Source organism: Pelodiscus sinensis, chromosome 3 (assembly GCF_052426305.1).
Source record: "Pelodiscus sinensis isolate ZL-2025 chromosome 3, ASM5242630v1, whole genome shotgun sequence".
NCBI classification, from domain to species: domain Eukaryota; kingdom Metazoa; phylum Chordata; order Testudines; family Trionychidae; genus Pelodiscus; species Pelodiscus sinensis.
In genome coordinates, this window is record NC_143054.1 from 7,601,832 (window position 1) to 7,745,031 (window position 143,200).

Genomic DNA, 143,200 nt, shown 5'->3' on the forward strand with positions numbered 1-143,200 from the left:
ATCACATTTTAGCATCTCTGCTAAGACTGGCAGCAAGGGTGACAGTGCCAAATGCGTGGTTTTTTTTTTATTAATGCATGACCTTTAATCTGCTAAAACTTGGACTGCGAATCAACAATTCATTTAGCAGACTAGAAAGCTGCCGTATGATAATAACTTACTTCTAACATTTATGTAGTAGCTTTACCTTATTTTACACTATGGCTGTGTCTACACTGGCACGTTCTTGTGTGAAAAGGGCCACTCTTGTGCAAAAACATGCCGCCTGTCTACACTCGCTGCGCATTCTTGCACAGGTAAGCTGACGTTGTACTGTAGAAAATCAGGGCTTCTTGCACGAGAACTCTGACGCTCCATCTCAGGAAGAAGCCCACTTGTGCAAGAGCTCTTCCAGAAGAGGCCAGTGTAGACAGGCAACATTCATTTCTTACGCAAGAAGCCCCTATGGTTAAAATGGCCATCAGGGCTTTCTTGCGGAAGAGAGCGTCTACACTGCCATCGATGCTCTTGCACAAAAGCACATGCCAGTGTAGACACTCTCTTGTGGAAGAGTTTTTGCACAAGAACTCTTCCACAAAAGAGTTCTTGTACAAGAAGCTGCCAGTGTAGACGTAGCCATATTCAAAAGAATCTGGTATCTCTAGTCAGAATTGTTCCTCATTATAACTTTTCCAGTAGTGATATATATGCAAGGCAAGACATGTACCCAAACCTTTATTAATTTTGCCACACTTTAAAAGAGATACAGACCGAAAAGCAATGGAGAAAGAAATGCCTCATGTAATAAAATGCCACACATAATGCCACAGGTCAACAGAATTGTGTTTAATCACAGCCTAAGGTGACTTCAATTCATGTTGCACGTTAGTGTGCATTTAACAATGTTTTCTGATTGAATACAGGTGGCTCCTTGTGTCCTGCATGACATTTCACTTTGGCATCTGTCCATCAACCTCAACGGATGCTTTGTTTCTAGGCATACCAAGTCACAACAAATGGCTTAACTAGCATTTTGAATCCATTAATATAATTTATTTAAGTTTTAATAGAGCTGAATCTGAGCTAAGCCATCAGACCCAAACACCCTCACAATACAGATAAATGTGCATGCAGATTTTGCTTCAGGTCCCTACCGCTATAATGGGCCAAACCAAATGAAGATCACTACCACCAGACTGGGAAAGTTTGGATTTGAATCAACTCTTGTGATGTTTTATCATCAGTCTTGTTGTATTTGATGTTTTCTTGCAGTTCGAGCTCTTGAAGGCATGTGATTTGAGAAGCTCAACTTTCATTGTTTTTTTAAAGTAAGTTTCTAGCCCTCGCGATTGTAGAGGAAAGCTTGAAAAGCATGAAATGAGTGAGACCTAAAGGCTCAAAAAACAGACGACAAATGAAAAAAAAGGCCTATTTTTACAGAATCTCATTATTTGTAAGGCAAGCCAGTCTCACATTTTGGGGGAACTGGACTCACAATAGTGACCTCTGTGGTGTCTCGCACACTTCCAAAAGGGCATACCTATTAGTCCTGGATTAGTACTTTTAGGTGCTTCACTTGAGACACAAATGCCTGACTTTTCAGAAGTGCTAAGTACCCGAAGCTCTTATTGAGGTCAGTCGGAAATTCAAAATCACAATCATTCAGCACCTACTTTCTCAAGCAAGGCACCCATAATTGGCTGACACGTTTTAACATCTAAACATCATGTGTAGCCAGACCAACTGGCTGCCAAAATCCCACAGCTCCCCACATTTGTATCTTGCCTTTCCTGCTGAGCAGTCACAATGTTTTTCGCTCCATATACATGCAACAATCTCTGCTGAAGGGCAGCAAGCAACCACAGATCCATAGTATGTTGGCAAAAAGCAGAAGAGGGATATTTTTGGCTAACGGTATAGATTTGACTATCTCCCTTCTATGGAACGTGCCAGTGCATCTTCAGTGCTCATGCAGAGCAGGGACATGGCCATGGGTAACTACTTCATAACCAGGCCCATGCGGTGCTTTCCCCCAATCTGCCCTGGCGCTCTAGCTGGGGAGCGATTTCAGAGTGCTGGGGCTTCCTCTGACCAGGGCTTCCCCCATTCCTTCTATCCCACTCCCCTTCATTTTTGTCCACCCATCCCAAGTGGACCCTTTTGGTTATGCCACTGCTCTGCTAAAAGTTAGGTCTTTTAAATGTAGGTTTGTTCGTGGGTAGCTTGGAGGGGACATTCAGTTGGACTGTGAGACTGAAAGCTTGTCTCTCTCAACAACAGAAGCAGGTCCTGTAAGAGATATTACCTCCCCTTCCTTGATGGCCCAAAAGACTGAGGGAATTTCCAAAAGCTTCCCTTATCAGAGCACCTTTGGAAACTGCAGCAAGTTACTTCTTATTCATTAATATTGTTGTTACTTGTGTTCTCGTAATTCTTAGGTGCATCTGTGCTGGACCAGGACTCCCCTGTGCTAGGGGCCATACAAACAGTACAAAGAGATGGTCCCAGTCCCACAGAACTCAAAATCTAAGTATAAGACAAGAGCCAACAGACCCGTGAGGTAGTTCAAGGAATCAACAAGCCTGAGACTAGTTATCAAGATAGGAAGTGGATTCACCACATCAAGAGCCAAATCGTTACCACTTTTTTGTAGGCCTCTTGGCAAAGGAGAGGTTTCAGGAGGGCTTTGGAGGAAAATAATGAGTGCGTTTGGCAGATTTTACAGGGAGCTTCTCTCACCTGCAAGGGGCAGCATGACAGAGAGTGGATAGAGAGTGTGCAGAACTTGGGAGAGAGCTTGTTTGAAAAATGTAACAGGTGAGGTGAGCAATGGTGGCTGGCCAGAGCTGCCTGGGCTAGACAGAAGCAGGTGTTGATTTGTCAGTGCTGGAGCACCCACAAAAAAATTAGTGGATGCTTAGCACACACCACCAGCCAGCTCCCCTCCATCCTCCCCCAGCGCCTGGCAGCCCTGCTGATGAGCTCCCCCTCACACTCCCAGCACTTTCCTCCCACCATCTGCTGCTCCGTGGCATGCAGGAGACACTGGGGGAGAAGAGGTGGAGCAGGGAGGGGGGCTTTCTCAAGGATGGGGGTGGAACTGGGCAGGAAGAGTCAGGGCAGAGTGAGGCCTTGGGAAACAGAGGAAGCTGGTGCCTATGATAGGTCATGGCTGGGCCCCTACCAAATTCATGGCGACAAAAAATCATAGACTCATAGAATACTAGGACTGGAAGGGACCTCGAGAGGTCATCAAGTCCAGTCCCCTGCCCTCATGGCAGGACCAAATACTGTCAGGGATGGTGAAATCTGGTCTCCCACCATGAAATGGGGTCTTTTGTGCACTTTGACCTGTACGATACAGACTTCACAAGGGGAACCTGTGTTTTTCAAATTAGGCATCCTCCCCCAAAAGGAAATGGCAAGATTATTTTAGGGGGGCCCGGTATTGGCACCCTTATGCTGCCTTCAGAGCTGGGCAGCTGGAAAGTAGGAGCTGTTGGTTGGGCACCCAGCTCTGAAGGCCGCGCCCCATTTGCAGCAGTGCAGAAGTCATTGTGGCAATACCTCCCATGCCACCCTTCCTTCCGCACTGCTGCTTTCTGGGCTGGGGGGCCAAGATGCCAGCAGAGGGCACAGCCCTGCAGGCAGGGGTTCCGTCCTCCGAGCTGGGATCTCCGCCAGCAGCTGCCAGCAGCAGCACAGCAGTAAAGGTAGCAGGACCACACCCCCAAGAAAAACCTAGCCACCCCACCCCCCAACTCCTTTTTGTGTCAGGATCCCTACAATTACATCACCATGAAACTTAGTTAGTCTGTACAGAATAAACTTAAAAAACAACAAATAGCCTGGTAGCACTTTATAGACTAACAAAGTGAGCTGTGACCACAAAAGCTCATGATACCATCTACAGTCACAAGTGTCAGTTCTGGTTGCTTGATCCTAATACACTTTTAATTTATTTCTGAGCCTTCTCACATCTGGGCGCATATCAGACACTGGGCCAGATGTGTGGAGGTGTATCCAAAGATTATCCGAAGTCCAATATCGCAAACTGAACAGTGCTGTTCTGCAACCTTCTGCAGCTCCATCAACTCCAAGTCAGTACATATTAGGAAGACTCTAATAGGCTGTGTCTAGACTGGCAAGTTTTTACTTGCCAGCTGTCTACACTGGCCGCTTGAATTTCTGCAAAAACACTGACGATCTCATGTAAGATTGTCAGTGCTTCTTGCGGAAATACTATGCTGCTCCCATTCAGGCAAAAGCCCTCTTGCGCAAATGCTTTTGCGCAAGAGGGCCAGTGTAGACAACACGGTATTGTTTTGTGCAAAAAAGCCCCGATTGTGAAAATGGCGATCGGGGCTTTTTTGCGCAAAAGCGCGTCTAGATTGGCACGGACGCTTTTCCGCAAAAAGTGCTTTTGCACAAAAGCGTCCGTGCCAATCTAGACGCGCTTTTCCGCAAATGCTTTTAACGGAAAAGCTTTTCCATTAAAAGCATTTGCAGAAAATCGTGCCAGTCTAGACGTAGCCATACTGTATTATGCTACTGTGGGCAATAATTACATTTTTAGTAGAAATTCAGAAGAAGATTGCAATGAAATATATCTGCAGCTGTGTTTCTAAGTTACAGAACTGTAGGGTTTGCAATTCTGTTTTCATCGGAACAACCTCATGTCATTATCCTACATTACGGACAAAAAGCCTTCAAAATTGAATTTGAAAGGCAGGATATAACTACACAACATGGGGTATGTTCTATAGGATGTACTCTGTGTTGTGTCCACAGTTTTCTAAAGTATTTTTCTTGTAGTGACAGTCTGGAGCAATGAGTAGTAACGCTTTCATCCTAAGGTTTTTCCAAAATATGTCAAAAGAGCTGATGCACCGTAAATAATAAACACATTGTTTTAAAAGAAAATACAAACGTTTCCTTCCTAAGTGGAGCACTTTGCATTTGTCTCTATTAAACAGGATGAAGTTTAATAAAGACAAATGCAAAGTGCTCCACTTAGGAAGGAACAATCAGTTTCACACATACAGAATGGGAAGCGACTGTCTAGGAAGGAGTACTGCAGAAAGGGATCTAGAGGTCATAGTGGACCACAAGCTGAATATGAGTCAGCAGTGTGATACTGTTGCAAAAAAAGCAAATATAATTCTGGGATGCATTAACAGGTATGTTGTGAGCAAGACATGAGAAGTCATTCTTCCCCTCTACTCTGCGCTAGTTAGGCCTCAGCTGGAGTACTGTGTCCAGTTCTGGGCACCACATTTCAAGAAGGATGTGGAGAAATTGGAGAGGGTTCAGAGAAGAGCAACAAGAATGATTAAAGGTCTAGAGAACATGACCTATGAGGGAAGGCTGAAAGATTGGATTTGTTTAGTTTAGAAAAGAGAAGACTGAGGGGGGACATGATAGCAGTTTTCAGGTATCTACAAGGGTGTCATGAGGAGGAGGGAGAAAACTTGATCATCTTGGCCTCTAAGGATAGAACAAGAAGCAATGGGCTTAAACTGCAGCAAGGGAGGTTTAGGTTGGACATTAGGAAAAAGTTCCTAACTGTCAGGGTGGTCAAACGCTGGAATAAATTGCCCAAGGAGGTTGTGGAATCCCCATCTCTGGAGATATTTAAGAGTAGGTTAGAGAAATGTCTATCAGGGTTGGTCTAGACGGTGCTTGGTCCTGCCATGAGGGCAAGGGACTGGACTCAATGACCTCTCGAGGTCCCTTCCAGTCCTAGGATTCTATGATTCTATGATGCTTTTCCTAAAGACTAAAGCAAGGCAGAGTTTATTGTGTTTTAAACATATATTGCAGCAAATCCTTGGACATCTACAGGCCCGATGACATGGGGAAGGGGCCTATGTGATTGAAAAGGGCCCAGAGGCCACAGTAGTGGCAGCCAGGGTTGCCACTGGGCCCCTTTAAATTGCTCGTGGTGGGCCACAGGCATGGATGTGTGAGCAGTGGGTGGGTGTCCCTCAGCTCCACTCCACCCGCCCTGCCCCCATGGCTGGAGCTGTGACTCCTCCACCCCATCCATTGACCAAAGAGAAAAGCTCCCCCCCCCAGAGAAGCATCCTGCCCGCCAGAGATGCCCCAGGCCAGCCACAGCTGTGCCTCCCCTCCCTTCCCCAGACCAAGTTGTTCTTCAGAGACGCGGTTCATATGCCCTGTGCAGGGTGTGGGGTGGCTGAGTCGCAGATGGTGCGGGGTTGGAGCTGGGAAGGAGGGGAGGGGAGGGGAGGGGAGGGGAGGCTACAGCTGGCTTCAGGCTCTTCCAGGCAGGTGGGGGAAAGGGGCTATGGCTGGCCACCGGGTCCTCAACGGGGCCATATCTAAGGAGCCCATTGTGCTCCACTGCCCTGGGTCACGCTGCTTCTCGCCACCGCAGCGAGTGCAGGAGGGCCCACGCCCTGCTACTGCCCCACACTAGGCCCCCAGTAATCTCCCAGGCCGCCTCGGGGGCCGCACACAAGTCAGAAGCAACAAGACACCCCTCACTGACGTGGTCCCTCACTGAGAAGCAGAAAGACACTCTCCACATTCCCCTCACACGCCATAGTCTAGCGGGGCCCAGGCGAGTCAATTTTGTGTGCTCCCGCCCTGCCCGTGAAGCGCCAGCGCGGACTCCCCAATGCTGAGCCTCGGGGGCCGGATCCAGGCAAGCCAGTGGCCGCATCCAGCCTCCGGGCCTGCGATTCCCCACCTCTGCTACAGTGATGGTGTGTTTTTGTGATGTGGGCACTCCGAAGGCTGGGCTGCCCACTCCTGTTACGAGACTCACAGTATTAGATGTTTTTCTGAAGGTCCCATCTCCTGGATTCACGGGACCATGTGAGAATCTCCGTTTTCATTTATAAACTGTTGCTAGTCCTCATAGTTGCTGCAAAAAGTCTGAAAATGTGACCTAAACATCTAAGAATCAATTGTCAAAGAAAAAGAACCCTACATCTATTATTTTCATTCATCATTAATTAATTATTATTATTATAAATCTTATGACTTTTAAAACAATTTCATGATTTTGGGGTGGTCGATTTGTGACTTTTGAACATTTGGGGTTGGCCTCTACTGCGCTTGTCAGAACTTTCAGCTGTTACTGTCTCTGGACTGAAATTGTATTTGAAACCAACCAGTAGGCACTTCTTGAATAGTTGAGATGTAACAAAACTATCACTATGGGCAGAGAGGTTTGCATAGAGAAACGTCCTAAATCTACCAGAGAAAGCTAAGCCACTTCCTTTGGGAGGCTTCATTGTCTTCTTCTAGCGGCATGTGCAGTATATTAATTATCATTATCATCATCGTTATATTTCAGGGTTTAATTTTTCTTCTTCCCGTTTTAGAGATTTACCATTGCGCTTGAGTGTGTAGTGTTGTAGCATATGTGTTAGTGTGAATTCCCAATGACAAACGTACTCTCAACTGTGTCTCATTGGCTCTATACTGCTAATGCTTAAAAGAGATTCTCCTTTTGTTTGTTACAGGCCTATTCTTCTGGACCAGGAGGATCTGAGTGCCAGCCCTACTGCTGTCATAAGGCTCTGAAACCTACTGTGCACAGCAGAATGATAGCTCTAACTATGGTGATCCTATGATTGCCCTTAGCTTTAAACTCCCTCCCGGAGAAGCCCTCCCTTGGTTTATATATTCATAGGCTGCATGGAGTCATTAGTTGCAACAGCCAACAAGTACTAACAGCCACCGGTCTGTAGGGTTGCTTTCAATTGCCGCTTCCACTACAATAACAGTTGAACCAACCCGAACATCTTAGCTTTTCACTGCCTGGCTGGGGCTGCCAAATATGACTGAGCCAGAGAAATCTAGTCTCAACAGGCTGGAAAGACAAACGTGAGAGGGGGAGGGGATCTGGGTTGTTTGGCTTGGCTCCCAGCAGCACACCCACATGGAAGCAGAAATCTTTCTTGCCTTAAAGGGGCAGCACCCTAAAGCCCGTGAGGGAAGCTTAGCTGGAAACGGATATGTACACATAACTGTCTTCAGGATGATGTAAGTGACTGAGCCATATTTAGGTGGAAGAATTCACATTTTTAAGCAGTAATCACCCCCTACGCCTTCCAGCTTTGCTTTTAGCAGTGAAAGTTGGCCGAGACTCAGTATCGAGGACCTGGTTGTTATATTCGGCAAATAGCAGCGCCATAAAGTCAACAGTGTCTTTATTCCAGGGTTTTATAACCATGATATGTTGTGCAGGCCAGAAGTATAACGGGGTTCAAAAAAGATGGAGATGAGTTCATGCAGGATAGGTCCCTCAATGGCGATTTAGCCAAGATGCCCAGGGGATACACACACACACCCTACATCTCTGACTGCCAGAAGCCAGGAGTGGAAGACACACACACACACACACACACCCACACACCGCCACACACACACACACACACACGACACTACATCTCTGACTGCCAGAAGCCAGGAGTGGACGACACACACACACACACACACATGACCCTACATCTCTGACCGCCAGAAGCCAGGAGTGGACCACACACACACACACACACACACACACGACCCTACATCTCTGACTGCCAGAAGCCAGGAGTGGAAGACACACACACACACACACGACCCTACATCTCTGACCGCCAGAAGCCAGGAGTGGATCACACACACACACACACACACACACACGACCCTACATCTCTGACCGCCAGAAGCCAGGAGTGGAAGACACACATACACACACACACGACCCTCCATCTCTGACCGCCAGAAGCCAGGAGTGGACCACACACACACACACACACACACACACACGACCCTACATCTCTGACCGCCAGAAGCCAGGAGTGGAACACACACACACACACACACACACACACAAAATCCTACGTCTGACCACCAGAAGCCAGGAGTGGATCACACACACACACACACACACACACACATGACCCTACATCTCTGACCACCAGAAGCCAGGAGTGGAACACACACACACACACACACACACACACACACACACACACACAAAATCCTACGTCTGACCACCAGAAGCCAGGAGTGGATCACACACACACACACACACACACATGACCCTACATCTCTGACCACCAGAAGCCAGGAGTGGATCACACACACACACACACACACACACACACATGACCCTACATCTCTGACCACCAGAAGACAGGAGTGGAACACACACACACACACAAAATCCTACATGTCTGACCACCAGAAGCCAGGAGTGGAACACACACACACACACACACACACACACAAAATCCTACGTCTGACCACCAGAAGACAGGAGTGGAAGACAGGTGGTGGGCACTCCTAATTGTCTAGTTCTGTACACGGCACCTGGAGCTCTGCTACTGGCCACTGGCCGAAAAAAGATCCTGGACAAGATTTTTTTGGCCCTGTTATGGCAGCTTTTATGTTTTGATCAGTCTCACTGTTTATACTCCACTATTATTACTATTATTTGTATTACAGTAGCACCTAAGGACCACATCCAAGATCTGGGACTCCCGGCGCTAGGCGCTGTACATACATAATAGTAGGACCGTACAACAAGAAATCTGCAGAGGCCTGGAGAAAGGAAGTGGGTTTTGTGCGTGCCTTTATATTTGCAATGTATACAGTGTCGAATCAGGAAAGGAAAGGGAGTGAAATAAAAAGCGATTAAACAAGAAGAAGAAGAGAGGAGGAAGCATTATCATTGTATGTGAGTTTGCTATCGTGCTAGCCACATTCCATCAACAAATTCTATTTCCCCAAATATGAAATCTTTACTTCCTTTGGCAGAAAGCAAAGAACCCAGCGATAACTAAGTTCATTTGTTTAATATTGTGTGTGTGGCACATCCAAAAGTGTTTTAAAGACATATAGGAAAGACAGATCCCTATGTTAAAAGAACTCACAAGCTAATGCCCTGATCCGGCAAAGGAATTGCCCACACAGTGCCTAAAACCCACAAAAGATATAGCTCCCCTTTGCACGATTAAACTGTCAGGCCCCAGTCTCCCAAAATTGAGTACCCTGCACACAGACTTTCTTTCTTGGCCCCTGTTTGCCTGTTTGCGATGTTTATTATGGGATAAATTGGCTTGTAAATATCAAAGGCACATGCAAATGTCTGACGTATCCAAATTACATATCTTACCTGGCAGGTTTAGGCCACAAAGTTGAGCCATCCTGCAGAGCCCGGCAAAGGAAGGAATTCCTGTGCATGCATGTTTACCTAGTGAAAAGCATAATGAAGGTGGTCATCATGGGATCAGGCAAACCCAGCCTTTTCCTTTGCTCACACGAAGCTTGTCAAATGATCAAGAAGCTCTGCACAGGCTGCAGAAGGAGCCCAGCTCTGAGGTAGCTCAGGGACCGACAAAGTGCCTTCCTCAGCTAGACACCTGCGTTCTCTTCCTTGTTTTGCCACAGAATTCCTCTGGGACCAGAGGCATAGAGGCATGTCACTTAATCTGCTTTTGGCTCAGTTTGCCATCTGTAAAATGGGAATAATAGCACCGTCCTGCCTCAATGGGTGTTGCAAGGAGACATACATTGAAGATGGGGCGGTGCACAGATACTTTGTTAATGACGGTTATTTAAACACATAGATCATACATAGATGGGGGGGCAGGCAAATTAAGGTTTCTCAGCACGTTCTGGCATTTCCTAACCCTAGAATACTCGACTTTGCAGCCTTCACATTTTATTAACCTTTGTGCACGTAATTTCCTAGGTTAAAAAAGCAACCGGAAACTCCCCAATGCGCCGTTGTATTGACAGCAGGATTGGAACCTTTCATTGCACTGCACAGACCTGGGTCACTTAAGCTAACAAAATGTAACTATCACAATAGTAGGTTGTCATCCTCTCCATGGACCAGCACTGGTGAGCTACAGACAGGATTTCACAGCTATTTGCTGACAGCAGAGGAATGTTACTTAGTAATCTGGGGCTCCATTCCAGGCTTTGAAGGGGAGAATGTTCCCCCCAAGCTTGATCCAGTCCTGTCTCTTCCCCACCTGTAGCTCTTCATCGCTGTCCCATCCTCCTTCTCTCCCCATTAGCCCCATCATCCCAGTCCCAAGCTTCTTGCCCACCGAGTCCCAGTCTCCCCCTTGTAGGGGCCCCCAGAGTTCCTTAGGGCTCCCCATCGCAGCTGCAGCCTGCCTCCCCACCCAGACTCATTGCCCAGTGCCCGGATCTCGTTCCCCTGGCCCGACTCCAAAACCGTCCTTTGAATTGCACAGAAGAAAGGCTGCACCGCGGCTTGCAGAGCCATGCGCACAGCGCGGGCTCCTTGCCCCTGGAAAACAGATCCCATGATTTAGGCCTGAGTGCCTATTTGCTTTTCCCACATACAGCAGGATGCCTTCCTGGCTCCTCAGTGGGAGTGATGCGGAGCTGGCAGCGCAAGATGGATGAGCTAACCCAGCCGATCTTCTCCTTCCCTAACTCCCCACAGACGGCTCCGTCTCTGTGAAAGCCCCCTCCAGCTTCCCTGGCCTTGGTCCTACACCTCCCCTTGTGGTTTTTGTTCGGGAACATTTGTTTGCCACGTGCTAAATTGACAACTCTCCAGAGGCTAAATTAACCACGGTCACTTTTTTGCCAAAACACACACACACACTCTCTCGCTCTCCCTCTCTTCTTCCACCCTCTGCCCAGTTCCCTTTTTATTCTTTGGCCAGCACCAACCCAGAGCCTCCTAGTGCTAGATGACTGGTACTGATAAAGTCTCAGAGGGCTTGCCCTGTGAGTCTGCAACTTTAAAAACGAGTAACCCTGTGGCGCCTTCGAGACGAACACAAATAGATAGATTCCATCATGAGCTTTCGTGGGCAAAACCCACTTCCTCAGATGAGCAGGGAGGAAGTGGGTTTTGCCCATGAACTACAGCAGGGGTGGGGAACCTCAAGTCCAGGGGCTGGATGCAGCCCCCAGCTTGCCTGGATCCCCCCTGAGCACTGGGGAGCCCACACTGGCACTCCAGCCCCCCGCTGCCCCACCACGGGGCCGGAGCACACAAAATCGGCTAGGCTGGGCCCCCTAGGCTCTGCTGTGTGAGGGGAATGTGGGGAGTGTCTTTCTCCTCAGTTGGGGACCACGTCAGTCAGGGTTGAGGGGTTTGGTTTTTTGGTTTCTTTTTGCTTCTCATTTGTGTGCGGCCGCTGACTCATTTTTCTGTGGGTCAGTGGCCCCCAACCCGAAGGAGGGCCCCCTCCCCTGTGCTACAGGACTACTCGTTAGTACTGATAATGCCCTATGGCTGTACTCTTGGGAAGTTACTTGACCTGTCTCGACTGTCTCCTCTCTCTAGTTCCGTTGCCTGTTTATCCTCTTTCTTTCTCTTTCCAGACAGCGGACCTGGGTTCCTCGCTCTGTCCTGTAGCTGCCTGCCAACCTGGCTCCAAGACATCTGTCCCCTCAGCATTTCCTCCCCCGGTCCACATTCCAATTCTTAGTGCATCACCTCCCTTCCCTATTCCTTCCTGAGGGCTGCCCTCTCTCCTCCTCGCCCAGGTGTGCAGCTTCCCTGCTGACGCCCCCTGTAGCCCCAATTTGTTCCTCTTCTGGGATACCCCGATCGCTGCAAAAGTGGGGAAGCTAAACGAGCTGACGTGACTCCAGCTGGTAGAGATGAAATCTGTGGGAACCGTGCCTTTCGTTAGCGATTGTAACACTAGAAGACTTACCCAGCGCGGCTCGGGTCCTTCAGGGCATGTGGCTGGCAGTGTGTGGGGAGCGCAGGAGTCAGGCCAGCGGCATGGGGATGTGAGGGGCTCAGGGGAGGAGGCCAGAGGTGTGGGGGAAGCAGGAGTCAAGGTTGGGGGTTGAGGAGGGGCTCAGGGCAGGGGGCTGGGAGGAAGGGCAGCTCAGGGGGAGGGAGTGGGAGGCTCAGGGCAGGGGGTTGGCCACCACCTTCTCCCCATATCCAGCCTGGGTTGGGGAGGCACATCCTGCCCTCCAGCACTCCCTGGGGAGAATTAAGGGGGGGACAGACCTCCCACTGGTGAGCCCTGCACCCATGCCAGGAGAGGGGCCGCCCAGGCCTCTCACCAGCACTCCCCTTGCCCAGGCCTTGGGCAGCGGGCGGGATAGGGCAGGCCGGCGCTCCCTGGGCTTCTCTCCAGCCGGCCGCACAGCGCCCGCTGCTCCTCCTGAGTCCTCTGGCTCATGCCACGCACCACCGCCAGGTGAGCGGCAGCTGGGCACAGCCAGCGGGGAATGGGCAGCTGGGGGATGGGATGGCAGCAGGAGCTGGTGCGGAGCCCCCAGGCAGGGCGCTGGCTGGGGCTGGGGCTGCCACCGGAGCCGACACGCAGCGCACAGCTGCTAAGGCACCGCAAAATGTGGGGCCTCGTTTGCAGAAGCAAAGGGAGGGGCCTGTTTATCCAGAAACATGCCACTGCCGGGTCCCCGTTCAGTCAATTGCTGCCCTGGGTGCATGAGCTCAGCCTCTGGTTTTGAAGGGCTGACTATGCCACGATCCATGAGGGCCCCTGTCTGGCGGCGTCTGGCCACGTAAATAGAAGCGTTTTGCTCTCACTGTGTCTCATCGATATTTCTGTGGGGTCCTTCTCTTTGGCGTGCGCCAGGCCCCATGTCCCTTCTGGCGAAGAAGGGCGAATGCACAGGTCCGGCAGAACCAGGCAGCCACAAAGGTGTGATGTGAGATTTCCCTTCTTCCCGAGAGGCAGAGAGTGCTGCTGGGCCTCGCTAGCCCAGGAACGGTGTTATGTTAAAGCAAGGGTGGGGAGCATAAGGCCTGGGGGCCAGATCTGCCCCCCTGCCAGCTTGCCTGGACCTGGCCCCTGTGGTTTGGGGCTCCCCCCCACAACCTCCGTGCCTCTCGGGCCGGAGTCAGGCAAGCCAGAGCCAGCTCTGACCCACGGGCTCTGCCTAGGGGGGAGAGGAAGCGGCTCCATGCGCTGCCGTTACCCCTCCTCCCAGGCTGGTGCAGTAAAGCGCTGCCTGGAGACTTTTTCCTCACAAAATCTACCCCCAGCTCGAATAGGCTCTGCTGTGCGAGGGGCCAGTGGGGGAGGGTCTTTCTGCTTCTCAGCTGGGGGCCGCGTCAGCGAGCTGGTTTGGCTTTTGCTTCTCACGTGCGGCTTCTGTGGGTCCGTGGCCCCCACACAGAAAGGTTCCCCGCTCCGGCTTTAAAGATAGAATGCGGTGAAATCTCACTGGGACATCTTGGGAGCATCAGACTCAGTCCTGTGTGTCCTTCCGAGAGCGGAGCAGGGTTATAGTCTCCGTTCTGGCGGTGAGCCGGGACGACGATAACGCTGGGGGAAGCAAACATGTTCTGATTCGTTTCCACAACTCAGCGCCCAAAACATGGGGAGACGACACATTTTGCCAAGACAGACACATGGCACGATCAGGCTACAGGCAGTGACTGGACTTTACTGAGCGCTAATTAACCCTTTCCTACCTGTCACGCACTAGGACAATGGAAACGTCCGACCTGGCCTTGTGGGTAGGGCATGGTAGTGTTTTCCTTTTCCAGCTCTGCAATCTTATCGTGGCATCAAGCAGCACATGGTCACACATCTAATGAGTCACTTTCTCAGGGAGAGCTCATCAGTGACTGTTCAGTGACCTTGATTTGCAGAACACCATCATGTGGCGAGTGGGTATTGCGGCGTTCGGTGTGCGGGAAAGCAGCGCATGCAGTTACCAGCAGTAGCCATGTAGCAAGGCAGACACATAACGTGAGCAAATGTGTGAGCAAGAATGTTATCTCGTGGTGAGACCACGGAGCTGAAAAATCAGGCGATGTTCTAGGAGTTATCAGATAGCGCTATCTCCAGGGTGACAGACAAGGCCTCATTCTCCAGTCACTCACAGGAGTACATCAGGAATGAAGTATGACTTAAGTCAACAGTGCTACCTCAGAGTAAAGCCACAGCAAGATAAGAACAAACCCCAGAGTCTTATGTCCACACTGCCACTGACATTTTCCATGGCCTTGGGCAAGTCACTTGACCTTTCTGAGTCTTGAGGCTGGTCTTCACTAAGAGTATGTCTACACTGCATGGATATTTCGGGATTTCTTGACAAGCCGCTCATTATTTCAAAATATTCTTTGAAATAACAGGTGCGCTATTTTGGCATCCTGCCAACCCTTGTTCCACAAGGGTTAAAGGATATCTCTAAATAGCACTTTTTTCACAATTTGGTGCTGTATAGACATGCCAAATTTCGAAATACAGGCAGTCCCCGGGTTACATGGATCCGACTTACATCGGATCCCTACTTACAAACGGGGTGAGGCAACCCCGCACTGGCTGCTTCCCCCCCAGCAGACCAGGGAGACGTGAAGCTAGCGCCCCCCCCCCCCCAGCAGACCAGGGAGACGCGGAGCGGCTTTTCTCAGCAGACACCTCAGCTTGAGAATAAAGGACTGAGGGAAGTGAGGTGTGGGAGAATAAAACTGAGCTCTGGAGAAATGTTTGGCTAGAGTTTCCCCTACAATATGTACCAGTTCCGACTTACATACAAATTCAACTTAAGAACAAACCTACAGTCCCTATCTTGTACGTAACCCGGGGACTGCCTGTAGCCTATTCTGAAATTCAGTCGCAATAAGATATACAGTTTGCATAGTGCAAATTGCATATCTTATTTCGAGTTTAAGGGTGCTGTGTAGATTCACCCTAAAACTCCAAGTCAACCTAAATTACGCTACTGCAGTTACATAAGTCTACACTGTGCTGTGTCAATGGAAGATGCCATCCTGCCAATTCACCTTGCACTTCATGGGCAGGTGGAGTACAGAAGCTGACAGAAGAGCACTCTGCCATTGACTTAGGTTGCCTTCCCCAGACCTGCTAAATTAACTCCGCTGCATCAATCACAACAGTACCAATTCAGCCATCAAGCCCTCAGTGTCCTCATCTATGAAATGGGCGTAATAATTCCCTATCTTTGCAGAGGGGCTGATAACCCTGACCTGCCACAACAGAGTTAACAAACGTGCCATCAGTGCTTTGAGAAAGGATTCTGATCTCCTGACTCGCTGTCCCACCCTGATTAAAAGCCAGCAACATTACACATTTATACTGACACAGCACTGGAAGGGCATTCCCAGGTTGTGCTAGGAAATGAACCAGAATAACATAAGAGGGATATAAGATCTCCTTGCCAGCCATTCTCTGTGCACCATTATAATTACATGTTACAATGAAAACAGACTGTGCTAGTGGGAGCAAGAAATAACCTCCACAGAGCTGGTGTTTGGAAAGTGCAAGCTCCTTTTGTTTACTCCTCTCCTAATAGCTCCACATTAGCCAGCTGTTCCTGGGAAGAACCTCGCACCTTTTACCAGTCTTCCCTGCAGGCTGGATTACCATGCACAGCCACACGTAAGCCAGCCGTGCCAATGGTCAGCTAAACCAACAGAGTCAGTTCCAGCCAGCAACAGCGTCTGACGATCTGCTGACTCAGGCGCTCGCGTCCTGTCCTGTGACTAAGAGGAAGACATGCAAGGAGGCTGTGATTACAGAAGGGGAGGAAAACACTCACTTTGTAACCCAGCGGGCTGTTGTGACACATTTTCTGGGGGGAATATAGGAAATTTCACCGGGGTGAGATACAAGGGCTGCACACACCCTGGGTTGCTCAGCTCCTTGTTCTGACACACCCAGAGGCAAGGCCCTGTGCTTGACAACACTGTGAAATAGACACCAGCCGAGGAAGAGCCTGATCCAATTCAATGGGACACTTCCCCTCGAGATCTCTGGCGTCAATCGTTATTATTGAACACTTACATTATGGTAGCGCCTAACGGAGCCAGGGGGGCGGGGCTACACTGGAAGCTTGGATCAACCCCAGAATGACACCCAAGGGTGTGAAAAATCCACACCCTAGCAAAACGTACCAAAGCCAGCATCAACCCCCACACAGCCAGCGTTAGGTCAACTGCAGGACCCTTCTGCTGGCCTCGCTACCGCCTCTCTGGGAGGTGGCTTAAAAACAGCAACAGAGGAAGCCCTCCCAAGGTAGCGTCTATATTGGGGTGGGGAACCCAAAGCATCTGGCCCCTTGCTTGCCTGGATCTGGCCCCTGGGGCTTGGCACTCCCCCCTTGCCTTGGGGAGCTTGCACTGATGCTCCAGCCCCCTACAGTGTCTCCCTCTGGGGCCAGAGCCCACAAAATCTACTAGCCTGTCCCCCCCCCAGGCTCTGGTGTGTGCAGGGAATGTGGGGAGTATGTTTCTCCGTCTCAGTCGGGGGCCATGTCAGTGATAGGGATGCCAGGTGTCCAGTTTTCACTCAGTCTGGTAATTGCGTCTTCTGACCAGTAAAAAAAAAAAAAAGCCAGAAAATACCGGACAATTAAAATGTCCGGTATTTCCTGTTATTCTCAGATGGAAGGCCAATGGGGACATTTTCCCCTCGCCGCGTCTGGCGGGGAGTGTGGGAATTTAAAGGCACATCGCCCTTTTTTTTTTGCTCAACAAGTTTGGTCTCCTTTTTTTTTTCCTCCTCCCTCAGTGAATTTTTTCCCTGCCATGTTCAGGATTTTTAGTGAAAGTATCTGGCAACCCTAGTCAGCGAGGGTTTGCTTTTGGGTGGGTTGGTTTTTGGGGGAGGTTTTTGCTTGTCATTTGGGTGCGGCTCCTGACTGATCTGTTTGTGGGTCAGCAGTCCCTGAACCAAAGCAGGTTCTCCATGGGAGCTGCAGTCGCCTTTCCAGTGTAGACAAGCCTTCAGTTGGAGGAGCTAGGTGTGGAGCGCTCTCTGTGCCCACTCAGGCACACAGGCAGAGCAGTGTGTGCGTGGGGGTGCATTAGGAGGAGCATTGCCAGCAGATTCAGAGAAGTGATTATTCCCCTTTATTCGGCTCTGGTGAGGCCACACCTGGAGTATTGCGTCCAGTTCTGGGCCCCCCCCCACTATAGAAAGGATGTGGACGCATTGGAGAGGGTCCAGCGGAGGGCGACCAAAATGATTAGGGGGCTGGAGCGCATGACCTATGAAGAGAGACTGAGGGATTTGGGTTTGTTTAGTCTGCAGAAGAGAACAGTGAGGAGGGGATTTGATAGCAGCCTTCAACTTCCTGAAGGGAGGTTCCAAAGAGGATGGAGAGAGGCTGTTCTCAGTAGTGATGGATGGCAGAACAAGGAGCAATGGTCTCAAGTTATAGTGGGAGAGGTCCAGGTTGGACTTTAGGAAAAACTATTTCCCTTGGTGGGTGGGGAAGCACTGGGATGGGTCCCCTAGGGAGGGGGTGGAATCTCCATCCCTAGAGGTGTTTAAGTCTCGGCTTGACAAAGCCCTGGCTGGGTTGATTTAGTTGGGATTGGTCCTGCCTTGGGCAGGGGGCTGGACTTGATGACTCCTGAGGTCTCTTCCAGCTCTATGGTTCTAAGACCAGAAGAGTAAAGGGTGGGGTCGTGGGATGGACTGGCAGGGCTGTGAGAGGGGCTGGCACGGTCGCGCCTGCCCTTTAGCTGGGCCCAAGCCTGTTTTACGAGTCCTTCCCTGTCCTGCTTTCCTGTCGAAGGCCCCGCTGGAGAAGGAAAGCCTGGAGGAAGATACTGACGCTCTGCTGCATCCCCCTCTCTCGCTGTGTTTAAAGCCCGATGGCAGCAGAACTCAGCACTCGGGGGAAGCATCTTCCTCGTAACGACAGACACAGGAGAAAAAAAGTACGAGCCTTCTTGTAAACAGGAACGTTCCATGTCGCGCGCTGCCTTCCTGCCTCCAACGGCTGGTGTCAGCTCCCGCCTGTGCCCTGGGTGAATGCACGCCCGCCGGCTGTACCGTGTCAGCAGGGTGCACCTGTCCCCCAGGGTCAGGGCAACGAAGCGGAAGGCTGCCAAGCTGAAACGGGAATGAATCGATTACTAACCACGGCTTCCTGAAGTCGCCCTCCCTACAGCACCGACCGGAGACCCTTTGCAGCTTGAGGATTTTCCGGGAGGCTAAAATGTGCTCAAGATGTGCATCCGCTGGCTCCGGGGAGAACAGCAAGAGCTGCCGTCGAGGGCAGAATTTGATTGCTAGAGCCCCAGGCTTCCTTTGACTCCCCAGAGAGAGGGATGGGGGGCAGTTCTCCTTCCTTGGCTGCTCCCAGACTCCCCTAGAGTCTGTGGATGGGCTGCAGGGGTCTGATCGGGCAGTGAGGTCGGGGCTGGACACTGAAGTTTTCTTGCTCAGCTCCACCCATGGGAGGCCGGCAATGTAGGCAACGGAAGGCACAGCCTTCCCAAAATTGCCTACGCACCCCGGCCACCCTGCGGCGCAGTATCCCAGCTCTCCAGCCACTAGGGAGGGCTGGGACAGTGGTACAGCAGCCCTGCTCCCTGGCTACCAGAGAGGGCCAGGGCCAGGGCTGCAACATGGCTCTCCAGGTGGCCAGGAAGGACAGGTCTAGGGGTGGGCGGAGCTTGGCTCCAGGGGCAAGGCCTCATGCCAAAGGGGCAGGGCAGGGGCTTGCCTTCCCCAGCTGGGCTTCCACCCGCCACCCATGGCTCCACCCCTTCCACCTCCCCGCATTGTGGAACATGCCCACCAGCTGCCAATGGGCAGACAGGCCCTCCCGTGCCCATATGGATTTAATATCCATACCCATTCTCAGAGGGGCAGCGCACCTAAGAACATCAGAACGGCCGTACTGGGTCAGACCAAAGGTCCTTCTGGCCCAGTATCCTGTTTGCCGACAGTGGCCAGCACCAGGTGCCCCAGAGAGTGTTGACCGAAGACAATGATCAAGCGATTTGTCTCCTGCCATCTCTCTCCAGCCTCTGACAGACAGAGGCCAAGGACACCATTTTATCCCCTGGCTAATAGCCTTTTATGGACCTAACCTCCATGAATTTATCTAGCTTCTCTTTAAACTCTGTTATAGTCCTAGCCTTCACAGCCTCCTGCAGCAAGGAGTTCCACAGGTTGACTACACGCTGTGTGAAGAAGAACTTTCTTTTATTAGTTTTTAACCTGCTACCCATTAATTTCATTTGGTGTCCTCTAGTTCTTCTATTATGGGAACTAATAACTAACTTTTCTTTATCGGCCCTCTCCACACCACTCATGATTTTATAGACCTCTATCATATCCCCCCTCAGTCTCCTCTTTTCTAAACTGAAAAGTCCCAGTCGCTTTAACCTCTCCTCATATGGGACCCGTTCCAAACCCCTAATCATTTTAGTTGCCCTTTTCTGAACCCTTTCCAAGGCCAAAATATCTTTTTTGAGGTGAGGAGACCACGTCTGTACACAGTATTCAAGATGTGGGCATCCCATAGTTTTATACACCTGATGCTCCCATGGACTTTGTCCACAAAGAGGTAGTAACACAAAATCCTTTCACAGCCACATAGCGGGAGGACCTGTAAGGCCGACAGGCAGAATCCAACCTGGGACGCTGCACCACACCCAGTAGGTGTGTGGGTTACAGACACATGGGTCCCGATTGGTCTGTGACCCTGGAAACAGACGTCCCAAGCTGATACGGGAACGGAGCACCACGTAATCACAGCACACAATGCTAACCCTGAAAATTAAACTTGCTTGGTGTAGCCGACAGAAAAACCAACTCACATGGGAAAACTGCACTGGACTGTGTATAAAAGTGGCACATATGCCACGCAGTCGTGTTTGAGAGTGGACAGGGAAGCGCCATGAGCACTTGGGCAGCGGCAGGTGATGTGTAACTTGTCCACTGAACAGGATGCAAAAGAATGTGATGAGGTGGACAATAGCTTGGAGTGCACCACCTGGGGACAAATCCCAGCATGGCACCACAAGTACATGCACCATGCAAAGTCCCATTAGCGCTGAGTGCTGGATGGTGAAACTGGATGTTACTGAGAGACTGCAGACACCAGCTGACCGGGTTCACAGTGTGGTCCCTTAATAAAAACAAACCCATTGGGAATTTGCATCGCTCCAAAAGGTTTGAGCGAGGGCCTCACATGCAGGCCCTAGCACATGTGAACAGCTGGCGAGGGGATGCCTTGATTTCAAAATACAGAAGCATCGTCAAGGATTTTGGCAGGTCGGACGTGATGCAGAAAGTGCAGAACTTTGCCCCCTCTGCCTCCCTTTGGCAGCGATACGTTTAAACAGCTTCCCTTTGGGATTTCTGCGGCACCGGGTGCGCCAAAGCACCCTGGGCCAGATCAGCAAGGGCAGGCTTCCTTACGGAAGGTTTGCAGATTTCACTGTGCAGAGAGAAAGAGCCATGAACAGCACAGGAATTGGTGCTGGGGTGGGCTAAACGAGCTTAGCTACCCAGGACGGTTAGTGACACAGGTGCTTGACTGGACTCCGGCAAAGTGGAAGCAGTTGTGCAAAGAGAAAGACCGGGTGCAAGGAAGCTTTACAGAGATTCAGGAGCATGTTAATCCAGCTAAGCCATGGCACCCCTGGTCTGTGCTTGAGCACACCTCGAACGCTGCTAGCAGGGCTCCCAAGCAGCACCAGTGACACCGGCCCAGGCAATCCCAGGAGCCCAGGAGCAACAAGCAGAGGCTCCGAAAAGCACTTCCACTTCTTAGCCTCCCGTCAGGCCACTGCGGAAGAAACTTATTTTGGAAACACAAAGTGGCCATGTGATCAGAGTGCAGCAGGAGCACCATGGGGTAAGGAGATCTAGTCTCCTGGGAGTGACTTCTTATTGCCCTGGGCCCCACAGGACTCACACTGTTCCACAGGGGCAGACCCCTGGCCTCCAAGACCATGAGACTGGGTCTTCTGCACCAGCAAACCCGTATCACAGGAGAGGGATGTGAATCTGTTGTAAGCCCGACCCGTGTCAGGTAACTGGCTCCAGCAAAGGAGGGCAGGCGACTGGACGTGATGACCTCCAGAGGCCCCCTAGAATTCTATGACCCATCTGTTCCCAGCACCCCTGTGGGTCAGACTGTACATTGCAGCTCAGTCTTGTGCTGTAACCACGATCCCAGCCTTCTTCCAATTGTAGTAGAGGAAAGAGCTACATTTCCACAGCCAGGTGACCCAGGGAAGTGCCCTGGACTCACGCACCTCCAGGTGTCCCAGGTCACGAGAGGCCTGGCTGTTTGGTCTCCACAGTGTTCCTTTGTGTGATCTTTCATGCCTCTCTGCACTCGCTCTATGCCAAGAATGTGCCAGGCTCTCTGGCACTGGAAAATCGAAGTGGGTCTAAATTCCAAGCTGCTTTGTTTGTTCAGGTGTAAATAAATACGGCCCGTGTGATAAATCCACTCACTGAAGCAGGCCACCTGAGAGGTTTCGAGCACTCCTGGCTTGCAGGGAGTGACTGAGCCTCTACCAGCAAACACGCTGCCTCTCCGTGTTTCCAGATGTTATTTGCGGCTCAGTTCAAACGTGATCAGTCATTCCCAGGAAATTTTATTGCCGGCGCATCCCACCCACCTCTTCTAATCTCCCAGGAGCTACAAAGAAAGCACCGCTGCCGACTTTCCTCAGCTTGAAAGGGGGGAAATGGGACGGATCCCAAAGAAACTCTCTGCTCCTCCCCAGCAGAAGTGGCAAGTACAAGCCTAAAGGCAGAAGGGAAATGAAATGGAGCTCGCTGTAATAATGCCCTCCCATGGAAACCCGTGTAGCTTTTCTTTGGCATTTCCACTTTGACTGCACTGTCGCTGAATGATGCCAGACCATGCCAGGACCTGGAGTCCTGCATCTATCCCCAGACATCAGTCATTCAAGGGACAACCACTAGGGAACAGAGGAGACCTTCACTTCCACTGTGTGCTCAGCTCTTGGTCTAGTGCTAGCAGGGCCGCTCTCTTCTGCGACAGAGACCTCCCCCACTCAGATAGGGCCCCAAACGAGACTGTATTGTCACTGACCTTGGGCCGGATTCCAAACAAGGCCCGACAGATGAAAGGAAGGGGGAAGATGCTCAAGGACCCTCCTTGAGATTTCCCCATCCCTCAGTTTCTTGCAGGTTGAATAACTAAAATTTCCAGCCTTTCTGGACACAATTAAAGGTGAAGCAAAGTGCTCCTCTAAGTCTGCAGAGAGGAGACTCAGGTGATATGTTCAGAGAAAGGTGTGAATTGCCTCATGCAGTGTGTTGCGTTAACTCTGAAACCTAATGATGCCCACATTATTCAATGTTTCGTTGCTGAATCTTCTGAAAGAAACATCCCATGTGGTACTTCATTCCCTGAACATTTTAGATGAATGTTTATACCTTGCCTATGTCTCTCAGACTGAGTCTCTTAGTATCCTCCTAGTGCCCCACCTGTCCTCTATGGTGTTGTGCAAGGCTTGGATGCCCTGTCTGCTGTGATGGAAGAAGCTCATTTTCCCAGTAGCTTTCTGGTGGCTACGGAGAGAATCAATCAAACCAAGAACCCAAAGAGAGGCCGAGCAAACAACCCCCTCCCTTGAGGAGAAGAATGGCCTAGTAGTTAGAGCAGTTGCCTGGGCCTTGGTTTGAGTTGCTGCTTGTCCATGACCTGTGACAAATCTGACTCTGTTCCTCGGTGCCCCATCTGTGCAGTGGGGAGACCAGCATGGTCCTGCCTCGCAGGGAGGTAGTGAGCTCAGCTCTAGTGGAGATTACGAGGTGCTCAGGGAGGATGGTAACAGGGGCTGCGGAAATGCAGAGAGAATGTCTCCTTATGGTGCAGGTGCCTCATGCTTCCAGCCTTCCTCCAGGTGCCCGAGCGGGGAGTGGCCTCTCTGTGTGCTGGCAAAGTGCCAGCCAACGCAGAGACGGGGGAGGGGGCCAGGTGTCTGCGCTGGGAATCATTAACCCAGGTATCTGCGATGGCTGTGCCTGGCTCTCTGTGCATGGGTGTGGGTGCAGCCCGGACCGGCTAAGACGCACCCACAAGCCCCAGGAACATTCACAGCAACGACAACAACCAAAGCTATCTTGCTTGCTCCAAAGAACTGTTGCTTCTAATTATACGCTGGCATCAAAGTCTCCCTCTGACTTCTAGAAGCCTGACTTCGGAGATAAGCTGTGAAAGTCCAGGCCGCCCTCCCAGGCTACGCCACACCCAGGGACTGCTGCCGGAAAAGGAGCTGATTCTGAACAGGAGGAGAAAGTCTGCAGGAGGGAAGCTGAAAAGATGTGTGCACTTAGGGAAGGACGGTGAGAGAGCGCGTCTCTGCATAGGCCTGCCAGCGACTCTCCATACAACCTTGGTCAGATCCCTTAGCTTTTCTGCAGCTCCATTCACATGGCTGTAAAGTGGTGCAACCTGGTGGAACTCACTGCCACAGGCGCCTCCTGCTGGTCACTCTGGGAATTAGCTTGTCATCATCCTTTCAGCTGGTGTCACGCCTGCTGTTACTTGTTATTCTCCACCATCTAGACCTCATTCAGGGCATTCCAAAGAACTTCAATGACTGGGATTGAGCCCAAATCCTTCTGCCCTAGGATCACAAGACCCAGCCACGTGAGCTAGTGGAGAATCTCCATCAGCTAGTGGCAGTATAGGACCGATGACACACCTTTGAACCGTTCTGATTCCATTCAATGGAGGGCAGTGGTGCACATACACACTACCCTTCTCTTACTAGCTTCAGAAAATTGCCAGGATTAATTTATTAATGGAATAAAGTGCCATGTGGTCCTCGGGTGGGGGGAGTTGCAGAAGGTGACAAGTTTGTTATTAAGTGGCAGGAATGGCTGTAAACAGCATCCCTTATATAGTCTCTAGCTCCCCTCCACCTCATCTGACCTGTACATGGAACAGAGAGTTTCGTCTATCAGTTGCAAGTGTAGACAAAGCCTCAAGAAGCTACAACGGCCTGAGAGAGATTTTGTAGCTTCTTGAGGCTTTGTCTACACTTGCAACTGATAGACGAAACTGTCGCTTACAAGTGTTTAAAGCTTCCCCTCTCCCCACCCCAAACGACAAAAGTTTTGTCGCGGCAAGTGCGGCTGTCAATGCCGCGCTGTTGGCAGGCGCGTGGCATTCACATCCGGCGACCTTCAGCAGCAGGGCTGTGTGGACAAAGCCTTAGTGAAGCTCTTGGCTGGCTGCTGTGTGTCACCTGGAAGGGAAGTAGCGAGAGTCTACTGGCAGCGAGCGCTGAGGTGAGGTTGGATTTTTGGAATCCTAGGCCGTCGGCCTTAGGAGCCGGCCCTGCCTGGGACGCAGGGGAATGAGATGATGGCAACCAAGCCCCCAAGAACCCGTAAGCTCCTTTCTGGTGGCTTTGCTGCCATGCAGGAAACAGCTGTCAAGGGCCCTCCTGAGACTAGGGACACCCAGAATTACTGTGGAAAGACCCCCTTTGGAGCCCTGGCTCTGGACAAGGTGTACGGGCAACAGTCCCTCTGATCTGATGGTGCTTTGTAGGCAGGGCAGCTGACAGATGTGCCGACCTTCAGCAAGGTGTGGGAGGGGGCTGGCTCCACGCTCCCAGAAGGGGAGGGGCCACAGGCAGAAGGTGTCATGATTATGAGGGTTAGCCAGCAGCCTGGGGATTAAGGGGTTAACTACACCTAGCCAGGTGGAGTGACCAATAGGAAAGTAGGTGGGACTTTTCAAACTGGGACAAAGGAATTTGGGGGTTTTTTTCTTTGTCCTTTTGTCTCTCTGAGGGAGTTCTCTGCAGCTACAGAGAGGGACAAGCATGTCTCTCTCTCTCTCTCTCCAAGACATCATTCTTCATTTTCTGTAAGTAGGGTAAAGTTTAGGTAGTTTCGTTAGGTTTTATTGTGTTATGGATTGGGTATGGGATCTGAGATCTGGCACTGCCTAAAAGATGTTTTGGCTTTTCTTTGTAACTAAGTTCTAGGCCCATGGAGTTTCTCCATGAGTATATTTTGTTACCTTCCTCTCTAGTCATTATACTTGCAACCAGAATATTGTTGTAATAATAAAAGTTCTTTCTTTTCTTTTATTAACCTGGCAGTGGTTAATGGTGTGCCCTGATTTTTGTTTTAGGGGGAAGATTTCCCAAATGATCCCAAAAGATTTCCCTGGTTTCTTTAGCAACATTTGGGTGGTGGCAGCGGAAGTTTTATTCCCAAGATCTAGGGTTTTTAAGATCTTGGGGGAAGTTTTATACCAAAGCCTGGTAGATAAGGCTTTGGGGTACACTTGCTGGCCCCCACTTCTGCATTTATCATGCCAGAGTGGGGAAGGAGCCATGACAGAAGGGGTGGGGCTGATGCTAACGTCCCCCTTCAAGCCCTTCAGTGCTGCCCGGCACTCCGGCGGCGATTTAAAGGGCCCAGGGCTTCAGCCGCTGTTGCAAGAGAGGCAGCAGCAACCGGAAGCCCCAGGCCTTCTCTGTGCGTATGTTTGAAGGCACGATGATATTTTGGGACAATATCATGATGAAATCAACGGGGCAAAATGTGTCCGTGGGGGGGTCAGATCTGTTCATGAGTCAGAGCACCCAGTCAAGTCACTGCTGCCCGTCAGGGCTTATTCGTCTTTCACAGGCACTTGGACAACCCTTAGGAGTTGGGGGAAATGCTCCCAAATCCCCGTGTTTGCCGGGAAGAGAGCTCAGCCAGAAATCTCTCCCTCAAAAGGCACAGGGAGGTGCCAGGCGCGATCCCGCCTCCACTCTGCTCTTCTGCTGTCTGAGGCGTTTCAGACGTCCAGTCAGGGAGCGGAAGCCATTCGGGGTCACGCACTGTGAATAGCGGGTCCACAGGAACAACTGCCACACAACCCCCAGGGCCGGGTGTGTGTGTGTGGGGGGGGTGATTTTCCTTGGTTTGCTTTCCAGGTCAGGCCTATGGCGCCATAAAACAAAAACGAAACACAGCGGAGTTTGTGGGTAGGGAGCAGAAGGCGAGGAACACGTAGAAGAAGCTACCAGGTACACCCATATTTAAAGGAATTTTCACATCGGGTCAATGATATTCCTGATTAAACCTCCTGAAAAGCTGTCCCTTCGGGAAGTCAAAAGCCGGGCTCTGTCTCCCTCTCTCTCTAGCTGCTCTCAGCCAGTTTCCTTCTATTCCTACCTGTCCATTGGCATTAGGTGCTGCAGCCCTTAGCACAGACTGTCTTGTTGTGACCCTACGGCACTAAAACCATGTGCAGCCTTCAGGTGTCAAACTGAAGGGCGATCCGCGGAGGGCTGGTTATCGGGAAATGCTCGTGCCCTTGGGATTCGGGAGCAATCGGCTGTATCCTGTGCCTCTGAGCAGCCCTGTGATTGGGTGGCTTCCTTGTGAGCCCGGCCCCTCACCATGTGCTGTTGCTCATTCCCTCTCTTCGAGACACCCACCTGAGAACCCACGGTCGTCTCTGCACAAGCACCTGCTGATTACAACACTGGGCTTGCAGCCTGCACTTCGCTGTGCCTTTAAAGCGGTTGTTTTTCATCCCCCCCCAACACTGGCCTGGCTGGTTTGTCTGTTGACTCAGCCTCCTTAAAGGGGTGGGGTCTTTGGGGCTCTAAATTACAAACTTCCCTCTCTGCCTGCCCTGACCATATGCTAATGGGCTTGGGGCAGCTTCCCCCCACCTCTGGCTTCCAACAGGTGTGTTGTAAGCAAAACTCGTGAAGTCATTCTGCCGCTCTACTCTGCACTAGTTAGGCCTCAGCTGGAGTACTGTGTCCAGTTCTGGGTGCCACATTTCAAGAAAGATGTGGAGAAATTGGAAAGGGTACAGAGAAGAGCGACAAGAATGATTAAAGGTCTAGAGAACATGACCTATGAAGCCAGGCTTCATGAACTGGGCTTGTTTAGTTTGGAAAAAAGAAGATTAAGGGGGGACATGATAGCGGTTTTCAAATATCTAAAAGGGTGTCACAAGGAGGAAGGAGAAAATTTGTTCCTCTTGGTTTCTGAGGACAGGACAAGGAGTAATGGGCTTAAAGTGCAGCAGGGGAGGTTTAGATTGGACATTAGGAAAAAATTCCTAACTGTCAGGGTGGTCAAATATTGGAATAAATTGCCAAGGGAGGTGGTGGAATCTCCCTCTCTGGAGATATTTAAGAACAGGTTAGATAGACATCTGTCAGGGATGGTGTAGACGGAGCTTGGTCCTGCCTTGAGGGCGGGGGGCTGGACTCGATGACCTCTTGAGGTCCCTTCCAGTCCTATGATTCTATGATTCTATGATAATCCCTCTAGAGGCTAGGTCTACACAGCTTCCTTCTTCCGCAAAAGCCTATGCAAGTGAAATGTGGATTAGCATATTGCCGCACTTATTATTTATTTGCATAATAAATTAGGAGCTGTTTTTGCGCAAAAAGGCGCCATCTACACAGCTCCTTTTTGTGCAAAAACCCCCTCCTGTGCACAAACTTCTTGCGCAAAAATGGTGCCTACGTAATTATGCAAACGAAGCATGGCAATATGCTAATCCGCGCTGCATTTGCATAGGCTTTTGCAGAAGAAGGAAGCTGTGTAGACGTAGCCTCTGTGTGTGGGATTCTCACGGTTCCCAATAAAAGCGGAGCAGGGAGACCGGGAGAAGGGAGAGGTGAGCTGCAAGGCTGGGAGCAAAGCAGGTGTACCAAGTGTGGGACCCACATGACAACACAAGCACTGGGTTGCACAAAGGCGCTTTGGGAGATAGTGTGTGTGCGCACAGGCGCATGAGAAACAGCCGCACGGACACCCAAACCAGCGGCTGCAGCATCCCCGACTACTCCGTGCAGGCACATTCTGCGCCTCGCTTGTTCCCCAGGTCGGCAGGGCTGTGGAGCTCAGGCAGGGCGTGTCTGCACTAGGAAGCGATTTCGAAATAGCTCATCTCGATTCAACAACTCCTGAAATAGCAACATCGAACCAGCGTGTCCCCACGACGGGGGACCCACGAAAGGAGTCTGAGGCAGGCTCCGAACTGCGGATGCGCTACCTCGGCTTAGAGCCCCGGGAAGCACTGGGGAGGAGTTCCTTCAAATGACTCTGGGGAGTCGTTATTTCGAAGTAGCCGCAGCGGAGCGCCCACGCTACCGCTGTGTCAACATAACTGTTCCGAAATCAGAGTACTTCCCCGAGGAAAGCAGGAGTACCGTTTTCGAAAGAACCAGCCCGTGATTTCAAAATAACGGGCGCGGGCGTGTGGACGCTCAGCTTATTATTTCAAAATAAAGCCCTAGTGTAGACCAGGGGTCACACTGCTCAGCACTTTCCCAAGCCACTTGGGCTGTTAAGACAGGGGATGCAATACAGAGGAGCTGGGAAAGGAGAGGAAATGTCATGATTACATGGGGAACTCCTCGCCACAGTGGTTCAGCTTTCAGGAGGTCCGTACGCAAGGGCACATCCCTATGTCTAGGCATCGTGAACACACACAGATGGTGCCCACCTCACTGCATTTGCACTCTCTAACTAGACAAAACAAAGGAAATAGTATTGTCCCCATTTTACAGGTGGGAAACTGAGGCTCATAGAAACAGAATGATTTGCCCAAGGTTACATAGGGAACAGACAGCAGAGCTGGGAACAGAGCCCAGATCCCTCGAGGTCCAGTCCAATGTCTTGGCCATTGGAGTGTCGCTCCAAGCATTGTGAGCGTAACAAGGAGGAACAGACGTGGGGTGAAAGTGCCGGACCCACTTATAGCTCCTGCTCCGCCACAGATCATGTCCTGACTTTGAGCGAGTCCCTTTGTTTCTCCATGCCTCAGTTTCCCCATCTCCATGAGTGGTCATCCATTGATATTTGTAATAAAAGCACTTGGCTGGAAGATGCTTGAGAAATGGAAAGCATCGGTGTTATCCAACTGGCCAGACAACATTCAGGGTGACCTGGAAAGAGACGACAAGGGAATTTTCACCTTGAATGACTCCTTTGCTTTTGCTGGAGGCCTCCTTGGTGGAACAGAGACCTGGAAAGCAATTTTCCTTGCCCTTTGCCAGAGTGTCCCAAGAGCTTTTTAGCTCAGGTGTTTGAGTTAAACCAAGAATTGTAAATAGTCTGATTTCAATCTTTCTTCCCAGGAGCTCAGCTCTGAGTTGCTTCTCTCTTCATCATCTTAGAACCTCACTAGTTCTCTGGTCTTCTACGGAGCCTTTTAGCATAGAAAGAGAGAGAGAGAAAAACAGATATTTGAATATGAAAGTACCCGCCCCCTGTCCCCAATTCCCTCCTCCCTTCCCGTCAAAAAAAGCCCACATCCTTTTTCCAGGAGAAGAGGGGAAGCATAAGTTCAGGGCTTCTCTCTAGTCTCTCTGTATATTTTAGAGAGTTTATGCATCTGTCTGTCCTTCTGTGAGTCTGTCCAAGAACTCCTCCAAAAGACTAAGAGCTAACATGGTAGGCAGCTTGGTTGTGCCAGGACAATGGGATGTGTCTGGAATGGGATTGTTTTCCATAATACGAAAAGGGAGGGGGGCTGATAGGAGGGAGAGCAATACTGCAGAGTGACCACAGGAAGAGAGTGGCCAGCTGGGGCCAGAACTCCATGTTGCTGGCCACCAGCACAGGTAAGTGGTCCCCCTGCCCAAAACCCTGCAGTGCTGGATGGGGGTGGGGGGCAGCCAGCAGCCCCACCAGTGGCTGGAGCCAGGCCATGTAGCCCCTGTGAGCCCCAAGAGACTTCTCAGTCCCCTGCCCTGAGCCCTCTAGCCTGAGTTCCCCACCCCATGCCCTGACTCCCGCATCCTCACCCCCTTCCCTGTGTTACTCACATCTTTCAGCCTCTTGTCTTGAGCCCTCCCATACCTCCCACTCCCCTGCCCTGACTCCCACACCCCCACCCCACAGACCGCCAGCTCCCAGCCCTGAAGGACCCGGGTAAGCGTGCTAGTCTACATTACAAAGAAACAATTCATGTTGTTTTCAGTAAGGCAAGCAGCCCATGTTTCCCCATGAACACGTCAAGCAACTGGAAGGCCAAGTCACTAAAAAAAAAAAAAAAAATAAAAAAATCCCAATTTGTTAAAACCTTTAAAAATCATTGTGCTGGAAAAAAGGGGAAAGTTTGTGTTCCCTTGACAGCCCAGCTCCCTGCTTTGCTGTGCGCACCGGTGACAATTTGTGTAGATATGGCCGATTTGCAACCACGAGCAGCAGCATAAATAACAGCCCCAGACGACAGCAGCTAAAGATATTGCTGAAGACGCCAAGGCAGGGGAGGAAAATAAAGCTTGTGATTTATTACAATCCAAATATACTAACCCCAGCGAGACAGTTACATTTAAAATGAGAGCTGCCTGGGCACCGAGGAGTTTCTGAAGCTTTGTCTGTCTGGCATGCGCAGAAAGGAAACACAAGTCAGACATCGGTGAAGTCCAGGCACCTCTTGGTGGAAAGGTGGAAGCTGGTCAGCCGTGTACAGCACCCCACCCCGGCTATTTCACACGGGAATGGTGTATCCAAAATGCTAGAATTTTACCACATCTATTTCTCTGCCATCAGCTTTCCAAACCTGCCCATCAATGTTCCCTCTCACCTTTTCCATCCACGTGAGGATTTTTTCCATCCGGGTGCAGAACTGAAATAAATACCTGTGGAACTCCTTGCCAGAGGAGGCTGTGAAAGCTAGGACTATAACAGAGTTTAAAGAGAAGCTAGATAATTTCATGGAGGTTAGGTCCATAAAAGGCTATTAGCCAGGGGATAGAAATGGTGTCCTTGGCCTCTGTTTGTCAGAGGCTGGAGAGGGATGGCACGAGACAAATCGCTTGATCATTGTCTTCGGTCCACCGCCTCTGGAGCACCTGGCGTTGGCCACTGTCGGCAGACAGGATACTGGGCTAGATGGACCTTTGGTCTGACCCAGTATGGCTGTTCTTATGTTCTAGAATAAATTTTGTTATGTGCACCAAGGCACATACAAATGTGCACCACCCATACAAACCAAAAACCTAGTTGTGGGCACTCTGCTAATCAGCGGGGTGGCATTTGAATCCCTCCTGAGCAGTCGCCCAAGCTCCCAGCTTACAGAAAACGCTGAAACCTATTACCCTATCCAGGTATCGTTACAGTCCCTGCACTTGCAGAAAGAGCCGCTGGACTTTCACTGCCCACAAGGGCTCAGGAGCACCATTTTGCATTGCATCTGAGACATGGCAGCACAGCGTCCCCGGCTCCCATCGCTGGGGTAATGGCGATAGTATGCTTCTCTGCAGCCCGCTCCGAGAACAAGAAGGATGCTGGAGCACAGAAGAGAAAGAAAAAACACAAGCAGGAGATCCTTAGGCTGGCCAGAGGCTCAGGCTCATTCCCCACGTGATCCCGGGGTGAGGGAGCTTTCAACACAGAGGCAGAGACCAAGCGTCAAGGCCTACCTGAGTTCTGGCTCTGCCACTGAGTTGTTAGGTGACCTTGGGCCTATCAGTTAACTCATATCCATTAGTTAATGAAGCCCGTACCTGGACTTCCTCAGGTGACTCCCTCCCTGCAGGCTCCATTGTTCATAAGGGGCTTTGGGGAGCTCTTGACATGCAAAGCCTCCTTCCAGATCCCTGCCACCCTCCAATGCCACGCGCCCTGACTACTGCAGCATCCTTCTTAGTGGCCTCCCCCGCCCCATCTCAGCGTGTGGGCTGCCGCGTGTGCAGAATGCAGCCATGCCACCTGCCTTCCCCTCCCAGCCATGTTGCGTCACCCATGGGCACCTCCCTTCTTGGCAGGATCCAGCTCCTAGCGGCCCTCCTCGGTGTCCAGGCCCACGCTGCGGATTTGGTCCTGCAGATCCCTTGGGCCAGAGTCCTCTCTCCATACCCCCCGGCCTTCTCCCTCCTCTAATTAGCCCGGCCGGCTGCCTGCCTGTCCGCCCAGTCCTGCCCCCTTGTCAGCCCGAGAGAATTCTCCTCCACAGCTCAGCGCCTGCCGGTTGCCTCGGCCTCCCTGCAGCAGCCACGTTCCCTGGATTTCACCCCTGCACTTACGTGGGACTCCGGAAGACAGAGTTCAAGCCCCAGCCCTGCCACAGCTGCCCCATGGGACCCTGGGCAAGTCACTTAACATCAGTGGGCATGAAGTGCCTATATCCCTGTGTGAATCCTGCCCTCTCTGGCTCAGGTGCTCCTCCGTAAAGTGGGGACAATCGTTCTCCTCTCTAGCCTGACTGGTGAAATCAGGCAGGCCCACAGCATGTTTGTACAGTGCCTAGCACGGTGCAGCACTGGGCTTGCGGGGCATAACCAACAACAGTGGCACGGCACCGTGACCAAATGGCTTAAACCCTGCGTGCCTGGGTCGGCTTTCATCCTGGCCAGAATCGTGGCAGCCAACACAAGCTGTAGATGCCATCAGTGAATTAAAGCCTTCCTTGTAATCCCTCTTTTACAAGGGAGCACACTGAGGCACAGAGCGAAGCCGTGTCTTGCCCAAGGAGCCTGTGGCACGGCTGAACACACTCCCGGGGAGCACGGCTAAGTGTCTTGCCCAAGGTCACCCAGAGCCTGTGGCACAGCTGAACACACTCTCGGAGTGCAGGGCTAAGTGTCTTGCCCAGGTCACCCAGGAAGTCTGTGGCACAGCTGAACACACTCTCGGAGTGCAGGGCTAAGTGTCTTGCCCAAGGTCACCCAGGGAGTCTGTGGCACAGCTGAACACACTCTCGGAGTGCAGGGCTAAGTGTCTTGCCCAAGGTCACCCAGGGAGCCTGTGGCACAGCTGAACACACTCTCGGAGGGCAGGGCTAAGTGTCTTGCCCAGGTCACCCAGGAAGTCTGTGGCACGGCTGAACACACTCCCGGGGAGCAGGGCTTGCCTTCCCTTCTTGGAGCCAGAGACTCTCCACGCCCTGGCAGGAGCGGTGCTGGTTCAGTTTTTCTGCCAACCCACCTGCAGCCCTGGCCCATGGCAAGCATCGCGGACAAACCTGCCCTGCACCCTCTCTGCCCAGCCAGTGCCACCAACTCCTTGCTGGACTGTTTATCCGCACCGCAGTGTAAACAAGGCCGAGCCAGGCCAGCCGGCAAACCCCTCCTCTGGGAACAGGAAGGGCACCGGATCTTTGCCGGGAATTCCCATGTGACAGCAGCCAAGGCTGAAGATGAGCCGATAACCATGGAGCGCTGGCCCCCAGAGATCTGACTTCTCTTCCTCCTACCCGCTGCCCCCGGCTCTGCTCCAAACGTCGCCAAGCCCTGCCTGTCCCCGGAACGGGGACCTGCACTCCCACGGTGCCCCAGCACCTCTCATCCCTTCCCAATGGGGCAGCCTCTAGCCGCCTCTCCCAGCTCCGCTGCCTCCCCACAGGGTCCCTCCAGCCTGCCCCCTGCTATTGGGGCCCCCTCGTGGATCTCCCAAATTAATTTGACTCCCTCCCAGCTTCAGGCAGGCTGGATTAGGGCTAACCCAGCCGTGACCTCCTCTGCTTATATATATAGCCCTCGCTCTCCCGATATATCCATATCTCCCTCTCCGGCGGCCTCGCAGATGGCCCTGGAGTGGATTCCAGGACTCCCCACACAGCGGGAACCAACACTTCAGCTCCCAGCTGGCAGAGCAGCGGCCCAGGAGGGAATCCAACATCGGCCGGTCTAACGGGTTTGTCAGAGCAGCAGCAGTCACTGTACTTCAGGCTAAAATCGAGCCATGGCCCCTCCCCTCCTCTCCCCTTCCCACACACCCTTTCCAGCCGCCCCACGCTGGAGCCCGTCTGTAAATCTCTCCCTGACTCAAACCCACCTTCCTTTGCAGAGGGCAGACGGGGCTCTGTTTCCTACAGCACATAAGGCTGCGCAGTGTGAACGTATCGCATCACTGCCTTCTACGGGGTGGAATGGGAACAGCCCCAGTGTGTCATAAGCCCTATACTGCAAATAGCGAATGCGGATTCTTCGTCAGGGCTTGTGTTTTTGGAGGAGGGGGAGCCACGCGAGACCTGCCCATGATTAGATCTGATCCTCTTGTTCCACCAGTCTTCCTGCACCCTCCGAGTCCCCCCAAACCACGACCCCAAGCGCTCCAGGGGTTCTCAGCAGGGCTGTAAAATCCCAGTTAATCAGGCTGGGCCTGCTGCAGGTGGGGCTGTTCTGTCCAGGATGGGCCGTGGGCCCCGCATGGGGGGTGAGGGGCTGCCCCAGTCCACTGGTTAACCGAACTGGTGACGTCACTCAGTAAGGATACTGATTACCGGTTAACTGGTTAACCGTTCACACCCCTAGTTCTGAGGGTCCCTATTGCTTCCAGCCTGAAATACCTCACTAGCACCTGGCCCTTCCTTCCCTCAGAAAGCCGGCCCTCCGGTGCCTGGGTTCTCAGCTGCTCTCTGATGGCCCCGGCAGTGTCCCCCACAGGCAGCCCCGCTCTGCTCAGCCAATAGTCTTGGCAGCTCTGAGCTAAAACGCCCCCCGTAACTGGCGCCTTGCTCTGGGCTAGAGCAGACGTCCCCTCAGGCTGCCCCCCAAAGCCACTCTCCCCATAGGGGTCTGCAGGGCACTGGCCTCTGTGACCATAGCAACGGGCCTCAGGCAGGCTCCCTCGGTGCTCTGAACCGAGCTCCCACCTCTGGGAGCCACCCAGCTGTGGGGAACATCTGCATCTGCCTTGGGATGCCACAGCCCCATCAGCCAACGGGGGGCCACCCTATCCTGATCGGGGAGCAGGGCCGGCCATAGAGGCAAACCAGGCAGTCGCCGAGAGCGCCAGGCTTCGAGGGGTGCCCCAAACCCAGCCGGTGGGAGGGACGGGCGAACGCCGTTGTCCCAGCGGGCGGGAGACAGGGAGAAGGCAGCGTGCAGCGCCTCTTTCACCCCTGCCGGGCAGAGGTTTCAGTGCCAGCTCCCCCGCTGCTTCCCCCAAACCTGTGAATGGGGGGTGCCAAAGTCATTGTTTGCTTAGGGCACCAGAACCCCTTGGGCCGGCCCTGTCTGGGAGCAATTCCACTGTGCGCAGGGTGTAAAAAGCAAGGACCAGGTGCAATGCAAGGGAGGATCAGAGCTCTGCTAGCGTGAGGGGCGGTACACAGAAAGCAGACTCAGACATTGCCCCCCCTCCACATACTACTCCCCCGGCCAGGGCACCCATGCTTTGGATGTGGAGTTCAGACCAGCAGGCTCAGTCTCGCCGCAGCCTGTGCAGAGACGACGTGACAGCCCAGATGGTCTCCTCATGGAACTGGAGTGACGCCGGGCTCATGACACACGGCTGGGCTCAACTGGGAACACGATAGACTCGCAGCGTGGATGGTTTGAGCTCAGCATTAGGGAGGAAGAAAAGATGGTTGTATGGACAATGCACTGGACAGGGACCCAGGAGCTCTGCCACCGACTCGCTGCACGACCTTGGGCAAGCCACTTAATGTCCCTGTGCCTCAGTTCCCAGCCTGTGAAATGGGCACAACACTTCCTTTGTCTGTCATGTTGACTTAGATTGTAAGTTTAGGCTAAGGATTGTCTCTTAACCAGCATTTGTACTGCGCCTAGCACAATAGGGCCCTGATATTGGGGGGCCTCTAATGGCTGCTGAAAAGCCAGTCAATATGTCTAAAAATCATAGAACACTAGAACTGGAAGGGACCTCGAGAGGTCATCGAGTCCAGTCCCCTGCCCTCGTAGCAGGACCAAGCACCGTCTAAATCAGTGGTTCCCAACCTTTTTTTAACCACGGACTGGAAAACCCATTCACAAACTTTTGGCAGATAGGTAATATTTTATTTGACTATTTACATATTCATTACGCAAACAATGAATATGCAAACATGCAAATAAAAATGTTACCAGTCCACCAAAAGCCCTGGCTCCCAGAGCCACCACAAACTGCCGATTTCAGCTCCGGCAGTTGCCACGTGACGGGCGTCTGCCAGAGTTGAAGCTGGCTGTTCGTGGCAGCTCTGTGGCTCTCACCACAGCTCATGACAGCAACTGGTTTTCTTTTGGGCAAGAATCCAGTCTTGGCCTCCCCTCAGCTCTGCCAGTGCCCCGCACTCTGCCCCACAGCCCCCGCCAGCCCAGCCCTGAGCGTCAGCTTCCCTACATTCCACCGAGCCTCTTCTAGCTGAAGGTCCCCAGGACTCCCAAAGATTTGTGCCATTTCTGTCTGTAAAGTAGGGTTGCCAGGTGTCCAGTATTTTCACCTCCTGTCCGGTAAAAAGCTTCAGAAAATATCAGACACCTAAAATGTCCAGTACTTTCGGGGGGGTTTTCCCTGCCAGGAGGCAAAAATACCGGACATCTGGGAACCCTACAACACACTCAGCAACTGGGCCCAGCCCCGGACCCCCCCAGACCCCATGCTTATCTGGTTCCTCTGGGAAGCTGCTTTCTGGCTCGACCAAGAAAACAAGATGGCCACCGGCAAAAAGCCTAAAGGCCCCAAGCAAGGGGAAGCAATGCCTTCCCTGGGTCTTAGTGCTCAACCGCTCCCTATCCTTATTTTGACTCTGCCCACACTTAAAGGGGCCATGCTGGTTTCATGCTGATTTATTTATTTATTGCTTAACTCTCAGGGTCGTCTTTTTTTTTTGCTCAACAACTTTGGTCTCCCCCTTTTTTTCACCCTCCACAGAATTTTCCCCCCCATTTTTTAGGGGGGGGGAGTCGGTATTTTTGGTTAAACCATCTGGCAACCCTGCTGTAAAGAGACAGGCAAGCCCTTTGCAGACCCCCCCACAGTGCACAGCTGGCTTTACAGAGGGCCCACAGATCCCAAGGAACAGGGCCGGGGTGGGCGCTTTGCAGTAGCTGGAGCACTCCTTTCTGGGCACCCCCAAAACAGCCCAGCATCGCTGCCCGGCTTTCGGCCCCAGCGCTCGGTGTGTTGGGCCTGTCGGGTCCCACGGCTCGGGGCCTGTGGTTTGTTTTGTGCCTCTGCAGGCCTGAGTCTCCTCTCCTAGTTTCACATCCTCATGCTGCAGTTGTGTGGAGCTTGCAAACACTCCCGTGGAGGAATGCAGGCTTGGGGGGGGGGTGGCCCCTGCTGGCAGCAGTGGGGCATTCCAGCTGCCACACCCCTTCCCCCTCCCGCCAAAGCGGGCAGAGCCTGGAAACTCCCCTTAATGACCTAGGGGGGCATCTGTGCTCTCTAGCAACTGTGCTAAGTCTTTCCGCTGCTGTGAACCCACTGACTTCTTGGTGGGTTCCCGTTATGCAGGGCTGGGCTGGCAGGGGCTGCGGGGCAGGAATGAGGGGCACTGGCAGGGCTGGGGGAGCCCAGGGCTGGGCTGGCAGAGGCTGCAGGGCACAGCCAGGGCTGAGCACCACACACTCGCTCCGCCCTTGAACTTCCATGCCAACCTCCCTCAGCTGGCCCGGCTCCCAGCCGCTTGGCATCAGCCACCCTTGGAGCCACTTCCAAACACCCTCCCCCACCTCGCCCGCCCTAGCCCTGCTCAGAACCCCGCAGGCACCTTGCTCGCCTGTCGACCCGCCAGGGAGGGGCAAGGGGGACGTGCCTGGGCCTGGCTAGAGCAGGGCTCGGGCGAGGAGGTGCCCTGGTGTCAGCCTGTCGCCCACGGCTGAGTGCGAGCCCCTTCCTCTCCTCTGCAGGTCCCCGTCCTCCACCCGGCTTGGCTCCCATGGGGTCAAACCCTTGAGGGCGGGCAGAGGAAGGATTTGGTGCATCCAAGGGCAGAAAGGGCCACGCCGGGTGGACTTCTGCCCCGCCTAAGGGCTCAGGCGACCAGGCTCCTAAAAGGCTCCCCAGGGGGAAGCCGGGAAGCCAACCGCAGCCTGCATCCCGTGCAATGATCGGGGGGGGGGGCACTTTTCTTAGCTCTGCCCTACAGAACAGCTTCTCTGTACAGGGCCTTACACACCTATGCCCAGAGCGACCCCCTCCCCATTCTAGCCCTGTCCTGCCCCGTCAGAGGGGTCGGTGAAGGGAGGGTGTGGGTAACGCTGGCAGGAGACTCCTGCCCCATGACAGCCAGCCCCGCCCCATCCCGAACCCCCAGTACCAGCCCCACCCCCTGCACACAGGGGAGCACTTTGAGGAAGGAGAAAGGGCTTAGATTGGTCCTGAACTCATCAGCTGGCAGTGAGACCAGCCCCCAGGGACCCCTCCACTGCCCCCCTGCACCAAACCCCACCTCCAGACCAGCCCAGTGCCGGCCCTAACTCCTCGAGCCCCCCACCCCGCCACTACTCCCCAGCATGAGTCACTGACCCCAAAGTCCCTGCACCCAACCCCCCAGTGCCAGCTCCCACCCCTTAGAGCCCTCAACACCAGACCCCCCAATGCCAGCCTCCTATTCCCAAAGCTCCACTGCATCCAACCCCCCCAAACTACCCCAGTGCCAGCCCCCAATATTAGCTCTGTCCTCAGAGTCCCCCAGTGTTAGCTCACCACCCTGGATGCTCCAGTGCCCCCAGTGTCAGCCCCCCACCTCTTAGAGCCCCCCAGCCCTTAGAGCTCCCCAGTACTAACTCTGCCCCCAGAGCCCGCTCAGTATTAACTTCACCCCCAGAGCCCATCAGTGCCAGCCTCCCACCTCTTAGAGCCCCCACCCCCAAACCCCCCCAGCACTAGCTCTGCCCCCGGAGCCTCCAGTGCCTGGCCTGCCCCCCAGCTGCCAGCTGAGCACTGCTGCCTGGGTCGTGGCTGCTCTAAGGCTGCCGTGCTGGATTCCGTGTAGCTCTCCCACCGCACAGCGAACTGCTCTTCCACATCTGGGAGGAGACCCCGCCCCGCCCGGTGCTGGCTGGCTGAGAGGTGGGGCAGGATATGCCTCTCCTAACAGCCATGGTAGGAGGGGAGGCACTGGGCAGTGTACCCCAACCCTGGCCCCCGGTGCTGCCATGGCCTGGCAGTCAGCAGTTCATGGCCCGGCACTGGTCCGGGGAGCGACAGCTGGGAATCACTGATCTAAATGAACCCGATGGACGTTTATCTAACCGCTCTTAACTATCTGCAGTGATGGAGATTCCACAACCTCCCTTGGCAATTTATTCCAGTGTTTAACCACCCTGATAGTCAGAAAGTTTTTCCTAATGTCCAGCCTAAACCTCCCTTGCTGCAGTTTAAGCCCATTGCTTCTTGTCCTATCCCCAGAGGCCAAGGAGAACAATTTTTCTTCCTCCTCATAACACTTTTTTAGGTACTTGAAACCTGCTCTCATGTCCCCTCTCGGATTTCTCTTTTCCAGTCTCAACAAACCCAATTCATTGTCTTCCCTCATAGCTCATGTTCTCTAGACCTTTAATCATTCTTGTCGCTCTTCTCTAGGCCCTCTCCAGTTTCTCCACGTTTCCTGAAATGTGGTGTCCAGAACTGGACACAATACTCCAACTGAGGCCTGATCAGCGCAGAGTAGAGCGGAAGAACAACTTCTCGGCTGTGTCTAGACTGGCATGATTTTGCGCAAATACTTTTAACGGAAAAGTTTTTCCGTTAAAAGTATTTGCACAAGAGAGCGTCTATACTGGCATGTGCCTTTGTACAAAAGATGTGCTTTTGTGCAAAAGCATCCGTGCTAGTGTAGATGCTCTCTTGTGCAAGAAAGCTCAGATGGCCATCTTAGCCATCAGGCTTTCTTGCTCAAGAAATTAATTTGGCTGTCTACACTGGCCCTCTTGTACAAGAATACTTGCGCAAGAGGGCTTATCCCTGAGCGGGAGCGTCAAAGTATTTGTGCAAGAACCACTGATTTTGTACAAAGTCAGTGTTCTTACACAAACACTCGCGGCCAGCGTAGACAGGCAGCAAGATTTTGCGCAAAAGCAGCAAAATCTTGCCAGTCTAGACGCACCCCTCATGTCTGGCTCACCACACTCCTGTTAATGCCTCTCAGAATCAGGTTGGCTTTCTTTGCAACAGTGTCCCACAGTTGATTCATATTTAGCTTGTGGTCCACTATGACCCCTGGATCTCTTTCTGCAGGACTCCTGCAGATTATAATGAAATTATGATGAAACTTAGCCACCCCACGAAAGGAATGTAACCTCTGGGATCATACTGAAACACAAATAAAAAGCACCAGATTAAGGGCTCTTCTCCGGGTGTCTCTCTCTCTTTCTCTCTGTCCCATTGTGGCACTACCCGCCTATCATATGGTTTCTATTGGGCCAGGCAACGGCTGTCCAGCCAACAAGACTTGTGATATGAGGCTGTTTGGGGCCTTAACTCTGAATGCCCCCGCTTTGTTTCTAGTTTAGGCAGCACCCTCACTGCGTTAACATAGCCCCTCTTTGTTAGTTTACTACAACAGAGATAGTAGCCAGAGTTCAGCAAGGGGGAAATAATTAGGTCACAAACAATGTTTTCATTGATGGACAAGTGTGGGAGAAGGGTAGGGGGAGAGGAGTGCGCAACTGGGAGGCGAGCTAGTGAAAACTGCTCATCCCACGGCCACCACCTCACGGCCTGCAGATCTGAGGGGACCTTTCACAATGTCTCTCTCCCAAAATTCAACCCTCTCCTCATGTCAGTTCATGGCTAAGCGTGAGACTTCTGCTTGCTTTCTTGGCTTGCTGTTCCTGCTGGGTAGCGTGCGGTGCAAAGAGTGTCCACCAGGACTTGTTCTTGTTCCCTAGATCCTATTAAAGTCCTAGCCTTCGCAACATCCTCTGGCAAGGAGTTCCACAGGTTGACTGGGAGTTGTGTGAAGAAATACTGCCTTTAAACCTGCCACCTATTGATTTCATTTGGTGACCCCTAGTTCTTGTGTTATAGGAATAAGTAAATAACTTTTCCTTATAACTTTCTCCATATCAGTCATGATTTTATAGACCTCTGTCATATCCCACCTTAGTTATCCCTTTTCCATGCTAAACAGTCTCAGTCTTATTAATCTCTCTTCATATGGGATCCGTTCCAAACCCCTCATCATTTTTGTTGCCCTTTTTATATCTTTTTTTAGATGAGGCAACCACATCTGTACACAGCATTCAAGATGTGGGCGTACCATGGTTTTATATAGAGGTGGTAAGATATTCTGTCTTATTCGCTACCCCTTTTTTTTAATGATTCCTAACATTCTATTTGCTTTTTTGATGGCCCCTGCGCGGTGAGTGGATATTTTCAGAAAACCACCCACGACAACTCCAAGATCTCTCTTGAGTGGTAACAGCCAAATTAGTCCCCATCAATCATTCTAGACGAACAGTTGGGATTATGTTTCCAATGTGCATTACTTTGCATTTATCAACATTAATGTTCATCTGCCATTTAGTTGCCCTGTCACCTAGTTTTGCGAGAGCCCTTTGAAGCTTTTCGCAGTCGGCTTAGGACTTAACAATCTTGAGCAGTTTGGTATCATCTGCAAATGTTGCCACCTCACTGTTTACCTCCCTTTCCAGCTCTACTCTCCTTTTGCTCCCACTCCAAAGGGCTCACATTTCATGCAGCAGCGAATCCCAAGGGACCACGGAGCACCAGTGGCTGACCACCCACTCCACTAGAGACTGAAGAGAGACCAAATCAGCAAAACATCAAGTGACCACCAGCACTGGCTGGATTTGAATCACCTAGCAAGGAACGACTCTGCATCCCCTTAAGTAAGCCAGTCCCCTAGGCTCAATATATATGAACTCTAGACACAACCGGGCATGGAACAAGACGCCAGTAATACAGGTAGGGCCTGTTCCAAAGTCAATTGAAGTTAAGGGGACTGGACACCTCGAGTCTCCCCCCATCCAGATGGCTGCTCCCACCAGTGGCTTATAGAGTCTCTCTCACTTTTGCTCTCTCCGGCCTCCTGCCTCTTTAGTGATGTGTATACAGAGGAACAGCATCAGCCGGAGAGACATGCCCATCCATGGCTCAGTGTTTGGAGCACCCTACCTGGGAGGGTTTCAATATAGGGTTGCTAGGTGTCCGGTATTCACCCAGACAGTCTGGTATTTTTGCCTCCTGTCCGGTAAAAAAATTCAGAAAATACAGGATACCTAAGATCTCTGGTATTTTCTGATTTTTTTCCCCGGGCAGGAGGTGAAAATGCCGGGCACCTGGTAACCCTGAAACACTCAGTGCCCGGCCTCCCTCCCCAAGGCCCCCCCACCTCCCAGCACCCCCGGCCCCATGCTTACCTGGTTCCGCAAAGCTGCCGGCACAAAATGGCTACCAGCAAAAAGACCAAGGGGAAGCAATGACTCCCCTGGGTCTTAGTGCTCAACTGCTCCCCTGTTCCTATCCCTGCACTCACTCTTAAAGGGGATATGCTGTTTTATTTTAAATTTTTTTTTTTTTGGCTCAACAACTTTGGTTTCCCCCCACTTTTTTTTTCTTCAACAGAATTTTTTCCCGGTGTTTTTTTATGTGGGGTGGGGGCTGGGTGTTCAGTATTTTTGTTTCAACCATCTGGCAACCCTATTTGAACAGGGTTTACCCACCTTGTTCCACTTCTTCTGAGGCGGGAACTGAGCCTGAGTCTCCCACCTCCCAAGTGGATAAACGTTAGAAGTGGACAGCGTCACCTCCTCTTCTCCCCCGCAGTTTTGAAAGGGAGCCGCTCCCAGAGGCAGCCTCTGAGCACACGCCTACTGGGGAGGGGGCCTACCCAGGACGTGGCCCAATGTCTGGATCCCACAGCGCTCTGCAGCGGCAGTGGGAGACAGGTCTCAGGACCCCAAGAATGAGGCAGCCGTGGCCTTGCTCAGAGGCCCGAGCAAAGACGCCTGTTGAGCTTTTGCCCTGCAGACGTAGCTGCACATGCGTCTAGGAAAACGCTGTCCGGACACAGCAGATCTTACAGCCTAATTGCATCTGAGGGAGGCAGACTGAGTTCATGCAAAGACTACAGTAACCCGTGGAAATTACTGCCACAGCAGGCAGCTGAACCAAAGTGTGGGGCAAATTCAGCTAGGCACAGAGCTAAATACAGGATGCCCCAGTGGAGGGGTGCTAGGAGAGTTAGCCCTGTTCTCTTCTGCCCCTTCCAACGGCCGTTAGCTAGTTCCTGTCCCCTCCTACAGCTCCACAAAGGTACTGAGGCACCTATACCCCAGCCTCAGGTATTTAATTCCCAGTTTTAGAGTTTACTAGATGCACAAAACTGCCACACACCACAAGCGCCATCTGGCACCATGGGGCCCGAACACAACACCGCCGCACAAACAGCAAATAACACCATTCCGCCCTCTTGCTTCCCCATCGCCTACTGCTCAGATTCTGTCCCAGGCTCAGATACCACAGCACAGCAAGAGCACGGAAGCATCACAATCTAGGAGCCATTTATTCGTCACGGAGTGGCCATTTAAAAACTACTTACAACCGGAACTTTAGTACAAAGTGAAAACTGTACACACCTTTCCCAAGGCGAACGGCTGCTGACCCTGCTGGTTTTCATAGCCCCAGACAGAGCCCAAAGGTGGAAGTTTTGGTTTGGGAGCTGCCTGAGAGAGCTCTTTGGTAAGAGTCCCTGAGCAATGTTATGTGCCAGCTCTTGTACCTCCTGCAATAGGAACACACTCACCTATTTGAGATTACCCTCAGGACAGCTAATGGGGGTGGGGGGTGGGGGGTGAGGTGGGCGGGAGGAGAATTCCCTGGCACAACCCAGCCATTTCCTGCTCAGTGTTTTCCTGTAGGCTTGGCTCAAACTTTTGTTTGTCTTAACTGTGAATAATGGGGTTGATAAGGGAGAAGGAAAGGCCCTTCCCTTTGCACCAAACACAATCAGATGCAGCTCTGAACAATGCTCCATTGCCACTCTGACAAAGTTCCTGAGGTCATACGGATGGTCCTGATGGGACATGCTGAAAGTAGATCTTAGCCCATGGAGAGCATTGGGCCCACTTGGGCTAGTGTCAATCAGCAGCAATGCTCCTGCAGCCAGTGGATTTATACAGTATCAGAGGGCAGATTTGGGTGAAATTGAGATAAGGCTACAAATTACTGTCAAAAGGCCCTAAAGTTCAGCCCGCAGCAGGGCTATAATTCCCAGACTCCACACGGGAGAGAGAGCAATCTGACACGTTATGATTTGGTCTGATAAATATCTGGGCTCCTACACAATTAGACACAAGTTTCCAAAAGCCACCTCTTAGCAGCCCAGTGGGATGTGTCGACATAGACTGATTTGCTGAGGCCTGCATGATGTACTGAAAACACCCTCCCCTTCCCTCCGCTTTCCCCAGGAGACTTCCAAGACATGCTCTTCATTTCTGAAACCTTGTTGCATCCAGGCAGGGGATGTTACCTCAGGGGCATTCAGTTAATAGCCAAGACCTTCTCCCAGCTGACTGCTCAGCGCCTGACCCACGCTGCTGTACAACGCTGGCTTTCAAACCCTGTCGACACAGGCGGGTTCTGGCAGTTGCTCTAACTACAGACTCCAAAAGGACAGACATCAGGTCCCCGTGCGTAGGGCTCAGGAGGATGCTGGTGGAAATCTGTCACTCCCTGAGCCTCCCGGTAGCTCTTACGTGGCGCTCCGGGCTCCAACATGATCGGTATCAGCTTTTTCAACAGCTGCTATGGGTAAGACATGCTCTTCCATGGGGCTGCCAACACGGTGCTGGCAGTGGCAGCGGAACGTTGCTAACTATGATCCGGAAGGTGTGTCCAGGTAGTGCCATGCACAGGGACGGGGCAGGAGCTGGGGGAGCGTTAGTGGCAGGCACGGCTCCTCCATGAACAGTCTGAAAACAGTCTGAGAACAGTCTGTCTCCGGGCCAGTCCGGGTTGGAGTTCTCTCTGTACTCGACGTATCCTCCCCTTGAAGCCGAGGCTCCTCATTCTTCTGGCTGGGCTGTGAGGGTCAGCCCCTCACCATCCTGTGGGGTGACAGAGGGAAGCAGAAGCCCGTTACCATGAGCAATAATTAGAGATGGATCCAAAGAGGCTCCAGATCCAACCTCCTCCAGGGTTTGGCAGTGGCCAGATCCGGGAGTCTGCTCCAGACGTGTCTAGGACAATACTAGGGCAGCTCATCCTTTGCCTCCCCACGGAACCCAGCTCCCTCGCCCCGTGACAAGAGAAGGCTGAGCCTTGATCCTCTTGCCTGCTGCGGGAAGAAGCTTTACGCTCAGTCACGCAGGTTTGTGGACAGGCCCAGGCAAGGGGGCACCCTGCTGTGTTGCTGACTTCCTGTACAGGTCAGCACTTCTCTGCCTCCGGTTCTCCATCTGCCGACGGGGGATGATGGAAGGCGGGACACCAGCTTGGACCAGGCCAGAGTTTTGGGGGGTAGAGTCATAGATTCTAAGGCTAGAATGAACGAGCGGGAGTAGCTAGGCCCCTGCCTAGCACAGGCTGGGGAGTCCTGGTTGTGCTTGTGGCGGCGCGTTTGCAGGGGTGATGCCGACGGGACGTGCCAGCACACGAATGGGTCGCAGCCAGAGCTGCTTGTGGCTCACAGGCCTGTCTCGGCTTGGTAAAGAGAGAGAAGAACCCATTTCCCCCTCACCACATCTTGGTAAAGATGTGAACCCCCCCAGGGGACTTCTGAGCACAAAGTCAGAGCTGGGGTCCATGCAGCCTCACCTGCTCACATCAGCTCCCAATATGCCTCAGTGACTTCAGTGACTTTCTGCCATCTTTAACTGAAGGGGATTTCCTGGATTCCCCTCTTCTCCTACCACCAGTGTTCCCTGTAAGCTGTGCGCTTGGGTGGCCACCCAGGAGAGATTCAAATGCCGCCCAGCTGATTAGCAGACCAACCACAGCATGTGTTCCTACTGGTGGTGCACATCCACACATGCCTCAGTGCACACAACAAAATGTATTCTGCACGTGGATGGAAACAATTAGAAGGAACATTGCCTACCACATGTCATTTCCTAGCAGAGGGGCTGGGCTGGGCCGAGGGGCAGGATTCTGTCAGGGAGGTCCTACGCACACCCCCAGTGGGTCTCGCAAAGTGAGCGCTAGCTACCGACTTGGTAGGACTGATGTTAACTCAGCTAGCTCCTCCCCCATGCTGCTGCCCCTCCTCCTACCCTTCTCAGTGTGCCATTGCCCCTCCTCCCAAATTATTCAGCCTGCCCCACCCCCTCCACCTCCAGTGCCTCTCTCCAGCTCCTGCTCCTCCCCCTCTCCTCCTCCTGGTCTCCTCTCCACCTCCCAGATGTAGAAAGGGGGATGCGTGAATCAGAAGCGCAGGGAAGTGTTAAGGGGCTGCCCATAAATTGCATCGTGGGACAGACTCTGAACTTTAAAGCCACTTTTCTTTCTAACAGCGGGGGGAGGGGAGAGGGGAGCCTTTAAGCTCAGTGGGGCCAGAAGGGGGATTTTGCGTTAACTTCCCTGAGCTTTGGATGCGCCCCCAAGACTGGAGCAGAGGTTTCAAAGCGAATTAGCCGGTCAGGATACAATTCCCCCATCCGGAATTTAGCCAGAGACTGAGGGAACACCCATCCTTGCTGAAACTAGTATGCCAGGATCCCTCTCCCGTCCCATCCATCAGCCCCTCCGGCCACACAATGCTCCTAGCACCCTGGTGGGGCACCCAATGAGCACAGACTCAGGAGGAGTTGCCCATGCCATGTGCCGAACAACTCTCCCTTCAGCCGGGCTCTCTGACCACGTGCGGCCAGGCCCGGCCCCGGGGAGCTGAGGGGAGCCAAGGGCGCTGCAGAATAGCAGCTCAAATATTCCTTGGGAGGCTCCTTGCCGATAGAGAGCGAGCCAGTCGCAAGCCTGCCCTTGGGGACATCTGTAGAAGGGGGAGCAGGGAGAACCCCCGTCTAGATCAACCAGAACCGCGCAGGTGAGGGGGCTGTGGATAGTCAGGGAACGCAGGGCCCGCAGCACGTGGGGAAGTTATGGGCACCACGCATTACCTGCTGCGACTCAGACCCCAGGCCCAGGGTTTCATAGACCACATCAAAGTGCTTTTCAGGGAGGGGCGGAGGCTGCTCCTCTTCTGGCTCTCTGGAAGTGTCCGGGCTTGCAGGCTGCGAGTGCCCGGGGGGCTTGGATTTCTTACACACTCGGGCGTACATTGCCCGTAGCTGCCGCTCCCTTTCACTCAAGGACTCGTCCGCGGCGGTGGCCTCCTCAAAGGTGAGCTCCTGCCACCCCTCAGGGGACTCCCCGGGGCCCCTGCTGGAACGATCAGCCATAAGCTGCTCCGGTCGCGGCAGCGTGTCTCCTGGTTCATTCTCCTCACCCCCAGCAGCAGCACGGCCTGAGTTCACGTTAGGCTCCTCTGCAGGGCCAGCACGTAGATCCGACGAGCTCCCTTGGCAGCCACGGATTCCTCTATCCCGGATGCTCTCATAGATTGGACCGTACGTGTCCAGACCGGAGCTAGGCTGCTCTGCGATCGTTACCTGCCCATCCCCAGCCACTGGGAGCTCCCGGCGCTGCAGAGACTCTGGGGCCGTCGAGGGTTGGGGAGAAGCTGCTGGAGAACTGCTTCCCAAGCTACCTAGGCCCAACGCTCTGGATTCTCTCTCCTCTCGGCAGTTTGCCAGTGAGGAGCCCAGATCTTTTGGGAGGGTGGAAGCTCCTGGCTGGGGATGGGAGTTTCCAGGGAAGCCGTTCGCCTGCCTTTGGGCATGTGCTGCCGTGTCGCTGGGCACAGAGCCACCTGCCGAGAGAAAAGCATAAGGGAAGACTGAGCCAAAGGCAGGCACCTCGTTTTAATTAAGCGAAAGTAGGACAAACGAGGCAACTGCCACAGGCAGCAAACGATCCAGATGAGCACTGTGCTGGCCAGGTAGCGCACGCATTGCAGCATGTAACCGAGCGTGGTACCCGGAATGGGGTGTCTGCACCCTGATGCCCCCAAGCATCACCACAAACTCTCCAGCCCCTCAAGGATCAGTTTCATCTCCCCAAGCCAGTGTTCTCAAAGTTGTGCTCTGGTGACCCCAGGGGAGCCGACAGCCTGCACAGGTGTGTAGTGGGGCGGCAACATGCTCCCCGAAGGGGCGGGGCCTTGGGTGGAAGAGGCGGGGCTGCGGGCAGCCAGCCCTCAAAGCTGCACGGAGTGTGTGGCACAGAGCTCCAGCGGTGATTTAAAGGGCCCGGATCCCGGCTGATGTTGATGCCGCAGTGGTAGTGACAGCGGTCGCGAGCCCTGGGCCCCATTGAATCACCAGGCCCGGGGGCAACTGCCCCCTTTACCCCTGCCATCAGCAGGCCTGGCTGACCCCTTTCACATACCCGCCTCTGAGGCCAACCCCTCTTATAAAAACACTTTTTTGTGTTTAACGCTATTATAAATGCTGGATGCAGAGCAGCGTTTCAGGATGGAGGCTGACAGCTCACCACCCTCGTGTAATAACCTCACACTCCCCTCGGGGTCATGACCCCATTTGGGAACCCCTGGCCTACACCCTTAGCAAGCCTGAGACACCCTGGATACGTACGTCCGAGGGCTAACCACCGGGGTGCCAAGCCAACTTATCCTCAGCACACGTCAGTCCACGTGTGTCTAGGATGCCAGGGAGTGATGGCTGTAAAGGTTGGCAAGATGCTTAAGCACAGCTCTGCACTGACTCAGTGCAAGCCAGTTCCACCGTCACATGGCTGAGCACGTACACGCACGAAAACCAGAGCACTCAAGCGTCCCGGCCGACATCAACCTTCCTCGCTCAAAGGCACAACCCTGGGTGCTGCCCCTGATGTTTAGTGTTGGTTCAAATACTAGACTGACATGCCCCCTCCCCCCCAGTTGGGATTGCCGCATCTGGGTTTTAAAATCCCTTTTGCGCCGAACTGCCTTGACTGAAAAAGCCCTGGGTGAACACACACAAATAAATGCCCTGTGCCAGAGATTCGCCACCTCTTCCAGGCCAGGCACCTGCCCCGACCTCAGCCCATCTAACTGGACCCCAGGGGCAGCGGGTACGCTGAGCGCCACCCACCTGGCCCTGCCCACGCTCCGCCCCCAGAACTCCTACAGTACTGGGGCTCTACCTTGCCATGGTTCTGGGAGGGAGCAGCTTGACTCCTGTGGGGGGCGGGGCCTGGGCAGAAGGGGCAGGGCTGGGGCGGGGCTGGAGGCGAGGCCTGGGCAGAAGGGGCGGGGCTGGGGCAGGGCTGGAGGCGGGGCCTGGGCAGAAGGGGCGGGGCTGGGGGCAGGGCTGGAGGCTTGCCTCCCCCAGCTCTACCTTCACCCACCGCCCATGCTGGAATCCCCATCTGTGACACCATGTGCTGTGGGTGACCCACTACTATGGGTCAACAACTCTTCAGGCCTGACATACTCACTGCATCTAACACTGCCATGAGGCTACATAAGCACAAGGGACCCGAAATGCATCCCTGGAAGATTCAGAACTCACAGATCATTAATATTATCATGTACACACGGGTAATGTATGCAAAACGACAAACATATGCTGAACTTATGTTCTTAGTACCCCTAGACCAGGGATGGGGGATAATTTTTGATGGGGGGCCACTCCAAGATTTTGGTAAGTGGTCAAGGGCCGTACTTTATAGGGTCAGGGATGGAGGTTGGGTGCAAAAGGGAGCTCAGGGTAGGAGACTGGGGTGCAGGAGAAGGTGTGGGGTCTGAGAGGGAATTTGGGTGAAGGAGAGGGTTGTGGCCTGGGGCAAGGGATTGCGGTGCAGGGTCCAGAAGGGGGTATGGGTGCAGGAGAGGATTATGACCTGGGGAGGGAAGTGTGGGGGGGGGCAGGGTCTAGGAGGGAGTTGGGTGCAGACGGGGATGGGGTGCCAGAGGCAGGCTTTGGCCAGGTGGTGCTTACCTAAGCAACTCCCAGCCAGCGGCACTGTCAAGCAGCCCCCGGCTGGCTGTTCCATGTGGCTCTCTGCACTGGGGGCAGGGGAAGCTTCACACGCTGCTTCCACTCCCAGCAAAATCTCTCAGCTCCTATCGGCCAGTTTCCGATCAATAGGAGCGAAGAGATTTTGCTGGGGGCAGGGGCAGCGAGGAGGGAACAGCCAGCTGCTTGGAGCAGCGCTGTTCCGTGCTGCAGGAGCGGATTGAATGAAAAAGCTTGGCGGGCCAGATCCAGCTCGCAAGAGGTATCTTGTCCACCTCTGTCCTCGACAACCAACGTGGTTCCACCTTGTATCTCCCCAGGCCAGGTGTGACCAAAGACAAAGAAAAGCTCATTTATATGCAAGGTCAGCAAAGCCTTCAAGAGAATCAGCAGGGAGAGATGAATACTTAGCAATCACAATGGGGGAGGGCAAAGGCACCCCAGGGCGACTCCCTGGCTCTGGAAGAGGGGTGAAGGACCCTTGGGAAGAGAGTTCAGCAGCTCCATTCCCGCGGGCGAGAAAAGGCTGGCCCTGCCGCACTTTTCAATGAATGCACGCCAAAGAATTATTGGGCTATAGGTGGAGACAGGTGGCTTGAACTGAATCGGCTGCTTATATTGTATTATACACGTGCATGGAGTAAGGTCTTTAAGGAAAGTTTGTGACTCGCTGGTGATTAATCATAGTGTCATAGAACACTAGAACTGGAAGGGACCTCGAGAGTCCCCTGCCCTCATGGCAGGACCCAGCACCATCTAGACCATCCCTGAGAGGTGTCTGTCCAACCTGCTCTGAAATATCTCCAGAGATGGGGATTCCACAACCTCCCTGGGCAACTTATTCCAGAGTTTCACCACCCTGACAGGCAGGAAGTTTTTCCTAATGTCCAACTAAACCTCCCTTGCTGCAGTTTAAGCTCAGTGCTTCTTGATTAATATCACTGTGGAAATGTCTTGATTCCCACTCCAGGAGGAACTGGGGAGACTCACTGATGTTCTGCTCCAACCAGAGCTTTTCTCCCTGGGAAGGCAGCTATCTACCTGCCTTCAGAGGAAATGAAGCCCGGGGGGATCAAAACAATGGAGGCCGGATCTACATCCGAACCAGCAGGGAGATGGGAAGTCCACAGGAAGGGAAGGGCAGCTGGAAGTCTGTCTGCCTCCAGGGTCCATGAACTTTGGGAGATGGGAGCAGAGAGAGTCAGGAACTCGGTAGCCGTCACTCGGGGGATTAAAGGGGCCAGAGCTCTCGGAATCACAGAGCACTGGATCGTCCCACTGTGCTTCAATACGGGGGTTTCTCCACACTCAGTTACACTTACGAGCTGCAGTGTTTTGTTTCTTTCCAGGAGCGACACACTGAATAACGTCTGGCAGTGTTGCAGGAGAGGGCTGGGCACTGCAGGGAGATGTCTCTGGGGGGACTCAGGGATTGGGGTTGGTCGTGACCCCCGAGGCAAGGTCTGGGCTGGAAGAACACTGACGCGTTTGCTGGCAAGGCAGACGAGTTGGTGTCACATGGCTGAATGTGAGCCAAACTCTGCCGTAGCACCGTAACTCAGTCCAGGGAAACTCCGTAGATTGTTAGAGGCAGAGGACAGAGCTGGGGTCACTGCACACAGTAACTGGCAGTGGAAGCCAGGGTCAGTCCTGCATGCTGGCAGGCTGGGGGTTGTCCTCCAGGCTGCGAATGGCCACAGGCTGGCATTCAAGGGACCCAGAAGTTGCAGGGCAGGCAGCAACACCACCACCTACTGGTCTGAGTTGAACCCCAAAGTGTCATCCGCCCCTGTTTGCACTACTGGAAGGATGGGGGGTCATGCCCTGACACCCATTTGCAGGGCTGGGGGGTGTGGGGCCTAGGGAAACCTCCCCGCAGGTCCTGCCCTGTTCCCACTCCACCCTGTCCCATTCCATCCCTGCTGCACCCTTCCCCCAAACCCAGCCTCTGCCACACCCCTTCCTACACTGGCTCCGCCCCTTCCCCGGTCTCCCACGCAACGTAAACCGGGGGATTACCAGGGGCCAGACAGCAGCAGGGATCGCCCTCCTCCTCACACATTCACCATGGTGGCGGGAGCCAGAGCAACTCGTAGCATGCTCCTCTCGTGCCTTGGGGTAGGGGGCGCCTGGAGATGTGGGGCACCACGGGCGGGGCCAGGGTGGCAGGAGGGAGCAGACGGGTCGCTCCAGCTCCTGCCGCTGCGGTGAGTAAGAATCTAAGAACATACGAACACCAGAACAGCCAGGCTGGGTCAGACCAAAGGTCCATCCAGCCCCATAGCCTGTCTGCCGACACAGCGGTCACTTGGCTCACTGATGGGGGGGGAAAGGGGGCAACTGCCCCAGGAGCCGGCGATACTAAGGGGCCCAGGGCTCCTAGCCACTGCTCCTGCTACTGCGGCTGCCACCAAAACCCCGGGCCCCTTTGAAACACGCCAGAGTGGTAGAGCGCCGTGCCGGGCGTTTCGCAGGGCTCTGAAAGCTGTGGAGGGGGTAGCACCACCACACAGGCAATTCAGAGGCTGGCTGCTCCTGCCCTGCCCCTTCCACACCAGGCCCCCAGGGCAGAGTCGGCCCCCACACACCTTGCTCTGGGGCCCATGGTAGCTGTCGGTCCCACTGTGCACAGGGGTATATTTCACCCCTTTTACGTTCATTTCCATGGAAGAGCCAAATATGCAAAGGTCCCAGGACAGAAAGAACAGAACCAATAACGCTCCTCCAAAAGGTGATCCCATGCCCGCACTGTGATAGCCCCACAAATCAACAGGCATTAAACAAGGCGGCTACAGATTCGGTCAAATTAGGTCAGCACTCTATAGAATCTCACCACCAGTTCCCAGCTGCCCTTCCATGAAGCAAGGGGACATAGAGAGTAGGAGACAATCCCAATCTGCTCTGAATACAGCCTACCCTCTGCAGAGAGCCAAAACTCACCCGTTCTTGGTTCTGGGTAACAATAACACAACAGAGTTCAGAGCAGCCCTTCTGTCCGGGTTTGGCTGTTCCTTGGATTCCTCCCTTAGGAGTGCTCAACCCACTACCTAGATCCTCTTTTTGTGGAGAGCCGTTACAAGCTTTCTCAGATCCAGGGGACAAGCCACCTGCCTTGGTGAGCAAGAAGAACCCACTTCACCAATTCCTGGTGGGATCAAACACCCAACAGTAGGGAAGGGATGTTTCAGGCAAGCTCTGCCAGCCCATTACATACACCACAAAAGTTCCCTCTACACTAGTGCTGGGCAATAAGTTTTGATGGGGAGCCACTCCAAGAATTTAGAAAGTGGTTGAGAGCCAAACTCTTGCATGATATGAATGGAGGAGCTGCAGGGTCTGGGAAGGAGGCTGGGTGCAGAAGGGAACCTGGGGTAAGAGAGGGAGTTTGGATGAAGGAGACCCTGGGGCACTGGGGGTGTGTCTAGACTACATGCCTCCTTCGACGGAGGCATGTAGATTAGCCAGATCGGAAGAGGGAAATGAAGCCGCGATTAAAATAATCGCGGCTTCATTTAAATTTAAATGGCTGCCCCGATCTGCCGATCAGCTGTTTGTAGGCAGATCGGGGCAGTCTGGACGCGACGCGCCGACAAAGAAGCCTTTCTTGATCGGCACAGGTATGCCTCGTGAAACCAGGTTTACCTGTGCCGATGAAGAAAGGCTTCTTTGTCGGCGCATCGCGTCCAGACTGCCCCGATCTGCCGACAAACAGCTGATCGGCAGATCGGGGCAGCCATTTAAATTTAAATGAAGCCGCGATTATTTTAATCGCGGCTTCATTTCCCTCTTCCGATCTGGCTAATCTACATGCCTCCGTCGAAGGAGGCATGTAGTCTAGACACACCCTGGGCTGGAGTGCAGGGGGTTGGATTATGACCTAGGGCAGGGAACTCGGGTACAGGAGAAGGTGCAGGGCCTTGGGGGCTGTGAGCTAGGGCAAGAAGGGACTGTGATCTGGGGCAGGGGATTGGGGTGCTGGATCTGGGAGGGGATATGGGTACAGGAGGGGGACAGAGGATTTGGGTATGTGGAGTAGGGGGCAGGAGTGGAGGACAGAGGAGTGGAGGGCAGAGGGTTGGGGAAGGGAGAGGCTGGGGCGCCAGAGGCAGGATCTGGCCAGGAGACTTACCAGCCAACAGTGGTTCCTGAATCAGCCTCCCTGCCTGTCCCACCCCACACAGGCTGCAAGCCATGTGCTCTGGAGCCCCCTTGTGCCTTGTGGGTATCTGTTCTTGAAAAAGACATCTCCCATTGGCCAGTTTCTGGGCCAATGGGAGCTGTGCAGGGGGCGAGAGCAGCTCCTAAAGCTTTCCCTCCTTCCCTCCGGACTCAGAGTTTTTAAAGAAAAAACACCCCACAGCCGCGTTTCTGAGCGGTGTGCAGATGGGGCGAGGCAAGCAGGGAGCCTGCCTGGGGCTCTCTGCCGCATCCACAGGTTGGATCCGGTGGCTTGGCGGGCCGAATTTTGCCCAGGCCTGCTCTACACCAACAGAAAGTGGGGATGTTAGAATCAATTAGAAATTTCAATGAAACCTGTTTATTAAAACCCACCTAGAATCTCTATTTTTAAAGAAATAAAAGCCAGGACAAACTCAGGGCCCAATAAATATAGCACTAAGAGGAAGACTTGCCTAGTGGTTACATCACTGAGTCCGGCAAGAGCTGGGTTCCATTCCTGGCTCTCCAACCGTTTTCCTTGGAGACCCTGAAGTAAGTCACTTAATCCATCAGTCCCTTAGTTCTAGAGCTGCAAAATGGGAATGATGGGAACACTTCCTTTCTTCCTCTATGTAGGGTGTAAGATCTTTAGGCAGGGATGGTGTCCCTAGTCTCTGTTTGCCAGGAGTTGGGAATGGGCAATGGGGTGGATCACTCAACAGCTGGCCTGGTCTGTTCTTTCCCTCTGGGGCACCTGGCAGTGGACACTGTCAGAAGACTGGGCTAGATAGTTCTTTGGTCTGGCCCAGTATGGCCTCTCTTATGAATCATCTGTGTCTCGTTATGCCCTTGTACAGAGCCTAGCACAATGGGGCTTTGATCTCAGACGGGGTGTGTGTGACGGCGCGTTGGGGGTCCCCCGTCTCCTGCACCCCGAAATGGCACAAACAGACTCCACCAGCCGGTGGAATAGAGGAAGTTTATTGCCTCTCCAGGATACAGTACAGTACAGCACAGATGTAATCTGGTCACAGAGCTGGGCTAGGATGCCTCAGGCCCCCTTGAGATGGGGGAGACTGGGCCCCTAAACTCCAGCCCCTTTCCCTAGGCTGTCTCCTCCATGCTTCCAGCCAGCAACTAACTAACTCTCTTCCAGCCCTGCCCCCCAGCCAGGGCAGCATTCCACCTTCCTTTGTTCCTCTCCATGGGGGGTGTCTGGCCATACTGGTTTGCATAGTGACTCATCCTGTTTTGCTGGGTCGTGGTACCCACGGCAGCCAGTGGGGGTTACCCCAGAGCCAGCAGCATAGAAACCAGCCAGGTACCCCCACTACGTCACAGTGTGAAATTGCAGTACTGATACAGAACATGGGCGTGCTTCTTTAAATGCCATTTTAGAATGTGACGTCTATGAAAACTGGGTACATTTGTGTATCCCACTCACAAAACAACTTAATCATAGCAGCTGGAATTAATCTGTTATTTGAGCATCAGTAGATTTTTGGCTAAGAATGAGGAACAATAATCCTAAACTGTCTATGTAGACACAACTTTCAGGTTTTATAGAAACAGGCATCTATGATACATATGTTCATTGAAAATGTTTCCATGGGGTTTTTTGTAAGCAAATTGTTGAGGGCTTCCGACTTACAATATGTTCCTGCAGCAGTTGCAACCCAGACATCGTAGTGCTGTGCTAGTGCAGGAGGACCAAGGCATGAGACTGTCTAGCAAACAAAAGTTATATGGACCAGTCCAGAAGTACGGGGGGATGAAATAAAACTGAAAGGCAGCAATTTCAAAACTAATGAAAGGCCATGCTTGCTCACAAAACAGAGAATTAGACCGTGGAACTCATTGCCACAAAGTATTATGAGGCCTGGGGTGGAGGAGGGTTCAGCGGGAGGAATGGGACATTGATATGAATGACCGTAAAAGTTCTGGTGCTTGCAATTCAAGAAGGCTTTTGATGGAGGAAGGTTCAGAGCAGAGCCACAAGAATGAGAAAAGGAGAGGCTCTCAGCACTCGGGGTGTGTCTAGACTACAGGGTTTTGTTGACAAAAGTGGACTTTTGCCGACAAAACTATACCTGTGTCTACACTATCGCCGAGTTCTGTCGACATAACGTCGACAGAACTCGGCAGTTTTGTTGACAGCAGTAAACCTCATTCTACGAGGAATAACGCCTTTTGTTGACAGAGTTCTGTCGACAGAAGGCGTTATTGCATCTACACTGTCCTTTGCATCTACACTCTCATGTCGACAAAGCGGCTTGCTTTGTCGACAGAACTGGATGTAGTCTAGATGCTCTTTGTCGACAGAAGCTTTGTCGACAGTTATCTGTCGACAAAGCCTCTGTCAACAAAAGCCTGTAGTCTAGACGTACCCTCAGTCTCTTTAGTTAATCAAAGGGAAGATTAAGGGTGATTTGATCCCAGTCTATAAGTATCTACATGGGGAACCAAAAGGTCGTGAATGGCCCATCCATCTAGCAGAGAAAGACCTACCAATAGGGCCCTACCAAAAATGCACCATAGACAGGGAAACCTGGTCTCCTACCATGAAATCTCGCCTTTTGTGTGCCTTGACCTGTACTTTACAGACGTCACGGGAGAGACGGGTGTTTCTCAAATTGGGCGTCCGTCCCCAAAAGGAAATTGCCAGGTTATGAGAGGCTCATGCACTAAGCTTCAGAGATTCCAGGGTCAGTCCCGCCTGTTGGCGGTACATTAACAGTGCAAGAAAGGAAACCAACAAGGAACAATGGTAAAAACTGCATTGGCTCATCCAGGCTTAACCATCTGTGGTGTTACCACCACCCCAGGCAAGGACATTCTCAAGGAGACAATGCCCTCTCTGTGCTGCACTGACTGTAGCCTGTACTTATGGCTTGATAGCCATTACCAGCTCCCTCTGGTCAGCCGGAGCACTGGAACACAGAGGAGGAGATGCAAAGCGGTTGCCTGTTCCCCCCCACACCGGCAACATGGGCAGGAGAGGAAAAGAATAGCTTTTTGGGGGCCCCTGAAGGCCCAACGGCTGAGGAGTCACTGCTGGTTCTCCCATGGCTCCGATGTTGCTAGTGTCTACGGCAGCGACACAAGGCAACGAGCAAACATCCTGCGATCCCCTTTTGAAAATGGCGGCTCTCCAGGAACCAAACAAACAGGCTGCGTGCAGTGCGAAACCTTCTTCCCTGCCTAGCTAAGAGCTGATGCAGCAAGTCTAGACCAAGGACCCGTTTCTTTCCCTGCCAGGTCTCCACACTGCACCCACCGTGTACCACAACCGGGATCAGGACCAGGCAGGTTCTGGTATTTGCATAGCACGTCTATTCTTCCCAACCACGGAGGACCACAGCGTTCTAGTCCACAGGCCGCTGAGTGTTGGTTCTTGTAGTGAGTTTATTCCTCTAGTCAAATATTTATTTAAGAAGGGCCTCTCCTCTCCGTGCAGGATTTGTCAACATTGGTGCCAGGCAAAACTATCCGCCAAGCAGGTTTGTTCACCTCACCACAAAAGAGCCTCGGAGGCACTGGGTTATTTATATCATGCTTTAAAGGGCCACTGTCCAAGGAACAGGCCCAGTATTTCACATTTCCCCAAAGTCCTCACTCTTTTACCTCAGGGCCCTGCTGTTGCTGAAAATAAAATCTACTTATCCATCCGACATGGGGCTGCTCAAAGCCGAGTCCCTCAGATGGTGACCCAGAGAGCTGAACATGGTGTGGTCTCAGACATAGAAGCTGTGGTCCAAAGCAGCGCTCCAGCAGGAGTCACTGAATGGAGTCCCATCAGTTCTCTTTCTACACCTAAAGCGGTGTCCAGTCTTTGGAGAAATGCTGCTTTGTTTTGTGACACAGTTGCATTGGGGCAAGCAGCAAGCCGTGCCGCGCTCCCTCTAACCAGTCTAGCCAGAGCTGCTCCCTGGGAACTGGGTATTAGGCTGAGAGTTCTAATGGCGGGGGGAGAGGGGGAAGGGTTGCCTGCATGCTGTTTGTGACCATCTCCACTCCAGGACTGGTGTATGCAAGTAAACAAAGAAGTTAGACAGAGGCGATGTCTAGACTGCAGGCTTCTTGCGCAAGAAGCCTTTGGCGCAAGAATTTTTGCACAAAACGTCTTGCGCAAGAGCACATCCACACCTCAAAGCACATCGCAAAAGCAATGTGCTTTTGCGCAAGAGAGCGTCCACACTGTATGGACACTCTTGCGCAAGAAAGCTCTGATGGCCATTCACAGAACGGCCATCAGAGCATCTGTGCTTTTTCTCATTGGGGTTTCTTGCACAAAAAACTCCTCTGGAACATCCACACTTGCCTTTTTGCACAAGAGCTGTAGTGCGAAAGGGAGTTCTGCCTCGTAGAAGGAGGTTTACCTAAACCAGCAAAAGCCCTCTGTTCTGCCATTTTACTGCTGATTTACTTGCACAAAAGCACATTTGAAGTGTGGATGCTCTGCAGGTTTTTGCGCAAAACCAATAATTTTTGCGCAAAAACCTTGCAGTGTAGACATAGCCTAACAGTATACCCAGACACCACGTTTGGATACCTTTCCAACGGGAATGGGAGCCGAAAGGCTCTGACTTCTGCTGCTGCTGCTGCTGGCAGAGAAGGGCAACTGGGGATTGAAATAGGTGGGGAAACTCACCACACCAGGAAGTGAGGAAGGGGGGTTCACCCACATGTACAAGTGAGGGGGGAGGCTCCAGTTGCTTTTAGCAGAAGAGGGGAGCCTGAACTCCAAGTCTCACTTTAATCCCTGTGATGCACGATCACATCTCCTTTCCTTGCTGGCAGGCAGGGTTACTTGCCGATCAGAGGCGCAGGTCAGGACAGGTCAGTGTCGGGAGCCCCGGGTTGGCTGGAGGGATGACAATAGAATCTACTTATCCAGTAGATAACTGGTTTGCGGTGTCTCTTTGTAACTGACATGCAATTATGTAACAGAGTCTTGAACGCATACGAAAGCAGGGGCAGGTCTATTTATAAGCGAATCCCTCGCAGGCTAATAGGATATAATTGGTTGTTGCGTACTGCAGGCTGGTAATCCGGCCCAGATTACTCGTGCACGAAACTGACTATAACGGACCAACCTGCCATCGCCGTCCTCATGTGAAGCCATTTTACCCTTGTCTGGCCTGGGTCCCACTGCCGGCTCTTCCCTGGAGCAGCCCGGCACATCACAGCAGTGCACCAGCAGGGCCAGTGGCCACTGCCTTTGGCAGCTTTGAGATCAGAGAGCGAGGCAGCAAGCAAGGGCCTGCAGAGCCGAGGGGTCACAGCCCAACCGGTGCTGGCCTCCAACACTGCACCCATGCCCTGTTCTATGGGGCACGACCCGATGCGTGGCCAACACACACGCTCTCCCCTGCGCCCTTCCAAACCCCCTGGTGCCAAAGGTGTCTTTCAGCAAAGCCAACCCCGTGCGGCTGAGACGATGCCGCAGCTCTCTCAGGCCACATTCACACGGGTTCCGTATCCAGAGCTCCCTCGCCGACACGTTGCATGAGAAGTAGGGAGGTAAAATCCCATTTAATTGGTTAACCAGTTAAACGTGAAGTTTAATTGGTTAACCAGTTAAGGGGGGGGTGCTCCATCCCCCTCCCTCCGGCCACAGGAAGGGGTGGGTCCAGCCCAGTAGGGTAGCACCTGCCTGTGGCCCTCCCCTACATAAATTCATGGAGGTTGGGTCCATCCATACCTATTAGCCAAGATGGGCAGGGAGGGTATCCCTAGTCTGTGTGTGTCAGGGGCTGGGAATTGCCGACAGGGGAGGGATCCCTGGATGATTCCCTGTTCTGTTCAGTTCCTCTGGGGCACCTGGCATTGGCCACTGTGAGCAGACAGGACACTGGGCTACATGGACCTTTGTTCTGACCCAGTGTGGACGCTCTTCTGTTCTTATGTCCCGGGGCCCAGTTGCCCGGAGCAGCCACTGGCTGCAATACATACAGGCCACGGCGGACATGGGCCCCTCGGACCCTAGAGCAGCCCCTGTGCACGGCAGACAGCCCCCTGCCCACTGCAAGCAGGGAGCCACTCTGGCCCCCGCCAGTTAACCGGAACAGGGAAGCCTCGCCCATTAAGATTAACCAATTAACTAGTTAACCTCTCACATCCCTAACGAATGACACCAAGGAGCCAATCTCCAGAAGTGACCGAGGGCACGGCCTATGGCAGTACAAGCCGGCTCTCTATTCCCTGGCAGGGAGCAGGGTTCCTAAAGATTAACCTCCCCATCACATGGGCAGGGATCAAGCTGCCCTGGCTTCAGTTCAATGCAAATAGCCACAACTAAAAATAACCACCGCACGCCTAACCCAGCCAGCCATGCACGCATGCACCCAGACACTAGCCAGGTCAGGGCCGGAGTCCTCAATCCTGTCGGCAGCCCAGAGGGTTATTCCGCCTCTGTCTATTGCTGCTCTCTCTCCGCCTCAGAAGGTTTTTTGACCCCAAGGTCCCTTCTTCGCAGAGCCGGCTGTAACACCGTAGACGGGAGAGCTGCTGACCGGCCTGGCTGCTGTCTGTGGTCACTCACTGGGTAGGCCATGGCATATATTAATTCTGTCGTCAGCACGCGGCCGCCTCACCCCCTTCCCAGCCACACTGGCACCAAACGAGAGACTTCCACCACCCAGGCTACAGGGCCCAACACCTCTCGAAAACATTTTCTCTATCTATAAAAGTCTCGTCAGCCTCCTAAGGGGGCTACTGAGATCCAGGGAAGACCGAGGGCCTGTCCATTGCTCTCCTGCAGATCCAAAAAACCCAACCACAAAAAAGCCAAGGGCCATGAGGCTGAAGCGCTACTGTGGCACGGCGGAATGAAGAGGGGGAGGGCAGAGAGCAGCATGGAGTCTGGGCCGGGCTGACCCTGGCACTCCCAATCCCCTACATGATGAGAGATCTGGCTAGAGCAGGGGTTCTCAGACTTTTTGGCCCACAGCCCACCCCACTCAATGCAAACCTTTCTGTAGGCCACCAGCCAACCATCCATGAGGATAAAATGGGTGCAGGAGCAGGCTGAGGTAGGAGGGTTTAGATCGGAGGGAGGATGCAGGAGCGGGTTGGGTGTCTGGCCAGGAGGCTGGGTGCAGGAGTAGGCTGAGGTGGCGGGGGAGGTCTGGCCAGGAGGCTGGGTGCAGGAGTAGGCTGAGGTGGGGGGGGAGGTCTGGCCCGGAGGCTGGGTGCAGGAGTAGGCTGAGGTGGCGGGGGAGGTCTGGCCAGGAGGCTGGGTGCAGGAGTAGGCTGAGGTGGGGGGGGAGGTCTGGCCCGGAGGCTGGGTGCAGGAGTAGGCTGAGGTGGCGGGGGAGGTCTGGCCAGGAGGCTGGGTGCAGGAGTAGGCTGAGGTGGGGGGGAGGTCTGGCCAGGAGGCTGGGTGCAGGAGTAGGCTGAGGTGGCGGGGGAGGTCTGGCCAGGAGGCTGGGTGCAGGAGTAGGCTGAGGTGGGGGGGAGGTCTGGCCAGGAGGCTGGGTGCAGGAGTAGGCTGAGGTGGCGGGGGAGGTCTGGCCAGGAGGCTGGGTGCAGGAGTAGGCTGAGGTGGGGGGGAGGTCTGGCCAGGAGGCTGGGTGCAGGAGTAGGCTGAGGTGGCGGGGGAGGTCTGGCCAGGAAGCTGGGTGCAGGAGTAGGCTGAGGTGGGGGGGAGGTCTGGCCCGGAGGCTGGGTGCAGGAGTAGGCTGAGGTGGGGGGGAGGTCTGGCCAGGAGGCTGGGTGCAGGAGTAGGCTGAGGATGGGGAGGTCTGGCCAGGCTGAGGTGAGGGGAGGGTAAATTAATGGAGATTGCCTATCTCCTAGAACTGGAAGGGACCTTGAACTGTCATTGAGTCTAGTCCCCTGCCTTCACAGCAGGACTAAGTACCATCCCTGACAAATTTTTGCCCCAAATCCCTAACTGGCCTCCACAAGGATTGAACTCACAACCCTGGGTTTAGCAGGAGCAGGGTGTGGGTGCAGGGTCTCGACAAGGTGTGGGTACATGAGGGGGATAAGGGTGTGGGGTCTGAGCATGAGGAGCTGGCGGTGCTTACCCAACTCCCTGCCTCCTGCTGCTCCCAGGCACTACTCCCATTGGCTGTAATTCCAACCAATGGGAGCAGCGGGAAAAGCCTCTAGGCAAGCGGTTTCCTGTGCTGCCATTTCCCCAGCCACGTAGGGTTGCCAGATGGTTTAACAAAAAATACCGAATACTCCCCCCCCCCCCAAAAAAAAACCACTGGGAAAAAATTCTGTTGAGGAAAACAAAGGGGGAGAGATCAAAGCTGTCAAGCAAAAACAAACAAACAAACAAAAAAACAAACAAAAAAAGCCCACCAGTACAGAATTGTCAAGCAAAACCAAAAAAATTTGTTTTTTAAGTAGGCTGCCCCTTTAAGACGGCCGCCATCTTGGAAGCCATTTTTAAAACCCCGCAGCTCCGACTCGCTAAGTACAGGGAAGCCAGGGGGGAACAGGCAGAGGGCGGGGGACAGGGGCTGTTGGGGCGGGGGCACAGGAGCGGCTTTGCAAGCCGTGGGTGGGCCATGGCTGGTGTTGAGGGAGGCATCACGTGGCCAGCTCCCAGGTCTCTGCTGGGCACGTGGGCCAGAGCAGCGTGGCGCCTGGCAAGTGCCCCCCTCCTGCCCCCCTTCACTACACCTCTGCCGTGCTCCTCACTTCCCCACCCTCGCCCCTGCCAGATGTGGCAGGGGAAAATTATCTCCACCGGGCTTCCGTCCGAGGGAAACAGGAAATACCGGACGTTTCACGTGTCTGGTATTTCCTGGGGTTTTTTACTGGACGGAGCCTGCAAATACCGGACTGTCCAGGTGAAAACTGGACATCTGGCAACCATTGGAGCCAGGGGAGGGGGAGCCGCTTCCTTCCCCTGCAAGCCAGATGTGGCCCACCAGGCTCAACCCTCTTTCCCCTCAGTGGGAAGCTGGTGCAGGCGCTCCAACCCCACGGGCGGGGGGCACAGTGCTGGAGTGCCAGTGTGGGCTCCTTGCTGTGTGTGGGGGGAGGGGGGTTGGACCACACTTCGAGAACCACTGAACTAAAGCAAGTGCCCCCATAGTTCAAGAAGTGGCTGTGTTACAGGGAACAGCATTTGTTCCTTCTGATTGTGGGTCCAGCTCAGAGCCCGTCCCCCCACCTGCACCCCAATCCGCTGCCTGAACCCACAGTCTCCTCCCACACTCCAAATCCCTCCACCTCACCCCCACAACCCTCTCCTGTGCCCTGAACCCCTCAGTTCTGGCCCCACCCCACAGCCCGCCTCCCCAGTTAGAACCCTCCCCCCTTCCACACCCCAACCCCCTGCCCCAGCCCAATGAAAGTGGGGGAGAGTGAGCCAACTGGAGGCGAGGCTTCAGAGAAGAGGTGGGGCAGAGGGTGTGGCCTTGGGGAAGGGGTGGGCCTACTAGGGTATTCGATTTTGTGCAATCGGAAAGTTGACAACCCTAAACTCTTCTGGGGAGTAGGATGACCCTGCGATAGACCGAGACACTCTGCCCTGCCAGTGAACAACTGGCACCCTGGAAAGCCAAGAACAGCACACTTCCAGGAACACAAAGCGTTCGTTTCTAGCCCTGGGCTCTCCCTGGTCCCTAAGCCCAGCGAGGCTCTGGGGGTCCTGGTGAAGGACCACACGAAGGTCTGAGTGTCAGGACTTGATATGTGACCCTCCCTCCCGGCGGTGCCACTCCTGAAATGGGGGGGTGGCGCAGTTCTGTGGCCTGGGAGTTAAATCGCCCCTGTTGAGTGTCCCGCTGGCCAGGCTTTCATTATTCCCCACAGCGCATTACCCACCTGTGCCCCGTTACCAGGGACCTAGGCTGCCTGCAGCTGGAGCAGGCTCTCCCTTCACCATGCGCTTCATCCAGGGCCCTTCGTAAGCCAAGCTCAGGTTCTTCATGGAGCAGCCAGAGCAGGAAACCCAACCGCCAAACCTGGGCGTGTTTGGACTGCACAGTACACACTTCCCAGTGCTCCACTTGAATGGGCCCGGCCCAGCTTTTCAGTGCACGGCATGAATATTATACTAGGACTCCTCCACTCGCAGCTCTGTGAGACAAGTGGTGTTATCCCCATTTTATAGATGGGAAACTGAGGCTCCCAGGGGTTTTTAGAGATGTGCCCAAAAGCCAGTAAAGGAGCCAGGAATAGAACTCAGAACATCACGTACATAAGCTGCACAGGTCTCAGGTTCGAGTCTGTCCACAGACAACCGGGGTCTGTTGGCATTACACCTCCTCCCAATAGACATCTGCCTGCTGGCTGATCATTTACTCCGGGAAGGGGACTTGCAAGAAGCAAAGAACAACAGGATGAGGAGAGAGCCTGAATGAGCCATGCATCTGCCTGGTCCAGACACACTTGGGTGGCAGTGTTCCATCTAATTTTTCCCCCAATCTGTGTGCAGAATAATTTTTGTTAGGTGCACCAAGGTATGTGCACCACCAATAGGAACATGCTGCTGGCTGTGGGTGCTCTGCTAATCAGCTGGGTGGTATCTGAATCTCTCCTGGGTGGCTGCCCAAGCATGCAGCTTACAAGGAGCCCCACTGTGCACGTCCTACATTCTCTCCTGGGCCTGAGGCCCTGCCTCATGGTGTCCCTGGATGGCTCACCCCACATGCTTCCTTAGCATCCTATCACTGGCATCTGGATCTGCTATAGGAGTGGGGGGGAGGGGTCACACATTCATCCAAAATTGGTTGTTAGGTTCCCAAATATGATCCCTGGGGCTTGAATCCTCAGCTCTAGAACTGGCACAGCACAGAGACGAGCCCAAAGTGGGGGCTGCTGGCACTTGGGGCTTCAGCCCCTCGGAGGAGGGGGGAGGGGAGCTGCCGGTGCTCAGGGCTCCAGCCCCATAGCGGGGAGGAGAAGGAGTCGCTGGCACTTGGGATCCAGCCCCATGGGTGGGGGAAGGAGCTGCCAGCACTCTGGGCTCCAGCCCCATAGTGGGGGGAGGGGGAGCTGCTGGTGCTCGGGTGCACTCGGGGCTCCAGCCTCAAAGGGGTGGGGGAGGAGCCGCTGGTGCTTGGGGCTCCTGCAGCTGAAGTGCCGAGTGCCGGCAGCTCCCCGTCCACCCTGCCCCACTGTAGGGATGAACTTCAGCCCTGCAGCATGCAGGGTGCACAGGGGAAGGGAGTCGCTGGCACTTTGGGCTTTCGCAGCTAAAGCCCTGAGCGCTGGCAGCTCCTCCCTCCCTTCGCTGCAGGGGAAAATTGAGACAACGTGCCCGTTTTTAAAAAAAAGTCGGGATGCTGAGAAGAGGTCTTAAATCTACCCTAACTACATGGAACTGAGGCGTTCAAAGCGCTTCCTTTAGCTCAAATATTAACGAGCTAAACCTCAAAGCTCCTTCGGGAGAGCAGAGAGGTGTCATCTCCTTTTTACAAATGGGGAAGTTGAGGCACAGGGCAGCGAAGTAACGCACCTCCAAACTCAAAATGGAAATCAGCAAGGCTTGGACTCGAGCTTTGATCCTGCGGCTACATGGCTTCCCCTTATCATATCGACGATCTGTCCTCCGCCCCACGCGTCGGCAGTCACAGCACCTCTGTGAGGCAGCCTTGGGCATTTCTTGCAACGGAGGCAGGGAGGTTAAGAGGGGCCCGAAGCCCCACACAGCATCCCAGATGGGATTAGACCTCTAGAAATCCTGGCTCCCAGACCACCCGACCCTTCTTCTGCAGCACGGCAGGTAGAGAGAGATTGTGAAATGCCCAGGATGCAACACAGTGTTCCGCAACCAAAGTGACTCTTGGCCTTTTTGTTCCCCTCTAGGTTTTAACTATTGTTTGGGGTTTACATTCCTGTTCTGCAGGCTGTGGAGAAATCAGCACAACACAGCCTTCCCCCTCCACCCCCAGCCCCAGTCAGGGGGAGTTTAGCCAGGCTCCCTGCTAATTAGCTCCCAAACAACCTATCATCTTCTCAATGAAGCATCTCAGAAGGAAACCACAATGATTCATCGGGAACAGCAGCAGTCACTGTTCCGGGACCAGCGTGTGAGAAGCCTATTCCTCACCCATCACGTCCACACTCCCTGAAAGAAACCCACTGACCAGAGGCCAGAAAGTCACAAGGTTCCCCTCCCATGCCTTCCCTCAGGACTCACACTTCAAGCTTTCAAAGCAGGGAGCTGGGGGCGGGGTGCCACACCTGGAACACACTGATAGTGTCTCAACACAGAGCAATACACAGCAGGCCCAGAGAAAATCCCTGGGAGCCACTGCCTGCCCAAGCCTGTTGTGAAATCGACATCTCGGTCTATCATCACAAAGCCTTCCCTTCCCACCACCCTGGGGCTTAGCTTCCTCTCGAGAGCCTTTCCTGGGCAGCGGTATCGCCACCCAACGTGCAGAAAAATGAAGCAGCCCCTTGGAACCTATTATTAGTGAGTTCTGCAGTCCCCCAGCTGAGGTCTGTGGAGGGTTCTGTGGCGATCCGGCTGGTCACCGGAGGCCGGCTTTTCCTCCTCCTCCTTCCTGGCTGCAAAACTGCATTAATAAAGCACAAAACACACCCGCGTCCTGTTGTCACACTGCCACGGGAGTGACTGCGGAGTGCCACGGGGACACACGGAGATTGTGAGTGAGAAAGGAGTCGATGGTTGCGAATGGGACAGGCAGACAATGGTTACCAGGACGCGAAGGGTCCACAAGGCAATCTCTAGGAAGCAGAGGTCTGCTCTGTTACAAAGTCAGAGACTCATTCAACTGTCAGATTTGGGGGAGTTTTGCTTAGGAGAATCTGCCCTTTTCTAGAGTGACTAATGATTCCTAGGACTCAACTCAAGGTACATTAAAAATAGGCCTAGTTTTCAGAATGTGCAGCATACCCACCCTCTGAAAATCAGCTTGAGACATCTCCAATTGGCAGCCGCAAGCACCAGACACTTCTTGACCTCTGTGTGTCAAGCGCCCTACCTTTACTTTGCTGTACAATGCTGCCCGTCGTGTGAACAACACTGAATAACGTATTCTTGCAAACAGGCAAATAGAACGTGCAGCGACCCTTGTGTTTGATAGGCAGGCAGATTTGGAATTGTTAAGTCTGCAGATTAATTTCTTCTATTGGAGTATTCCATTTATTTATTGTTTTGTTAAAAAATCCTTTCTCATGTCAACGGGCTTCTGGCCAATACCGAACCACAACTGACAGGAGCCTGCTAAAAGCACCACGCAGTTCGGGTATGTCTACACTTCATTCCTCTTCTGAGAGAGGAATGCAAATGCAGACACCCGCAACTGCAAATGAAGCATGGATTTGAATTTCCCGTGCTTCATTTGCATAATCGCATTATGGCACTATTGCGGAATAGCGCTATTTTGAGAAACAAAAAGGGGTTATTTCGAGATAAAACACTTCTTTCAAAATAACCTCAAGGGCAATTGCACCATAATGCGATTATGCAAATGAAGTGTGGGAAATTCAAATCAAATTCAAATTCATTTGCAGTTTCGGGTGTCTGCATTTGCATTCCTCTCTCGGAAGAGGAATGAAGTGTAGACATACCCTTCTTGACCAGACTCACGTCTCTTCTGAACCAGGAATGAACCACTCTAGTGCAGGGTTGCGGAGAGTCTTCACCGGATCCTGGGGGAAGCTGACTCTGGGGCCCCGAAAGGGCGTGGTCTTGGGTGGAAGGGGTGTGGTGTCAGTAGAAGGGGCGGGGCCGACGGCTAGCCTCCCCCAGCTAGCCTTTCAGGATGAATGGGTCATAGGGTGCACGCTGTCGGGGGCTTCAGCAGTGACTTAAAAGGCCTGGGGACCCTGCTGCTGCCAAGGTAGCAATGGCAGTGGCCAGAAGCCCCGGGCCCTTTTAAATTGCCAGGCCCTGGGGCAGCTGCTCCCTTTACACTCCCCCCACCCTGTCGGCGACCCTGCGCTAGTGAAGTGGACGTGCTAGTCGAGCAGGGTCCTCCAGTGGACATAAACAGAACGGCTTTACTGTGTGTCAAGGTCCCTAGACTAACAACAGTTAAGGGAGAATCTCCTTTCCCTCTGACAGCGGGGATCTGGAGCAGAGTGGCATGCAGCACAGCATATGTCTACACTGTACAGTTAACCTAGACTTTTAGTGGAGTTTTAGCCTTAATCCACCTACTGTCTACACAGAAGTACCCCTGGCCTGGGTCTGTAAGCCTACACTACTCCCCGGGCTGGAGTGTAGGTTACACCCACTAGGCTGCTATGTCTCTCGAGTGCTGACAGTCCTCCAGTGCGTCCCGACAAGCCCCTTCAGCGACAGGCAAGCTCTCCTGCAACTGACATAGCTGCCTGGCAAAAGAACCCTCAGGCATTTCAGCACAAAGAACAAGGGACTCCAGCCCCAGCCATCCCCTGGCGAGAACAGAACCAGTAAACATGCAGGCGGGGACGCTTGCATCCAGGCTAGCTCATCGCAGGCACTGACCTCTGAGGTTAACAGTGCAAGGTAGACAGAGCCTCAGTGACAAGGCTGAGGAAGGAAAGATTTGTCCCCGTGCAATCAGACAGTTGCTCCAAATCAATAGATCTATCCTTCCGCCTACATCTCTGATCGGCTTGTTCCAGTCATGGTGAGCGTCGGGCTTTTTTAAAAGTGAGTCAATCTCTCAGTCATTTTAGAGTCATCATTAAACTCTCACCCTCGTTTCATTCACTGGCCTAATTTCCATTGAGTATTTCCTCCCCTCCCATATACCTAGAGCCTCTATTTTTTCTTGCCTTTACCTTTTCCCTGTGCCACGTTACTGACTCTCAGATGTTCTCTGGTTGCCTTTTCCAGACATTCGAGGTATTTGACTTGACCTTGTGTACACTGGCAAGTTTTGTCGCCCATAAACCCTTTTTGGTGACCAAACCCGGAGAGCGCTCGCAATGCGACACAACAAAAGTCACGACAAAAGTCCAGTTTTGGCAATAAAAAAATTCCACCTCCGCAAGGATCTTTTGTCTCTCCCCCTCTCTTTATTTCTGTGCAGACCATAGAGGAAATAAGACTAAAACCCCACGAAAAGTCTGACCTGTGACAGCCCAATGTACTGTCAATCTGGGGCTGTCCCTGTCCCTCACATAGTCATTGTCTGTCAACAGAGCGCTAGCAATGTGGCCATGGTGTGTGGCTATGAGGCAGAAAAACAGGTTTGTTGCGTTTTCAGTTTTGACAACTTTTGCATGTCAACAGCACTTTTGTCGCCAAACCTTCCCAGTGCAGACATAGGTTTCTTGGCCAGACGTCCTTGAAGCCACACTTGCTGCTGCTTGTTCATAGGGTTCCTTTTCACAGGTCCCGGGTTGATTTGGTCTGGTGTCTGCTGGGATTCCCCAGCCTTCTCCACGGGTTGATTTTAATTCTCCAAAACCATCTCTCCTGAAATCTTATTCCTGCCTGGAGTGATCCATTCCATGCTCCTGTTCCTAGGGTAGGGCATGTGAGAAGCTGCTGCTCAAGGCTAAGTCATCCCCTTTTTATTTCCTTTGCTCTGAGACACTTGTTCCTTCATCCATATTGATCAGGTGTTGAGCAGAGTTCCAGCCAGAAGTATAAATATCGAGCTCCGTGTAATGTTCCTCTCCCGGCCAGTGGCAGCTGAAACCTTTCAGTATTTGTCATGTATCAGCAAGATACCACTTCCAGGCTGCGCTGTTCCTAGAAACACCAGCAACTGAAAGCCAGATGCAGAGCCAAGTCATTAGTATACCATAAAGGGAGACGGAGGATAAAAACTGAAAGCAACGGCTTTATGGAGGAATCTGTGCCAACAACTCACAGGTGACCCTACAATAGCAAACGGTGGGTTCAATGCTTTGCTCTCATGCTACCCTACAGTCAGAAAGGGCACACAGGCTAGCTCTGCCACAGCAAGCCGGAAATGTTCCAACGGCCTGCCTGTTTGCTGGGAGAAAAAGATGCATTTCTTAAGAATTTTCAGATTTCAGGTACAGGCTCCCAAGACTGGGAACAAAAGTATAACTATTACAGTAATTACTCATTTAACACGTGCCCGCTTAACACGTTTTCGCAATAGCACGATTTTTATTTAGGGAACGTCTTTCGAATAACACGACTGTCCCCGAAATAACGCAAAAATAATCAAGTGGAGGACTACTTTGCACGGCGGTATAAATTGGTGAAAACAGTGCTAATACGCAGGAGCAGATGAATAAACGTGGTCGCAGCGCTCCTCCGCTCACTCATGTGTTTATCTTTGTGTTTTAACAAATCGCAGCGACTTGTGTTGCTAGTTATCTTGTGTTGCTAGATATCTAATGTTGTCGTTAACGACCCAGCACCAACAAAAAATTGACTTTGCCACCACCACCTGAAACGCAACCCCCACCTTTTCCATTATTTTTAATGGGAAAATTGACCCCGCTTAGCACGTTTTCGCTTAGCACAAACATTTTCAGAAACACAGCTATAGTATTAAATGAAGAATTACTGTAGTTGGTAAATACCATGCAGATGATCCAGAAAATTCAGAGAGGAAGTGGCCAGAAGGGACCATTGTGATATTTAGCTCAATGATTCTCAAACTGCTAGTGGTCCTCAGCCACCTTACAGGCAGTGAACAGCTCGAGCTCAGCCCCCCCACAGTGGGGCGCCTATGCTGGCACTCCAGCTTCCTGCAGGGAGGGTGCAAAGGGGAGGTGAAGAAAGCCCCAACCGTCCCTGCCAGACCATGTGCTGCCCCTCCTTCCACCTCCATCCCACTGGGGGAGCAGCAGCACAGTGACACGCTGTCTGGAGGCTTTCCCTACTGCTCCCATTGGCCGGAGTTGTGGTCAATGGGAATAGCGGGAGGCCGTGCTTGGGAAAGATGGGGGCGTGAAACCTGGTAAGCACCCCTCCCTCATGCCCAGATCCTGCACACCAATCCCCCTCACTCACCCCCCACCAAGACCCTGCACCCCCAGCTTGCTCCTACATCCTTCCTTGCTCCTGCAGCCTCCCTCCTGGCCAGACACCCTACGCCCAGCCTGCTTCTGCATCCTCCCTTGTTCCTGCACCCTCTGTCCTGGCCACACACTGCACCTTCCCCCTTGCTCTTGCCTCCTTCCCCTGGCCAGACACCCAACTCCCAGCCTGCTCCTGGACCCTACTCCAATCCAGATGTTGCACCCTCACCCCCTCCTGCACCTCACCTCCTGCCCATATCCTGCACCCCCATCCCTCTCATTGGCAGCCCTCTCCTGCCCACTGAACACCTCATTTTCGTCCCAACCCCAGAGCCTAGGCGGGTCCACAAAATGGGACCCCAGAAGAGTAAATCTGGCCTATGGGAAGCCCTGAATCTCAGTCCTCCCTGTCCCTCCCCCTTCCCTGGTGGGGCTGGAACACCAGAGGGTGAAGTGTCTCAGCTGAGGGGCCATATCAATGACAGCTGGAAATTTTTGGAGGGTTGTTGTTTTTTTTTTTTTTTTGCATCTCATTTGGTGGTCCACTATTGATTTTTCTGTGGGTCAGCGGCTCCTGACCCAAAAAATATTCACCACGAATAAAGAAAACATGGGAACCTTTTGTGTAGGACGTACATTAATGTTTTACTTTATTTAAAATGAAATTTGATAAACTAACGTGAGAAAGTTAAAGCACTTCATCTGTGTAATAATTTAAATGAATATTTCCTTTCTTACTGGTTAAATTAAACCGTTCGCCCTAACTGCAGCACTAGCAAAATGGATCGGGCGTAATTATGTAATTAACGGCAAGTTTCCATCAGCAACTGGTGGTTCACAGAAATGTTTGCATCAAGCTAGGTGGGCCACGGGCCCAAAAGTTTGAGAACCACTGATTTAGTTGGACCTCCTGAATAACCCAAGACCTATCACTCCCCTGAATTTATTCCTATTGAGCCTAGGGCAGATCTTTTAGAAAAAAACATCCAGTCTCAATTTAAAATTGCCCAGTGATGGAGCATCCAACCTGACCCTTGGTAAATTGTGCCAAAGGCTAAGTACTTTCATGGTCAACACTGTCCACCTTATTCCTAGTCTGAACGTATCTAGCTTCAGCTTCCAGCCCTTGGATTGTACAAGCCCTTTCTCTGCTCACCAGAAGATCCCTCTATGATCCAGTGTCTGTTGCACAGGTAGTTACTTACAGACATGATCAAATCACCCCTTAACCGTCTCTTTGATAAGCTAATCAGATCGAGTTCCTAGAGCCCCTCGCTATCTGGCCTGTTTTTCAGCCCTTTAATCATTCCCGTGGTTCTACTCTGAGCACTTTCCAGTTTGAGTCTGGCCTGACTGTCTGGTGACAAGATCTGCACTGCAAGGCTGAAGAGCCAGATTCAGCTCCCTGCTCTGGTTTCTGGTTCCCAAGTCTCTGAGCATCTCCCATGGGAAAAGGGATCACTCCCACCCCTCAGCAGTTTGAGAACCAGCAGGACTGCTCTCCACATGAAGCCTCATCCAGTCCCTTTTGGGCAGATGGGGAGTACGTACAGTTTGGAGTGAGCTAAGGGTATGTCTGCACTACCACCCTAGTTCGAACTAGGGTGGTAATGTAGGCAACCGGAGTTGCAAATGAAGCCGGGATTTGAATTTCCCGGGCTTCATTTGCATATTGCCGGGCGCCGCCATTTTTAAATGTCCGTTACTGTGAACTCCATGCCACGCGGCTACACGCGGCACGGACTAGGTAGTTCGGATTAGGCTTCCTAGGTAGTTTGGATTAGGAACGAGGAGTAACAGTAGTTCGGAATAGGAAGCCTAATCCGAACTACCTAGTCCATGCCGCGTGTAGCCGCGCGGCACGGAGTCCGCACTAGCGGACATTTAAAAATGGCGGCGCCCAGCAATATGCAAATAAAGCCCGGGAAATTCAAATCCTGGGCTTCATTTGCAACTCCGGTTGCCTACATTACCACCCTAGTTCGAACTAGGGTGGTAGTGTACACATACCCTAAGGGAGCAAGAGAGATTCTCAGTGTTCCACAAAGGAAAGTGAAGGATCTCTACCCTGAAACACATTTTTTAAAAAGTGATGCTAAAAACCAGATTCCTCTGAAATCTCAGTCACTGCCCCTGATGGCGTCACGATAAATGGAATCACAGTCCTCTTTAAACAGGAAACATTTATTAGAGAAAACAGCTACTAGGTACAGGCACAAACAGGCTTCCACATAGCTTGAGTTCCAGCTTTGCCTTTACCAGAGACCCACTCCACCTGGTGCTGGAGCTCTACAAAGCACACAGAGCCATCTAGTGGCTGAATACTATACTAGAAGTAAATATAACAATGCGTGTAAGGTAATATCTTTTCCTGAACCAACTTCTGTTGGTAAGAGACAAGCTTTCCGGCTACACAAAGCTATTTTTCAGGTCTGAGAAAAGAGGTGTCACAATGAAATACATAAACAGTTTGCACAAATTCTAAGAGACCATTCGAGGTGAAGTATGAACACCCACAGCAGAGAAAGGCAAAGGCCAACTGCGAGTTTTTCTTTATTGTGTAGACATACTCTGTGTAGCTTGAAAGCTTGTCTCTCTCACCACCAGAAGTTGGTCTGATAAAAAATAAAACCTCACCCACTAGATCATCTAATATCCTGGAACCGACACGGCTAGGAGCTACAACACTGCATTACCGCACACAGCATGCATTACCCCATAGCACGCAGACCGTAGGAAGTGGTAGGGACATGAAAGGCTTGGGGGTGGCAGTTAAAAAGCTAAAGCAACAGAGGCTCCGTGACACAGGACCGAGCGATGGGGTCACCACCAGACAAAAGATTCGCAGCTGCCATCTCTGCGCTGGGCTCAGTGCTGTCACACGGGGCAGCTCCCTCACGCAGAGCAGGAGAGCGTGTGAATTTACAGCGATGCTCTTACAGCTTTTGGGAAATCAGTTCTGAAGCAGGAGCAGGAAGGGGTCTGCTGGAAGGGGACCTCTCACCATTAGCTGGATTCGAGCTTCCTGGGAGAAGAGGGTGCCCAGGCCCCCTGACAGAGAGGGGCAAAGGGGGCCGCTGCACGGTGGCCTGGTGTTCCAAAGGGGCCCGGAGCTCCTGCAGCAGCGGTGGTGGCCAGAGCCCTCTGAACTGCTGCAGGATACCAGCCCTGCGCTCCAGGTAGCGCTAAGAGCCTACTGCTCTCACCCTGGCCCCTTCTGCCTGAGGGTCTCCCCTTGTGGGCTGAGGGAGCCTCACTGCCGAGGCACATTTGACTCACGGAAAGGATCCGAGCTCTGCCCATGGATCTGCCACAAACCGCTCTGTACAGCAGGGGTGGGGAATCCACGGCCTGTGGCTTGTTTTGATCTGACCCACCAGGCTCAGGGCTATGCCGCCTGCCAGAGCTGAGGTGAGCTGGCATGGAGCCACCTGCGCCCCTCCCTGGAGCTGCTCCAGGCAGACGTCCCCCCCCCCGCCCCCTCTGGCCCAGACTCCCCACCCCCAGCCCGTTCCTGCAACCTCCTGCCCAAACCCCGCACCCCCACCCCATTTCTACACCCTCCCTCCTGCCCAAACCCCGCACCCCCACCCCATTTCTACACCCTCCCTCCTCCCCAAACCCCGCACCCCCACCCCATTTCTACACCCTCCCTCCTCCCCAAACCCCGCACCCCCACCCCATTTCTACACCCTCCCTCCTGCCCAAACCCCGCACCCCCACCCCATTTCTACACCCTCCCTCCTGCCCAAACCCCGCACCCCCACCCCATTTCTATACCCTCCCTCCTCCCCAAACCCCGCACCCCCACCCCATTTCTACACCCTCCCTCCTGCCCAAACCCCGCACCCCCACCCCATTTCTACACCCTCCCTCCTGCCCAAACCCCGCACCCCCACCCCATTTCTACACCCTCCCTCCTGCCCAAACCCCGCACCCCCACCCCATTTCTACACCCTCCCTCCTGCCCAAACCCCGCACCCCCACCCCATTTCTACACCCTCTCTCCTCCTCCCCCTCCCTCCTCCCCAAACCCCGCACCCTCACCCCATTTCTACACCCTCCCTCCTCCCCAAACCCCGCACCCCCACCCCATTTCTACACCCTCCCTCCTCCCCAAACCCCGCACCCTCACCCCATTTCTACACCTTCCCTCCTCCCCAAACCCCGCACCCTCACCCCATTCCTGCAGTCTTTCTCCCTCTCAGAACCACCTTGCTCCTGTACTCTTCCTCCTGCCCAGAGCCCCACCCCCAACCTGCTCCCCAGCAGCCCCTTCACACACTGGACCTCTCATTTTTGGCCTCATCTCAGGGCCTAGGGGGTTCCATATAATCTGCTAGCCCCAGCCCTCAGAAGAGCCCTGAGCCTTAGTGCCCCCCGCCATGGGGCTGGGTTGTGAGGGAACCGTGTTGCCCCGAGTTACATGAGTGAGGTGAGTGTCTCCTTTTTTTTCCTGCTTATCAGTTCAGAGCTGGGAGGTGGCTCTCATAAGGCCCCTCACCACAAAGAAGTCAGGGACCTTGCACTGGGAAGGATAATGCTCCTGCCAACAGAGTAGCATTCACGAGTGCCCTTAAACTTCATCGCTCAGAGGTTTGGGTTTTTTTAAGCACCTGTGAATGACAAAAAAGTTGTCCATCAAATGCAAGTGTAGACACACCCCAAGTCTCTGGTCTGGGCTTGACAGCAGGTGCTGAAACAGACCCAGGCTGGGCGATTTGCCCTCGCAGTGCAAAGGACGACCACTCCTCTGAAAAGCTAGTCACACAGAGCAGGAGGTCAGAGGCACAGCTGGCTCCATTTAATGTATCTTGGCTAAGGTAAGGATGGGCCTGGTCTGGGAAGTGTGAATCTGGATCTACGCTTTCCCCTCTTCTGGCTGGGTTCAGAGGCGAGGTTTTGGGTCAGGCCCAGAAAGAGATGGCGTGGTGATTCTGGGGCCCTCCAACACCTCGACTCCGGAAGCAGTGTGGCCTGTCCAGACTGAGTGAGCCCTTCCCAGGTAATACTATTGGTCTGTCTTCCGAGCAAGTTGTGAACATTTACACCCAGGCTCTTTAAAGCAATCCACTAAGTTCCATGCAGGACGTGGCGAGGGCTGCTCCACACAGACCGGTAAAATGTAGGTCCTGCCTCTCCCATGTGGATGCTGAAGACACCCCAGTATTTTTGATAAAGGCAGGGATTTGCCCTGACATCCCTGGCAAAATGACCCTCTCCCCTGCCTCTTCTGTGCAGCATCCACCCCAGAAGTGGCCGCACTTCACTGGCTCTGGGTGGTAGACGTACATGGAGAAGCACTTTGAAACGAGGCGCTATAGTAATGCAAAAACCGTGCAGTGACTGCATAATCCGCGTACGCGTGTAGCTACAGGTTGGACCTCCCTGGTCCGACACCCCTGGGGCCTGCGTGGTCCCGAAGGAGGGATTTGCCGGACCACGGGAGAGGTCATTTCTGCCTCCCTGCCACTGGCCCGCCAGTCCAGCTCTGCTCCTGCTCTGGCCTCCCGGCGGGCTCCCCACATGTGAGCAGCCCTGCCACGGCAGCGCACAGTCCTGCCGCTGGGGCTCTCAGCTTTGCCACAGCAAACCACTGCCCTGCCATCAGTGGCCCCAGCCCTGCCACGGCAGCCCCACGGTCCTGCGGCTGGGGCTCTCAGCTTCGCCACAGCAAACCACTGCCCTGCCACCAGTGGTCCCAGCCCTGCCACGGCAGCCCCACGGTCCTGCGGCTGGGGTCCCTGGCCAGACCACTGCCCAGTCGGAGCACAGAGCCACCCTTCCACCAGCTCAGCTGGCCCCTTGGCAGGGACCCCAGCCGTTGGCCTCCCTGCAGCCTGCCTGGGTGGGTTCCTGGCCCCCTCAGGGCTCCACAGAAGTTGCCGGCCCAAGGAGTCCCGGCTGAGAGAGGTTCGACCTGTAGTCACAGAGGCAGATACTGACACCATCGTGTCGGTGCCTGTAGCCAACACCTTGTCGGCCGTCGCTGCTGGGCTGCGGAAGGCGCATTGCCAGTAGCTACTGTGGAAGCCCCCAGAGGCCTCAGTCAGGATGAGATCCACGTGGTGCTTGGCCCAGCACAGGCACATGGGCCCCACCCCGAAGGAGCATGAAACTGGCTGGTTTCAAACTTTTTTCTCATGACCCACTTGAAGAAAATTGTTGATGCCGCGACCCAACATAACCTGACTGGAGGGTGGGCTCTGGGGTGGGGCTGAGGGGGGGAGCTTTGGGGGCAGGAGGTGGCTTCGGCTTGTGGGGTTCAGGGCTGGGGGAGGAGGGGTTTACTCCCAGTTGGTGGTGCAGCAGGGAGGCTTAGGCAGCCCCCTGCCTCTCCTGGCACCACAGACCATGCTGCGCCCAGAAGTAGCTGCCAGCAGGTTCCCAGCCAATGGGAGTGCGGAGCTAGTGCTTGGGGCAGGGGCAGTGCGCAGAGCCCTGTGCGCTCCCCCCCAACACACACACCTAGGAGTCAGGCCTGCTGCCGGCCGCTCCTGGGGCACAGCGCAATCTGTGGTGCCAGGACAGGCAGGGAGCTGCCTTATCACCCCCACTGCTCCCCTCTTCCCCTTGCAGCAAGGAGACCCAGGGCCTGACATGCCACGCCCGATTCCTGGGTCGTGACCCCGAGTTAGAAAACCACAGACTAGATTATCCTAGCTATGAGTGTGTGTGCGAGGATGAGGGTGCAAGAAACCCCCTCGCCATGTGCACCTCTGTACTGGGGCTCATCACCCCCCACACGCTGGGCTCCCTGCTGGAGGCTTATGGGGGGCAGCGACGCTGACTTTCCCAGTGGGGGTGGGGCCGAGGCAGGGGCATGGTCGTGCCTCCTTCTGCACCAGCTGGGAGAAATGCTTTATGCAGAAGATCCAACTGGATCAGGGTTTCCCAACCTACGGGTCGTGACCCAAATATGGGTCGCCATTACATTTCAAAAGGGTTGCCAAGTGTCTCCCCAGGTGGCTCTGCCCCCTTTCCTCCCCCCGTTTTTGAATTGCCTTGGGTCACCAAGTCATCCCGAATTGTCAAAATGGGTCCCCATCTGGAAAAGGTTGGGAACTGCTGAACTAGATCCTATTGGCCCCTTTCTGATCTCCCCGTCTAGGAAGACTCTTCCTGCTGTGGTTGCCCTCTCCTTGCTCTGGGTGACGCTCTTTGGTTTCACCTCTCCAAAGCTGCCTTACCAGGACCTACGAATACCGGCAGGGGCACACCGGTTACTGCCTCCTCCTGGGCAGGGACCCGAGGGCTGGGGCAGCTATGCCGTCAGTGCACGAAGTCACTTGTGGCTCTAGTCGACCTGCTCTCAGTCTGTTCCCAGGGAAAGCCACGCGAGAATTTTCCCATCACCTTGAACGGAAGCAGAGCAGGGCCTTAAGTGACACACTCCTGTCTGGAAAGCATGCGCCCTCCTTAGAACGGATCCTCTCGCTGCTGTTAGACCCGGGCAGCCCAGAGCCAACCGGGTTAATCAGAGATTTAGTCCTTGTCTCCCCCAAATCATAGAACACTAGAACTGGAAGGGACCTCGAGAGATCATCAAGTCCAGTCCCTTGCCCCACGGCAGGACAGTAATAGAGAGTAAAGACCGGCCAGGCCTGGAAAATCAGCTGGGGAGGAAGAACATAGGGCTGGGAAGCTTCCTTTACCAGCAGAAACCCCTATCCCCATCCCGTAGCCTCAGACATGAAATCCATGCAGTTTAAGCTCCACAGATGTTGTGCTAAACCACAGCCTCCATCTGGCTAGTACTCTGCAGCATAATCCATGTGAAATAAATCCCAGGCGCCCGATGCAGGTTCTACAGCAGCAGAGGCCTGTCTGCTCTTCCCGGATGAGACAGCAGGTTACGCCAGTGTGGTCCCTGTGAAGAGAGCCCTGCTCCAGTCCCATTATCGGTTCACTGGCATTAACTCAGCTGCAGTGAAAAAGTCTTAGAGGGGTCGTTGTGTCACTCTGTAACTAAAAACAATGAGTAGTCCTGTGGCACCTTCGAGACAAAACCCACTTCGTCAGATGCAGTGGAAATAACAGAAACGGATGCTAATGCGGCTAATTAAGTGGGTTCTTAACTTTTGATATCAAAATGAAGTTGTTAAAGGCAGGGGAGACTGGTTTGATAATGCAACATCCAGTTAATGGGACACTTCCAGCCCATTTAATTAGCCTCATTAGCATCGGTTTCTATTATTTCCAATCCGGCTTGTTGGGGTCACTGGGCATGATCCTAGGTAACTCGGGGGAGTGGAAGATCACAAGAATTGATGAAGGCCCCCCGCTCTAGGCCCAAGCACCCTAAACACCCCCCCCCCCCCGGCATAACTTTTCTCTGGCTCGCTAATAGCTGGGAACGGCAAGACAGACCTTGAGGTTGCCTAGTTACTATCAGTGGTATAGAAGAAGAATTCAGATGTCTCTGTAGAGGGGAGGAGGGAGGAGGAGGATAAGGCTGGCAACATGTCCCAGCGTGGGAACCTTGCTACAATTCACTATTTTCCTGCAAGTAAACAACCTGGGTATATAATGAGGGAAAACTGCTTACGTTGGTGTGCTTGATCTGAGATGTCTAGTCTCCTGGCACCTATTTGAGCGTTCAAATAAACTTTTTTGCTTCTCCACACCGGTGTGTTTATTGGAGCGCGCACACAGGGCAACGAACCCAGCTGTTGCCTCCCTCAGGCACTCTGTGCCGGCAACAGGCTCATCTGATGAAGTGGGTTTTACCCACGAAAGCTCATGAAGCTGAAGCGCTCTAGTCTGGCACCTCTGGGACCTGACCGGTACCAAACCAGAGAATTTGCCAGACCACAGGAGGTCAATATTGTTTAGCGGCATTACCAGCACTTCCACTGTTGACTGGGCTGTTAGAGGACATAAAGGGTACGTCTACACAGCAGCGTTTTTCCAAAATGACATAGTGAGCATCTACACTACAAGCCTTTATTTCAAAATGTCAAGCTTGAGGACTTCTTACTCCGACTCATGGTAGCCCTCATTTCTTGAGGAGTAAAGGAAGTCAAAGGAAGAGTGCTCTTCCTTTGACTTCCTCTGTGTAGACCATGTCAAAAGCTGAATTAAGCTATTTTGTCTTAAGCTACACAATTGACATAGCTGAAGTTGCATTGCTTATTCCGACTTTAGCCCTGCTGTGTAGACATGCCCTCGGGGATAAATTAGAGCAAATAACAGCACAGAACACTGAGAATGAGGCCTAGAGGCTGTAAACAAACTTTATGGGACCGTGGGAAACTTGGCCACACCCGTGAAAAGTGGACATCTGGCTAATTCAAATCATTCCAGACCACGGATGTTGTCAGACCAGAGAGTTCTGGACTAGAGAGGTTCAGCCTGTACTATATATTTTCTCAGCTGCAGTGGGTTTTGGACACTGCATTACCAGACTGTTAGCAACAAATTGGAGACAGATGAATGACAGTGACAGCTAGGGGCTGGAAAGACCAATCAGATGTAGCAATGCACTGCTAGCCAGGACTTCTCCTCTTTACCATACTACATGCCAAAGTCTACTGAAACGTTATGGCTAGCACAGGGACAGAGCTCAGACCAGATCTACCACAAGCCCAGGTCTCTAGAGCTACCAAATTGCCACTAGCAATAGAAGGCCTTTGGCCCAAGCTGACCAGTTCCCCAGGGGCAGTCCCCACACCTTGAACTTCTACAGCATTTTCCAGGAAGGGACGCACTGTGCTCCCCAACATGGGTGACAGGGGTTTCCTGCATGTTGTGAAACTGGTGCGTGGAGATATTGAGCGACTCGCCTAGGTTACACAGCTGTCAGTAGCACACCCGAGAAGAAAACAGAACCAACAAGGGAAGAGACAAGCCGTTGTCTGGCTTGTCTAGACTGCTCTTTGGGGGAGGGTCTGCTTCTCCTGATAGAGCACCTGGAGTAATGGGGCCTGATCTCAACTGGGGGCCTCTACATGCTGATAGAGTAGAAATCAGAACAACATTTTCTGGCTCCTGCTAAGGGGCTCCCTCCATAACACCCAGCTCGCTCACTCGGCAAGCGTGAAAGTGTTTTATTCCCGGAGCGTGGCTAAGTAAAGCACAAAGGATGCACTAAACAAACATCTGAAGGCCACAATCGCCAGGGGAGGAGAGGAAGAGAGGCGCAAGGGATTACAAGCTGGGCGCGAAGGTGGAATATCAGGAGATGCATCCTGGTGGGACCCGCACTGATGGGGGTCACTGGATTGGACAACCGACACGTGTTATTACATTGGCAGGAAGAGAGCTACGCTGGCCTGGGGCAGATGGGCTGGATGACGTGACAAGGCTTGTTCCATCTCCAGGACCCACCATGCCACATTGAACAGGGGACGCCAAGCAGACGCGCCAAGGGCTCCGACTTCCACAGCTGCTTAGCGTTTCTCCTTGCTGCAGCCATGCACTTGGCCAGAGGCTGGGAGAAGGGAACCCCTCTTTCACGCTCCTGGGAGGAGGATGACTCATGCGACAGAGCTTCATTTAGAAGGATATTCAAATGAACATTTGGGCAACTAACTGTGACCCACCACCAGCCACCAGTCTCCTGGCCTTTCCCTCCACTTTGCTCCCAGCTGCTTTGCTCTGGCGCATCAGGGCCAGGAAGAGGAAGTGCTACAGACACAGGGATCTGGGTGCCAGGTGCATAGACACACCCCTGGCTTGTGCCGGGCACCTTTGCACATGGTGGCCACTGGCGTTGATGAGCATGTGGGCGGCCTCCCAGGAGAGATTCAGATGCCATCTAGCTGATTGGCAGAGTGCGCACAGCTGACCGCAGCCAGCAGCATGTGTTTCTATTAGTGGTGCACATCTGCACATGCCTTGGTGCACATACAATTTATTCTGCACATAGATGGGAAAACGTAGAGAGTCTGCTATGAAGTGATATTCATCAGGCTTGTTTTTAAAGCTTCCCCCGTACACGCCCCAGCCTCACAGACCTGGCCTCTCGCTACAACGGCGCCAGCCTCCTCCATCCCTAACGCAGCCCGCCAGGAGCAGGGTGGAAGAGGCACTTATTTGCCAAGCACTTCCTCACTAAGGACAAATACATGGAAGCCGGCACCTTCCCCTGCTCCCCTGGCTTCCCATCTAGCCTGACCCTGAAGCACCCAGCCCTGAGGGGACGAGCAGCAGCGGAGATGGGCCAGACGGAGGGGGGAGAGGGGGAGTTTGTCTCTTTGCTCTGAGCACCGGCAGACAGCAGCAATAGGCACCAGATTCAGATCCCCTGACCCTTGGGGAGCAGAGCTCCAAGCCCACGTGAAATGAAAAGGCGCAAGGTACATCCAATAACCGACAGGGCCAGGATGAGTCATGGGCTGGTTAGTGCCCCTGGGTGCTGCCCCTCCGTCCTGCCACACGAGACACCCAGCTGGGTTTCAGGCCCCTGTGGCTGGACGTGGCGTGGGGGCAGGAGAACGGCTCCCAGACAGGGCACATGGAGGGGCGGCAGGACGCCTGCCTCCATGCAGCAGAACTTGGAGCTATAGGGTGGGCCATGAGGAAATGGGGGCCCTGATGCCACGAAATACAGAGGGCCCCAAAATGAGGGGGGAGGGCGCTCCCAAGCCTGTAGACAGAGGGGACCATGCAGGCCTGAGTGGAAAGAGTCCTGGGGTTTTCCTTCTCTTCCCCACACCCTGTCCGGCTTCCCTTTCCTCTCCTGAGCGCTGCCCTGTGCCAATTCCTGGTGCTGACTCCCTCTGGCGCACTGCCGGGGAAGGTCCCTGGGGCCAACTTCAGCCCCAGCAGCTGCACCAAGGGTCTCGCGCTGCTGTGTCATCTCCCAAGGTCATTTCAGGAAGGTCCAGCTCAGGACAGCCCCGTGGGCAGTGAAACTCCTTCCCCGAGCGGGGTGACACACACCAGGCCTGCCCTGCTCCTGAGATTGAGATATTCTCCACCTGCCTCTGAAACCTCAACCCTTGGGACTCTGGAGGGTGTCAGGTGACCCAAGGACTACACCCTTGCTGAGGGAAAACCACTGACAGCCCTCTCCTCAGCCCGGGTTCTCTTTAGCCTTTCCCTCAGCAAGCAACTCACCCATTGTGCCCAGGCTAGCGGGCAAGGCAGGAAGGAAGCTGCTGACTGACTGGCATGCACGTACTTTCACCACCTGACTGGGATGCACGTACTTTCACCACCTCTCCATCAGTGGGCACGTCACTGAACATCACGACAGAAGTCCACAGCTTTCAGGCCAATTCTGAGCAGCCACGGGTCACAAACCCTAGAGCCGCTGACGGGCACAACTGGCACCAAGGCTGCCTTTGCCGGCAGCCTTTTGGTGAGGCCAGAGAGTGACGGCCCAGGAGCCCAAAGTCCTGCTTATCGACACAGGTGGTCTTGGTGGAGCGGAGGCAGGTGGCCCATGCCGGGTGCACAGAGAGGGCTCCATTCTCCAGGGCTGCCCAGTGGGCACTTTTCACCAGGAACAAACCCATTTCCAAGCTCTGGCCTGCACCACAAGGCCATTCTGAAGAGGCCGCACAGAGCTCTCACTTTGGCTGCTGCTCCTTCCCTCAAAGCAGCGTCTCCCGGCTCCAGCAGAAGCAGGCAGCACTCACACGGGGTCTGGGTAGCACCTTCAGAGGCCAGAGGCTGGATGCCATCAAAGGCGTCTCTTCACCTCCCCTCCCCCTGGCCCCTTCCCAGTTCATTTGGAGGAAATTCTAATTACACTGAAATGCAAACAAAGCCCCTGAGGAAGCCAAATGTTTATAGTGACTTTATAAAGGGATTACACAAGATTAGCCATGCAAGGGGACAGGTGCTTGCCAAACCACACACACACACACACACACACACACACACACACACACACACACACACACACACACACACACACACACACACACACACACTCTATAAATCCCGCTCCGCAGGCCCTGCTCAGAGTCAGAGTATATATCCAGCCTGCACTTGGGATACAGGGCTCGCTCACAGGGGACATTAGCAATTCCATCTGGCTTCCATGTCAGCCAGGAATAAACAGATCCAAACAACACCCGGCCGAGACAGTCCCACGCCCTGGCTGGCACCCAGCAGGGGCGGTCTGTCCATATAAGTGAACTAGGCAGTCACCTAGGGCCCCAAGTTAAATGGGGCGCCAAATGGTGGCGCAATATCATTGAGGGGTTTGGAGGTGGGGGTGCCGATTGCCTAGGGCGCCAGTTGCTGGCAGCTAGTCTAGGGCAGCCCCTGGCACTCAGGAGACATTAGGCAATTTCACATTGTATCTCTTTGGAAAGAAAAGCCTCCCCTTCCAATAGTGACCAGTCCCGGGCCGGCTTGGGAGAGACTAGTGCACATAGGAGTTCTATGTGCGGCCCACAAGACTTTTGGCTTGTTCTCATCCATGTGCAGCGTTGCCAGATTCCACCGGTTCCTATCTTTGTAGTTTGTTTCCTGCCAGTGTTACTAAAGCAACACACGCGTGAAGTGAGGTGTGTGCTGATTGCACACAACTGCTGACTGCCGTGCGCTCCCACTGCATCCAGTCACAGCGCTGCTGCAGTTCCATCCGCACACCCTGCAAATTCCAGGGACACTAGTTCAGGGAACAAAACTGCCCCATCCCAGGAGTCCGGCTTGATTATCACAATCTGGTGTGCCTCTGAGATGATGGAGGCCACTCATAGAGCCCCATTGCTGGCCTTCGCTGCCCATCACTGGACTAGTGCAAACTCTGCCCTTCATCCCACGCAGGCAGATTGAACTGCCTTATGCAGCAAAGAAATGGAAATAAAATAAAGTGGGCTCTGTTGTTGCGGGGATCCTCCACATGCAGAGGGCTACGCACATGCTTATTGGATAGTCGTTCCCCCCACCTTGCTACTTCTATCAACTTAAAAGCCGGTCGTCCCCCCCCAGCACCATCTCTACGGGGCGGGGGGCAGAGACGGACACAAGGGTATAGCAGGGGAAATGGACGCAAGTCAGGAATCAGCTGATTCTCAGCTCGCATCCAGTCCCCCCCCCATACACTGCACTTCAGCCTTTTAAATGTATTAAGAACCTGATGGCTCTTAATACATTTAAAAGGCAGAGCCGCAACAGGGTGAGTTTCCAGCCCCGGGTGCTAACCTCGCTGTGGCACTGCAGTTCCCCCCCCCCCATCAACTAATCAACTAGTCAATAGAAATTCCATCGATTAGTCGATTAGCTCATCAAACACCATTTAACATCCCTATCACAAGGCACTAGAGACCTGTTTTCTTTTAACGTATGAAGGACTCCCTGTGGCTGGGCCAATGCCTCCTGCAGGTGAGACATGGTGCTGCGGGCTCTCTGCCTCAGTTTCCCCAACAGTGTCTCCAGTGCTTTCTGGGGGCTTTCCCTGCTCTGAGCCAGCATTTTACTATTTAAAATGGTATCAGCTGGTAGGATCCATTTACATAAAGGCGCCAACATTGTTTCCCTAGGGGGATTATTCCAAAAGTCTCTGGTACCCAGCCTTAATTCCCCTGATTGTTAAAGTTGGGCCTACTTCAGGAACCCATTACCCCAAGCATTGCCCCTTTAAGAGCTCACAACACAGGTTCAATTCCCTTCTGGAGTAGCAGAGACCCAAGTCACTAAACAAAGGGGTCTGTGCCCCTAAACTGTCTGGGCTTAAATCTCATCCCCGCTGGGTTATTCCTGCAGCTGCCACCTGGGTGCTCTCTGTCCTCCTGTTTCCTCTGCCATGGCCCAGCTCAAAAGCCTCAGCAAGTCCCAGGTATATCTGAATAGGCCCTTGTCAGGGCCTACAACCCCTCCCGGGAGAGTGGAGCTGGCAGCAGACCTAGGAGCAGCTCTGAACGCCTGCCCAGCTTCTCTCCCTATAGGACAGGCCTGTTGCTCTGTGCTCCTCCCCAGCCAGCCACCTGCTGAGCAGCATTCCCCTTCGCCCCACCCCTCCCCCCCTCACCCGCCCTACCGGTGTGACAGGCAGGGCTGACTAGGCTCCCAGCAGCACCTTAACCCTGCGCAGGAATCAGCCAGGTGGCTAACCCCATCACGCTCCCACCGCAAGGGATTCGCAGCATCCAGATAAGCGAGGCAGACACCCCAGGCATCGTACGAGCTCCCCTATGGAGCTGAACTGATCCACGAGGCCCCGAGACACCCCGGCTGTGATGACTATCCAGCCATGTTATTTATCCATAGAGACTGAGAACTCCAGACTGGACCTAGGAGGAGCTGGGCATAGACCCGGAGCACCGCTGCACTAGGCAGGCAGGAGCTGTGATCAATTAATACCTGGTGTTGTCCCAGCACAAAGCGTCTCATTGTCCTACCTTCCTGCACGGATGTTCCAGCACTTGGTTGCTTCTCTTCAGGGCTGCTGGCTGACTGGTATGCCAGTGGAGTCTGCAGAGAGAAACAGCAGTGTGACAGCAGCTCTATTGCGGGGGGGGGTTGCTCTCGGCCTGGCTCTGCAAAGCAAGCAGGCACGTGGGGCCGTGTGGTGCTGAAACGGAGTCGTAATAGCCAGACCTGGCTTTTTTCAGACCTGTTGCCGGCAAACAGGACTGGTGAGACACCGAATGGGGACCAACAGACCCCGGTGATGGGCACAGTGTAAATGCCCCGAGATTAGACCCTTTCAAGAGCATCACCCAACACAGCGGTCAGTCCCCTCTCTCCAGTTCCCAGAAAGAGGACTCTGCCAGGGGGGAGGGGAGAGCTGGGGGTGGGAGTTACCTGCAATGGGGGGCGGGTACTCCCTGCTGGGGGCGGGTAATGTTATTCCCTTATATGGTGGCAGGGCAGCTAGTGCAAACCCAGCATTAGTAATCAGTCAACATGGGCCTACAGGACACCCAGACAGACGGTACCGCTACTGCTGTGCAATGGGTGAAGGTGGCCAGAAGTGCTGGAGAGAGGGGGGCCCTGTGTTAAATAGCTCTGCTCTGAGCCGGGATAGCTGGTGTGGTTTTTAACAGCTGGTGGGGCTCATTTATACCAGGCCACCAACGTCATTTCCTGGGGGGATTATTCCAAAACCCAACTAGCCTAGGTTTCCCTGATTATTAAAGCTGGGCCTAGCTCAGGGCTCCATTGTCCTAATTATAGCCCCTTTGGACACTTGCATCTTCTCTGGCCCTTCAAATCCTTACTCCCCGCCCCCTTGGCTTTTGATTTGGACCCTGACAGACACTGAGACTGTCGACACTGTAGGGAAACAGTGTGTGTGTGTGTGTGTGTGTGTGTGTCTGCCAGGGTGCATCCTGGTCCGATCCCATGCTGGGCAGTTGCTCCCGGCTTCCTTGCCCTTCCCCCCTGCAGTTCCTGGGAGCTCCTGAATGTGCTCCTGATGGGATTATCAAGAGGGCTGGGGGAGGGCACGGGATGAACAGAGCAGGGGCCAATCACATCCTTCTCTCCAGCAGAGCATTGGGACCCCGGGCATGGCTAGACTAGAACTGGCTCTGAAGCGTTCATTGATTCCCTCGCGGTCCCCACCTCAGGGCTCCAGCCATGCCCAGAGGTGGCTGCCTGGCCCCCTCTGGTTGTAGAGATCAGAGAGGGGGAGCGTGACCCAGCCATCTACAGCTTAGCACAAGGGCAAGAATGTGTAGGCGCCTGCTGCCACCTGTCTGCAAAAGATATTAGTATCCGTGAAACCCGGTCCTGACCATGTACAGCTACTGCAGCTCCCATGTCCGCTGAATTCCCTGCCAGGGTGCATCCTGGTCCGATCCCATGCTGGGCAGTTGCACCCGGCTTCCTTGCCCTTCCCCCCTGCAGTTCCTGGGAGCTTCTGAATGTGCACAGGAAGGGAAGTGGAGTCCGAGATAGCATCTCAGATCGCCTTTCAGGAAGGTCTTTCTTCCCTCCAAACTGCTCTGGTTCTTCAGCGCGCTGGACCCCCTCTTCCCAGCAGCCGGAGGTACAACCCCCACACATGTACCCATCCCCTCACATGTACCCACCCCCTCATGTACACCCTCCTCACATGTACCCACCCCCTCACATCTACCTACCCCCTCATGTACACCCTCCTCACATGTACCCACCCCCTCATGTACACCCTCCTCACATGTACCCACCCCCTCACATGTACCTACCCCCTCATGTACACTCTCCTCACATGTACACCCTCCTCACGTGTACCCACACCCTCACATCTACGTACCCCCTCATGTACACCCTCCTCACCTGTACACCCTCCTCACATGTACCTACCCCCTCACGTACACCCTTCTCACATGTACCCACCCCCTCACATGTACCTACCCCCTCATGTACACCCTCCTCACATGTACACCCTCCTCACGTGTACCTACCCCCTCATGTACATCCTCCTCACATGTACCCACCCCCTCACATCTACCTACCCCCTCATGTACACCCTCCTCACATGTACTTACCCCCTCACATGTACTTACCCCCACCACTTTTCATTCATAAGCTTGTTTTATGTAGGTTTAGCTGAGGTAAGGCAGGGCTGGCGACGGACATTACCAAACCCTGGGCAAGGTGGGGGGGGGGGGGGGGGGGGGGGGGGGGGGGGGGGGGGGGGGGGGGGGGGGGGGGGGGGGGGGGGGGGGTTTCGCGCTGGGCCTCCATGGAAAGGGAGGGGCCTCAGGAAGAAGGGGCGGGGCTGGCAGCTAGCCTCCTCCGCCCAGCTCTCAGCACTGCCTGGAGTGCGCCATGTGGGTCTCCAGACGTGATTTAAAAGTCTCGGGGATCTGGCACCTGCTGCTGTTGCGATAGCAGCAGCTGGGATCTCTGGGCCCTTTAAATCACTGGGTGCGGGGCAGCTGCCCCGTTAGCGTCCCCTGTCCACAGCCCTGGGTATGGCATTGAGCTGTATGTGAGGTGACACAATGGGACCTACAATGAGGAAGTTTTGTACACAGCTCCCGCAACACGCAATGGGGCCACAACCAAGTTGTCCAAGCAGCTCACGAGCGCCTGTAACCATCTTTTATCGTTTTCAGTTGAACTTTGTTCACCAGATCAGCCTCCCACTGAGCAGCCCATACGTCGTATGGCAGAACAGGTAGGTATAAACGCATGCAAGCTCCTAATGCAATGCTATTCCACGTATAGCCATTAGTACACACTGTGGCAAAGCGCCAGCTGTGTCCCGTGGGTCCCGCGCTCCTGGGGGTTAGTGTTTGCCTCACAGGCTCGCTGGGGCCCTCCACACGGCTTATTAAAGGCAAGGATCCCAGCCTACTGAGCCACCCTCATCACAGGTTTGGGTGAAACCCCTTCGTAGTCCTGGTCTCCCCTGCTCCGGGGCAGAGTTTGTGATGGTGTGGGGAAGGCTCGGGGGGACCCCGGGTCCACCCATTGCTCTGGCTTCTGTTGCCAGCGGCAACAGGCAGGGCTACTGCCAATTCCAGTCTAGCAGCTTTTCCCTGGGCCACTTCCACAAAGGATCCCTCCCAGCACATTCCCTCTGCTACCTGCTAGTCCGTCCTCAGCTCACACCCACACAGCTCTTCTACATCACACTTCTGTCTTCCTGTCCTTCCCTCTTTCCCTTCCCCCTTCTTTACCCTTTAAAGCAGCTCCACAGGCCTTAAGTGGCTGCAGGTGTCTGATTAGCCTGCACTTCCAGCAGCTCTAATTGACCCAGGTGCCTGCCTGATTATGCTGCACTAGGCTGTTTACTCAGGGAAGAGAAAACTGTTCACCCAGGCCCCAGCATGTCTTCTCTCCATTAGTGTGTGGCAGCCAGCTGGTTTGGGTCTGTCTCAGTACATACTATGTACAGTTTGAAGCTCTCTAGTCTGGTACCCTCAGGACCTGACCTGACCAGTACCGAACCAGAGAATTTGCCAGACCCCGGGATGTCGGTATTGTCTAGCAGCTTTACCAACACTTCCTCTGCTTACTGGGCTCTTAGAAGACATTTGGGGTAATTTAGAGCTAAATAACAGAACAGAACACTTAGAGCCAGGACTGGGAGCTGTAAACAATCTTTATGGGACTGCAGGAAACTTGGCCCCATCCACCATAAATGGACATCCAGCTAACTAAAATCATGCCAGACCATAGACGTTGCTGGACCAGAGAGTGCCAAACTAGAGAGGTTCAACCTGTAGCATATAAGATGCCTGGCAGAAAGGTTTTCATTTTTCAATTGCCTGTGCATTCAGTACTAGACTATAAACTAACTTTTTAATTCAGTGACACGTACGCCTCGGTCAGTACTAATGCTGGAAATAACACACAGTTTCATGTTAGAAATATGCAAAAGCTATGAGGGGAATAAGTGGCCTAACAAGAAGTAGAGAAGATAAATCCACACACACAAGTCCATGCTTCTGCCTTGAAGAAGGAGGAAGAGCATGTTACAGCTCTTACTAACTACATCATCAATCATATGACAAACCCATTTGACCCTGAACCATACCCAGAGGTGCCTGTCAGCATAGCTGTGGGACTACATGTCATACCAGATGTCCCGGAGTAAGTACTGAAAATAGCCGATCATGGTGAAGAACAAGGGAAAAGGTTTGTGAGAGGTGCATTTGATTCCGATGGGTCCGGGACCAGGCCCTGCTGCGGCTCTGCAGTTTAAATGTAGTAGGAGCTAGGCTGCCTGCACGCCCGGTTCCTACTGTTTAAACTGCAGAGCCACAGCGGGAGTAGCTCCTGGACCGGGATAAAACACCTTTCCTTATCGATTCTTTGTGTAGTCTATACAAATTGTATCAACGATATGATTAGTCAATTACCTGCCCTTTCACATCCTTACTTCCTATAGTCTCGAAGGGCCCACTGCCATTTAAGCTTCTACAAGATCTAACTTGGGACCCTACCATGAGAAGTTGCTGCACAATTGAGTCTGTCATCAGAACAATCCTCTCTGTTCACATGCCAAGCCAACAAAGACTGTTGTAATCCGTGCACTTGCCTCCGAGATCATAGAGATGAACAAAATGTGATGATGACGACCAAAAATCGCACCAGCGCTATGACATTTCAATAATACCTGTCCAAATGTGCTCGATGGTGTAGACTGTTGTAGTGAAGCTCCGAGGTCACAAAACAATCTGATTTCAGGTCTTGAAATAACACACGGCCATTAAACTAACAGAAACGAATGCCCATGTTTCAAAGCAGTCATTTTAATGGGCCGATGAGATCACTGTCTATCTCAGTTTCTAGGGTAACAGCATCACCTGACAGCTCCGCATACCTCAGCCTAAACTAGACATAATAAACCTTTCAAATGATGCAGGAGGTGTATGCATGAGGCAAGGGGGCAAATCGGTGGCAGTTGCTGCGCACATCCTGCCAAGTCAATGGCACAGCCAGCAGCAAGCCAACCAGACCAGAACTGGCCTGAAAGACACCTTTCAACTTCAATAACCTTGGTTCAGGCTCAGGAGAGGTCCTGTAATGGAAGATTATTCTCTCTCCCTTTGGGGATTCTTAGCATGGAGAGTAGCTGCAGAAGAAGTTGCTTGCGCTAATGAAGCCAGTCAAAAGAGTGCTCTTCCTTGGACTTGCTGCTGTGTAGACAGCGCCAAAAGCCAAGTCAAGCTACTTCGACTTCATCTACACAATTAACGCAGCTAATGCTGCCACTCACATGGACACGTGCATGGTTTTCAGTAGTGTAAAAAAAATGGCTCTTTCTGCAGGATGCCAGAATTGGCTAGATTCTCGATTCTTTATCTTGTCTTTGCTCCCTCTACCATTTATTTAAATCCACCCTCTTTAGCACTTAAGCAACACTCAATGTTTCAAATGGCTACAAACTTTTGCCCCTTTTGTCTGAGGTTCGAAACGCTGAACAAAATGCTATGCTGCTTCTTTCAAAAGCTTACAAATGAACACTGACTTAATACAGCTTTGAAACTTTATCTGTGCAGAATTTTAAAAAGCTGATTCCCCTTTGTTTTTAGTAGCGTAGGTTTAACACACAGTCCCGGGTGTTTTTTGTTTCTTTGTCTCTGCTGCCGCCTCACTGCATACAGGCAGTCCCCGAGTTACGCGGATCCGACTTACGTCGGATCCGCAGTTACGAACAGGGCCGTTCCTCTCCCTGGTCTCCAGCAGACCAGGGAGAGGAAGCAAAGCGAGGGAACACGTGGGCAGCGGACAGGGCTGTCCGCTGCCCACGCGCTCCAAGGCTTGGCTCTGCTTTGCCCCGCCCCCCTCTCCCTGGTCTGCAGCTGATCGCGCGCTCCGCGGCTTGGCTCTGCTTGGCTCTGCTTTGCCCCCCCCCCGTCCTCCTGGTCTGCAGACCAGGGGGATGGGGGGGGGGGGCAAAGCAGAGCCAAGCCGCGGAGCGCGCGATCAGCTGCAGACCAGGAGGACGGGGGGGGGGGCAAAGCAGAGCCAAGCAGAGCCAAGTAGAGCCAAGCCGCGATCAGCTGCAGACCAGGGGGACGGGGGGGCAAAGCAGAGCAAAGCCGCGGAGCACGCGGGCAGCGGACAGCCCGGGCTGTCCGCTGCCCGCGTGTTCCGCCGCTTTGCTCCCCGTCCCCCTGGTCTGCAGACCAGGGGGACGGGGAGCAAAGCAGAGCAAAGCCACGGAGCCCGAGGGCAGCAGGACAGCCACGGCGCGTCTGGGCTGTCCCGCTGCCCCCGTGCTCCGTGGCTTTGCTCCGGACACCTGTGGTACAGCAGCTGGGGCGCTGCCAGTTGGTCCCGTAGCGCCGCTCTGGGCGCTACTGGACCAACCGGGCAGCACCCCAGCTGTTCTGCCCCAGGCGTCCTGATTCAGCCACTGCTGGTCAGATTCAGCAGCGGCTGAATCAGGACGCCTGGGGCAGAGCAGCTTGGGTGCTGCTGGGTTGGTCCAGTAGCGCCGAGGAGCGGCGGCACTACTGGACCAACCCAGCAGCACCCCAGCTGTTCTGCCCCAGGCGTCCCCAAGTCAGCCGCTGCTGAAACTGACCAGTGGCTGACTACAGGAAGCCCCTGCCCCGAGCTTCCTGGAATCAGCCGCTGATCAGTTTCAGCAGCAGCTGACTTGGGGATGCCTGGGGTTCTTAAGTTGAATCTGTATGTAAGTCAGAACTGGCGTCCAGATTCAGCCGCTGTTGAAACTGATCAGTTTCAGCAGCGGCTGAATCTGGACGCCAGTTCCGACTTACATACAGATTCAACTTAAGAACAAACCTACAGTCCCTATCTTGTACGTAATCCAGGGACTGCCTGTATTTACAATTCCAGGTGCAGGCTGGGCTGGTTAGTTTGGGGACGTCTACACTGTGGACAAAGTCAAATTAAGCTATGTAACTTCAGCTTCATTAATTGAGTAGCTGAAGTTAAAGTAGTTTAACTCGGCTTTTGGTGCTGTCTACACAGCAGGAAGTCGAAGGAAAGGCACTCTTCCTTCGACTTCCCTTACTCCTCGTGGAAGCATATTACCGGCATCAACCGGAGCGCCCCTCTCACTTCCAATTAGCTGCCTTAACTAGACCACTAATTCAAACCCACGAAGTTCGACAGCAGCATCTTCGGTCTTCCGTTGTAGTGTAGACGTACCCTTTGTAACTCTGGTGTTTGTAATTTAGGCTCTACTGTAAAAAGCAGAAACTCTTCCATTTTCCGACACTAGAGGGCTGTCATAGCACAAGGCACCGAGTCTGGTATTTCGTACACAGCACAGCTAGGACAGAAGTAGCATTGCAGATTTCTGCCACATGGGCTTACATATCCCACCTAGGATCACTGGGTGATGGTTAGCATGGCTAACCAATTCCCCATCAGAGGATAGGCCGAAAGGTACAGCTTGTGGGGAAATGACAGATTTGGCCTGTGGGGTGTGAATTAAGTGGGAGGTCTTGACTGGAGGGGGGCGATCTCAAAGCCGTGCGTGGAATGTGCTTTTGCGATATGCACCTACGAGACGGTTGTTAGTCATTCTCAGGGTACATGCACAGGGCTTGTGTAGCCTGGGACCACGAGCTGTTATGGCTAAATTGGTGTAACTGCCAAACAATGTAGTGACAGTCGGGGGTGGGTGGGGGGGCGCTTGTGGCCTGGCTGGCTGGGAAACACCTGTCGCTGGCAAACAGCCAACTCACACCATGGTCTCGTAACAAAGGCCAGTGAGCAGATGGGGCGGGGCTTGGGGGAAGAAGGGGAGCAAAGTCTGGGGCGTGTGTGCTTTCTTGAACGCACACTGGGATGAGGGTGAGCCTCAAGAGCCCCTTGACTTCCTAAAGGGACGTCCATTGGGCCTGTTCTTTGCCTGTGACTCCAGAGGCAAGCCCATCGCACCTGAGCTTATGGGCCACGTGTGATAAGCCAAGGCACAAAGGCTGCTTGTGGCTTTGAAGTTGTTTTCTCTGATGCTCTCTTCTGTTTGCTCATAAAGGACACTGGTCACCGTCACCTCCCACAGGCCCCTGGGGACTGAGTAGGGCTCTCGTAGGGGCTAATCAGCCCAGGGCTCACGGCTTAGGAGCTTCTTCTCTAAAAGACCCCTGCAGGGTTGGGAGCACCCAGGGCTGCCCATGCCGCTACACTCCAGCTCAGACCCCGTGTTTGTGACAGAACCCGTCTGTCCCAGTCCCTTGCTGTTCCCGGAGCTCTGGGAAGCCTTCCCTAGCTGCTAGCCTGGCTTCTCCCTCTTTGGAGCAGTGGCTTTATCTGGCAGCTTCTCACCCCTGCAGTCCCTCTGTCTGGCAGCCGCCTTTCTGCTCCGAAGTTCCCTTTCTCGCTGAGCTCCTTAGCCTTTCAGCCTCCCTGCCTGCCTGATTCACTCCCTGAGTAGCTACTCCCAGCTGAACCCTTCTGGAGGTGCCAGAGGTCAGCTGGACCCCTGCCCATGTCAGAGGATTAGCTGCCCTCTGACACTCCTGGAGGGAAGATACACAGGTGTCCGGTCAGACCTGCACAGTAGTAAGTGGCTGGCGCAGGTGCTGAGGGTGGGGATTGTTCTCTGCTGGAACTGCAAAACTGTACTGCAGGATAAGTAAGGGCAGGAGATTCAACACTGGGGGAATACACGCCAAGAGACTAATAGGGGGCAGTGATGCAATGAGCCCCATAGCTGTGACATTACAGAACTGGGAAACTGAGGCACAAAAAGGAGAGGGGACTTGCCCAATATCAAAGGAGCCAAGCGTTCCTAATTTCCACTCCTGGGTCTGAATGCTTGGAACGGGCTTCCTCACCATCTCTGGGCACTTTCTCTTCCCTCCTTCACGGTCCTGCCCTCAAAGAGCCATCCCCAGCACATTAGCACAAGCTCCCGTTGGGAGAGCTCAAGCTCCCGTTCACCCCGGCACTGGCCCCTCCTGTCCTGTCTCTCTCCAAGCATGAGCAAAGCTGAAGCGCCAGAGAGCCAGCCCCTGGTACAAGAAGATGAAGAGGAAAGCAAAAGGAAAGCTGGCAGGAATGCACCCATGTAACACTGCGGCAGGATCACCTCTGCACCTTTCCAGCAGGCCTCCAGAACTTACCACTCTGATGAGCCTGGAGGCGTTGGCGTCTCTCTTGATGGGCCTGGTGGAAAAATGTCGATTTTTCCTGGAAAGACAAAAGAGACACCAAAGATTCATTTTGTTCATCCGGAGGTTGTGTGGGATGTTTCTGTGATGTTCAGCACCTCTCTGTGCCCCAACACCATCAAATGGATAGATCAGAAGGAGTCCGGGGGATATTTGCTGCCCCCAGGAAGAATGGATAGAGGAATTGTTTCGATAGGTAACTTAGAGTATCAGGGGCAAACTCCTCTAAAGGGATGTTCGGGCTGTTCCCAAGGGCAAGATGATGAAAGCAAAGGGTGGAACTCAATCATTTGAGACATTTTACTCTAGAGGAGAGAGTAGAAATGGCCCTGCCCCTGGGTGGAGGATGGGCTAAGATGGACAACTTTCCCCATCAGTAATTTCTAACGTGACTTTCTGTATCGGCCTCATTGTCAAGCCCTTGCCTCTGTGTTTAACATAAGAACGGCCACACTGGGTCAGACCAAAGATCCATCCAGCCCAGTATCCTGTCTGCTGACAGTGGCCAATGCCAGATGCCCAAGAGGGAGTGAATTGAACAGGTAATCATCAAGCGATCCTTCTCCTGTCACCCATTTCCAGCCTCTGACAAACGGAGACTAGGGACACCATTCCTACCCATCCTGGCTAATAGCCATTGAAGGACCTAACCTCCAAGAATTTATCAAACTCTCTTTTGAATCCTATTAAAGTCCTGGTCTTCACCACATCCTCTGGCAAGGAGTTCCACAGGTTGACTGTGCATTGTGTGAAGAAAAACTTCCTTTTGTTTGTTTGAAACCGGCTATCTATTAATTTCATTTGGTAAGCCCTGGTTCTTATGTTATGGGAACAAGTTTCTATGGGGAGATGGGCACGTTGGACCGTGACTGGCTGAGGGAGACCTTGTAATGAGTGCAATGGGTCCCAGGCTAGGTCTCAGCGCCCACAGCCCGAATGTTTACACTGCAATTGTATAGCTCTGTGAGCCCAAGTCAACTGACCTGCACCAGCCGTGGGTGCAATAGTGAACCATAGACCTATCCTGTGACTATTTTTACTGATTCCAGTGGGCTCAGGATGAGACCCCAATCCAGCAAAGCACTTGAATATTAACCGCAGGAATGGGACTAGCCACAGGCTTAAGTTCAGGCACATATTTACATTTTGCTGATCCCGTATGGTAAAACAGGGTGTGACTCTCCAATCCCCCATCTTGCTGCACAGTAACGCTTCCAAGGAGTAATAAGCCAGGCTGCACTTCGGGGCTTTCACTGCACTCACTGCACGACCTCCACAAAGGAGAAAGGGGATTCAGGGGCAATGCGCCATCTTTCCAATGGGACAGACCCACAAGGAAGGGGTTTGTCTGCATGGCAAGTCAGGGTGAATCTAAGATTTGGTATAGTTACATGATTATTCAATTAAACATCCCTATCACAGACACATTTAAACCAATATATCTTGAAAAGAGTAACCAAGCTAAGCTATGGACCAGGTTTCAACTGACTTAAGAGCATCCACACAGGAGTTAGCGCCACTTAAACTAAATCTACTTCAAAGCACACCTTTAGTGAAATCACCTTTAGCGAAATTGGTGCAGACCTGCATATAGACCAGATGCTGGTGTAAATCACATTTTCACATATTCATATGTGACCCAGAGGCATTGAGGCCACTAACAAGGGAGAGGGAAGTCTGCTCTCCAGCCTCAGGTAAGCTCCAGAGCCAGTTGGCTTTTAGCTCATGTGCTAGAGGTACATGGCTTAAAGCCCCTATGGTCACAGGTTCAATCCCACCTGAAAACCACCCTGCCAGCTTTACAAATAGATTAGGAACAGCTGTGATCCTCTAATCTGACCTCCCATGAGGCATGGGCGATTGAACTGCCTTGAATTAATTCCTATTTGAACTGGAGCTTGCCTTCCAGAAAGCAGCCAGTCTTGATTCGAAAGTGATGGAGAATTCACCACAGCTGTTCCAGGGATGTTTACCAGAGAGGGGTAATTAATTTCCACCTTATTTCCCATCTCAAGTAGTCTAGCTTCAGGGCAGCTGCCCCTGGGATTCACAGCGCCAGAGCTCCTTGGTGCAGTTACACTGCGGCCAGTTTTCCTACTATCGACAAGCCCTTAGACTGAATTTGGCCCATTGTTGCCAGGCCTGAGAGCCCAGCCCCTTCTACCAGCAACACTTGTCAGGAATACAGAGCACGAGCAAGAGCAGGAGACTTAGGAGGGAGAGCACCTACCTTTTAAAGTGGATGCAGAGAAGGAGTAGAAGAACCATGAGCAGAATGGGGACCATAGATGCTGAACTCCACTGCAGCAGGCAAGAGCTGAAAGTGACTGTCAAATATTCGGGTCTCTCTGCCAAAGAGGGAGCCATGTGCCCAGGTGGAAGGCAGGGCAAGGGGCATAAAACCACTGAAAAAAGAAACACACATAGCAAATAAAAATCAGTGCCAGCATCAACCTGCAGCATCAGAAGGTAGCAGGATGTGACATTGGAACAAGGGTGTGCTTGCAGCTGAAGGTTTGCATCAAAGTGTGATGAATAAATGTGTGTGTGCAGAGTTTAGGGAAGTGGTGTGTTTGGGAGACTGGAGTTTTGCAGGAGGTGAAATTCAGTTTTACCCAGAATAAACCTTTATCTGGAAGTGTGCCCAATTGATAGGGACGCAGAATATATCCCAGCCTATCGGTAGAGTTTATGAAACCTAACAAAGTTTTACAAAGGCTCCTGTAACAACCCAAGAAATGCTGCCAGGGGTTATTAAGCATCCAACATTACAAGGGAGGAAAACCAAAGGATTAGTACCAAGTGCTTGAATATTGGAACCAGAGAGTGAAAATAACCAGTGGGCCCCCAAATTCAAGCCCATCTCCATCCTAAAACCTCACATCTGTCATGATGGACGTCTTTCCACTAGAGATGGTTTGAAAAAGGTTGAACAAGTCAGGAAATGCAGTTCTGCCAAAAATCAAAACACTTCATGAAATGGTCACGATTTTCCTGAAATTTTGTTTCAGAATACCACCACCAAAACATCCCTGTTTTGACATTTTTGTCATAAAGCATTTCAATTTTCCTCTTGAAAAGGACTTTTCAAAGTTTTATTATAACATAGTATGAAAAAAACTGGGGCCGTCAAATGTTAATACATAATCAGACTCTCAGTATTCAATCACAGAATACCAATCGAAATGTATTATAAATATTTTGGATGTTTTTTCTACATTTTTAAATATATTGATTTCAGTTACACTACAAAAGACAAAATGTGCCGTGCTCACGTTATCCTATTTTTCACTACAAATATTTGCATTGGGGAAGTTATTGGTGGGGAAGCAGAAGTGCTTTATTAAGGTTCAACTTCCTGTTTCCCACCCTGACGGGACAGAGCTCCTAGGACTCCACAGGGCAGCCAGCCAACCATTTGCCCTTTTGGGACTCTCTCTCTACAGCTTTAGAACTAACTCCCATTGTCACCAGGAAACTAGCATTTCTAACTTCCACCTTGGCCGCATCATGATGCCTCCTGAGCCACTGCAAGGGAATGAGGCCTGGACTGCATTGTGGGGGGGGGGGGACAGAAATAGAACATGACATTGTCCCATTCTCTCTCTGGGGATCCTCTGTGGAATCCACAGGAGCAGAAGGGAAATCCTGCACAGAAAGAAAGCGGCAAAGGAAAGGAAGTGACAGGACATCTAGACTGGTGGTTCCCAACCTTCTCTCTGCCGTAGCACACCTGGATACCTTTATTATTTTGTCTCCAAAATGAACTTGTCCTCATCACCTCAGTCAATGCTGTTTACCACCCCAGTTGTGTACAGTCTTTACAACACACTAACGAACATCAGTATTCATTGTACTGACTGAGACAGGTATTTTCAGTCCACACATATGTAACCACCACCAGGTGGATTTGAACCTGGGACCTCAGTACAGGATCCTCTCCCCTCTGAGCTAAAAGCCAGCTGGCTCCCAGCCCATGCTGTAGAGGTCTCTTGATCTTAGCTGTGGTCTAAGTGCCACTGCATGGGACAGCGAACCACACTAGGTGTGTGGGTTACACATACATTCACCCAACAAGACCCCAAATGCAAAAATGGATTGGTTTATTACACGATAACCAGATATACAAAAGATTAAACGTTAATCAAGAAACATTAGCTAATGATATTCTGCATCAAGATGTAGAGTATTTATTACCTTTTCATCTTTGAGGCTCTTCTTTTGCTGCAGGAATTCTCACCCACACATCTGGCCTCTCCCTGCCCAGCAATGAATTCTCCCCCAACCTCCAATCAGTTCTGCCCCACAGTTCCCCATCAGTTCTGGTCTTACCCTCCACCAGTCTGGCCCCCACCTTACCCCACAGATCCCCCAAGCAGGCCACACCAGTTCTGCTCCCCCAGGTCCATCACCTCATACCCAGTCCCTCCCAATTCAGTCATCCCCTGCCTCACCTTTGCCTCTCCTGGAGTTCTTCCCACCTACCAACCCTGGGGGGCTGCAGCATGGTCCTTTCTCCCCTTTCAAGCTGGGGAGGGGCAACTCCAGGTATCTTCCCCCTGCTCCAGCTGCAAGAGGGAGGGGTGAGGCAGAGGAGCCAACCCATTACTCACAAGAGGGGAGGAGAGGGAGATTGAGCTCTGATTGGTTGCTCTGCCTTGGAGGAGGCTGGGAGTGAGGCAGATGGCTAATTAGACGGCAGCTTCCCCCTTCCTTCCCCATCCCACAGGACTCAGATTTGTTATCTGAACCTGACTTTGGGGGATGGCGCATGAAATCTTGGAAACAGGCCTCATTCCAGAGAGCAAAAGTTGAAATGGCAAGCTAGACCTTTACAGTGGGGCTCTCCTCTTGGTTTAACCCCAAACTTCCCGTGTGACCTTCCCTATAATCACAAGATGAAGCTTGTTCAAGATAGATCATGTGAGGTGTCACTGGAACAGTTCTGGCTTGCTGAGTGTGATTATTGTTATGCCATGGGGAGTTTCACAGTATAGGAAGAAATCAGTGGAAATGCAAAGAGCCTGAGTAGTTGCAAGTGTCCATTTTATTGCATAGCACAGAACTCACTAGCACAAGCCCAGACTAGCTGGGCTTCCCTGCAGGAAGCCTGCTAAAAAGCCTGTGGGTCCCCTAGACGATCGAGCTATAAAAGGAGCAATCAAGGACGATAAAGCCATTGTGGAGAAACTAAATGATTTCTTTGCTTCAGTCTTCACGGCTGAGGACGTTGGGGAGATTCCTGAATCTGCACCGTCCTTTGTGGGTGATGAATCTGAGGAACTGTCCCGGATTGAAGTGTCATTAGAGGAGGTTTTGGAACAAATAGAAAAACTTAATGTTAACAAATCTCCGGGACCGGATAGCATTCATCCAAGGGTTCTAAAAGAACTTAAATGGGAATTGCTGAGCTATTATCTGTGATTTGTAACCTATCCTTTAAATCGGCTTCCGTACCTAATGACTGGAAGGTAGCCAACGTGACACCAATATTTAAAAAGGGCTCTAGAGGCGATCCTGGCAATTACAGACCGGTAAGTCTAACTTCAGTACCAGGCAAATTAGTCGAAACAATAGTAAAGAATAAAATTGCGAAGCATGTAGAAGAACATAATTTGTTGGACAAAAGTCAACATTGTTTATGTAAAGGGAAATCCTGTCTTACTAATCTGTTAGAGTTCTTTGAAGGGGTTAACAAACATGCGGACAAGGGGGATCCAGTAGATATAGTATTCTTGGATTTTCAGAAAGCCTTTGACAAGGTCCCTCACCAAAGGCTCTTGTGTAAATTACATGGCCATGGGATAAGAGGGAAGGTCCTCTCTTGGATTGAGAACTGGTTAAAAGACAGGAAACAAAGGGTAGGAATAAATGGTAAATTTTCAGATTGGAGAGGGGTAACTAGTGGTGTACCCCAAGGGTCAGTCCTGGGACCAATCCTTTTCAACTTATTCATAAATGATCTGGAGAAAGGGGTAAGCAGTGAGGTAGTAAAGTTTGCAGATGGTACCAAACTGTTTAGGATAGTCAAGACAGAAGCAGACTGTGAGGGACTCCAAGAAGATCTCACCAAACTGAGTGATTGGGCAACAAAATGGCAAATGAAATTTAATGTGGATAAGTGTAAAGTAATGCACATCGGGAAAAATAACCCCAACTATACGTACAATATGATGGGGGCTAATTTGGCTACTACAAATCGGGAAAGAGATCTTGGAGTTATCGTGGACAGTTCTCTGAAAACTTCCACTCAGAGTGCAGCGGCGGTCAAAAAGGCAAATAGGATGCTAGGAATTATTAGGAAAGGGATAGAAAATAAGACCCAGAACATCTTACTGCCCCTGTATAAAACTATGGTACGCCCACATCTTGAATACTGTGTACAGATGTGGTCTCCTCACCTCAAAAAAGATATTTTGGCCTTGGAAAGGGTTCAGAAAAGGGCAACTAAAATGATTAGGGGTTTGGAACGGGTCCCATATGAAGAGAGGTTAAAGCGACTGGGACTTTTCAGTTTAGAAAAGAGGAGACTGAGGGGGGATATGATAGAGGTCTATAAAATCATGAGTGGTGTGGAGAGGGCTGATAAAGAAAAGTTATTTATTAGTTCCCATAATAGAAGAACTAGAGGACACCAAATGAAATTAATGGGTAGCAGGTTTAAAACGAATAAAAGAAAGTTCTTCTTCACACAGCGTGTAGTCAACCTGTGGAACTCCTTGCCAGAGGAGGCTGTGAAGGCTAGGACTATAATAGAGTTTAAAGAGAAGCTGGATAAATTCATGGAGGTTAGGTCCATAAAAGGCTATTAGCCAGGGGATAAAATGGTGTCCTTGGCCTCTGTTTGTCAGAGGCTGGAGAGGGATGGCAGGAGACAAATCGCTTGATCATTGTCTCTGGTCCACCCTCTCTGGGGCACCTGGTGCTGGCCACTGTCTGTAGACAGGATAGTGGGCTAGATGGACCTTTGGTCTGACCCAGTACGGCCGTTCTTATGTTATGTTCTTATGTAGCTGGGCTGATTCCAGTGACCTACTCAGTTACTATAACAACAAAATCTATATCTACAACCCAGGCTCTGCCCCGCCCCGTCAGCTCCAGCCCCCTTTGCCAGTGAGAGACTGCTCCCTGACAGCTGCCCAGCTTGCTGCACCCGCTCCGCCCCACCCTGCGCCTCTCTGGCTCCACGCCACCCATTCCCTGTGCCGCCCCTGCGCCCTGCACCCTGGTCCCCTGCACCCTGGTCCCTGCAACTCTCTGGCTCTGCGTCACCCCTGCACCTCGTTCCCCACGACCCTCTGGCTCTGCGCTCCCTCTGCACCCTGCAGCCCCTTTTCCCTGCAGCCCTCTGGGTCTGTGCCCCCCATTCCCTGCACTGCCCCTGGACCCCGATACCTCTGCCCCTCCCGTTCCCCACGTCCCATTTCCCGTGCCTCCCCTGCACCCTGCATCCAGCTCCCCCCAATCCCTGCGTCCCTCTGGCTCTGTGCCTCCCATTCCCCGTGCCACCCCTGTACCCCCCACACTCTTCCCCGCATCCCTCTAGCTCTGTGCCTCCCATTCTCTGTGCCACCCCTGTACCCCCCCCACTGTTCCCCACATCCCTCTAGCTCTGCGCCTCCCATTCCCCATGGTGAACCCTACTCCCCCTGCTCCCTATACTCCTCTGGCTCTGCACTGTCCCTGCACCCTGCTCCTCCTGTGGGTCGGGAGTGAGGGGTGCTTGTGCATAGGGAGGGGCTGGACAGGGCAGGGAAAAAGCTGTTGTGACCCAGGAGTGAGTGAAAGGGGAGGGGGAGTTTACTTGAAGCGCCTTTGCCTTTATGGAAAAAAATAATTAAAATTCTATTTGCTATTTATAGGGCTAAAATGCCAAGACGAAAATGAAAACAAACAAAAAAATTGCAAAGTGCAAATGTGTAAAAGCCAACAAAAAAAGGGGGGAGGCGGCCAAACATTTTTTCGCTTGGGGCGGCAAAAAACGTAGAGCTGGCCCTGCACAGAGGGCAGCAAAGGGGCAGCTGCCCTGGAGCCCAGTAAGTTAAAAGGGCCGGGAGCTCCCAGCGGCCGATGCCACTATCACAGTAATGCCTGGAGCCCCAGGCCCTTTGCATTTCTCACAGGGAGCGGGAGCAGTTTGCTACTTGGCACAGCGCGAGAGGGAGCCCGGGCAAGTGAGACAAAGGCTCAGTGGTCCCCCAGTTCCAGGCTGCACCCTGAAGCCCCCTCCCCCCATCACATCTTCCCTTCACCAGACCTCAGTTCCCCATCTGGGCTCTGGAGGGACCCCCAGTTCTCTCCTTTCTCAGGGGAGTAATGAGAACGAATGGATGCTTGTGAAGAGCTGCAAGGAGCCCTGCACTGCTAAAGAGTGGCGCTTGCTATTTCCAGTTCAGTGCCTGGGTCTCTCCCGCCTCTCCGTGTGCCTGGAAGAGTTCCCCACACCACAGTCCCTCCTTCTCTGGGAAGAGACGTTATGAACATACCTATGCCATGAAGCACTGGAGCTGTGCTGGCCCCACCCTTTGGCTCTGTGTATGATCTGTCTTGTCTTGAGCTGTTTGCTTTCACTTAGCGCCAGCCCTTTCCGAGTAAGGGCTGTGTTACCTGCTCAGCACCAGCCATTTCCCCTGCCACACTGGGTATGCTAACACTGCAAGGAGCTAAACACAATAGAAGCGGACGCGGCATGTCCTTTCCAGCCAGCATTAACTGCATGGAATGTGCTTAGACAATGACGAATAGAGCCGAAACTGGGCTCGGCCCAATAGATCCAACAAATCACAGTGCGCCTGTCTCATTTTCTGTGGCTGCTTCCTGCTCCCCCTTCTCAGGAGAGATCCAGCCTGCTCTGAGAGTGCCGGTCCCTCTAACATTCATGGGTGAATGGGCTTCTTAGCTCTCCATAGCCTCACCTTTATCCAGCCCTGCAATTGGGTGGCACCTGGAAATAGACAGGCTGAGGATAGGGTGAGGGGGGAAAGGACATTCAGAGCCAGATTCTCGGTGGGTGGAGTCCTGCTGGCGTCCGCACCTATGGATCCGACCCTCTGCTCCCAATCTCCAAAGGCAGGGAGGAGAAACTGTTTGCCAAATGAATCAATTGCTGCTCCTCTGCCCCCACCCCCAGAACAGAGCCATCAGCCTCCCGAACTATATGCTTTCTCTCTCTGAGCACACGCTGAAAGGGCTTGAGTGAAATCAGGAAGAATTTGCTTCCCCAGAAAGAAATAAAAAGTTCCCTTTCTTACAGTGACAGAAAATTGGCCCTCAATCTGCACTGGAAAAAACAGCGGAGACCCTTGTGCTTTGGGTGGAACAACAGATGGGTTATATTAACATAAATAGCCCCGAGGGAAAAGGTGAAAACTTAGAAGAAGAATCTGCTACTTTTCAAACAACCCTGCAGCAGAGGCGACAAAGACGAGACCCTCGGAGGAGAAGACACAAGAGCCACATGGGCCCTGGAAGCAACCATCAGGATGATCCAGTATGGCTGAGCCCAACCCCTGAGAGAGTTTCCAGCTGCACCGACATGATTTATTTCAGTTCTTCTCAGTTTTGCCTGGCCTTCAGCGAACACGCTCATAGCAAGGAATCTAAGACACATACCAGCCTTGCTGTGTTCCTGCTGATCCTTTACCAACGCAGCCTTGAACCCTGCCTCTTGGCAAAGGCGGTTGATTGGCAACAGCGACGTCTTCTCTCAGCTGCGCCCCGGCGCTCTGGAAGCTTTTGCAAGCAGGGACTCTGGCTATCGCTCCGCACATCTAGGACTGCACAGCGCTATCACCACGTGCGCTCCTGGTGCCATAGAAACAAAGCCAGGATCATAACGGGGCCAACTTCTTAGACATTCTCCAGCCTTGTGCCTGGGAATTGAACTTGCACACGCGGCAATGCCCTTCCGAGAGTGCCTACATGGCAGCAGGTGTTACTGCAACGGGGGGGGGGGCCTTCCTGTGCTGGCGTTAATCTAGGAAGAGAAATGGGCTAGCTGTCCAAGTACAAGCCTGCTGGGGAGCTATTTGGGTTGCTAGCCAGTGCTGAAGCCCTGCCCCCACGTCTAAAGTACTATTGTTACCTGTGTTAGATAGATTCAAGCTAGGGTGCGTATGCCTGCCTCTGGCAAGGTCGGATGAAGCAAAGGGCTTTAGGGGCTGCAGGCAAAGTCTTCGAAGCCAGCCTTTCCTTGCGGGGGGGGGGGGAGAGTGGCTTGGCACGCTGCTGTTCCTCCCCTGCCTCACTAGAGCCATGTTGCTGAGAGCGCCGGGAAACTCTGTCCCTGCATGCTGCCCTGGCCTCGAGGCTCCAGCTGCAGCTCCCATTGACTGGGAAATGCAGCCAATAGGAGCTGGGGGGGAGAGGGGAAATGCCATCAGACAAGTGCGGGGCAGCATGAAGCCACCTGTTTACCTCCCATCAAATGGGAGCTGCCCAGATAAGTGCCCCACCCCCTAATCTCCTGGCTTCGCCCTGAGTCCTCTCCCACATCCCAACTCTATTCCAGACCCCGCACCCCAACCCAGAGCCCCAGTCCTGAGTTCACGCACCCTAGCTCTCTCTCAGACTCCACACCCCAACCCTGAGCCCCGCTCCACCCTAACCCCCGCCCAGACCCATCACTCCACCCTCAACCTTCTGCCTTGAGCCTGCTCCTGCACACCAAGCCCTTTGGCCCCAGCCTGGAGCCTCCTCTTGCATCCTAAATGCCCCATCCAGCCCTACCCCAGAGCCCACACTGCAAATGAAGCCCTCACCCCTTCCCACATCTAACCTGCCACACATCTAACCCCCATTTCTGACTCTACTCCAGAGCCCAGGGGGCCCCACAAAATCTGCTAGCCTTGGATCCCCAGAAGAGTTAATTCAGCCCTAACCTCTGTTACAATCACATCTTCAGCTGCAGCATAGATGTACCCTTTGTGGCTGAGCTACAGCAAGGCGAGGAACCATGAATCACAGCACTCAGGGAAATCTCTGTACGTCAGCTGGTAGAGGCCTGTGGCGCTGAAGAGCGAAGCCTCCAGGCCCAGCTCCCTAGGGTGTTATTTGGGGAGTTTACGTAGGTACTGCAGCATGTATATTTGTTATAGTGTAATACCCCCAGCACGTCAGGCCAGGCCATACCCCCTACCATAATGAGACTCGACGGTACTGCCTGCGGCTCATCAAACCCACTTCCTTGTGGGTAACCGAGGAGGCTAAGGGAGCGACCCCTGACAGAAAAGCCCCGCTGCCCTGTGGGTGAAATCAGGAGAATGCCAGTCTATGAGAGTAAACTCAGACCGAAAATCTGGAGAGGAGCCCCAAAGGTGATTGGTCAGGTGCTAACATCTTAGTATCTTTCCAGCAACTCCTGTAGCGGATCAAATAGTAGACATACTGGATCTTCCTCTCCTCTGGATTTTACTGGTGATTCCGGGGTAGGGGCAGTTCCCGATGCATGGAGAACTCAGGGCCTCCATATCATCTGCCCAGGCTTGCCTGCTAGGGAGGAACTCCAGCTTCGCCTCGAGCATCAACATAACACAGAAGGCAGCAGTTACCAGTTCTAAGCTCTTACCCGACTGGCATAGAGTTGAGCACCAGAGGCTGTCTCCAACAGTGGGAGAGATCATCATTTCTCACTGGACTACCACCACTCTCCATAACACTAGGCTGTCCCACCACAGTCTGCCTGCTTCAGAGGCTTGGAGCTGAGAGTTTTGTCACTGGCCAAGTGGAGTATAACCCATGTGCCAAACACATCGAGTGAAAGAAAGAAAACATCCTTAAAGAGAAAGAGAGAGTGCTGGAACGTTTGTGCCATGACAACTGGATTATCCAAGGACCTTCAAGTGCTCAACGATGCACATAAAACTGCCATGACGAATGAGGAGCTGAAACGACTCCTTGTGGACTTCGTGTCCCTCCAAGAAACACGGTTAGCGTCAAGCGGATCTCTCGGAGAAAAAGATGACACATTTCCGTGGCCAGGGAAAAAGTGCAGAAGACAAGCAAGAGAGAGCAGGGTGTGGGTTGCCATCAAGAACTCACTTCTGGGGATGACTGAGCCGTGGTTCTCTATTACCCTGGTCAAGTCACTTAGGTTTTGACTTCAATGGGTGTTAGGAGCCCAACCACCTACAGGGATCTGAGCCAGTCTGTACTTCTGTTTCTCACCTGTAAAATGGAGATACGGCTATTTCCTTTCTCTCAGCTTTTGTCCGTCATATCTCTTTAGACTCTAATCTAATCATAATAGTGGAAACTGCAATATGTTTATGTAGCGCTGACAGATGGAAACAAACCTGGGACCTCTGGAGCTTAGTGTATGAGCCTCTATAGCTTGAGCTAAAAGCCAGCTGGCTCTCAGCTAAGGCTGTAGAGCAAACTCATTCTCTCTCTGTAAGTGGTCTCTGCCTCTGCATGGGATGGTGTACCACAATGTTACTCTTACATGGTCAGAAACATGGTGTGATCTGAGGAAAGAGATGGGATTCAGGAATTCTTGGCTTCTAAACTTAACCATGAGGCACCATGTGATCATAGCAAATTCTCTCCACTTCTCTGAGACAGCTTCCCCGTGAAAAAATGGGAATAGTAATGATGTGCTCTCTCTCAAGGTGAGTCGTAGAGCCCTGCCTGTATACAACATTTATATCTGCATCTGACCCACAAAATGGTTTGCAGATGTAAAGCAGACATCCACAGATTTGCAAGCTCTAGTGATTTGAGAATTATTTCATTAAATAAAAGGCTTGTAAAAGGCTTTGGAAACTGGGAAATGCTACATATTGTTATTTCAGATTCCTATTTTCCTTCTTCCCCCAGCGGAGGCAGTATTGCCTAGTGGATAAAGCATTGGACTGGACAAGTTGCTGCACCAGATTGTGCCTCAGTTTCCCATTAAGTGCAAGATGAGTTGCACTACAGAAGAACTAGGTATTATTATTTATACTATAATTGACGGTCCAGTCACTTTTTTCTGCATTCCATCTCTATCCAGGGAACCTTTAGACAGCTCGCCTCACAAACCACTTTGCTTGGTAAAGTGCTTGCAGAATAACTCAGATGTTTCTGGAACTAAACTGCAAATGAGATGCAAACCCTCACTTGACAGGGCTTGTAATCACATGACGCTATATTACAGACTTAACCGAACATTCAGAAACAAAATCTGCTTCTTCACTGCTACCTGAGCTCATCCTTATTGTCAAGGATCAGAGGTGTGAGAGTCAGGGTGTGTCTATGCTGCAGCGTTTTTTTCGGGAAAACAATATTTGCGTCCACACTGCCATTGAGTTCTTTTGACAGAAAGTCAAAAGAACGAAGGGGTTTTTCCAATGGCAGTAAACCCCATCCTACGAGGAAGAAGCCTTTTTCCGAAAAAACGTTTTCGGAAAAAGGCGTATGTGGATGCAGAAGAGGGAGTTCTTTCAAAAGAAGAGGTCTCCAGGAAATAACAAAGGTGCCCTGGCAGCCAGTCTGTCCAGACTAATCACAACTTAAATGCGAGACAGCGTCCAATCAACGTGGATGCTCTCTTTTAAAAAAAGCACATCACTTTGTCATTATGCTTTTTCCGTGTGGACGCTTTCTTTCGAAATACGCTTTTCCGAAAGATCTCTTCTGGAAAAGCTTCTTCCGAAAGAAGCTTGCAATCTAGACACAGGCTAACAGGAGGCTGGTCTCATAGCAGGCAGAGAGTATTAGAAAAGGTGAGTCCTAGAGAACACTCAGGGCTTTCTGCATCTCAGACGAACTCTAAGAGGAGAGGAATGCGGGAAGGCAAAAGACAACCCCAGAATGCAAAGCGGTCCTCACAGATCCAAGGCGGCTCACAGTGGAAGCAGCAGGAGCTTCTGCCTGGTGAATGAGAACCAAGCTCTGAACGCTGAAGAAAACCAGAATCCTGCTTGTGTGGCACAGACAGCCAGGTCCAGTCTAAGTACTGACACGGGCTAGCTGGCGAGGAAAGTGGAAAAATACAGACTAACCTTTTCAGGAATAACTAGTGAGACAAGGAGCCTTACAGAGGGCAGGTGAAAACCAGGCCTCTTTAAGGTGTCCTAATTGGAGCACCCCAAATCCCTAGACACTCCTAGTGAAATATCTTAGCTGCAAGGTAGGTATCTCTTTCAGCCTACTTACAGCAAGCCGCCTGTTCTCAAAGAGGAACAGCAGGGAAGAATAACCAAGAAGGAATTGAGCAGCAAAGTAGACAAGTAATAACAGCCAGGGTGTAGGTTAAGTAACCACAGCAGGGGCAGAGGAAACACTGCTCAGTATGAGGAGACTGTCCTCTAGTCCGGCCATCTGGGGGTGCACACCAATGAAATGGATTTGACATGGGGGGGGGCAACACCAAATCAAGAGAAGCTGTCAGTGGACATTAGGCACCTAGCACAGGAACAGATTAGCTGGTCATGGCCTATTGTAGGGTTATGGCCAACTAGCATATTTTTAAAGGCTCCCATGGGTGTTTGCCAAGGCAGGTGGAAAGGTTTTTAAAGCTGCAGCTGAGTGAGGTGCCAAGTTGTGTTTTAGAAAACCTACTAGCTACCATATTTTCAAATACCACTTACTTGACTAGTCTACACTGGATCAAAGTGAAACCTGATTCACCAGGAAGGGAAATTATTTTTGTTCAGGCTGCTTACAACTCACTATTTTGTCTCCACCCCACATACCTATTTAACTCAAATACATGAGAAACACTTGGCAGAAATGTCTCAGTTAAAGACTCAGTCCCCATCAACTTCCCAACTTCTTCAGTGAAGGAATGAGAAAGCTCCCAAGGAAATCCTGAACCCCAGAGGAGAAGCAGGAGTTCTCAGGGGGATTTCTAGGGGGGAAAGCATGGAGAAAACCCTTTTTTTAAATAAAAAAGGCATATTTACAAGTGCTAGCTAGAAACCAGCTGCCCATGTGCTCTAGTAATATTCAAGAAGACCTGTGTTCTAGTCCTGACGGCCACCTTGCTGAGCGGTCTTGGGTCACTAACTCTCCCTGCATAACTGTCAGTTTTGCATTTAGAATGCAGGCTCGTTAGGGTGGGGATGGGCTCTTTGAGTCAGATAGGGCCCAGCCCAGAAATACCAGGTGCCACATATTCCCCAATGCATTAGTCCCACGGCAATTTGCCTCACCCTCTTAGGGACACAAAAACAGGAAACCAGCCACTTCTCTTCCTCATCTGGGCTCCCAGACTCTCCCACCCCATGCCTTGCATGCAACTCAGATCTGCTCCCAGCATGCAAACAGGATTCTGCCATCCCATCACATGGAGGCGAACCCTGACCCCTCCTCAACAGGCCTCATGTCACTCAATAACAGCCCCTCTGAGCCCCCACAGTACCCCCCAGCCACTCCATAGCTGCCCCTGATCTCCTGCAGTACCCCCCCAGCCACTCCATAGCCGCTCGTCTCAGCCCCCACAGTACCCCCAGCCACTCCATAACCACCCCTGAGCCCCTGCAGTACCCCCCAGGTACTCCATGACAGCCCCTGAGCCCCTGCAGTACCCCCCAGCTACTCCATGACAGCCCCTGAGCCCCTGCAGTACCCGAGCCTCTCCATAACCACCCCCTGAACCCTCACACTATCCCCACAACACCCTCTCATACCACCCCCTTAACACCCACAGTACCCCCATGTCACTCCATAACTGCTCGTCTGAACACTCGCACTCTCCCCACAACACCCTCCCGTACCATCCCCCCTTAACTCCCTCACTCTCCCCATCACTATCCCCAAACCACTCCACAACTGCCCCTCTGAGCCCCTGCAGTACCCCCCAGCCACTCCATAACCGCCCCTCTGAGCCCCTGCAGTACCCCCAGCCACTCCATAACTGCCCCCTGAGGCCCTGCAGTATCCCCAAGCCACTCCATAACCGCCCCTCTGAGCCCCTGCACTGTCCCCACAAGTCTCCCTATAGCCACCCTGAAACCTCTGTGCATTTCCCCTACAATCAATCCCTCATCTCGACCTATAACCAACCCCTTGGAACTCCCCTACTGCCCGCACAGCCCCTTGTGTCTCTTTATAGCCACCCCTCCCCACATACCACCTCGCAATCATGGGAACTACCCCTCAAACTCCTGCTACTGATCCCAGCCCTCACAACCCCCAGGCTGCTTTTATCCTCCACCCTGAACATCTATGCCTCTCCCTCCATCCATATTGCTTCATACACGCCCCTCCCAGACACCTCTCTTTAACCATGGTGAAACTACCCCTCACCTAGTGCAGTCCTCCGGCCCTCCACCATGCCACGGACCCTGCTGGTCTCCCCCTCTCCCACAGCACTTCATAGCCACTGTCCTCCAACCAACTCCCTGCAGTTCCATGAGCTCCCCCACTTTGCCCTTTGCAGGCAACTCTGAGACCCTCCCCCGCCCAAAGCTTGGAGACCCTCACCCTCTTCATCCCATTCACATCCCCCCTCCACACTTCAAACCCCCAGCGAGAAGCCTCCCACTCTCTCCTGAGTCTGAGAGAAGCAAGGCGGCAGGCTCAGTTCCAGGAGGAGGGAGGGACGGGGAGGGGATCTGTCAGAAGGCAGGACTTCTGCAGGAGAGCACAGGAAGAAGTCCCCCCGGGAAAACAGGGGGATGACTAGGGGATATGCAGTAAGCCACTTAGGAGAGCAAAGGGTCTCCCCCTGGGAGAGAGTAGATTACCCCCCCCCCCCACACACACACACACACATCTTAGGGACAGGAATGGTGCCATGGGGAAGAGAAGGGGGTGGAAGGAGTCACCCGTGTGCCCTGCCAGGGAGAGCAAGGTGCCCCCATGCTGGTTGTGCCCAGGGGGGAGCACACAGCTGCTGTTTCCACCCTCATTCCACTCTCTTCTCCCAGAACAAAACTTTCTGCAAGCACAAACTAGCCACTCACCACAAGGAGAAGCAAGTCCCTGGCTCGGAGTCTCCCAAACGCCCTGCCTCCTGGAAAGGGGGAGGGGGGTTTCCTTCTCTTCGGGGCAGCGTCTCCCAGCTGCGAGCTGCCTTTCCCCAGCTGCGCTAAACTTTGAACAGGAGCCTGTGGGTGGGTAGCTGCTGGCTCAGGAACTTCCTGGTTGTTCAGAGAGAGCCCAGAGCAAAGGCATCTGCCAAAACCAACAGAGCCAGCTGTGGCTGTGCAGGTAAAAGGGGCCCAGAGGAATTCACCCAGCATGGGCAGCAGCCTTGGCCCGGGAATGGGGCACACGGGATGGACAAAGGACCCATTTTAAAGCACCGGCCCAAGCCGGTCAATTGACTTGTTCACCCAGCCCCCTTCTCTGTCGACAGGCGCCCAGGCAACTCCCCAGATCTGAACACCCCTGAACAGTGGGGGCAGCTGACTTTCAGACCCAGACGGCAAGGCCGTCCCTACTGGGGTGCAGGGCCCTGGGCAACCCCAGGCCTCACTCCTGCCTCTTCCTGCTCCTGCTCCGCCCGTAGCAGGCTTCATCCCACCCTTGCTCCCAAGCCGGACCCTGCTTCATCCCACTCCACCTCTTCCTGCCCTGCTCTGTCTCTCCCACCCCCGTTGCCCTTCTTCCCCAAAGGCCCGTCCCCTGAGAGATGCAGGACGGGGCATTCCCAGGGGGCCTGGCGCAGAGCGGCAGCAGGGGTCAGCCCCCCGCTCCAGCACTCACCCGGGAGGCAGGAGCCACAGGAAGCAGAGCGACTCAGCAGCCTGCTCCAAGCCTGGGGGCTCTGTTTCACCCCAACCCGCTCTGCTCTGCTCCTCTGAGCCACATCGCTCCACTTCCTACTGCTGCCGCCACCCCCCAGCGCCCCCTTATGTCGTTCCCCAAGCCTCCCTGAGCCCGCCTCAATGGGGGGGTGTCCCATCCACAGGACAGTTGAGGTGGTCACCATTGGGGCCCCCCAAAGCAAAAGCCTGGGGTGGCCTATGGACGAGACAGCACTGCCAGAGGGGGGCTCGGTTCTGCTGTTTGTTCCAGTCTTTGCAGTGGGCTGACTCTTCGCTTGGGATCTTACCTGCCCAGCTTCTGAGCTGAGTCTCTGAGTTTCCCCTTCCACCCACCGCGGTTCTGCTGGGGAATGAGGTGTCTGTGCTTAATTGGTGCCTAGTGCCTAGTGCCAGCACCTCCTAGATTGCTGCCCCAGTTATGAAGGGAAAAAATAACTGCACCTCTTTCATTGCAATTGAATCCTGGTACAGCACCCCCCAAAGCCTTCCCCAGGCCCGCTTCAACCCCTCAGCACCCTCCAGAGAAGCTTCCAGGCTGCTCCAGCGGCTGGGAGGATCCTGTAAGTACCCCAGCCACGACCTTATGCTGGGGGATGGTCTGAGTAGGGTGACCTAGAACATCCTGAAGAGATCTCCCAGCCACCCTCTGTAGGGAATTTGTGGCAGCTCCCCTCAGGGTATCCTGAAGCCCCCGCATAGGAAAAGGGGCTTCTCCCAGCCTGCCTAAGCTTTTGTGCAAAGAGGAATGATCTGGCCTGGCAGCTGGTGCTGTGGTGGATGCCTCTCCACAGCAAGGGTTAAAAGGCGTCGGATCAGAGTGCCAGCATCTGACTGGCGCTTTACACAGGTGGATACGATTGCACAAGGCCTCAGAGACTGAGCCCTCTTTTATAGCCCCAGGAAACGGACTGCCCTTTTTGCATTCCCCGCTCAGTTAATCATTGCACTTGGTGCAGGCTAAAAAAATACTAAGCCGGGCTGGGAAAGCCATCAGCTCCAAGGCCAAACGGAACCACAGTGAGCCTCTAGCCCAGGCAATACATTTTTGGGGGGGGGGCACTCCGAGAATTTGGTAAAGGGTCAAGGGCCGCACTCTTCCATGATATTAATGGAGGAGGTGCGGGGTCTGGGATGGAGGTTGGGCGCAGAAGGGAGTTCAGGGTAGGAAATTAGGATGCAGGATGCGGTGCAGGGTCTGGGAGGGGGTATGGATATGTGTATGGGTACAGGAGAGGATTCTGAGCTGGAGAAGGAGTGCAGGGGGTGAAGGTCTGAGAGGGGGTTGTGACCTGGAGCAGAGAATTGGGGGCAAGAGGGGGTGTAGGATCCAGGAGGGGGTATGGATTGGGTGCAGTGAGGAGTCTGACCTGGAGGAGGGGTGCAGGGCCTGGGAGGGGGTTGTGACCTGGAGCAGAGAATTGGGGGCAAGAGGGGGTGTAGGATCCAGGAGGGGGTATGGATTGGGTGCAGTGAGGAGTCTGACCTGGAGGAGGGGTGCAGGGCCTGGGAGGGGGTTGTGACCTGGGGCAGAGGATTGGGGGCAAGAGGGGGTGTAGGATCCAGGAGGGGGTATGGATTGGGTGCAGTGAGGAGTCTGACCTGGAGGAGGGGTGCAGGGCCTGGGAGGGGGTTGTGACCTGGGGCAGAGGATTGGGGGCAAGAGGGGGTGTAGGATCCAGGAGGGGGTATGGATTGGGTGCAGTGAGGAGTCTGACCTGGAGGAGGGGTGCAGGGCCTGGGAGGGGGTTGTGACCTGGGGCAGAGGATTGGGGGCAAGAGGGGGTGTAGGATCCAGGAGGGGGTATGGATTGGGTGCAGTGAGGAGTCTGACCTGGAGGAGGGGTGCAGGGCCTGGGAGGGGGTTGTGACCTGGGGCAGAGGATTGGGGGCAAGAGGGGGTGTAGGATCCAGGAGGGGGTATGGATTGGGTGCAGTGAGGAGTCTGACCTGGAGGAGGGGTGCAGGGCCTGAGAGGGGGTTGTGACCGGGGGCAGAGGATTGGGGGCAAGAGGGGGTGTAGGATCCAGGAGGGGGTATGGATTGGGTGCAGTGAGGAGTCTGACCTGGAGGAGGGGTGCAGGGCCTGGGAGGGGGTTGTGACCTGGGGCAGAGGATTGGGGGCAAGAGGGGGTGTAGGATCCAGGAGGGGGTATGGATTGGGTGCAGTGAGGAGTCTGACCTGGAGGAGGGGTGCAGGGCCTGGGAGGGGGTTGTGACCTGGGGCAGAGGATTGGGGGCAAGAGGGGGTGTAGGATCCAGGAGGGGGTATGGATTGGGTGCAGTGAGGAGTCTGACCTGGAGGAGGGGTGCAGGGCCTGGGAGGGGGTTGTGACCTGGGGCAGAGGATTGGGGGCAAGAGGGGGTGTAGGATCCAGGAGGGGGTATGGATTGGGTGCAGTGAGGAGTCTGACCTGGAGGAGGGGTGCAGGGCCTGGGAGGGGGTTGTGACCGGGGGCAGGGAATTTGGGTGCAGGGTCAGGGGGTTATGGGTGCAGGAGTGGGGGTGCAGAGAGTTTGGGTTGTGACTTCAGGCGAGGAAACAGGAGGGGAAGCAGAGGACTGGGGGGAGGGAGAGGCTGGCATGCCAGGTGCAGGCTCTGGCTGGGAGGCACTTACCAAGGTGGCTCCCGGCCAACAGCCCAGCAGGTCCCTTGGGCAGGCCCCCTGCCTTCTGCACCCTCGCATCCACTCAAAGCGGCCCGCTGTAGGGGCCATGTGCTCTTCTGAGCGCTGCAAGACATGAAGCCGGGGGTGAGGCTTTGTGCACTGCCTTTGCCCCTAGCACAACCTCATCGCTCCCGTTGGCTGGAATGTTTTCCCTGGGGGAGTGCAGGGATGGAGAATCCGCCACGCCCCTTGGTAAATGGTTTCAGTGTTGTTACTCCCGCCATTCCGACTTTACACCTTATTTCCAGTCTGATTTTGATTCACTTCTGCTTCCACCTACCGGATGGCGTGGTACCTCTCCCTGTTAGATGGAAGAGCCCATTTTCAAAGAGTTGTGTCATCCATCTGCCAGGTTCAGCCGGCAGCAACCATGGCCAAGTTCAATATCTACGGGTTGCTTTCCATCCATCCAACACTGAAACATCTCAAGTCTCCACCCAATAACTTGGGAAAATTATACCCCACCCTGGGCAATGCTTCCCCACTCACAAACACTGGGTCTGAGTGTAGAAAAGACACTTAATGAAAGGAGGGATGTCACTGGACATTAGAGAAAATGCCACAAGCAGGATTCATAAACATCACACTGTGAGCAGGAGACCCACCCCAGAGTGCATGGGGTCAGAATCTGCTGCCTCCCATTCTTGAGTTCCACATCAAACATTCCTTTTCTGTGTCCCTCTCTGTTCCCTCACCATACTCCTCTCATGGTGGTTGTCCTTGGTCAGCAAGGGCCCAGGGTTCACAGGCACATCAGATCTCCCACCTGGGGAAGAAGGGACCTTGCCTGCTCCACCCTCTGCGCACTTGCTTTGGCTGATCACCCGGCCAGCTGCTGCTTCACGCCTCTGGCTGTCCCACCACCTGCTACTGCTCACCAGCCCACTGTCAGTCACCGTCTGCTGCTACCTGCCTCTCTGCTGTGACCTCTGCACATCAGTACTCTTAGTACTTTTCAGCTCTTTGCAGGATGGGCAGAAACAGTCTCACCACAGTTGCTTTCAGTTCTGATTGAGCATTTAAAATAAAGAGGCTCCTATTGAAGCCTATTTAGCTCTTTCTTTGGACAGGCCAGAGGAACAGGTTAAACCAGGCTGGGGATGGCTAGGAAGAGGACACACACACCTTTTGGCTGGGACACTTGTCCTCCACCCCTCTTACTTCACAGGGCTCTGGCGTTCAAACCCCTGACTTAATGAGATCCTTTCAGGTGACCTCTTCATTTGGAACAAGTTAAGCACACTCCTGCTTTCCTATTTCACTACCCCTGCATTCAGTACTAAAGTGATTTGTAATCCAGCAGCAGCCACAGTTTATTCACTTTTAGCAACACTGCTCCATCTGCTAGATACTAGACAGAGTAGGTGTGTTCAGGGAAATACAGCTTGCACCTAAAGCCTCTCCCCCTCCCAGCTAGCTGTCAGGGGAATTCATTCAGACTCCTTACATCTGTTCCCCATATAAATACTTAATCTCTGCTTGGTCAAGCTAAATAGATTGAGTCCCTTGAGTCTATCACTGCAAGGTGTGTTTTCTAATTCTTTAAACATCCTTGGAGCTCTTCTTTGAATCCCTCCCAATCTATCAACATCCTTCTTAAATGGTGGGCAGCAGAACTGGACACGCCTCCAGCAGCGATAGCACCAGAGCCAGATACAGATGTAAAATAACTTCTCTACTCCTATTTGAGACTCCTCTACTGATGCATCCCAGAGGCACATTAGCTCTTTTTGTGACAGTCACATTAGATCTCATGTTCCCTTAATTGTCCACCAGAACCCCCAAATCTTTGTCAGAGTCACAGTTTCTCAGGACAGAGTCCCCCATCTTGTAAGAATGGCTGGCATTCTTTGTTCCTAGATAAAGAATTTACATGTTTCCATATTAAACACACAGGCTGTGTCTACACTGGCAAGTTTTTCCGGAAAATCAGCCGCTTTTCCGGAAAAACTTTCCAGCTGTCTACACTGGCCGCTTGAATTTCCGGAAAAGCACTGATGATCTCATGTAAGATTGTCAGTGATTTTCCGGAAATACTATGCTGCTCCCGTTCAGGCAAAAGTCTTTTTCCGAAAGACTTTTGCGCAAAAGGGCCAGTGTAGACAGCACAGTACTGTTTTCTGCAAAAAAGCCCCGATCACGAAAATGGCGATTGGGGCTTTTTTGCGGAAAAGCCTGTCTAGATTGGCCACGGATGCTTTTCCGCAAAAAGTGCTTTTCCGGAAAAGTGTCCTGCCAATCTAGACGTGCTTTTCCGAAAATGCTTTTAACGGAAAACTTTCCTTTAAAAGCATTTCCGGAAAATCATGCCAGTATAGACGTAGCCACAATGTATTTGCTCACTTGTGCTTAGCTTACCAAGCAATCCAGACCGTGCTAAATCAATGACTTGTTTTCTTTATTTACCATCCCTCAAATTCTCACTGCTCACTTTATCAGTGATGATGTTACGTTTACTTCCAGGTCATTGAGAAAGATATTAAAAAGCCAGGAGCCAATCTCTGCATACCCCACAATAAGCATGCCTATTAGATGACGATTCCCTGTAAACAATTACATCTGGAGACCTCTCTGTTAGCCAGCTTTAATCTATTTAATGTCCACCTTATTAATGTTATATTGTTCTAGTTTTTAAACAAAGGCTGTGTCTACACTGCACCCCTTTTCTAGAAAAAGGATGCAGATTAGACACATCGGAATAGCAAAATGTGCGGGGGATTTAAATATCCTACTTGTAGGAATAAGAGATCCTCCGGAAAAGGGCTTATTTTCCGGAGAATCACGTCTAAACTGGCGCTTTTCTCCGGCTTATCCCCAAGCCGGAAAAAAGCGGCAGCCATGTAAATGCAAATGCCACCGGGGATATTTAAATCCCCTGCGGATTTTGCTATTCCGAAGTCTACATTAGCATCCCTTTTCCGGAAAGGGATGCCAATGTAGACACAGCCATAATATGTTTTGCAGTAGCAAGTCAAAGGCCTTGCAGAAGTACAGTACATCAGTATTGCTATCTTTAGCTACCCAATTTGTAATCTCATAGAAAAATATATCAAGTTAGTTTGACAGGATCTATTTTTCATAACCCGGTGTTGATGTGCATTAATTACATTACCCATGTTTAATATTATTCACGTCCCATATCAGCCTCAGCCTGGCAGTTTATCTTTCAGTATGATCCACTGTAGTTTCCCCTTTCACCATTTCCTTTTGATTTTCATATTAATCCCAATCTTCTCCAATTTAACTAGTAATTTCCCATGTGGAACTGTATCAAATGCTTTCCCAGAATCCCAGTAAATTAGATCTACTGTATTTTCTTTGCTTAGAAAATATTCTCAAAGAAAGACATCAGGTTGGTCTGACATGATCTACCTTCTTTAAAATTTGCTTTCCTTGGGCATGCTGATTTCCTTTCCTTAGATCATACAAAATCCCTTTGTTCGGGAAATGATTGAGAAGCATGCATTACAATGATGTTACCCTAGTAGCTTGCTAGAATCTTTCATCTTCCCTCTGCTTAATGCAGAGATTTTTCTTGACAGTCCTTCCAAAGTGAAGTCAGAGTCTGTAGATAGGTTGTCAAGCACTGTAAAATATTGCTCTTAGATCAGAAATGTGGGTCTCAGGGCAAAACTTGCAAAAGGAGACCAAGCAGAATGCAAAAAGCAGGCCCGCCAACATGGGAGAGGGGGTGGGGGTGGGGGTAAAAGGGTCAACTGTCCCGTGTCCCAGCAATTCAAAGGGGCCAGAATCTCCTAGCTACTGCAGCAGCAGCCGGAGCCCTGGGCCCTTTAAATCACCGCCGGAGGGTCACTCCATGTGGTTTTGAGGGCTAGGGTGGGAGGACCAGCGCTGCAGCCTAGGTAGTGCTGAGGGCTGGCTGCCTCCAGCCCCACCCCTTCTTCCTGAGGACCCTTCATTTGTCCAGGGCTCACAGAAGCTGTTGGCTCCCCTGCATACAAGACAACCTTTCAGAAAGCTGGCAAGGGTGGGGTTTGAACGCACAGGGCATGGGTGTCGCTCAAGTTTAATGATTTACCGCATAGCACCTTGTACCCTGCAGTTACTATGAAAACAGACAGCCTGCAAACATTCTAGCATCAATGGCGCCTGGAGAATTGTCTACACTTGAACTGCTTCAGCAGAGCAGCTGCACCGCCACAGCATGTCAGTGTAGACACTACCTACCTCGACGGCGTGTAAGAGAGAGAGCGAGAAAGAGAGAGAGATATTGGCGTAGGTAATACAACTCCCCAAAAGGCATGTCATGACCATGAGGGATGACCAGCAGCCTGGGGACTGGGTTAACTATGTCCCTTACCTAACTAGGTAGCAGTTAGCCAATAAAAATACAGATAGGGATTTCAAACTGGGACAAAGGAATTTTGGGGGTTTTAGATTTAAAAATCTGCAGCCTTCCTTGGCAAACACAGGTCTTGCCCTTCCCCCTTGCCCTGTGGATTCAAATTCAGAACTCCCTATCCCAAAGACAAAGGCTGGCTGGGTGTGTCTTCCCGGGTAACAAGGGCTATGGAATTCCCTTGCTTCCCCCAGCTAATCAGGTAGTAAGCAGTCCAGACACCAATCTGGCACCCTGCTGCTTTCAATCTAGTTTTCCATCAAGTTTTCCAAGTGGGCCACTGCCTCACAGAAAAAGGGCCTCGGTGAACTGGTTTAATAGAAGCGGCGAGGAGTACTGTGGCACCTTATAGACTAACTGAAGTGTAGGAGCATAAGCTTTCGTGGGCAAAGACCCACTTCGTCAGAAAGGAAGTGGGTCTTTGCCCACGAAAGCTTATGCTCCTACACTTCAGTTAGTCTATAAGGTGCCACAGGACTCCTCGCCGCTTCTGCAGATTCAGACTAACACGGCTACCCTCTGATACTTGGTTTAATAGACTTGAGGATCTCTGGTCCCTTCACAGAATCAGACTGGAAACATTTCTGGTTCAACAACTCACACTTCTCAGCAAGCTGGTCCAACACAGTCACTTAGTCACCAGAGGGTTGTTTCATCTCCCTGGCTGTCTCCATCTGAAACAGCCTCCAAACCCTCTGCAACTTCCTCATCCTTGTCCACATTGGATCTTTCTAAACCCAAGTCACCTTCACCCCCTTCAGGCACAGCAAACTGCTGGCCAACATCACCATAAGGATCCTTTTCCTTATGACCTTCTGTGAGCAAAAGCTCACCCTTCCCTGACCCTACAGCAGCATTGGTCTTCTAAGCCACTATTAACTCCTCCTGCATCTCCCTTACCCCTGAACAGGCAGGTCTCCACGGTCAGAGACATCTTCCTCCCCCTTGCAGCTTTCTAGACTGCTACACACTTCCACCCTGTCTGTAGGTACCACCAGCAACTTACCCTGATGCTCTCCCTGTGTCCTAGTTAGGTTAGCACCCTGATCATGCAGTCACTCTCCCTTCCAGCAACAGGCAACACACAAGCACTAGACTGGTCTGATCTCTGGGATCCTGACATGACACTGACTGGGCCCACCCCAGTTGTAGCACTACTGTCCCCAGCAGACACAAACCTAGGGTCCTCCCCTTACTGGGCTTCAGCTGTCCCCAGAACTAAATCTGGACCTACAGCCCTCTCCTCAGCCATCCCAGGCTGACAGGCACCTCCTGCAGACAAAGAACTGGGAAGAAATCCTTCCCCCTCAGGCATACTGCCCCTCCCAGCAGCCAAACTGCCAGGCTCCACACACAGAGGTCGCTCACACTGAGCACTCTCAAATACATCACCTTCAGCTTGTGCAGGTTCGATTTTACAAACCTCACCAGCCAACAAACTCATCATTCTCCAGAATTTTATCTTTTTCCTCAACTAAAACTCCACTCTGGCCAGCCACTCCAGACGTTCCAGAGAAACACTTCTCTGATTCCAGCCTCACCTCTGAAGCATCAGGCAGACAAGCAGGAATCTTACTCACAGCCCCACAGCTCTCCTGCATAGATACACAGCTATCTCCCTCAGACAAACACTGAGGGTATGTCTACACTACCACCCTAGTTTGAACTAGGGTGGTTAATGTAGGCAACCAAAGTTGCAAATGAAGCCTGGGATTTGAATTAGGCTTCCTATTCCAAACTACTGGTACACCTCATTCCTCGTTCCTCGTTCTCCTTGGCTTCTCCTTGCGCTTCTCCTCGTGCATCTCCTTGGCTTCTTGTTGGGTACGCTCCATGTGTAGGAGAAACTCCATCTCTTTCTCAGTTAGAGGTCTGCCTGCCATTAAGGCATAATCCCACATAGAAGGTGCTGGTGAGGGGACAGGAGGGCTGCTATAGCTTGCCCCTGCCCTTTCAGGGTTACTCCCTCCGGATTCACAGGGACATGTTCCTGTCTCCCCTCCTTTGGGTATGAATCTGTCCTGGAGCTGGACATCATGCCTTAACTACCCTCTCTATCCAGTTATCCCAAAAGCTTGAACAAAACAAACTGTTTGGGTAGGATGGTCTGTGTCTGGCTTAAGGTTAACCTTCTGTCTGCCTCTCCCCATTGCAGCACAGAAAACAAAAGAAAAAAAACAAGAGAAAAAAACCCAGCAAAGTTTGCAACTCAAAAGAAAAACCTGTGTCCTTTTCAAAATCCTGGATTCTCAAAATGATCCCATCACTATGCCATCATGTCAAGGCCCACTCTGGCACGATGAATACAGAGGTGGGGGCCTGCAAAAGTACCCCAAAACCTTACTTTCCACGTTTTGGTATAAAACTTCCCCCCCAGAATCTTAAAAACCTAGATTTGGGGGATAAAAATCTGGTGCCACCACCCAAGTAATGGTAAGAAAACCAGGGAAGAGATCACTTGGGAAATCTCAGCCCTAAAGTAAAACCAGGAAGCAAAAATTAACTAATATCAGGTTAATTTAAAAAAAAGAAAGAACTTTTATTATCACCACAATACTCCTGTTACAAGCATAATGATTAGATGGAAAAGTCACCAATTAATACACTCATGGGGGACCCTCCCCATGAGCCAAAAGCTTAGATACAAAGGAGGGGAAAACACATTTTTAAATACACAGACATCAGATTCCCATTCCCAAACCATAAAACAATAAAACCCAATGGATTTATCTAAACTTTGCCCTACTTACAGATAGTGAAGAGTCTTTTCTTGGAGGGAGAGACATGTTGTCTGTCCCCCTCAGTGACTCAGAGACAAAGGAGGGAAAAACCCAAAAATTCCTTTGTCCCAGTTTGAAATCCCTATCTGCATTTTTATTGGCTGACTGCTACCTGGTTATATAAGGGACATAGTTAACACCTTAGTCCGCAAGCTGCTGGCCAATCCTCATGGTCATGACAAGGCAGCAGCTAGATAATGGAAAAATTCCACCAACTTAGCACTGTCTACGGTGGCTGTTTCTGTCTTAACAATGTCACTTGGGAGTGTGGATTGATTGCTCTCCTGACTTACATTTCTAATGAAGGCCAGGCCACAGTTTAGCTCCATTTGCACCTTTCATCTTCCATGGAACCATAGAAGACCAGGGTCGGAAGAGACCTCAGGAGGTCACTAGTCCGGGACCCTGCTCAAAGCGGGATCAGTCCCATTAAATCTTTCCGCAGCACCCGTTTAGATCATGTCAACCTGGAGTTTTATACTTAATTCTCAGTGAATATTGCTTCCCCAAGGAGAGGGTAGTTGCCAAGCACTAGCTGAGATAAATCCAAAGCAGCCGAGAGGAGTTTGGAGAGGTTCAGAGCCACGGACCATACTCAGCAGGCCTGCTGACAGTGGAGGGAAAGGGGCCAGTTGCCCCTAGGGCTGGCGATTCAAAGGGGACTGGGGCTCCCAGCCACCACTACTGCAGCTATGGCAGCCAGAGCCCTGGGACCATTAAATCACCGCCAGACTGCTGTGCTGCGTATTTTGGGAGGCTCTGAAGGCTGGGGGGCTGCAGTCTGGGAGGTAAGGCTCTGCACGCCCCTCCCATTCAGAAGTGTGGAGCCGGGGCCTCTCATCTTGACCTGGGGCCTGCGGAGACTGTCGGTGCCCTTAATACTCCCAGAGTATTTATCAATGGTCCACTGTCAGACTGGGGGAGTGTATCGAGTAGGCGTTTAGTCAGTATTTTCATTAATGACTTGGATCCTGGAGTGGAGAGAATGCTCATGAAATGTGCAGATGACATCAAGCCAGGAAGGGCTGTAAGCCCTTGATTAAATTCAAAATGACCTTGAGAATTTGAGTTCAACAAGAAATAAATTGAATAACGACAGTTCCAAAGGATTTCAATTAAGAAGGAAAAATCGTATGCACGACTGCAAACTGGGGGATAACTGGCGAGGTGGTCTTAGTGCTGAGAAGGCTACGGGGTTATGATGGACCACAAATGGAATAAGAATCAACAAGGTGAGGCAGGTGCCTTCTGGGGCAGATTAACAGGAGTGTCACGGGAGAGGTGAGATATAATTGTTCCTCTCTCTTCAGCACTGGCGAGGCTTCAGCTGGAGTAGTGTGTGCAATTCTGGGCGCTGTGCTTCAGGAAAGACGTGTGCAAGTTGGAGAGTCCAGAAGAGAGCAACAAAAATGGCCAAAGGTTTAGAAAAATTGACCTATGGGAAAATGTTACAAAACCGGGGCCTGTTGCATCTTGAGAAAAGAAGCCTGAGGGGGGACCCTAGTACTAGTCTTCAAATTATGCTAAGGACTGTTGTGAAGGGGCAGTGAGAAATTATCCTCCATATCCACTGAAGGTAGGACAAGAAGGAATGCCATTAATCTGTGGCAAGGGAAAAACTGGCTTCCAAGTTAGGCTGTGGACTCCTTCTCGTTGGAAGTTTTAAGAACAGATAAAACTAGTACCCGTCAGGGATGGCCTAGATCTACTTGGTCCTGCCACAGTATGGGGGGCTTGACTCAGTGCCGCTGGCAGGGAGGGGCAGAGAGGCCCACTGGGGCCCATCAATTCAAAAGAGCCGAGGGGTCCCAACTGCTACCACTGCTAATGCAGTAGCAGCAGTGGCCAGAGACCCAGTCCCTTTAAATCACCTCCAGAGCACCGCATCAGGTGCTCCATGCATACGAGGGCTGGTGGGGGGTAGTACCATGCTCTGTGAGGCACTGAGGACTGACTGCCCAGCCCCACCTCTTCTGTCTGAGCCCCTTCCAGGGACTCAGAGCCAGGCCTCCGCACACCTTGCCTGGGGTCCGTGGGAGCTGTCAACCCCTCCGGTGGGAGTGAGGACTTCTCAAGGTCCCTTCCAGACCCAAATTTCGGTGTCCATAGTGTGACTCTCAGGTGTGCACAAACATTAAATAAAACACAAAGACACGGAGGGTGAGATAATCTTTTCTATTGGACTAACTTTTGTTGGTGAATGAGATTGGAGAGGTCTCGCCGCAGTGCAAACAAGGAGAGAGAGAGAAGGAGAAGAGAGCAGCAAAATTTGCCCCACTTCCCTCCAATAGCCACCAGCATCTGCCCCTTCTGTGATAAGACCTGCAACTCTAGAATCAGGCTGATCAGCCATCAATGGATCCACAAATAGGAGGGTGACAGGAAGACGCCCTACTTGTTATCGATGACTGCTGAGAGCGAGAGAGAGAGATTGGACCAACTTTTGTTGGAGAACGAGACAAGTGTTTGAGCAGCACAAGAGCTGAGTAGCTTGAAAGCTTGCCTCTTTCTCTAATAGCAGTTGGTCCAATAAAAGTGATTACCTTACCCATCTGGTCTCTCTAATATCCTGGGATCAGCACTGTTACAACAACACAGCAAATTCCCAATTAGCATGAGATTTTGTAAATACATGATTCTTAGGAGATCTGTAGCTCAGGAACTTCTTGCTCAAATGATCCCAAATTTGGATAGCTAACCCTATGAGCCCTATGAGGCACAGCAAATTTCAAGAAAACCCAAAAGACATTTAAATTTCAGAACACAGAGGCGTTGTCTTTTAAACAGAGAGGGCACATCTACACAGCAAGGTTAAAGCCAGAATGAGCTACGCAACTTCAGCTACGTCAATTGAGTAGCTGAAGTTGAAATAGCTTAATTCAGCTTTTGGCACTATCTACAAAGCAGGAAGTCAGAGGAACAACATTCTTCCTTCAACTTCCCTTACTCCTCATAAAATGAGGTTACCATGAGTTGGAGTAAGAAGTCCTCCAGCTCGACATTATTTCGAAATAAAGGCTTGTAGTGTAGACTCCCTCTTTGTTATTTTAAATAACTGACATTATTCCGAAATAATGCTGCTGTGTAGACGTAAGTTAAGAGACTCTCAACTTTAACTACAGCAGGACTCCCACTCTGCTATAAAGTAACATCATACAGTTGGGGGGCAGAGGGGTGGAGTGAAATTCATTCTGAACCTATCTAGCAACCAAATTGCTGCCTTGAGGCATGGGCACAGATAGCTGTTCTAATATTTATCCCAACTAGTATAACTGCATCTTGTTGTTAATCCTATAAACATATTTTTTTTCTTATTTGGCATCTTGTTTGTTTCAGAATTATCCAGTAGCAGTAAGTTCCACAGGATAAGACACTATCCCATTTCTCTTTTTAGATGTGATGCCTTTTCATTGCCCAAAGTGTCTTCTTGCTCTTTTATTACAAGAAAGGGTCAACAGGACAACTGAATTAGGCTTCTCAACAGCCGTAGGTAAATAGGTGGAGACTCTGAATGGAAGGAGGATGAGGAAAAGAATAGCTACTGAGAAGGAGGAAAAGCTGAAAGTGGTGAAGTGTGTTCATTTTCTAGGTGCCAAACTCATCTTTTAAACAACGTTTAGGTAGCTGATGTGCAGTGACCAATATCATGTCAGGTGGAGTAACTGTCTCATTCTTTCCCTGTGGTCCCGCTATTGGTTGATATGTATCCATCTGTTCTCTCTTCGTTTTTTACTTAGATTCTAAGATTTTGGGAGCACAGTCCATCCTCTTATTGGGTCTGTACAGCACCTAGCACAGTGAAGTCCTGGCCCATGACTAGACTAATGCAATACAAATACATAATAATGTAATCAATTAATTATCTTTTATTCTCTTTAGGGTTCCATTGTTCCGTATTTAACTAAATAAACTGAACCATAATTTAGCAAAGAATTAAAGCACGTGCTTAATTTTAAGCACATGAGAAGATTCATGACAGTCAATGGAGCCATTTTTATGCTAATATTTGAGCACAGTCTTTGCTGACTCGGGGCCATCATCTGTGCTGTCGTGCTTTTGGGTAGACCTGGCTCCCCTTTGAATCTCTGAATGGTGGCAGTATCCATTATTGCTGTATTCAATTAAGATGGCAAGTTTTACTGAAATGAGAGAATCACTTTACTGTCACATCATTAGAATTCAGACACTGAAGCACATAAAAACAATAAAAATGTTAACAGCCAAGTAGGAAAGAAAAAAATGAAAGCGCAATAATTTAAACCTGTTGTTTCAGGCAATAAATTACTGTAAGTCATTTAATTAAAAAAGCAACACAGAACCTCTGAACTCTCCCAGTTCTGTTTAACTGCTACACGCCCCCACCAAAAAACCCCCACCCTCTCTCTCTTTCTCTCTCTGCTTACTTTGTTTCAGCAATTCCAAACCAAAGTGCTTCAGTGTTATTTTTAAAATTGGAATCATTTGTTTGAAATGGGAGAGTATGTTTGAAAAATGGAAGGTTTTCAGTGTGAGCCTTCTGCTTACAGCAACAGTTCAATTTGCCAGAGAAATCCGAGTGAAGACAGCAATTCGGGACTTCCAAAAGGGGAGTGGAGTGCAGCTGAGCAGAACACAGTCTGAAACATTTAAGAGCAAGGAAGGATCCAAAAAAGTTTGCTTAGAAAAAGAGATTTGGGGAGGGGGAGGAATGGAGTCATTTAGGAAGATATCAGATAAAGGGAAGGCATTTCTGATCTGTGAGTATGAAATATTCAAATACTCATCCAGTCTCTCACGTCTCTTCTCTATTCTATTCTAGACTCTTCTACCATTCCCATGATTGCAGGGCCTGATTTCTAGCAGCACTCATCTCAAACTACCTTAATGAATCATAGCCCGGATTCACTATTGCTTTGCACCTTGGGTCATCACTTACGCCAGTGCAAAGTTGGTGTAAAACTTTACTCAATTATGCTGGTAGCATTGTTCACACATTTGCACTAGTGAGTGTGACTACACATAGTGCAAGGCTGTGGTGAACTATATCCCACATTTTTAGTCTGCTTTAGAGGGAAAAACTTCAGAAAAAAGCAACAAAAGCTGTCAGGGACTAGGTGTAATGGTGTAAGAGGGAAGACAAAAATCTAACAGTGTAATGCTGTTGCAAAAAAAGCTCACATGATTCTGGGATACATTAACAAGTGTGTTGTGAGCAACACACGAGAAGTCATTCTTCTGCTCTACTCTGCGCTGATTAGACCTCAACAGCAGTATTGTGTCCAGTTCTGGGCACCACATCTCAAGAAAGATGTGGAGAATTGGAGAAGGTGCAGAGAAAAGCAATAAGAATGATTAAAGATCTAGAGCAGGGGTTCCCAAACTTTTTGACACAGAGACCAGTAAATCCATTCACGAGCTTTTGGAGGACCCGTAACATTCATTTGCATATTTGCCTATTCATTAAGCAAATGATGAATATTCAAATAAGTTGTTTCTGGTCCTCCCAAAGCCCCCAGTGCCAGCATTAGCAAAGTTTTTGATACAGTCACCCACAATATTCTTGCCAGCAAGTTAAGGGAATATGGATTGGATAAATGGACTGTAAGACGGATAGAAAGCTGGCTAGATCAGGGTTTCCCAAACTTTTTACTTTAATCAGAACCCGTTTTTTTCAGTACTGTTTTTTGCAGCCCAAAAATATAAACACATATAAAAAAGTGTGACACATTTTGTAATTTTGTAAAAAATTAGACACATCACAATTGCAAATGAAGCGGGGATTTAAATCCCCCCTGCTTCATTTGCATAAACATGGCTGCCGCTTTTTTCTGGCTCGGAGCTTTGCCAGAAAAAAGCGCCAGTCTAGACGTGGATCTTTTGGAAAATAAAGCCTTTTCTGAAAGATCCCTTATTCCTTATTTTAAGAGGAATAAGGGATCTTTCGGAAAAGGCTTTATTTTCCAAAAGATCCGCATCTAGACTGGCGCTTTTTTCCGAAAAGCTCCGAGCCGGAAAAAAGCGGCAGCCATGTTTATGCAAATGAAGCAGGGGGGATTTAAATCCCCGCTTCATTTGCAATTGCGATGTGTCTAATTTGCATCCCTTTTACGGAAAAGGGATGCAGCCTAGACACAGCCTAGCAGCGTAGATGGGTGCATTCTGCACAAAATCCCCCTTTCGCGCTAGTTCTTTATGCCTCAAAAAAGGAGGTAAAAGGATCTTGCGCAAAAGGTTTTTTTTGCACAAAATGGACCCATCTACACTGCTTGTTTTTGTGCAAAAAGCCTTGGGCAGAAAATATGCAAATGAAGCACAAGAAGTTGCTAATGAGTGCTTCGTTTGCATGCTCTCTGCCAGCAAAAGAGGCAGTGTAGACGTAGCCTAACTGTCAGGGTGGTTAAACACTGGAATAAGTTCCCTAGGGAGGTTGTGGAATCTCCATCTCTGGAGATATTTAAGAGCAGGTTAGATAGACATCTATCAGGGATAATCTAGATGGTACCGGATCCTGCCTTGAGGGCAGGGGACTTGACTCGATGACCTCTCGAGGTCCCTTCCAGTTCTAGTGTTTTATGATTCTATCTACATTCCCACTCTAAAATCTTGGTTACCCAAGAGTTAAGGTTGTTGTATTCTGAGTGTGACTAATTCCCCTAAAAACAAAGAAATGCAGCCCTGGAATACATAGACAGCTACATATGTGCTATATTGCTGCAGTGTCATAAGTATCAAATAAAATAAACATTAGTTGACTAAGAGATAACTAAAGGAGGGCAGGACAAAATAACCATCTACAAATATTTGCAGGGTGGGAGGGAAGGAATTATTTGGTGTTTATTTAGGGGGTATAACTGGGAGGAACAGAATGTCATTTAGGCCTAGCCTCCGTTGGGAATTTGCACCAATGGAGCTGCCCCTGTGCAAACCCCAAGGGAACTGAAGTCCAGGGGTATGTCTAGGCTACATCCCTCTGTCGCCAGAGGGATGTAAATTAGACATACCGAAATTGCTAATGAAGCAGGGATTTAAATATCCCACACTTCATTAGAATAAAAATGGCTGCCACTTTTTGCTGCCGTGGCACTTTGCTGGCAAAAAGCAGCAGTCTAGATGGGGGTCGGTTGACAAGGAAAGCCTTTTCCAACCGATCCTTTAAATCTCGTTGCACGAGGCATAACCCCTAGGGCTGGGGTTTCATGAGAGAGCTCAGCTCCCAGCTTGCTGAACACTTTTGAAAATCTGGTCTGAATTGAGAGGCACTCGGATCCACAGCCTGCTTCCCTGCCTTGAGTACAGCCAGTCCCCGAGTTGCGAATGGTCGACTTACGACCATTCGCAGTTACGACCAAAAGTGTCGTAAAAGGCAGACCCCGAGTTACGAACGCAATCCGCGCTTACGAACAGCATGGTCGCGTGTAACTCAATGGGGTCCGACTTATGAACAAACCGAGTTACAACCAATTGTTTGGTCCTTAACCAGTTCGTAAGTTGGAGACAGGCTGTATTAACCCACGTCCTTCTTTCAGAGACCTCTCTACTGCCCTCCAGTGGATATCGTGCTTCACATTTTGAGCTGCAAGCCTGCAAGCAGATCAGCAAGAGTGGCTTTCTTTACCTGGGTGGATCCCCAGCTTAAGGTGCTATGCCAAGAGACATGATGGATGAACATGAGTTGTGTCTAATTTGCTGAGTTGTATCTAATTTGCTGAAATTAGAGTACTCCACACAATTTAAATCCCACACTACAGCAGGGCATTCTGCAGCTCAACAATGAACACCTCCTTTAGCTGACACTACTGGAAGGAAGAAATTAGAGAAACCCTCCCTTCTCCTCAACGCTATATTCCCAGCTATACATTTTATAAAACATTAATCTGTTGGTTTCTTAGTGGGACTAAGTCAGGAATAAGTCATCCCAGGCTTAACCACAAAAACTTTTACTTTGTGGAAGATTTTTTTTTTTTTTTTGGTCCTTTTCCCATTGAAAGATCTATTTGCAAATGCCAGGAATTGTGGCAGCTGCTATTTATTAACATTTTAAAGCCTGGAAACTCTTTCAGAATATTGATGCTTATTAAATTCAACTTTTTTTATCTTCATATCCCATTTCTGCTTCTGAAATGACAACTTAATGTGAATTAGTTTTTCTGGTCTTTCAGCAGCATTGACACTTCTTTTGGACAGCTACAGCAATAACCATAAATTCGTGAGTTTTAAGGCCAGAAGGGACAATTGTGTCTAGTCATCTAATCTGACCTCCCACATAACACAGGGTACAAGATTGCACCCAGAATTTCCTGCAGCACAGGAAATTAGTATTCACTGTTGTGTAAGGGAGCCTGTACTTGTGACTGCTCTAAGGATAGCTAGGGCCAGAGTCTCATCGGATGTAATCGGCATTGATTCATTGATGGTGACAGAGCTATACCACTGTGTAAGGCCCTGCACGGATACAAAAGTTAGATCCACATCTGCATCTGTCTTTGTGAAAATGAGTCACGGAATCTGCATTGACATCTGCGGATATAAAGTGGGTATCCACAAATCTGCGGGGTTCTAGACACAAAATTTGTATCCATAGCCACATCCATCTCTGCAAAAATGAGCAATGGATATCCACATTCACTTCTGCGGATGCTGATACAAGCAGATGTAAGGTGGATATCTGTGGATTTGCAGGGCTATATCAATTTGCACCAGCTGAGAATGAATGTAGCCATTAAACTGCTAAGGATTTTGAGATTCTAATCTCTTTGGGACAATTCGTCACTTGCTATATTTTGTTCCATGCCTATCACAATAGGAAAGGAGGATAAGGTCTGTATGCACCGCAGCATTATAAATGTTAAATGAGACCAATAAGCCAAATTTTGCCACCTGACTTGTGCCACCTCAAGCTATTTTTCAACATTTCCCCCCCAAAGGTAACCCACAAACCTTCCAGATTTCTCAAGCTAACAGACTTCTGATTCCACTTAATACAAACATTTCCCCAAAAGTAAAAGGTGAGTCGCAGTCCACCTCCACCAGCCCCCATCATTTCATTTAGCTGACTGGCATACTGGGTTCATGCAGCAGTTTCTGCAGCAGTAGTGCCATCTGTTGGAAAGCTCTCTACAGTAATGCATGAAATCACAGCCTCACTAAAGACCATGACAATTTCACTGTGTGTGTTCAGTGTTGCTCATTATCTGTGTTGTTGGTTGGGGTTGTTTTTTTTTTTTTTACAACTTTAGAGACGCTTTTTATGTCATTGTTAACTCAAAGGGGCCACAGTCCTTTGGATCATGACTCAACTCTCACAACACCCCTATGATGTGGGTAGGTAGCCTCTTGTAGATGGAGAAACTGAGTTTCAGAGCACTTAAGTGACTCACTGAAGGACACAGAGCAAATCTGTGGCATGGTCAGCAATAGAATCCTGTCCTTTTGATGGGCTGTCTTGTGCATTGGCCACACAACACTATAGTTATCTCTCCCCATAGTTCTATTATTCCTGCTTTGGATTAGTCCTGAGAAGGTAGGACAAGGCATCTGATTTTTGCACAAAATGATCACACTCGCAGTTGGTTGGCAGCATCAGAACAGAGAAATTCACTAAGCTCCAGGGGGTTAGAGAGAATTGTTTCCTTCTCCAAACTGTGTCTGTTACCGATTTGCTGAATTCCAATCCCAACTGAACAGCTGAGGGGGAGAGGAAACATTTCCAGATGTGTTATGTGGCTGTAGATACAACGAGGAGGAGAAATACTTCCCTATTTGTCAAAGGGGTATTTTTTTGTAATTCTTGTACCCCCACCAGGTTAATGACTGAGGGTTTGCTCTAGTAAGACAATTTGTACTGGGGGAGCCTAGGACATGCTGTAAAATGACAAGATCAGATTGCTGAATTCTTTTCCTTGCAGTTCATCTCTTTTGCACTTCGCCCATTCTATCCAAGAACTCAAGAAGCTTTACAAATATTGGCCCCAGTCCTGGAATGTGACTCCGCAGGCAGACCCATGCACTCGTGCAGAGCTCCACTGAGGTCAATGTGACCCCAGTTGCAGGGCAGGAGCTACTGGAGAATTAAATCCCCCAACAACCCTGGGAAATGGATTTGGGTTATCCCCCATTTATAAAGCTGGAGAAAACTGAGGCATGGAGGTGCAGCAACTTGCCCAAGATCACAGAGCATATCTGTGATAGGTCAGGGAAAAGATCAGCCAGAGAAGAAAGCACTTTTGGTATCAGCCAGGTATCCCGGTAGCAGCTGAGCCACAAAAAAAGGCCCATTGGGCAGCACAGTGATCTAGCACCTCTTGAAAGTTGGTGCCGAGGGCAACTGCCCTACTTAACTGCCCCAGAATCAGCTCTGAATGGAACCTAGATGGCCAGACTCCCGGTCCTGTGGCTTGTGCACAAAAGCTGCTTTCTCCCCCTTTTCCCTTTGAAGTGACATATTAATGCCGTTTAATGGTTATTGTCAAGGCAAATTTGGACTCAAATTTAGTTTTTATAAGAACAAGGTTGTCTAAAGCCTAAGACCAAGAAAAATGCTTCCATTATTTTTTTTTAATTTTGTAAAAATGCCCAGAGTGGTGGATGGGTCCTTTGATGTAAATTGAAATACATAATAAACAACCCCCCTGCAGTCAGTGTTTGTGGTCCAAGCACAGTCGCAGCGGGGAAAGGCCTGTGAAACAGATCCAAAATTGGATCATAAATGAAAATGAAAATAACTAATTCATTTCCACTGTCCAAGCTCAGGAAAATACACGAAGTAAACTAGGTCTTGGAAAGCCGAAACCTAGAGTGGTGTGATTGTAATAATGAAGATTCAATAAGCTACTAAACCTACTCCAAGACTTGGAGGAAAAAAAAAACACTCCAACATAATAACCAAAACCTTAGCTCATTCATGCACCAGCAACATATCATCTGGCATTACTGCATTCTTTCCTTATCGTACGTAGGGATGGATGCAGTGTGACTCCTTGGAGATGGCAAATATCAATGTGTATTCTCCTCTGCCATCATTTTGCTGATGGGCTTAAATTGGAGCAAGGAAGGTTTAGGTTGGACATTAGGAATAACTTCCTGTCAGGGTGGTTAAACACTGGAATAAATTGCCCAGGGAGGTTGTGGGATCTCCATCACTAGAGATATTTAAGAGCAGATTAGACACCTGTCAGGGATGGTAGATGGTGCTTGGTCCTGCTGTGAGGGCAGGGGACTGAACCTGATGATCTTTTGAGGTCCCTTCCAGTTCTAGCATTCTATAATCATTGAGTTTAGTAAGTGGAAGATTCTGAGACTGCACCAGTGGATTCGAGTCTCCTATCTGGAATTTTCTGAAGGGTTCTGTCACAAGCCCGCCTTAGTCAGAGGACATCTTGCAAAGTGAGCTTGCCTCATGTCGGTAGCCTAATTAATATCTAAGTGTAAGCAGGATCTGAACGAGCTTTCCTCTGAAATGTGGTTACCTTTATAGTACGAGTAAAGGGCAGCAGATCAGTACTCAGCCTGCATTGGCTGAGGATGTTAGGGAGATTCCCAAACCTGAGTCATTCTTTTTAGTTGACAAATCTGAGGAATTGTCCCAGACTGAGGTGTTATTAGAGGAGGTTTTGGAACAAATTGATAAACTTAACAGTAACAAGTCACCAGGATCAGATGGCATTCAGCCAAGAGTTCTGAAAGAACTTAAACGTGAAATTGCGGAACTATTAACTGTGGTTTGTAGACTATCCTTTAAATCAGCTTCTGTACCTGACAACTGGAAGACAACTAATGTGATGCCAATATTTAAAAAGGGTTCTAGAGGTGATCCTGGCAATTACAGACTGGTAAGTCTAACATCAATACTGGGAAAATTAGTTGAAACTATAGTTAAGAATAGAATTGTCAGACACAGAGATGAACATATTTTATTGGGGAAAAAGTCAACATGGTTTTTGGAAAGGGAAATCATGCCTTACTAATCTACTAGAGTTCTTTGACAGGGTCAACAAATATGTGGACAGGGGGATCCAGTAGATATAATGTACTTAGATTTCCAGAAAGCCTTTGGCATGGTCCCTCACCCCAGGCTCTTAAGTAAAGTAAGTGGTCATGGGATAAGAGGGAAAGTTCTCTCATGGATTGACAGCTGGTTAAAAGACAGGGAACAAAGGGTAGGAATAAACAGAATGGAGAGCTGTAACTAGTGGTGTGCCCCAATGGTCTGTTCTGGGACCAATTGTACTCGACTTAGTTATAAATGATCTGGAGAAAGGGGTAAACAGTGAGGTGGCTAAATTTGCAGATGATACCAAACTGGTCAAGGTTGTAAAGACCAAAGCAGACTGTGAAGAGCTTCAAAAAGATCTCACCAAACGAAGTGATTGGGCAACAAAATGGCAAATGCAATTTAATGTTGACAAATGTAAAGTAATTCACATTGGAAAAATAACCCCAACTATACATACAATATGACAGGGACTAATTTAGCTATAAATACTCAGGAGAGAGATCTTGGAGTCATTGTGGATAGTTCTCTGAAAACATCCACTCAATGTGCAGGGGCAGTCAAAAAAGCAGACAGAATGTTAGGAATCATTAAAAAGAGAAAAGAGAATAAGATAGAAAATACCTTATTGCCTCTATATAAAACTATGGTATGCCCACATCTTGAATACTGCATACAGATGTGGTTGCTTCATCTCAAAAGAGATATACTGGAATTGGAAAAGGTTCAGAAAAGGGTGCAACAAAAATGATTAGGGGTTTGGAATGGGTCCCATATGAAGAGAGATTAAGAAGACTGGGACTTTTCAGCTTGGAAAAGAGGAGACTAAGTGGGGGATATGATAGAGGTCTATAAAATCATGACTGGTGTGAAAAAAGTGAATAAGGAAAAGTTATGCGCTTATTGCCATAACATAAGAACTAGGGGTCACCAAATGAAATTAATAGGTAGCAGGTTTCAAACAAACAAAAGGAAGTTTTTCTTCATACAGTGCATGGTCAACCTGCGAAACTCCTTGCCAGAGGAGGATGTGAAGATCAGGTATTTAACAGGGTTCAAAAAGGAGCTAAATAAATTCATGGAGGTTAGGTCTATCAATGGCTGTTAGCCAGGATGGATAGGAAAGGTGTCTCTAACCTCTGTTTGTCAGAGGCTGGAAATGAATGATAGGAGAGGGATTCTGTTCTGTTCACTCCCTCTGGGGCATCTGGCATTGGCCACTGTTGCAAGACAGGATACTGGGCGAGATGTACCTTTGATCTGACCCAGAATGGCCGTTTTTATGTTCTTATGGACTTTCTCCAAAACATCCACATCCTGTATGTAATGGGGGGCCCAGAATAGGACGCAATACTCCAGATGAGGCCTTGTGTTTATTTTCCAGTGCCGTTGGTTTTCATCCATTTGAAGGTCTGTAGGGTAGAAACTGGGCAAATTGCACTCATATTGAAGTAGTGTGTAAGCAGCCTTCTACATTTCTTTTAGTTCTCCCAGATAATAGGTAATTACAGATGACTAAAACCTCTCTTTATTATAATCACAGAACTCAGAACTGGAGAAGACTAAGAGGACTTTCTCTTATAAGGGACGTAGGAGATTCTGATATGTTAAGTCACACCAGGAAACCACGTCTGATTTTTTGGTCTCTGGTGGAAAAGGGTCAAGAATCTTAGATTTTGATTGGGTATGTCCGAAGTTGCTGTTTACAGAACACAGGTGATGGGCAGGGATCTAGTTAATCAGATGAGGTTGGTACTATGTTTAAGACACTAAAAATATATATTTTCCTAGTATAGCTCCTTTATGGAACAAATAGCAGCAGCTGCCATGGAGATGTTATATGACTGCAAGTGAAAGCTGAGGAGATTTGAGCAATTGCAAAAGGTAAGGGCTGTGTCCACAATACACCATCTGTTGAGTAGTAGTGTAAATCTGGAATCACTCCACTAACTTTAATGAGGTTGTTCTGCAGACACATTAATGTGAGATCAGAATTTGGTTTAATCCCTCTGTTAAGATGTGGTCTGCACTGTGAAAAGCATGAGAACCATTGGCCTATCATGTTCAGCGACTAGTGCAGGATTGTTAATTCCATCCTTGAGTACTGCAGCCATCTCCTCTCTGTCTTATACACCTCCAAACTGGCACTCTAAAAATCACCTCCCTTAGCCTCCAAAGGACTTTACAGCTGTTTAGTGATGCCACATGGCTGTTGAGTGTGATTATGCTGGTATTAGCCTAATGACTTACTCCCTTGACTCTGGAGGGTGATGAAGGCAGGTGATGGAGGTTGATTGTTAGGCTTTGTCTATGCTTACCAGGAGATCGATGCTGCAGAGATCGATCTTCTGGGGATTGATTTAGCAGGTCTGGTAAAGACCCTCTAAATCAACTGCTCATCATTCTCCTGTTGACTCCAGTATTCCACTGGCTCACGAGGAGTAAGTGGAGTTGATGGCGGAGTTTATCCCACTGAAGTGGGGACACTGCGGTAAGTCAAACTAAGGTACGTAGACTCCGGCTACGCTACTCATGTATCTAGAGTTGCGTATCTTTAGTTTGACTTTGCCCCCTAGTGTAGACCTTGTTGGTGCATCATGCCGCAGTGCAGATACTGAAATAATCAGTCAATGTGAAATAAACAGGGAGGGAGAGACCTTGAATCAAAGACAATTGGATCCTATTCTGTCCATACTGATGGGATCTAGCCCAGTTGCCATCTTTCCTGGGGAAAGAATGGATCTGAATATATAGTCAGTGGTGCCCATATATTCCATGACAAGCTCGACTGACATTCTGTGGCAAGGCCCTTGTCTTTGGCACACCAGGGCAGCAGACTGGATTGCTGCAGCAGCTTCACTTACATTTGAAATTAGATGGTTTTACTGAATTAACCATGAAAACAAAAAATGCAACCAGAACAGTGTCCCTTGTGTGGTTTTATTTGGGACCAAATTCATCTTCTGCTGCCCCTAAATGTTCCATTTTTCACTGTGCTATTAAATTTTGTATTGAAAACTTCTGTACATGATGGGCAGTTAATGAAAAAAATAATAAAGACTGCACTGTAGAAGTCGCATCTATTACTTTTTTGCCCACAGTCCTAATCAATTGCAACCCCATATCCTGCTATTATTTTCTGGGAACTGTAGGTGATGATTGTGCTCCCTTTGTTAGCTACAGGCATCTGCTGACAGACATCAGATGTCCAGCACAGGTGCACTTCAGCTGAAATGACTTGTATGCTAAGGCAAATACTGGATAGAATATATTAGCTCTTTTTTCCCCCTCTCAGATTGCTTGACCAGCTTTGTAAAAAGGGATATCCGCAGCAGTATATTTTTAACCACAAAGAAGCTCTCAAATAATTATCCATGTGAGTTGTTTAATCATACTTGGCTTCTCATCAGCTTTGTTGCCCTGTTGAGCAAGCAACACAGCAGTGGCTGATTCACACTGGCCTCACAAATAGAGGGAATTTTACTACACTGGTGTCTTTTCATGTTTACACAAAACCTAGTGTTGCTTTTATTTCCTGCTGTGTATTGGTCAGGCCATAGAATATGAAACTGCCTTACAGATGCTGGGATGAGTCTAAACAGGAGTGTATTCCACCCAAATAAAGTTCTGATTTTCTTACAGGCTCTTATTTTCTAGGGACTAACTTGAGATCCTGAAGTCCTTATTTACAGAAGTTCTCATCACACATGGCAGCAGCTGAAGTCAGCAAGAGGTGTGTTTTGAACATCTGACGACCTATTTATTGCTAAGTATTCTGAAAAAAAATCAGCCCTTGTGTATCTCAGATTGACCAAGCAAAATGAGTGGACAATTTGACTGGAATCTCTCAGTATTGCAGTTTCCCATCTGTAAAATTGTGATAACACCATCTCACATGAGTGTTGTGAAAAAAAATTAATCCTTGTGAATTGCTCAGGTCCAATAGTGATGTCCATCCTAGAAATGCCCATGAAGTAATGAATAATTTTGTCATCAGCACAGGGTTCAAACAAGCCGTAGATGAGGCATGGAGCCACATGTTGAATGGTGAGAATAAAACAAAATACTGAACAGTTGCTCAGTCAGCGAGCACCCTCCAGCTAGGGGTTCTATGGAAAAAATAATCTGTGATCACGTATCACGATATACACACACAAGGGGGCTGACTGAAGGTTGCACAGACAACCTTGATGCTGGCATTTCTTAGCTTTGGAGTGCTTGACTTTGCAGCAGTCACATCTTTCTAATGCATTGTTTGTTAGCTTGCTGTTTCACTGATACGTGTGCTACTGGCAGACATGGAGCCAATGAAGAATGTGGAATAAAGCCCTTCAATATGCTATTCTAATTGGGAATTTGTAAACTACATATTTTTGGTTGACTGTGCTTGGTTGTACACAAAGCTGGATTTTGTGCAACCCCTGTATAGATGAGACTGGGGCAATCCAGAGTTTGCACTCACAGATTGACACAGGAATTACCCGACCACAGTACAGAGATACGGACAACTTTACTACCTTTCTTGGCCAATGGTACCTGCAGGGGAATTCCCTTTATGAGGTGTGCTCCTAGGAATTGCCATGGACACAAAGTGCATTCACAGGACCTGAAGTCAACTGCCATGGATACGGAGCCAGCAAGAAATTCCAGGACCTTGGCAAAGAGGGGTTTTATTTTCCAGAGATGCCATAGATTCTATATAGATTGCAGGGATCCAGGCAGTTTATGGCATACATGGTGCTTTTTCCATGGAAGGCAAACTTTATCCCCCACCCTTGAATGTGATTCTGGAGGACATTCCTTGCAGAGAAACTGGCAGAGATTTCTCTCCCCCCATATTATTTGGTTTGCCCTTTAACATTCATCTCTGCAAAACTTTGACTTAGGGTACCCAACTTGAGACATGTAGCACCTGTTTTTTTCACATGGAGGAGTGGGTGCTCAGCATTTATGAAAAACAGACCCAGGGGTGGTGTCCCAAAAAATGGAGGCACACCAAGCCTGTAGCCACATGTGTGAAAATTTTGGCCTTACACTGTGTTGTCATTAAATCTGATATCTCCAGCCATTATTTGTCACCTTATTTTTAACTCCTTTAAAGCTGGTGTTCGTTCCTTTTGGATGTTCCTATTTAAAAATGTAATGACTTTTAAACATTTTCTGTGAAGCTGAGAAATTTGATCTTGTCCTCTACTTCTTGACTAGATGGATCTAATAAAATATACTTCATTTGTCTACTTCCCATTTTCTAACTCAGACTTAGGAGAATTATTTTTAACTCTTATAATCCCTCTCTTTTATTTTAGCATCTTTTAAAAAGAGTTTGACCAACTAACTGGCATGTTGGTGAAAATAACCGTAATAAACTCCTTTGTCAAGGAGCCAAAATTCCATTTTTAGAGAATTTCATAAGGAAAAATGAATTTTAATCTAAATTATGGAGATGTGGCCACTATTCTATAATTGTCAGTACTCAAAGATTACCTTACTTTTTCTTTCTCTATGGTATTTAGATGTCTCTGTTACTGCAGTACGTGACTGTCACAATATTTTAAGTATTTATCTTTACAACACTCCCGTGAGGTAAGGCAATGCTCTTATTCCCATTTTACAGATTGGTACCAATGGCAAACAGAAGGTAAGTAACTTGCCCAAGATCCCACAGGAGATCTATGGCAGAGCAGGGAGTTGCACTTGAGCCTTAAATCCCAGGCTAGAATCCTAATCTCTGGGCTTCATCTCCCCTCTAGTAGCCAAATGTTCAGGTATTTGGTACTTACATGGAAGCAGACACTAGTTCATTTTTAGGAATGCCAGCCTCTGCACATGAGTTGTGAGCAGGCAAGTATGGCTGGTCAGTAACCCCACCACTCTGATACTAAGCCATTCATCAAAGACCCTGGATGATGGGACAGTCTCGCTTATACCTTGGTGAAACAGCCTCCCTACAATATTAAGGAATGTTCTTGATTAAGAGTAGGCTGAAGCCCTTGGTTTTAAACATATTTCCCCAGTAAGAAAGACACTGTTAAATGGTTACAAAGCTGATTCTGTGCATCTCCCTTGAAAAGGATCTAGACTGATGGTGAGGAGTTGCTCCCATTATCAAACGTGACATGCAAGGGAAACAAAACGGTGGTCCTGCCTTTTTATGCCTAATTGCAAGTATAAAGGAAGATCTGAAGTATTGGGGGGGTTAATTTTTTTTTAACATTAGAATCATAAGGACATGGAGTGTGATCTTGTTCTGGGTGTCTTCTTGTTGGACTCAGTCATGTAATAGGAGTTCACAGTCTGTAATTGAAGGAGTGGTGACGCTCAGTCTTTCACAGATCTTTCCAACTTTTTACAAAGGGATTGAGTTACACAGCTGGTTTCAAAAGCAAAACAAATGAGTTGGCGTGGTCATCTGACGTGGGGTTTGCCCACAAAAGCTCATGATCCTATTATATATACATTTGTTAGTTTTGTTGCTTTTAAAAGACTGAGTGTGTCACCTGCATTATTCACTATGGACCAGATATTCAGCTGGGGCAAGTCAGTGTTGACTCCACATGGATGTCAAGGGAGTGATATTAATGTACAGCAGCTGAAGATCAGGTTCTACCTGTCCAGTGTTTAAGGGAATTCTGGTTTGTGGTTATGAGGCTCAGCCCTGCATGGTACTGAGTCCTGATCCAGCACAGATCTTAAGTACATGCCTAATTTTAAGCATATAAATAATCAGGGCTGGCCCTAGACCAGTGGTTTGCAATCTGTGAGGCCCGCCCACCTCGGTGAGGGGCATGAAGTGATGTTCATGGGGAAGTGGCTGTAGCCCAGATCACACCCCACAGGGGTCAGGGAGAAAGCACTGCCTTGCTCCGTTCCTGGCTGTGGCCTTGCTATCAGACCTGAGCCCAGGGACGTTCCTGACCCCAGCTGTTGGCCCTGCACCAGGGTCTTGGCTGCTGGCCTCGGATTGCCAACTGTCTAATTGCACAACCCCAAACTTCCTTTCCTTGCCCCCAGCAGGGTCAACGTCCTTGCTGGGCCCATAGGCACGGTGGGCGGGGAAGGGGAAGAGAGCTGCTCCATGACTCCAGAAGGGGCAGGGCTAGAACTAGGCAGCCATCAGTGCTGCCTGGAGAGCAGCACACCATGGGAGGCCGGTATCCTAGTCAGGAGAAGGCAGAGCCTTCCCAAACCACCAGCATGGCCCCACCCACAAACTGCCCCCAGAATGACTGCTGTAGGCATTCTGGGAACGGGGTGTTGCTGCCCCCAGTGCCTAGCTCCCCATGCTCTGGGGCTGGGGAAGCTGAAGCCACACAGGGGGTGAGAGATGCAGGCTTGGGGGGGGGGGGGGAGTTTGGGTGCAGAAGAGGGCTTAGGGCTGGGTAGGGTTGCCAGGTGTCCAGTATTCTACCAGACAGTCCGGTATTGTGCTCTTTGTCCGGTAAAAAAAATTAGAAAACACCGGACAAGTGCAATGTCTGGTATTCTCTGATTTTTCCAGCTGCGCACCAGACGGAAGCCTGGCGTGGACGGGGGGAGCGACTGGGAGGCGGGGCCACGATCGGCACTAGGGGCCTGTGATTGCGCAGAAGCCTGCTGAGGGTTGGGGGAATGGCTGGAACTTCCAGCCCCCGCAAGGCTTCTGAAGCGCCCAGAGCGCTACGAGGTGGGGAGTCCCAGCTGGGAGGTGCGGCCATGATCACTGCTCTGGGCGCTACCAGGTGGGAGCCCAGCCACTCACCACGTCCCTGCAAGGCTTCTGCGCAATCACAGGCTCCCAGCGCTGATCATGGCCCTGGGTGTCCGGTATTTTTTGGGAGACCATCTGGCAAACCTGGGGCTGGGGCAGGGTGTTGGCGTATCTGAGGGGGTGAGAGATGCAGGCTTTGAGGGGAGTTTGGGGTGCAGGCTCTGG

General features: G+C 51.5%; 1 protein-coding gene across 5 annotated transcripts; it reads right to left on the reverse strand.

The window, feature by feature from the left end:
- Positions 1-27,653: 27,653 nt before the first annotated feature.
- On the reverse strand, positions 27,654-112,859 carry LOC102462815 (uncharacterized). 5 transcript variants are annotated; one of them, XR_016349074.1, is made up of 8 exons: positions 112,707-112,859; positions 105,430-105,621; positions 98,048-98,222; positions 95,770-95,836; positions 86,677-86,749; positions 47,435-48,186; positions 43,958-45,427; positions 27,654-31,972 (listed from the first exon to the last, which is right to left on the reverse strand). XR_016349074.1 is itself a non-coding variant. In XM_089776994.1 (7 exons), the coding sequence occupies exons 3-7, from the start codon at positions 98,182-98,184 to the stop codon at positions 29,878-29,880; spliced, it is 1,038 nt and encodes a 345-aa protein (XP_089633120.1). In that variant the 5' UTR covers positions 98,185-98,222; positions 105,430-105,621; positions 112,707-112,859; the 3' UTR covers positions 27,655-29,877. The 5 variants fall into 5 exon arrangements, 3 of the variants coding, with proteins under 3 accessions (XP_089633120.1, XP_089633119.1, XP_075779403.2); XR_016349075.1 differs by having other exon boundaries at positions 27,662-29,886; XM_089776994.1 differs by lacking the exon at positions 43,958-45,427 and having other exon boundaries at positions 27,655-29,886.
- Positions 112,860-143,200: the final 30,341 nt, after the last annotated feature.

Bases quoted from the DNA above. Each gene is read 5' to 3' on its own strand.
- LOC102462815 (XM_089776993.1), bottom strand. From the start codon at position 98,184: ATGGCTCCCTCTTTGGCAGAGAGACCCGAATATTTGACAGTCACTTTC. The intron at 86,750-95,769 runs GTAAGTTCTGGA...TTCTCTCTGCAG, and splicing joins CCTCCAGGCTCATCAGAGTG to ACTCCACTGGCATACCAGTC. The intron at 48,187-86,676 runs GTAGGACAATGA...TTCTCTCGGCAG, and splicing joins TGGAACATCCGTGCAGGAAG to GTGGCTCTGTGCCCAGCGAC.